Raw genomic sequence first — 144,179 nt, 5'->3', positions numbered from 1 at the left:
GGATAAGGACTAGCCACACTTTCTGCTTTTTTCTTATTTTGTGTTTGTGTCTTCTTGAAGCATTTGAATTCATTGGCTCTGTGTTGCAGCCCCAGAATGGTGCTAAATGCTATGGTGGCAAGGACACATGTTTATCTTTGTACACAGCATGAGGGTGTCTGGAAGCTATTGCGGCTGCAAGGTTTTCAGGGCAGTGTGGGAGAACCATGTGGAGTGAGGGGTGCAAAGCTTTAGATTTGGCTCACTCCTAAGAAGAGTCCAGGATAAACTAGCTTTTTTTTTTTTTTTTTTTTAAGTCTTGATGATCAGGGCAGCAGGACTAGGAATGACTTTGGGAGCTAAGTTATGTAATTATATTGATAATTCCCCTGTCTCCTGCAGTCAAAAGGAAAAGTAAGGGAGAATGTAGGCCAGAGTTTTAAAAGTGTGTTGACACCTAATTATTTTTCCCAAAAGCCTCCCATGCCAAGTCCATCCAAGTCCCTTATTACTGCCTGTTTTCAACTCCAGGCTGAATATACAAAGCCCAGGATTTCTAAAATTTTCAGGACCAAGCAGCTTGCATCCTGGATGTTTTGGCCATCTCGGCGAAAGAACTGAGAATATCCCAAATCCATCTGACCATTTGGACTGTAGACATTGGAGTCTTCTGAGAGTTATACGTCTCCTGCCTAGAACATTTCCATATGTACTTGCTCAAGCATGCCTTACTCACATATGATATTTTTCTTTTTTTCAGAGCGGTAACTGAATGTGTTACGGAGACCTCAAGGAGCGAATGTGCATCAGCTCTGTGGTCTATGGAACTGGTTTGCTGGGAATTTGGAAAGACGAGTAAAACATCATGTCCTTCTGATTCTCTATAGCTTAAACTTCAGACCACTGGATAAATATTTGCCTTATGCTGTGGGCAGCTTCTGGAATGTGACCATGAGTTGTGCAAAGATATGAATACTTGTTCAGGGTGAGAGGGCACCACCTTGCTCCAAAGGGCCTTGTAACCTAAAAATTAACTTCTTGGAACAGCCTTTCCATCATGTTCCTAAGACGCTAGATATTCCCCAGAGGATACCCTGGAGGAAATGGCCTTTCTTTAGTGCAGATAGAAATTTGACCACACTTTCTGGACTGCAGGACAGTCTGTTGCAATGTGCTTCTTAGAATAAGTAAGTTGGGATTTGGAATGAGAATCTCAAGGAAGGAGAGAATATTTTATACGTTGTCTGATGCAGTGACCTGGTTCAGGACTCATGCAGTATGTCCTGTTTGAAGAGTCCAGTGTTATTAAGCAAAGAGTTTGCTTTCCATTTGAAATGCAGAGTATTTAACATGTACCTCACTGGTTTGCTAAATCTGACAGACCAAGCAACCACTCTGTGTTTTGATAACTCCAGTGAGAAAAAACTTTTGGGGGTCTGTTCAAGTGGTGACTAATAATTACAAAGCAATCTAGATGCTTATTCCTGTAGTTTTGAGCCAAATGTGACTGTCATATTTCTTGCTGCTGACTCTATCTCTATTTCTTCTGCAAATGGATTCACTGAGTCTATGAAGTACTCAGCATGTCTGTTAAGAATCCTAAGTTTAGAGTCTGAAGATAACAGCACCACAGATTTATCTCATTGATACATGAAAAGTTAAATATTTAGTGCTGTGCAGCAAACTTGTTAGTGTCAGAAAAAGGGAAAAAAAAAAAAAAAAAAAAGAGGAGTAAGGACACTCACTAAATGCCTGGATTTCTAGTCCTTTTTCTGGGGCAGTGGCCTTATCTGAGGGCAGTGGAGGCCCAGGTAGTGCAGGGCTCTTCTAGCACAGACCAGTTTCAGGACCGTGATCAAAGACTATTACAGTTATACTGACATGTACTCTGTGAGTAACACTCAGTTATGGAGCATACAAAAAGAGTCTAAATATTAATTGATCTATATTTACCAGCTTTTTTTTGTCCTGTCACACCATTTATCATCATTAGGTGGTTAATGCTCTTACTTTCATAGGAACAGACATTCAAAATGAGTTCAATAAATTTATCAGTGATAAGAAAACACACAGGAATCAGACCACCTGACTAGACGCTGGGTATCTTGCCTTTTACAGAAGTGGTTGCCATACTTGTGATCTACTGTTCACAGGCCCAGAAGTGAAAGCAAAAATGGCATCAAAAGAGGAAGAGTTGGGAACTTCTGCCTTGTAGTGAAGGTTTTTGAATTTGCAACAATCCTCCTGTTGAAGGGATCAGTTTGAACACTGGAGGAAGCCTCTCGTATACGGAAGGAAAATCTTCCCATTTGGTTGTTCTGGCTGGGTTGTCATTTACTGTGGCAACTTATGCCTGCAGACCTCCACATCCAAGTAGTATCCAGGACATACACTGGAGTATGGCAGATGAGATGCTTCCAGCTGCTCAGAGGTTTTGGGAACAGGTCACAACTCAGGCTTTACTTTGCACTTTCTCTTCTTGATTATGGCTTGTGCCACTGCTCATGTAGGCAATAATATAGTTACGTGAATCAGAGCATAGGCTGTGAGAATAAACCAGGAAATATTTGTCTCTTTAGTGAACCTGGATGATAGGGGCAAACTGGGAATGGCTGAGGAAACAATAGCAGAGGACACACATGTTGTTAATATCCACATAGTAGGATGCCTTTTGGTTTAATTAAGGGAGCTGAGGCCCATATGAGGGGTTGCTCACCATGTGGTCTGATACCCTTCCACTAGATCCCGCAGGGAAGAAGGGAGATCCCTGTAAGCTGCCATCCAGGCTGCAGCCTAGTGAGCAACATCATCAAGGGAGCGGGAGGACCAGGAATATGCGTAAATATAGAACCTACATTTCGCATCAGCAAATCTCAAACAACCTACAGAAAAAAATCCTCATCACTCATCTTTTGCCGATGAGCAGGCCAATGAACAGACATAGAAAGGGACTTTCCCAAGAGCATCTAGCAGAGTGGAGCATGGTACCCGGAGTGTGATGGAGGGCACAAACCGCACAGCTACCTTGCTCTGCAGTTCTGCAGACAAATGAGTGATACGATGCCTCTCCCCACCAGTTCAGGACGGCGGCCAAAAGGCATAAAAGACTTTTACATTCCATTAAAGGAAAAAGACATTTTTAAAGCTGTAAAATGGCTGAGGTCATGGTGACCTGAAAGCTTGGAAGACATCAGTGCTTTCCCATAGTGTCGTCTTCAGCTTCAACCTTTCTCTGAGTTTTTCCATCCAGGATATAACTGGTTTTGCAGATTCTTTCTGTTAGATGCCTTCATGATATGGCCTCTCCTAATCCACACAGGTACAATATTCATAGCATCTTGTATTTCAGTTATTGCAACTTCCTTTTCTCTCATTCTGACAAATACAAAACAAAGATTTCTTTCTAATCCATTATTTTAACTACCTCCTCTAACATTATATCCTTCCATGGGCTTCTCTTTTTCTAGCTTATCATCAAACACAAGCTGTTTTTCTTACTACATTCCTCTTCTCAGATTATGCTTACCCTATCTTTTTCTTTTTGGCATGAAGATTTCAGGTTTCACCTACAATTGATCTATTTGCTATGTCCTAGACCTCTAAGCAAATTATTATAATAGACACTGGACTGGGTCTCAGAAGACCTTGTTCAGCTTCTGGTTATACACTTCCTGTGTGATTTTGCTCTGTACTTCAACTCCTGAACTGTATAAAGAAGAATAATCCTTTTTCCACACTTTTTTTTAAACCATTTTTTTCAGCTTTGCCTATTTAGTCCCTGTTTATAAAATATCTGTTATAACAAAGCCCTGATCTTAGCTGAAGTCTTCAGAAACTACCAGAACCTAAATGAAAATAACTGTTTTGGGAAAAGAAACTTTAGATTATCAGTGAAGAACTCTGAATGATGTGAGCTACTCGGGTGCAGAAAAGCGTTCAAAAGTACTTTCCTAAAATGTAATTTATGGTAGATAAACTATAGTAAATAAACTGTGAAGGCCATTCTTACTGTTATATAGGGCTAAAGAGGACCTCAGACTCTTGAGATCCTAAGCTCTAAAGGTCACTGGAAAAAAAAAAAAAAAAGATCCGCTGAGCAACAGAAAAAAGTCATTAGCAGTCCAGACATGTTACAGATGTGGAAGTGTTTTTCATACCCATTCCATCTACGCAACAGGAACGATTAGTAATTCTGAGCTCGGGGATATTTTGGGAGTATGTATATTTGTTCTTTTTTTTTACTTACATGTTTTTTTTCCACTAATAATCTGATCATCTTCATGTTCTGGGAAGAAAAAAAAATGGTACAAACAATTATTGCCCCACACAGTCAAGATTGTTTTCATTTACTCCATTACAGCACAGATGAGTCGGAAAACAATTCTTAGTCATGAATCTAGCGCTGCATGAAGGGAAATTCCTGGGGAGTGAATGAACGCAGCATATCTGAATGTCTTTCTTTTTTTCTCGGCATTCTACAGAAAGTGTTTTACAAAACTTTTTTAATGGTTTGTCATTGCTTTAGTCTGAAGTCAGCACTTCACATGCAGTGATTCTGCTCTGCCTGCTCTGCACTGTGTTAGCCTGTATGGACTCTATCTTTTAAGTGTAGTTTCTAGGTGTAGTTTTGCTTGGACCAGAAAAGGCCAGGTTCCCCCTGCTTAATTAACGCTGTTAGGAAGTAGTTCAAAACCTTCTGGTGTAGTTACTGCCTTGCAGCTAGGCAGGTTCCTGATTCAGATGGAGGTTGGGCTTCCGAATAACCCACATTTACCTCTGTTAATGTGACAGAGAAATTTGGTCAATATAAATAGTGTTATTGAGCCTCAACATGTCTTACTCCATAGGAAGAAAGGCTTGAAGTGGTTTGAATAGATCCCAGAAAATCATCCTGGGAATAACCGTGTGAAATAAATTGTTCATCACTAGCAAACTGCAAATAGTCCAATACCAAACCTTAGTTTTTCATTCCCATATCTGCAGCTCAGACAAGTGCAAAGATACCAAAACACCCTTACGAAGGTCTTCTGTTGAAATCTGAGGGCATGTTTATTGAAACAAATATAAAAAATGGGGCTTCCTAAATCTCCCTTAATCTCCATGTGAAATGATTAAAAGTCTGAAATCAGAGTTCAAATACCACTGGAATCTCTTAGATGTGGGCTCCTATGCTTTCATTTTCCATCCTTCTGACTTTTTAAGTACCAGCACAATATTAATGACTAAATAACTACACCTAACACATTACATCCCACTTCTGAACCCACAAAGTCCTCAAAAAAGAAAAATAGCAGTTGCCACTTATGGTCACTCCTTGCATTCAAAGAGTAGGGACATCACCTGAGTGACCACACTGACCAGGGGAGGAATAGGGGACCCATTTTAAAGATGGGAAATAAAGGCACAGACGATAAGGCTGGGATCACTCGGAGCAAAAGCAGCCTCTGACTGGAGTCTGAGTCACCCTGGGCTTTGCTTATAACCAAAGGGGAGAAACAGGCACTCCCAGGGTGCAAGTCACCCTCTTGGGAAGCAGATGTCTCAGGCATGTCAGATGAATCGCACCCTGAAAGTGCCCATTTTCTGCTGACCGTAAAGGGAGTCATGGGTGACTAGATCAGATACAGATGTTTACATAGCATACACCTAAAGCTGTGTGTGAAGATGTGAGGAATCACATCTTCTGTGGTTTGTCCCAAACTAGGCAATCTTTTAGCTATTTCAGCAAAGTCTGAAATGCATTTCAAAATGCTATTTCTTTAATGAAATGAAATGAAAAATAAAATAAAATAAAATAAAATAATAATTGATACTCTGGTCTGGTATCTGACTACTTTAACTGACTCAGACCTTACTGTTTGTCATTTTTAAATCTCTGTAGCAACAGGAAGTCAGTACATTGTGGACTACAGGATATGCAGCAACTTTCTGCTTAAACAAGGCTGCCAGCCAGAACGAAACCTCTGGGGGATCTACCCTGCAGGCCCATGCTTTGTGCACCAGGCATATAGGAGATGTGAGTGCTTTCACGTCCCAGAATATATTGCACAGAGCGTGAAAACTTGATACACCACTGCTGGAAAACCTGACCCAAAATATCCTGCAGTTTATCTTTTGCATTACTTTTCATTCTCACAGTTATGCCTGCCCTTCTGAGTTCAAAACAGCAGTGCAGAGCCTCAGTGGTGCTTAGAGGTTTCTCCTGGCAAAAGTCAGGAGGAATGGAAATCTCATAAATCTCCCACTGATGAGAGATTTGAGCCAAGTGATGTGGACTTCAGTGACCAAACTCGTACCGCACCCAGCCTTACCAGTGCTAAGAGTTGTGGGTTTTAGGAGAAAATCGGTGGTAACAAAGAGGTATAGTCAGCTAAGGATGATTCTTTGGCCAACGTTTGGTGGTCTCAGGACATTTCAATAGTGGCCAGGTGTCTACGAGAAAAATTGTCACCCCAGTTCACACTCATCTGGGGCAGTTGTTAGCACTTTCAAAAACAAGGGTAAGAACTGCTTGGAGCCTAGAGAGAATTTTTTCCTCATGGTGGGGTTGGCTCCAGCAATGAGTCACAAGAGATGAGGGAATTCGCAGCGTCTCTAGTTTGAAGCTACTGGAGAGCCTGAAATGGCGGAGTAGTGCCTTCAACTGAAATAAGAGGATGGTAAAGATCCAAAAAAGGGATTTTTTTTTTTTCCTTGACCTGGTAAGTGCTCTGCTCTCTGCTGGAACAGCCCTGGTTGTGTGCAGACCACCTGAGGGTGGGGAAGGATGCTGAAGTCCTGCCTTTCCTACGCTATGGTTTCTAAGGACTCTGTACTAGGCCCTAAGTTATGGGCACACAGGAGAGTCAATTAGTATAAATCTCTTTTATTACAGTCAGTTACTTTCCCTGGAGGTGTTTATGTCACATCTTCTGCGGTCAAATTCCATGGTGAACCTACATTCCTCTCCAACGGATCAGCATGACCATACGTTTGTTGCATGTGACCACTGAAGCACTGGGGGTTGCTTCAGTAATTATTTACAGTGGTTGGCTTGGAGATTCAGTTTTACCACGAAATTTTCAGCCAAATGAGTCAAAACTGGGTGCCTACAACCATATTTAGGCGTTCTGAGAAATGTGTTCTCATTCAGATGAGTGCTGAAAACCTTTCTGTGTCAATGGAAAGCAGAGGTACTCAACACCTTTGAAATACAGGCAACTTCAAGTGTCTAAATATAGACTTTAAAGCCTAATTTAAGAACTTAGTTTTAAAATGTTGATCTAGAAAATTTTGCCATGTAGGTTTTCTTCCCTTACTCTATCTACAGAATGTAAAAGGTCTAGCGCAATGAACTCTAAAACACTTGTGAATATTTCATCTCACAAGCAGTTGCATTTCAATAGGGGAGAGATGTTTGTTCGAACTAGGCAAATGTCAGATATATGGTGTCCCGTTTCCTTTGGGGGGAAACTTGTACTAAATAATAAGATGAAATCACTGTTTTAAGCATCTATTATGTGTAAAATCCTACAAATTCCTTCAAGATGCAAAGCATGAAGCCCTGTGTTTTTACTTTTATTACATAATAAAGCTAGAGTAAAGAAATATATACACATACACACACATCCCTTGTGACAGTTCCTTCAAAATCAGACAACATCAGTTTGGTAAGATCTCATTTAACCAAGAGATTTTATGAACTTTTGCTGAATTATATGAATTTATATTTTGAATATGGCTTAATATCCTGTCCTATATCTTTATTATGAAATATTCAGAAGACAAATAGCCTTATGTGGGATGACAACCCCAAAATCTCTCGGACTTTGCCCCTCTCCTAAATAGCAATAGATCATACAAGAGAATGTCTAACTCAAGATGTAGGTTTTGAACTCCAGTTTTGAACCATGCTTTTTTCTGTATTTGGGCAATAAATTGAAAGTAATGTAGTTAATTTACCAATTGCCTTTTGAAATGTCACCAAAAATGTTTCAGCTGACATTTATTTCTTCACAATTATTTTCTTATAGGGTCTCATAACCACCACCAAGTTAAAAAAAAATTACATCATGAATAAATTTAATTATCTCATTTTAGGATCAGCTATACTTTTTAACAACCATTTTTAAAAATAACTGTGATTTTCATTGCTGGTGTGAATTTTCAACAGATACCTATTGAGGTTCTGAGCATCTGTATTATCTTCAGTAAGATGACATGTTTTCCCAGGCTCAGATATTTTAAGACATATTAAGACGTGATTTACAATTTACATCACTTTTTCCAAACAAACCGTCCCATGGAAAGTCCCCAGCTGTGAAGGTTTCACAAAAAAAGTGATGAACCGGTATTTGGCAGCAAACCTAACAGACCATTTTTAAAATTAAGCTCAAAAGGAAGGGGGGGGAAAAATATCTGCAGTCTTTAAAAATTAATCAGCTTATATAGTCCTCTCCCTGTAAACTTACGATCTTGCTGCACAACCAATTATGTCCTTAAAAGAAGCCTTACTTGGTAACATAGTCATGTATACAAAAGCATCACACTACATATCACAGCCACGATGATACATTCTGGGCATGATCCAGAGCGGGTTGAAGTCAATGGAAAGACTGTGCGTGCCTGGAGTCACCAGTCTCCAACTCAGTCCAAGAAGTACAGCACATTGCAGGGCAGCTCCTCACTCCCAAGGGCTCCCGAGGAGACCTCACACCCCTTCTCTGCCCTTCTCACCAACATCAAGTCAAATCAAAGTTGCCGGTCATCATTTTCAAGGTATTCAATGGCCTTCCCCAGTATATCTGAAAGCCCCCGGCACCGCAGATCAAACCCTGTAGCTCTGTAGCTGTGTTTTGACTGCAGATAAATGCTCCATGATCTGCTGCAATTTCTCACATCATTGGGCCAGATGATGTGTCCTGCCTCCCTGTCTGCACACCAGCCCTCTCTTCCCCTTTGCAAAGACAGGCTCCTCAGGTATCATCCCAAAACACTGCTGAGATGCTTTTACCCCCAGACAGGAGGTGCAAGCATGTGTCAAGGCTCCAGTAGGGATCAAACCAAGCCCTGCAGATGCAATCGCCTTTGCACCAACAGCAATACAAATACCATGTATCTCCATGGAGTTGTTATGGCATCGGAATAACAAGAAGTAGAATCAGCCCCAAGTGACTGAAGTATGAAAAAAATTCATAAAAACCCTGAAAGGCAGGCAAAAATCTGAAGTTGATTAAGTTTGTGCAATGAATGTGTCTGGCCCAACTTTAAGTGGTCTTTGCCAATTTGAGGTGAAAGTGTATGTGAGTCAATAGTTCGCTTAGGTGGCTTGCTCTGCTCTGGCCTTCCAGTGGGAGTACAGACTGGTTAAGCGCAGGAAGAAGGAACAATTTTGAGAAAGCAAAGACTTGCACAGGATGATTTCTCTTGGCAGCAACAGCTTCTTTGGATGAAATGACCATTCGCTGTGGACAAAGCCAGATGTCCAGCCTCCTCACAGTTTAGGATAGCGGGATACCTTTACCTAGAGATAATCACATAGTTTAGGGTCATATCATGATGTCATTTGGTTGACTTTTTTTAATGCTCTCTAAATTCTGGTCTGTTAGGCTCTGCTCTGCGTACCTTATTAATGATTATTAGACAACTCCTAGATAGAAGCTCTGTTTCCTTACAGTCAAATTTGGAACAGTGGCTTAAGAAGCATCAGGCTCTCAGCAAAGCCTGATGAGGACCCATGACATGCTGGAAGTTACAAACATCTTTTAAGGCCTTAGGAGTGAAGAGTTTCAGTGTTTCTTGCCTTTATGCCTCACCTCTAATTCTGTGAGCTTCAAAAGCAATTAACTCGGTGTGATGCTGCAGTATTACGCTTCAGTCACCTTTTTGTGAATGACAATCCAGCCTTCCTCAGACACAGATGTGAGAAGTTCTCGGATAGGGTTAGAAATCAGGTGCGGATAAAAGCAATTAAAATGAAAGTTGCACCGAGGACTCAAAGGTCGCTAGATAACAGTGAAAGCAGGATATAACATCAAACTAAAGAAGAGGAAATGAAGAAATGGAACCAGTCTATGCAATGAGCCAATGGGGATCTTTCTGCTTGAGGAAATATCTTATCATACCTCTAATTATTCACCCATAATTTCAATGCTAGTGTCATTCTCCTCAGAGCACTGCAGTAGCGGTCGCAGCAGGTTTTCAGGAGGTTTTCCCCTCCAGATCTACATGCCAGGCCCACGCTAACTGAAACCTACTTTGTGAGACTGGCACCGAACTCCCACTGCTCACGAAGAAGGCTGAAGGTCTGCAAGTACATCTTGCCCTTGTCAAAAAAGAATCTCACAAATTAGGGGAAGGTAAATTGAAAACCTGCTATACATTCTCAGACTGCAAATGTCTTAGTCCTCACAGCTAATTGCAGACCAGCCGAGACAACTCTGAAAACCCCTGTGCTTTAGAAAGCCATGTTTGTCACATAATACATGCTGCTTTTGCCTTGGAAAATGCAGCCCGACACAGAGCTCATCAGCTCCTTCGGGCAGCTGAGTTCAGGAGTAATTTGAGTTACTAAGGACCTCTACGTTTTTATGCAATTAGATAGAACTGGATTAAGCAACTCTCCCACACAAAACCGCTAGCAAAACAGGTCAGCAGGCTTTCATCACATTACCAATAAGACATAAACCCAAGCACTGGTCATTAAAAGTCCAGTCCTGGCCCGATCTCCTTTCTGTCACTCCAGACCTCCTCTCAGACCGCAGGACGAGACTGCAGACTAGTGCTGCTCTCACACCATCGAACAGTGAAATAACTAACGGCACCCTGCTAATGGGTGAAGCAAAGCCTAGGTACCTCACCAGGGAGACGATGCTTGGCTCAGTGAATGCTCACTGTGTGCTTTAAGTTACGACGTGGTCCTACAGGAGGGCAGGTTGTCTCATGCCGTCTCTGTTACCCTGGCTGAATGTGCTCCGCCGTTGGTTCGAACTAGACATGGTGCCGTTGGCTTGCACTGTTCAGGCAGGAGGAGATGTGGCTTGCACCAGCTGAGGATTCGGCCAGTGATGTGAGGACCTGTGCAGATCCCCTGCTCTGGACAGACACCAACGTCTTCACGGCCCCAAGGTGGGCAAGGCAGGGGCTTTCCCAGGGACCGACTGGGAGGCTGTTTCTGACCGTGCAGCCTGGAAACCACCACGGGTGGTGAAACCACCGAGGTGACACCCAGAAGGCTGCAAAGGCAGCAACTGAACCACAGTGCAGCTCAACGGCACCTCAACGCACTGACTGTGGCTGTGAAGGGACAGTAAAAGAAATGGTGCCGACCCCTTTTGCTACACGAGACCCGGGCGTATCAGAAATAACATTGTTCTGATATGTGTTGGGGCAGAAGATACTGAAATTCAACCCCTGTAGGCCCCCTCTTGAGCCTGCTTCTCCTTCCTGTAAGCTTACTGGTAGATGAAGTGATGAAAAACAGTATTTTACATATAGCTTTGGAGCTTGAAGCTACTTTGATAAAGGACAAAAAAAATGTGTTGACAGGCAACTCCTACGTATTATTCCCACACACCAGCTAAGTTTTGTCTTTCAGATTAAAAAATTGCGACATTTGCAAACCGTCATACAACGTAGGCTTCCCAGTAAATAATTTTTAATGGCAATTCCCCTGCTAATCCCTGTCAAAGTAAGCAATCAGAGAGAGCAAAAAAGAGACTTGTGAGACTTCACAACAGTGAGATAAGACTAAAAGGCTGGAGGGAATAAGCCAGTCATTGCACGTATGTAATCAGGCACACAGATCCTCTCCCAGGCCTCTGTGCCATTTACTATAAGACGTATGCAGTGTTTCAGGTATAAAGCCAATTAAATGGTGCCGAGAAAAGAGACAGGTAGCAATGGTCAGGATTGCTCCTTTGTGTAAAGGTAATCTGTGGCTTTGTTCTACGTTATGCAAGAGGAAATAATTAGGTATGGCACTGAGTAAAAACCCAAAACGCTGCTGTTATTAGTCACAGTGATGCAGCGGTCTGCGCAGTTCCTGGAGAGGGATATGCTGGAATTGCTCTGGAAAGGAATACTCCCAGGGCACCGAGATTTCCATAAGTGTCAATGAACCTTTTGTTGTACTGAGGTCCTGGTGCAGCAGAGGAAGAAATCAATGATGTGCTTAACTATTAGCCAACTAGTCATTTTTATCCACAAATCCACCCTGGATCATACTTGAGAGAACATCATATAGATTTCATTTCTTGTAGACTTGATTGGGAGCACTGATTAGTGCAGCAATTCTTGATGTTTCTCCACATTTACGGCAGTGTAAAATTTAACTCCAGTAGACCTATACTGGTGCGAATCTGGAGAAACAAGGGAATGAACAATGACCACTCTGGGAACAAAGGAATAAATCACTAAGACTTGACATGGCTGGATTTGGGAGAGGAATAATATTACATGCTTACATATCTTTTTGACAAATTTCACTGGTGTGCAGGATTTGAGCTATGATACATCAGTGACTGTTTCCCTGTGCTAATTAAACAGAACCTTGAAGCAATTTTTTCCCCTTTTATGTCATTTAAAAATAGCCTGGTCTTTCCTGGATGCCCTAATACATCAATTAATGTAATCAACAGACCTATTTTAAGATCAACCCACTTACTCCAATCAGCCTGAATAGAAATTCACTTCACTCCCACCAAAAGGCCAATAGTTTTTATAATTATTTTGTTTCAGACTCTTAAACACCCTTCAATTTATGTTTGTGAGTCAATCCCCTTTAGTTGTAAACCACTGACTGGCCACTTCACTGGAAAAACAGCTTTCATTCTTTCTCAGCATAGCCATGAGCACTCTTCTCGCTATTATTTTCCAAACCCTCTCTCTTCACTTCGGATCTTAATATTGGCAAAAGATGCCAGGTGGACTGTTTTATACACTGAAGTCTCTAAACAGGTTCCCTCTGCTGTTGTAAGAAATAATGAGCATAAATTCTATGTAATCGTGTGGAGGTATAATTACAGAAATGACTAGTTTGGGATTATGTGGAGCCTGGTCACATCAGCGAGTCTTTCTAGTGATTTCACTGGGTTTGGATAAGGAAACTCATTAGCTCTGTCTAGCCCCATCAGGGTAGGATCCAAGGGTGGAGTGAGAGACAGATTTGGATTAGGCAAAAATGAAAGTATGGAGTTTATGAAATTTAGTCTAAGAGAGAATTAGGTTTGTGTCCATGCTGAAATTAATCCCATGAGATATAAATAGTGGAAATTTCACAAGATCAGACAGGCAGATTGCTTTAGGTTCCATCTGGGCTGGACCAGGAAACATAGCATGGGTTTAAATAAACAGCTTAAATCTATGGAGAGATTCAGTCATTGCAGCTCAGAGGTCATTGGCTCCTGATCCTCAGCTCATTGACATCCGCTTTTGCTATAGGCCAGATTCAGATATGCATTTAGGCAGACATTAATTTGGCAACAACATACAGACCCATCCTACCTACCCATCAAAATTGTTATAAAGCCCCAACAACTGGCTTTCGAATCACGCTTTGCTCTTCCTCAACATGTGCGTTTCCCGTTAATTCACCGAGCAACTTACAGATGGGCTGAAGTCTCAGGAGTAGTTTTAAAGCTTTGTTACGTTATTACTGCTGTTTATCTTTCTATTCCATGATGATGGTTGAAATAATCCCAGCCTTCGTGAACAAACTCAGTTTCACCTGTGTTTACTTAAAGACCACGAGGTACAAAACTCCCCACAAACACAGCCCTTGTCGAAGGAGTTGTGCATCATGCATTGTGCTGGAAATTATATTTCCCAAATTTGATGGCCATATGATGCCCAGTGAAACTGGTGGAAACATTAAAAATGCTGGCAGCTACTAAGGAAAACAGCTCCTTATTTTTTCTTCTGCCAAGATCTCAGCTGAAATTTTAAGAGCTCTCCCAGTTCACCTCTTTCATTACAAACTAGCTGACTCTCAAATTTTTTTTTTAATTTAAAAGAAACTGCAGATGTGATTTGCAAATCATATTATGGGGTTGGGTTTTTTTGTTTGTTTTTCTTAAATATCTGATAATCCATATAAAAGGCTGAAAAAAGATTGTTATTGGACAAGTTTCAACTTTGCGAAAAGAAGCAACAACCAAAAAAAACCCAATACATCACCAATGAAAATGTTACATCTGAGCAAACTACTGGCATCATTTTCCGCTCTGAGATGAATTTTCATCTGTCTCACAGTAAGCCTTGTAGCCAAAGTCTTTATTGGCCAAGTACAGTTTCTTCAGGAAGTTCAAGCCCTTAACCTCAGCCTGAATATTTTGGGACAGATGTTCAGGGCTGTGGATCACTAAGAAATAGGGATCTTTTTGCCTTTCTTGGAGTTAGTCTGGAACATTTCAGTCAAAGCTAATTTTGCTGCATACTGGATTTTTCATTTGAGTTTTTAAATAAGAGATGTTACTGATCAACTCTCATGTAGTAATGGATCCTCTGTGTTTAACAGTACTTTATTTCTCTAATAAGTTTTCTGGAGTAAACTTATGTCTTCAGCATTTCAAAAATCTCTGAGGAATTCAGAATAGGTTTAGGTTGTCTCCTGAACTTGGGTACCTACCTTTACCTAGGCTATATCCAGCACACCTAAGTCTTACTGGGAATTTTGGATCTTGTTTCTGCTAAAACCAGTGGGAGTTAGACCACCCCGTCTGCCAAACGGACGCTTGGGTGATATAAAAGGTGTGTGATACTTCCCATAGCATGGCCTAAAACTCAGCCAGCCAGCTTCAGGGATGGATTTCATGATGCCCAGATGGGAACCCAAGTTGTCTATGTGCTGAACAGACAGTGTCTGAAAGGGAACACACTACTCCCAACCATGCTGTGATACTTGAGCCAGAAGCATGAGTTTGCTAAGAGACAGGTATACGTGCAGCGCAATCACTAGCATGATCTCACTTATCTCCCTCTGCAAAGTTGGGACTCAGGGCTTCCTGCCCAAACACTGTCTTCCCACCCAAACACGGCAGCAGACACTCATGTCATAGCCTCTCCTCGCACTGGCGCACTGGGCATGCAGTACTTGCATCTCACAATTAATAAGGCCAAAAAAAGAGCTGGGGAAGGAGTCTGGCTCTAGTCCTGTGGTCAGGAGACTCAGCCAGAAGGGAAGGAAGGAGATCTTTGAGATCCTGGTCTGTCCACACAAGTTTTGTTATCTACTTGCTGAAACGGTGTTTCATCTGGATTTCCTTCAGCAGCCCATTGACACAACACAATTGCACTTTCCCATTCCCCCTCCCAGGTAGCAAAGCTCTTTATGCATTGCAGGGTGAACAAAAGGGAAATACGTCAGACACAGGAATGGTGCTTACCTGCTCTCTGAGGATCTTGGACTAGTTTGAACTCACACTTTCCCTAAACAAAAAATAAGCTAAGAGAAAATTAGAAGAAGGAAACAAGGCAGAGGAACACACATTTGATGCTGTGAATCCTTTAAGAACTCTTTGGTCTTCATCAGTTAGGTTGGGTGTCCATCAAGCACAATTTTGTGCTAATATACTCAGAGAAACATGTCTGAACTATGTATTTGTGTGTATACCTTGTCTAGGCAGGAAAAGAACTAGACCAACAGCACATGTGAATCTCCTCTACCTAATTACCATCACTCTTGCTGCATCTGTGCTTTTCTGTTTTGTTTTCTAGTATTTTTTACTGATCCTTCATACACTGCAAGCCGTAAAAATAGGTCTTTTGATGTCTCACTAATTTCTGAGAGGCTGCAATCTTGATGAGGCCTCCAGGAGCCTCTCTCACAGGAAAACTAATGTCCCTGGGACTGATCATCTCCCCAAAAAAGTAAGAGTGATTAAAAACTTCCCAGCAAACCAAAACACTTTGGAAAAGATTTGTGCATTTATTGGAAAGAACACTGTCTTACCGAATCTTGTACAAGTTGAGAGGGGTTGGCCATTCTGGTATAGCAGGTTATCAATCTATGAAGCTGCTCTTGATACTTCCTGGCTGTCGGCAAAAATGTACACGTTAGAAAGGCCAATATCACCTTTCTCATAACATCATAGACAAATGCCACAGATTTTGCTTACCAAGTTGCTAGTCGACATTTTTTGTAAGAAGTGAAGTAATACTGGATTTCTGACCTGTGAGAAGAAAGAGGCTGTAGGCTCTCTATTTCCCATTTTCTGACCAATGCAGAGCAATATGCAGGCACGTTTGGGAAGGACAGAAGAAATAAAGCATGTAAGTTCATTTAACTTCTCTGTTATGAGTGTTATGAAGTTACCAAAGTAAATAATGCATTGGTTGTTTCTTCCTTCCTAGTCTTCCAGAATTTAAGAAAATTCATTTTTGAGAGAGATCAACACTTTTAGGACATCCTTTTGTTAGTTATGAAGTTGTTAACAATGGCAATCACCCACTGAGGGAAAACAAGACATTGAGAAATAAGTTAAAAGGTATGGTGACTTTGTGATGCAATAAATGATACTGGATCAAAAGACAAACTGCCTTGTGATTCACCAGACCTTGCAAAAGAGATGGGGAGCCTAGGAGAAAGATGACTCTAGATCTAATTTCTCTAGGCAGAGAATCTACCCATGAAGGTTGGTGGTTACTGAAGCACCAGGCAAACTTTTCTTGTCAGACTTTTGCTGACATTGGACATACACAGGGACACACGCACACAAAATAGGACTGTGAGACATGCCTTACCCTTAATAAAAAAATGGGTCTCAAAAGAAGAAATAAAACATGAAAAAGATATTCTCTTGCTCCTACTTTGAACGTGCCTTGCATCAGAGGTTCTCAAGACATGCTGTGTAAAGCCATATTTAGTGATGCACAACCGATCATGGAACAATGCCACCTTCATAACATTTTCAGTTTAAAGTTTGATAGAAAGGTACAGCTTGGTCTGTATGAAATTTCAAGGACTTAGAAGGATCTGTGGTCCAAAATATTTGGGAGTCTTTCTGTAGGTGAGAGGAAATGGACAAGGACTACCCAACCTCTGAAGAAACCGTAGAGTAGCAAGAAGACTCCCAAAAATAAGCAAATACAGTGTGAAAATTAATACCCAAGCCAGCATAGTCTTTTAGGTATAACCTATTCTAGTAAACTAAAAACCACCCTGGAACAGACTTAGACTCTAGACCTCAGTGGTTAATACTGTTAAGCTATCTTAGTACGTATCTTGGCAAGACAAACTAGCCCTCTCCCAAAGTGTTGTTAAGCACAATTTGGGAAACAGCACAGGATGTTCAGATACCATCTTTTGGTAGCTAAGAGGCTTTAGTAATATGGACACTCCACGCCAGTTGGCATCAGTGCTGGAGAGCAGTCACAAGCAAGTTTAATTTGCTAGTGTAGACAGCCTTGGAGAACTTATCACTCAGGACATAAAGCTTAAGACATAGAAATGTCGTATGTCCCATCCTGGGGCTCTTGGACACTTCTTACGCAGCTTAACCCAAAAGAAAGGGTGGCACCAAACTATTTTCATTTCCTGAGCCTAACAGAAACAACACGTGCCTCCAGGCAAAGGACTCACATAAAGGCCAATCTGTTTTGCTATTCTGGTTGAGTATAGAGGTCACGATCCAAAGATGTTGAATTGTTGCTTGCTATTTTTTAGATTAAAGTGGATGAAATTCTGCTTCTAGAGAAAAAATAGCATTCATTTCTCCCACAGAATATTTTATGTGCCAAATAGGATGCAAGCAAAAATAATTTGCATTCTGGATCTCCTTTAAAGATATGGTTTGTCAGATATGGAACTAGGGGAGCAGAGAGAGAAATCTATGTATTTTTGGCTGTATAAAGATCATGTGCAATCCCAGCTCAGTTGTGAATGCTCCAGTCTTTTTGAGAAAAGTTCAACTGAAAGAACTTCATAAGGTTTTTGTTCTAATCATGTGCATTATATCAACCCTATGATTAATGTGGCGAATTGTGTCAACTTATATCCAAGAACAATGGGGAAATACAACATGTACTAACTACTGCAGTCTTAGCAAATGGGAGCTCTGGTGTCAAACAAAAATGCCAAGAGAGAAACTGCACAGAACCGACTGCAGTGTCAAAAAAAAAACAATTGTCAGGAAGTAGAAAGAGAGAAATACAATTTTGGGAGCTAATTCTACTGTAACAGGCCATGGTTATTGATCAAATCTCAGCTTGCATTGGGCTGTGCCCCATGTATGAAAAGTCCAAAGAATTTTTAATTCTTCTCTGAAAAATGTGGATAAATTCCCAGTACCTGAAGACACAATCTTTGCCCAGAGGACCTTACAGGATGAAAAGACAAGGCACAAAGAGTAGGTGGGGAATCAGGGGCAAAAGGTATCTGCCCAAGGTTTGTCTCCTCTCCCCCCATTTTTTGCACATTCAACAAAGCTGTTATGACCGCCTACAAAATATGGACAATCAAGTCTATACACAGACAGAAATTACGAAGATGTGTGCTCCCAGCCAACTTGAATAATGGCCAACCAAAAATGTCAAGAAACAGAAGGTTAATTAAAGTCCATCCTGACCTTAAACAGAGAGAAGGGTTTGTGCTGTGTGGGAAGACGGTTTTCCTGAGCTACAGGTTATGAGATGAAAGCTTGAGGATGAGGAACAGGAAAGCATCTTCAACAAGGGGTTTAAGAAGTATCTCCTCTCCTCTCCCTGTGTAGACACTTCTGTGGTGAAAAGGAGCCCTGCACATCATGAGGCCCATCAGCCTCCCAATTCTCTTGCTTTTTGCTGCATAACCTCAGAAATTCATCCTGGCTGTATAAAGCCAACAGCAAACACACCAAAGGAGCAGCATTGTCATGTGTCCTCTGGAGGAAACATCTCTTGACCCAGGGACCGCTTTTGAGAGCAGCACCGCACTAAGGCAACCCCAACGGCAGCACCCAGGAGGCTCTGGGGAAGTTTCAGTGCCGCGCTCAGCAGGCAAGACGCAGTCACGACACAAAGCGAGGAGGGAGGTATGGAGCAGGGCAGCAGGATGCTTTCTCCCTATGGGGCCAGGAGCTCCCCCTTCTCCCGGCAGTGCTAGCAGACTTTATCTGCGCTTTGGTCATCTCGGACACTCCTAGATTTCAACTCAAGAAGGGATTGTCGCACACATCCCAGCTCTACCGCTTCCACCTGTTGCTACCAGTCTAGCTCCAGGCTCCTGGGGACCCCAAAATCATGGATGAAAAGACTTTTGCATGGGCACAGATTGATACTACTTCACACATGTCATGAGTGCAGCTTGCTCCAGACAAAGCCAGGCAAACCAGTGGCAAAGCCAGAAAACAAACTCAGGATCTGAGTCCTAAGTGCCATTTTTTGGAGAGAACATTGTCTCCAGCTGCAGACTAACAGAAACAAAGTGTGTGGGGGGGGGAACTTCTGAATGGAAATGTGGCTGGAGATAATTGATAATAATGCAGACACAAAGCAGACGCGCTGTCCCAGGGTTTGTTGGCAAGATTTGTCCAGCAGCTAGATCCAGACTGTTGAAGGGATGGGAAGAGAGCCTGAATACTCTGTGCAGAGGAATTGCTATCACATGCTACACTTCCCATGTGATGTTTTTCCCCCACCTACTCACACAGTAGGTCTGCGACTTTAATCTGTTTATTTTTAGTGGGAAGCATGAGTAGGTAAATATGTCCTCTGAGTTGATATTTTAGGCAAGGAGGTTTAATTATGGATGTGTGCTAACTGTTGTTATGTTTTGGGGTATTATTGATTTTGGACTCTCTCCTGTACACCCCCACATGACAGGAGAGGAGAATAAGTTGTTTGGCTGCTATCACAAACACTCACTGCTACTACTACACAAACTGATCAGGGTGAAGGGTTTTTTTTCCCCGGTTTCTTTGCTAAAAAAGTCAGTGCTGCTGGAAGCTGCCAAATAGGTCTCGGGAAAGCAGCCTCCTGTTTATCTGCAGGACAAATAGAGAAGAGGTTACGGCCATGCAAGGTGTCCCCACACCACACCATCTAAATGCAGTGGCTGGACATACAGGTGTCACAGGGACTGAGCCTCTGCTCTTGTTCTGTCTTCGCTTCTTTTGCTGAAACAAGTGATGAGATCAGCCATATCAGCACCAAAACTAGCTACTCACTCTGCCCAGCCTGCCAAATTCATTGATGTCTTGTTGCATCCAACAAGCCAATAAAGTTGCTCAGGGCTCAAGTCAGTAAGAAATGAAATCTTTCTCCTTCTGCTTACAGGGAAAGTCTGTAACTGTTCCAGCAGGTGTGTAAGCCCACAGCCATGCCCTACTCACCCAAAATTCCCAAAATAGCTCAAAATTCCACAGTCATACACAAATAGATATTAGGGCAATCTTGTATGGGAACATGCCCTAAGGAAAATTTGATAAAATGGTAAATGCACACTGAACTTGGGTCTTTGTGAAAATCTCCCCCGACTGACTATTTTCATTCAGACCTCTCCGATCGAAACACATCCCTGAATGGGAATACCTATTTTTTTTTAAGAAACACTCAAGTTCTGTTCCAAATCTGAACTATGTAGTTTGGGTAACATCTCCCCTTAAATGGGAGAATAACAGTCATAAAAATAAGACAGAGTATATACAATGTTAATAATAATAATAATAATAAAATAAAGCAAACAGGCAACTAGATTATAAGATAAAGTAAAATGAGATGATGTTGATTAAAACCCAGAACAGAAAGATAGATCAGAGTTTAGACTTTGAATGACACATGCCAAGTTGGACTAGCTGAAGACCTGTCTTAATATCGTATAATTTAGTTGCTTGTTTGCTTTAGGTTTTCTCTAAAACGTATTTTCTAGCTTGTAAATCAAACAACTCTAATATCACTGTTACCCCAAGCAAACATCTCCTCTAATCACCTTTTCATGACAACACATCTTTGGAATATTGCAGATGTTCAGGGACATCTTATAAACAGGATGTAAGTTAATTTCTATTAAAAAATTAACTAGATTACTGCAGTTGCTAAATATTATTAGATGTTTCATAATACTATGCATTTTATGGCCAACACATAAAACAGCAGCTGTTTTTAGAGGAGTTTGTTTTTCCACTCACAATCAAATTTTGGCTTGTGAAAGGGTATTATTTTGCTATCCTCATTCTTTTTCTCGGAATCATTGCACCAAGCACAGACATAAAAAAATTGTCATCCTAACTTTTTTTTTATGTGTTTCTTTATTTTTATTTCTAATCCACCCACCTCCTCCCCCGCTGGATTGCTGATAGCTGTTCTCTGTTACTTTTGTGCTGCTGGAAATGGCTCATTGAGTCTGCATCTATACTGCTGCACCTGGGGGTGTTTCCTAGTTCCCATGTCTGGGCGGATGTCCCAGGCTACTTCCTGAATCCATACTGTGGTCAAACTGGGCTGTGCACTAGCTCTTCTCTGCAGGCTGATTTCCCTACAAAGGAAAGTCAGGAGCATGCCTAGATCACAGCCATAGCTCATTGCAAACAAGTGTGGGGCTGGATGGCTGGTGGACCAAGATTTGGGAGAATCACGGGACTCATTGCAGGATACAGAGAAACTTTAGATGTACAGGCCCAGAAGACAAACAAGCTCATCTTCTTGCGGATCCATGAGTAAATTATTGCCATGTAATGTTGGAGTGCGCTTCTTGACACACATAACTGTAGCCAAGGCAAAGAGCTCCACCAGACCTGCCAGAAGGGTGACAGCACACTCAGCCTCAGCTAACAAGGAGGAAAATCTAGACTAGCACATGATTTTTCTGTAGCACTGCAGCACCCAGAAGGTCTAGTGAAGGGTGAGGCCTTCACTGTGCAAAAAGAGAAGGGAAAAGATGGTCTGTGATACACCAGACTCACAATCAGAGTATAAAGCAAGAGGCAGACACATGAATGCAGACACAAGGAGCACAAGGAACCACTGAGAGCAATGAGCAACAGTCATTGCCCAATAGCAGTCATCAAGATTTCTGTACGCATCGTAGCAAAGGAGCTTGAAGGAGAACGATGTAGACCTATTTGTAGATGTCTGTAAGGAAGTTTTCCCAAGGATGAGGCACAGAATGGAAAAAGCACAGATATGTTTCTTTGGAAGTCTAATAAATAGGCAATGACAGCTGTATCCAGGCAAAAGGAGTTGGTGTCTCCACGTTGGGTGCAAGAAGGTAGAGGGAACTATGTCTGTGACAGAACGGACACTAAGTAGGCACTATTGAATCCACAACCCCCTCCAAGCCCTCCCACTTTTTCCTTCAGCTTTTTCTGCAAGAGCTCCTCTCTCTCGAGTCCTCTGCTGTGTGTTGGTGTTCCACAGGGTCTGGATTTTGGTCCTCTGTGTTCATTGCTATCCATCTTCTCTCCTGACTTTTTTCTTCTGTGCTTCTTCTGCCGTACAGCCATGACACTGAACCTCAGCCCTGCGCTCTGATATCTCCTTCCCCCTCCACCCTGTCACTGTTCCCAGGGCATCCCTGCCAGAACCTGCATCTCAGACACACTTTTTTTTCCAGAAAAGAACTCATTTTCCTTCCAGATTTCTCCTCTCCATTCTCCCAGACATTTAACTCTTCTTCCTACTTTCCTGCCTTTTTACATCACATCACTTATTTTTTTCCTTTGTTTTCCAAATCCACACCTTCCTCTTTGAGACCAAGACCCAATACAGTGTTTAACCATGCACTTGGAGGTATAATCATAGCACTGCCAACACCCCTCCTTTTCTACCTTTGCTGGCCCCTTGCCTTTAATAATTTGTGGTTTTCTTACAAGAATGAAGATCTGGACCCTCATTTCACAGTGCACTGGCTTATCTCTAACTTCTCATCTAATTTCTCTTATTGTATCTTCACAGTCTTGGTCTTGTGCCTTTGCCCCTTCCCTATGTTCATCTGTCAAATGTCCTCTTTTCTTCAAAGAGCTGCTTAAAATTCAACCTCTCCAAGCAGCACTCCTCTCTTCTAATCACTAGTAAGCCTAGATAATCCTTACCCTGAAATATTTTCCCATGTTCTGCCATGTGTTTAACTTGACTACTTTAGATTTCAAAGTCTCCTAGACAGGGAGTATGTCTTATCCGTTTATTATAAAATACTATTCATGTCTATGCTTCTCTACAAATGTTATCTAATAAATGGAATTCCCTGCATGTATTTATGATCAGCCATGAAAGGATGAGAAGGACCAACTAAGATGTAAAGTTAACCATTTAAAGCCTAAAACAAAGGACCCAGCAACACAGAGACTGATTTCAAAGTGAGATTCTGTTTGTACTACAAATTATTATTTGTAGCCACATTTGAGCAAACAGCTGTTTTTGCTTCATTGCTTACATCTAGCAGGAATTTCCTCTGAAGCATGTGCTCAGTTTTGTGAGTAGGCGTCACGTTGCTTTGCACTACTAGGAAATCCTGTGCCAACAGATAAACGCTGGACTATCACAGGACCATGCTCAGGACCATGTTCTCACCCTGCTAAGAAGAATCCAGGATGACATTCACTTCCGTTAGTCACCAGAGTGGTACCTCTTGACCTTCTGCATGGTGGGAAGATCCTTTGGGAACTGAGGGAAAGGCAATTTATAATATTAGGCCCATACTAAAGTATGCTCCCCCTCCAAAAACTGTATCACTGCAAACATACTCAGCATTTGCCCTGCTACTAGCAGTAAAAGCTTTGGCAGAACATACAGCAGCAGCTGCTGTATCTTGCCTACAAACTCAACAGCTAAATGGCTGTTTCCACGTAAATTTATGTTACAATGTGTGGCTGTTTCTAACAATCCTATATTCCACCCAAGGTGAAGTAGTTCAGCAGAATGATTCTGGCTGACCTCTGCTACCTTTTCAAGTGTGGCCTTAGCACTGGGGCCAGAAGGAAGGAAAATGAATGTTATTGGCAGCTCATAGAGCCCAGCTGCAGAAAAATGCTTCCCAGAGCATCTCGGCATCATCAGATGCTGAGCTTGCAAGCCACTGTGATTCCAGTGCAGAAGCAAAGGGTTGCTCTCGTGTGCTTTCAGAAAGCAGTACACCTAACCAATATGCCAGCTGACATGTATCATCCAACATATATATGGTGCTAGAAGTGCTTCAAACCTGGCTTCTGGCTAGTGGCATTGAAAAGTCCAGATCGTCCTACAGAGTATGCAAGCATACAATAATTTTTAAACAGAAACAAGTAATTCTCTTCTAATTCAAAAAATAAATGTCAGCTTTAATTAATTGGAATTGAGGGTCATAAGCTGGTATGAATTAGGGTAGCTCTACTGCTATCAGTGTTGGCTGATCAAGGCATATGCTGTTTAAACTTAGCCAAATGCCTTTAACCAAGCCTTACAAAACACTTTATCTCATATCATAACCACAATGATCTAATCAGCTTGGACATCACCACACAACAATACTTATATTGTTGTAGCTGTGACTTCTGGGGATGTATGAGAAGCACAGGCTTGCTGGGAGAAACAATATCTTTCATTAGACCAACAGATACAGTCAAAAAAAGGTAAATTTTCAGGCATGTAGAGCTTCCTTTGCATCTGAAACAAGCGGTGAAGACAGTGAGTTGGATGCAACAGTTAAGAACCTGCCCACCTATTTTACGCAGTTAATTTTGTCCAAGATAACAGTGATCAAGACTGTGTGTTTTTTTTCAGTGAAATTCAAAATCTTGGCCTGGAAGCAGGGAACACTGAGGTAAAAAAGATAACATATCTATATCCTATAATAGCTTAGTAAGACCTAAAACAAGCACTGCTGGTCACTGATGGCATAGGATTCCTCCAAGGAGCAGATATTGGGGGGAAGGCCCTGGAAGAGGGTGACAATCATGGTTCAGGCATCACCGAGGACTTTGTAACGAAACGAATGAAGTCTTCTGGAAGAGGGTGATGATTTGTCAATTAAAAGCTGCCACTTAGGCAGAGAAGTTGCAGGGCCCTGTGGGGAGCTACTGCAAGAAGATACCAGATGACAGCAAGATTGGCAGCTCAGGAGGGCAAACAGTCCTGAGGAAAGACACAGCAGTTGGCTAATTATATGAGGAGGGCTAGAGGCCAGAGGGAATACTCTAAAAAATGTTTTCTTTCTGTTTTTTTTTTTTCTTTTAGCCCTAAATCCACACAGTATCCAAGCAATTCTGAATCCCAAATGGCTTTTATCCTCACGCTACCCCATGAAGCAGGGAGAGAGCCAAATGCTCAAGGAGACAAAGTGAAGAACAGAGCAAGTGATTTATTTGCCTAGGGTCATAGAGAAAGTCTAACCCAGATGATGTGAGCCCAAGTTCAGTGTCTTCACCGCAAAGGCATGCTTCTTCTGAAGAAGGAAGTTGGTCAGCAACCTGCTGGTATTTATTTGAGAAGAGAGGCCTAAGGAGAAAATACCACTAACAGGAGAGCTGGTCTGAAAAGGAGGGACAAACTTCACACACACCAAAAAAAACCCAAAAAACAAACAAAAAAAAAACAAAACAAAAAAACCCGAGCTTTATTATAGACATTTTCCATTGGAAAATATATATGTATGTATACATGTAGATATACATACATATATATTATTCCTAAAACACGAATATCAAAATACTTCAGCCAGAGGCTGGAAAATTTTGGCAAAAATGGGGAGCTGAGATTTGCATATACATGTCTTCTGCATCTGAACTATGGGTGCCTCTTGCTCCCTGGTCAGGAGAAAGGTATCTTTCAGAGAGCATTTGGCCCTGCTGCTTTTGCAAATATTTCAGTTCTCTGGGAGGAAAAAAACCCCAACACTTTATTTGAAAAATTTTCACCAACTCCTGGGAGCAGGTGTCAGCAAGACTGTTACCCGTTGAGAGTTGGCAGCGCTACAGAAAGCAGACGGACACATTAGGAAAGAAGGTGGCAGCCAGACGGACTGAGAGCAATGCTGTAGGACACTCAGGAAAAGGCTCGGCCCTCGTTGGGCAATTAGAGGGACGCTAAAGTCAGGGGAGACCAGGCCGGTCACCCCTTGCTCCTTACTGCACCGAGCTGCCGGGAAGAGGGCACTCGCCAGGTCTGCGCGGGCACTCCTGGACCCCACGGGACCCTGGCCCAAGCCCATGGCGTGGTGGGACCGGTGCATGAGAGAGGCTAGAGAGATGGGTCCTGCTGAGATAATCGCCCGGTCATTGGGATCTAACAGCCTCCTCACTCAAACTAAAGGCTTCCTTGTTCAGAGGCTCTACATCAAAAAGTCCTCATACTGTCTAACCACCTAAATGAAACAGGGACTGGATGAGATACATCATCTATCTATGAGTCAGAATTCATCATCTTCCACTCTGGGTGGTCATCCTTACTTCTCCAGGATTATGAGCTTTTAGTTTTCTCTTCCACAGAAGTTATATATTACCCTCTGAAACGTAAACTGGATTGTAACCCTAGAATTTTATTAAACATCAGGGCACTAACCTTATCTTCATGACTCACAACAAGTTTTGTGTTTGGTTCCCTACAGGATGACCCACAGTTTTGTCCTGTCCAGGTGTCTTCATTAAGGCTTCCACCATCTGTCTTAGAGACCATTAGAAAATAACAGAAAAAACATTGGACTAGGTATCAGAAAACATTATCTTTGCTCAGTTCCATTTCCCAAAAACCCTTGTGATGTTCATCAGGAGAGCTGTTATCCTAAGCAAAGTTAGCTTGCATAAAGACTGTATACAGACAGAATTTAGTTATGATTTCAGAGAATAAATCATTGCTTGTCTTTCCTCCAACCCTCATTTGTTTCTCTTAATTACATATGTTTTCCGCACTGTCTTCAGTGGATAATGTAAGCACTTTATTCCATTACAGGAAACTACCATCTTTTTTCCTTCTCATAAGCACAAATAAGTGAGGTATTTACACAAATATTTGAAAAAGTGAACATAATCCCTTCACAGTGGACTTTTAAGAACATTCATGTTCTTAAAAATTCAACAAAATGTTGCCCTTCAAGAGTTACAGAAAACATATGAAGAACTAAACTGGACCTTCACCAGGAACTTTTTTTGTTCATTTCTAGACACTACTTCAAATGTGCAGACATGAACACTGGAATAAGAAACTAAATGAAGATTGGTAAAAAGCATCATTCTTCTCTTCTTTCAGCTGAGTCTGGGAAAGAAGTGAAGAATTCATATTAATACTTTCATGGTACATGGAGTGACCAGATTAAAGCGTTTGGGGTTTTTCTGGTAGTAATTCAATTTTTTGAGCTATTTCCTTTGTCAAGTGATCACAAAGGAGGCCAGCCTGCCACCAGACTCAAACTGCAACATAAAAAAGTGATTAAGTATTATTGTTCTTCACAGGAAACTGTGTTTACAATGGGATGCAGTTCACTCTGTTCTGCTTTGGGTTCCCAGTGAAACATCTGCATAGGATTGTTTATCCTTCTGCAAAACAAGAGTGAGTTTGGAATATGGTTGAAAGTGTCTGGCTTCATTCCTAGCCAGCTTCACACAGGTGACATCTGATAAAGACACCTGTCCCTTTGATTTGTCTTTATATCAATAATTACATTTTTAGGGGGGGGGGGGAAATCATACATTTAAATTAAAACTCCCCTAAGTTATCTGCCAGCTCAGTTCTTCAGCATCCAAATACAAGGCCACAAAAGCAAAAACAAACATACAACATCATGTGCTCCTGGTTCAGGAACAAAGCATCCAACGAAACTAGCTTTCCCAAACAGCAGTCTTTCTCCTCTTCAATTATATTCACATTCTCTTATTTTGACAGAACAATGTTGTTTTTTTTTTAACAAAACAATAAATTATCAGTAACTGAATCTAAAAAGCAAACAGAAGTTGAAATATTAGCACAGAAACCCATGCAAATCCAAAGCAAAAATGGCCTTTAGTTTCTCAGTTTAACCCACTCACACTGCCTATGGCCCCGTGTTCCTTACTGTCACGGGCATTAGAAATCTCAGCGACTCCCTGCTTCCTTATTCCCACGAGCCAGCAGTATCCTACGTAGTTCAGAAGAGAGCTGTGGCACCTAGACAGTAGTGAAAAGCTACAATCTTGTACCAAATACAAAACTATGATAGAGAGGAAGCAGGAGTGAGAGTCCTAGGGTTTCCATCTCACCTTACCCCGTCCCATTTCAGCCCTCCCCACTGCTCCACCACCAAAAGTGGGGGGGATGGGGGGTTAGAAAGGAGGCCTTAGTAAATAGTATGAGTTCATTGCCATCTGGTGACTGGTGGCCAGAGGAAAGTTATTACTAGGTTCAGAGTTGGTAGCATTTGTTTCATTTCAGAGAGAGAAAAAAAAAAAAGGCACTAGAATATTCTGTGGTCAACATCCAAAAGGCACTGATGCTTCAAATATTCCCAGTCTCCGAGCAATGTCGCCACCAATGGTGCAGACACTGGGCTTCCTAAAAACAAATCCTTCCACCAGAAATCACCTTCCAGTCATCTTCTGAAATATCTTAAATCTTCTGGGAGAGCCCGCAGGGAGACCCAGGCCCACCTTGCTTCCCCAAGTTCTCCTTCAGGGCTTTGCCTGCTGCAGCTGTTCACCTCCCAGAGCTGCTTTCCCCTGCAGCTCAGCTTGTGAGTACTCTTTGGATTGCTTTGTACCTTCTTTGATCCCTTCCAGACTTGTTCTCCTGACATTTTGCAACTTGTAATAGCCTTGCTCCATCACCGAAGCACTCCATGTTCTTCCGTTGAAGTTTTTTGTTATTCCTCCTCCTCTCCCCAGCAGCCTATTATTTCCTGGGAACTGTCTATTTGTCATTCATTTTTACTACCCAGTCTTTACTGTCTCCTGGCAAGTGTTGGGAAGTTCCTTAAAAAAAAAAATCCATCAGACATTGCCTTAGCCTTTCTAAGTCAATAACAGCAATAAAGTCACGCAGCTGCTGTCTCCCCGGGAACAGTCTTCTGGGCTGTCACAGCTCTAGAGCGTGAGGACTGGAAGACTCCCCGGAGCACGTGTCCTCTATGGTGACTCCTCTCTGGTCAGGAAAAGATGGAACTTGCACTAACATTAAGGGAAACTTTTCTAAAACAGACTGTTTATGGAAGAACAGAATCAACTTGAATACGCAACGACAGCAAGGTTGGAACGTCACTGTCACAAACCAGGAGGAGCAGGGCTGTAGCCAAGACACCACGCTCAGCATGGAGCGCGTTGTGTCAACACACAGCTAGACTGGGTCCCTGCCAAGTCAACCAGAAGGTATCTACGCTAGACCTCTTGGGTTGGATTATTTATATTTTGGTATTAAAATCTGACAAATAAACTTAACAATATTTTTGGCAAGACTCCAACACCAGCAATAGCGAGTGTTATGTTAACATAAGTTACTACTTACTACACTGCAATGCGCAACATATCTGTCCAAAGGAAGCAGAAGACAAATCTTTTCAGTGTGATTTGCAGGAATGGGATCAGCCCACTCCATTTAGCTTCTTGCAGCAGTTCAGTCGTAACAAGGGATACAGGCACTACAATGATGATGATTATGACAAAGATGAGCAGAACGGATGGAATACATGGCATGGAGGGCTCATGTCAAATCACAAGTGTTTTAACTGTGACAAAGGAAAAAGATTAAAAGAGAATAAAGAAATCCTTAGTCTCCAAGAGAAAGAACCACCATTTTCCACAGAAACTAAACGCAGGCTACCCAGGTGCATCCCTACAGTCCCACTGCCTGTTATCTTCCAAGGATAATCCATGATGTCCAAAACAAATGAAGGAGCTGTTATTAATTTAAGGGACAGTGTCACAAGAAGTCGTAGCAAAGAGGCTGTCCCAGGGAGGGAGATTATTTTTGAAGTGCAAGCTGGTTCATTTGCAGAGAACATTTTAGAATACTGTTAATCAACAAGCAAACAGACAAAAACTGACACAAAGGAAGAGCCCTTGTTAGACTCTTCTTATGGGACTCCACAAGCTCCTGAGGGTAAGCATCATTTCCTCCCCTAGCTATTGTATCATGAAATCTCATCACATCCAGGAGTCTTCACACATCCCATCAGTAGTAGTGATTGCATGGTTGATGTCACCACACCTCTTGAGGTCATGATTAGCAATCTGTGGTTTGCAAGGCCATGTCTCAGTTCATAATTGATCTGCTGAGCTCACCAGCCCTGGGCTATGAAAGAGGTCCTTAGAGGGCACCTCTTTATCCCTTCCTGCCTCTCACCAGCTGATGGACTTCATACACCTGTGGGGATGGCCCATGCAATCTCCAAAGGCAACACACACGGTGCCCTGTGAAGCGCAACATCCTCCTCTGTGCCATGGAAATCAGTGTGCCGTGCACACCACTGCCAACTGACCTGTCTCACAGCAGGTCTCTCTTCTGCATGATGGTCTCACAAGGTGTGGGAATCCAGATTTTCTAGACCTACAGTGGGAAGGCGCCCTCATGCTTTTTGCAGTGGTCCTAATGGACTAAGGGACTGCTTGGTGATTTCCAAGGGGAATCATCCAGATTTGACTTGAAACCCTCCATTCATTATGTTACAGCCATCCTGCTCATCTCTATGTTGTAGTCATTATTGTAGCAGGACCATGAAGTCTGGGAAGAATGGGACTGAGAAGATGGGAGAAGGTATCCACGAAGTCCTTTGGCAAGCATACAAAGGACATCCTTTCTGCCAGAACCAAAAAACATCTGCAAACTTTGCAGCCCAAGTATACTTCAGTCTCAGTCCATTAAACTGCTGCATTTGAGTGAATATGGGTGGAAAGAGAAAGGTAATAGTCTTCATACACATAGTTTTGCAAACATATGCTCCCTGTATGAAAAGTGAGTATTGTTATGATATGTCCTATCAAAACTCTCTTGTACTGTTCTGGCAGGGCAAAAAAGGCAAAACATACTTCTGAGGACACTCATATGCAGATAGGGCACATGCGGGTTCCTCCAGAGGAGACATACAGGGTTTTCTTCACTGGCTGATTAAGCCTATCTGTCAAGACACTGACTTGTAACAAAGCTGCTTCTTTAACACATTTATCAAAACACACAAGTGGTGGATAAAGGCACACAAATGCGTGGGTAGCTCTCATCAGCACGACCAGTCCCCCGCTCCACATCTGGCAGAGTGCTGGGGGCTGGCAACAGAGGAAGTTCTGCGCAACAGGCAGTCACTATATATTTGACTTGGCTTGCTGTGGCTTTCTTTAGCCCCTTAAATGCTTACAAAGCTGTGGAGACGCTGTCCAGAACAAGCCACATGTTTAACAGCTGTAAAACAGGGGTGTCATCTGTGATGAAAGCAAACCTCCTCCTCTTATGAAAGTTGTTGGACTGGAAAAGTGTTTTTCAGTAGCTACGTGAAACCTTTAAGCACAAAGCTGCTGAACTGAAGCCCCTAGGAGACCGCTACCTGCTTTAAAATCTATCTTCTAGGGGTAGAAGGTGAGGAGGAGTGAGGTAATGGGGTGCTTCATCCACCTCAGTCAGAAAATTGATAACTTCGCTTTACTTTGAGAGCCTCTGTAAGCTTTGCAAAGAAGCGTGCCACCACCGATCCACCAGTCCAGGGCCATCTGGGTACAAACCAAGGCCAACTGTGTCTCACCGTAACAGGAGCTGCAGCTGCAGGTAGGGGGTTTCAGCGGTTCCCCTCTGCTTGTCCTGCCATGCTTTCAAACATCACGTGCCACGTCCCGCTCACCAGGCAGCATCTGTAGATGCCACGTACATCCAAGGCAAGCAGTCGCCGAGACTGTTGTTTCTGCTCAACTCTCTTGAAACGTGGCTACAGCTCCAGGGCCAGCGTTGTCCTCTTGTCTTCTTGTACCTTGATTGAGAGAATCAAAACGGTTCAGGTTACATTTACCCTCAAGTCGAAAGTTTGCCATGCCCTCCGCCCCAATCCCAGATTATTTCAATTTTACATTCCTATTTTATATCCAAACACGGCCACAGCAACCTTCCATATAGAGTCTGTGTCAAACCTTACGGCAACAGCAGTAACTTGGAGCCTCACGGCATGGACACAGCATCGGATTGGATGAGGCAATTGCTCTCTGACACCATGCACTAACATTAGCCTGACTACAATTATTTCCACAGGAAAATCCTGTTCTGCATTTTCTGTACTCAGTCAACTCTGGTTTGCAGCATTTTCCAGGGCTCTTTGTCCTAAGATGCTCTAGCAAATTTTTATTGCTATTTTGGTCTCCTCCATCACATCTGTGGCCGGAGAACCTACCAGCTCCTAGGAGGCATTGTAAGGGGCAACGGAGAAGCAGCAGCAATCAAATGAGTTTGTGGGTCCTCAAGGCAAAGCCAGCTGGCTTCACCCTGACCCAAATCATTGCCTTGTAGCGAAGTCAGCCCTCCAGCTGTGCAAGGTAACAGGTCAAATTAGTACGTCTGGGCTTGTGTGCTGCACGTTTACGTGACAAAGTTTGAGCAAAAGCCATAAATCAGAGCTAAGCCTGGGCTATAGGCACCCATCGATCTCTGTTATATATTTTAATGCACAAAGAGGGGGATGCAAAGTACTCAGTAAAAGCCACTGCCTCCAGCTGTAGATTATTTTTGTGTTGTTCTAGGGGTTTGATACTTCTTGGGAGTGGTTTTGTTATATCCTCCAACCATCACGGCTAAAAGCAAGGTGGGGGCTGTAGAGAGCGATAGTATCTTTTATTACACAAATTGATGCACTTCAACAGACCTTTCTGAGTACCCAAATCCTTCTTCAGACTCTTTTGCAATATTAGGGAATACTAGAAAGCGGGAGATGACGCTAATGCTTTGTTAGTGCCCTGCACCGCTATAGTACAAATGCGGCTGTAGGGAGTTTGTATAAGTAAAAGCCTGGAAAGGAAAACAAATATCGCTATTTCTGGGAACACTGGAGCTACAAAACTTTGTTCTCACTAAACTTGTGCTACTTCCTACTTCTTGTGGTTTGTTCTCATGCTGTTTTTAACCTCTTCTCAAACCAATATAGTGTTTCTATTTTACTTCCAAAACAAATCAAGGAAAAAACAGAAAACACAGCACACATGAAAAACAATTGAACAGAACTCTTTTCATTCCCAAAAGGATTTTAGCCACAATTTGGGTTGATTTTCTTTTCCCCCTAACAAGTTCACATGTTCTTATTTTAACTTATTACAAAAGCAGCACCATAGAGCTTCTAAATAAAGAGTAGGATCCATTTTCCAGGTAAAAGTAACAAAACAGTCAGGTCTGGGGAAGCTTTCAGTTAAATTTCTAGCTAGACAATGTGCTTTAAAGTTTTTTTTTTTTCCCCCTCTATCTTGTTACTACACCAATTTATATTAAGAAAAATGCTAGGTGGGACGGGAAGGGGATGTGACCCCATGCACTTGGAGAATATAATGAAACTGAGCTACAAAGAGAGCAGATATTTTTAAATAGCTACCGAAGCGGCACTTCTTTTTCTTCTAACCCTTTATATTCGATTTTCATTCCAACCACAGTGAGCCTCTACTCTTGCAGGCACCGTGCGCGCTCCAAAGACCCTTCACTCTCAGTCCTGGCTAGGGCTGGGATGCCTTTAAAGCGTGACCTGTAGCAGTCCTTTAATTCTCGGGGTGCAGAGGGCTTGCAGGAGACGTCAGAACGGACATGGTAGTCTAGGACCAGCTCCTACCATTCTGGTAACCACTGAATAACTCCTACATTTTGATTAAAAACAGCACAACCAAGTGAACATGAACCGGAGCTCTCCATTCCCAGCTGCAACATCTAAGACTTTACGCGCCTTCTTTTCCACAGTAAGACACATCCAACCTTTACTAACACGGCAGGAGGAGATAACTTGGGGTTTTTTTTGTTTTTTTGTTTTTCTTCTTGTGACCACCCTTCTCAGCAGATACCAATGAGAGTAAGGCTGAAGATTGGTATAAGGAGAGGAGCTTCCAGCGGTTTAACTACAGAGGGAAGAACGCTTTCTTAAGTCACCTGTCGGGGTAAGGAGAAAGGCAATCACAACAGAAAAATCTCACTTTTGGCACTGGATCAGTGATGCCCTATACTGCTGCGGTGCCCCAAAAATGGCACTCAGTCCCTCGCAGTACCCCAAAGTAGCTGCTTATACTACAGGCTCTGCTTTTGCTGCTTATTTCAAAACAAACCTTTGCCATTTCCTGACCAGAAAAGCTGTGCTTTTAATTCTGTGCTACAGGCTTTGAAAGTCTAGATACTGCTGGTTTCCACTATAAATAGCCCAGGCACACTGTGACATCTCACTATGACATTTAGTTTAAACAAATTAAAAATCCTGACAGGAAACAAACAAACAAAAAAGATACAAAGAATGGAAAAAAAAAAAGAAAAAAGAAAACAAGAAAAGATAATGAGTTCTTGTGTCTCTGGGGGAAATTTCTGGATAAATTTGTAACTTTGACAGAACAAAGCCCTGTCTTCTGATCTTGGGTACACATGCACACCCTACAGAAACTACTTGGTCTTAACTGGAGAAGGTAGATCTTCTCCACACGACACAGAACAGAAAAATCTTCTTCCTATCTCTCTCAGTATCATTTCATACTATTTTCTGGTATCACTTTCACACTCCCCAAAGCCCACGGCTCACAACCCTGCAAGCTGCCTTGGTAATGGTTATATGTTAGAACTGCAGTTATTTCCCAGAGCCCTGAAATAAGCAGATTTTACATTACACGCAGTCAAAATCCTTCCATCAACAGGGCCTCAAGTCAGAAGCCCAAGGCCCCATGATAAATGTCGTGCCTTGAGCCAGGTTATTGAAAACTCAGAACGGAAGTGATTTCCCCGAGTATTTCATATCACCGGCTTTGCATTTTGGTGTCTGGGAATAGGAAAAGGCTACAGGACATAAAGGAGGCACATAAAAAGCAAGCACTGGGAGCCTACAGGACAGATCCAGCCTACAGAGGCCACGGGATGCAGATGGAGGACCACCGAGTGCAACTTCAATTTTATCCTTCCTCACCTCCCCCTAGAAGAGAAATATCAGCAAGCAGCGCTGATTTAGGACCACAACGATGATTAAGGGACTGGAGCATCTGTCATACAAGCAGAGGCTCTGTTTAGCCTGGAGAAGGCTCAGGGGGATATTATCAACGAGCATAAACATCTGATGGGAGGGAATAAAGAAGACTAAGCCAGATTCTTCTCAGCAGTATCCACTGATAGGAAAAGAAGCAACAAACAGAAATTAAATACAGAAAATTCCACTTAAACATTAGAATAAAACCAGGAGCGAGCAGGAGCGAGTACAGCAGGCTCCAGGTCTGGACTGGACTAAGCTTGTGGGGAAAGTAGCTACCTAGGAACAAAGAACGGCAAAGTCAGAGTTAGGGAAACGGAGACCGGAAACAGACACCAAGCAACAGCTATTGTGCACATCGGTTTGTTTCGCTCTTGGAAAAGGCTGTGGTATCAAACAGTAATTTGGCAGTTAAGGATCAATTGGTCTTGTGGAAGACTCTGGTCCAACCGAACATCCTGCTCAAAGGGTTTACGCTTAGGGAGACAGAGTCAGTGTCCATGGATCACAGCCACTTTGTCATCTCCAGAGAGAACCAGCCTGCGAGGCACTACGTATATATGTATTAAATAAACCAAAACCAAAAAAATCACAAAAGCATGGGCAAAGAGACTTTCAGAGCCCTTAGCTGGCCTCTGGTAGAGACTGCTGTGAAGAAACTCCTAGAGTACTTGAGTCCTGGAGCCCCTGGGACCGTTCTGGCAGCCTGCTGCAAAAGGCCCGATTTGGGACAACAAAAGACACAGCAATTCCTAAGCAACGTTTGCTGTAACAAGCAATACGCTAGATAGGCTCTCACACTAAGGATTTCTAAAGTTTTGGCAGAAAGTCCATCACAGGGAATTCGCGCTATCTTCTAATTTGAGCGTTCAATTTACATACCGTCTTTGGAGTCAAGTCAAGTCAAGGTGGTCATGTGTTGTGTAAAACACAAATCAAATGAAATTTTGAATAGAAAGCAAACCTGCTCTGGAGTAATATTTATTGGACAATTCTAACAGTCCTAGGCTCTAAAAATGATTCAAAGCCAAGCTAGCACTCTTCAGTCTCCAATGCTTACAAAACTCTTGGTATCTTCCCAGCCCCAAATGATTTAAAGACTCTTCTCTCTACAAGTGATCTTTTGAGAAATATTTATGATGCTTTGGCAACTTCTCACCTTAGAGAGAGAGAGAGAGAGGGGGAGAGAGAGAGAGAGAGAGAGAGAGAGAGAGAGAGAGCGCGCGAGCGTGTGTGTATGTATATATATACATATAAAATAAAAAACCCACCCTACAACAAAACCCATTCAAGACCACCTCCACTTGCCAGTCATATCTCTCTAGCCGCCCCTAGCTATCATCAAATACTAGCTCTCATTTTTTCCATAGTTTAAAGCCTTAAGGTACCAGCGCGAATGTCTAATTTCATTGCCAATATGTGACATGATGTGAGGTCACTGGATTTCACCCTGCAGTCCCTGTGCTTGTTGGAGAGAGAAGACTCCAAATGACACAAGACGCATTACATTCCCTGGTAATCCTAGCTAATTATCCTCAATCTTTCTATTGATTTTTCCAAGTTTCAATCTCTGTGCCTGCTTACTAAAGAGCCACTAATGAAAACTTCTTGCATAGGAACCCACAGGTATATCTTAAGGCACTTCTTTCCTAGCCAAATACAGCCAAACAGCACTAAACACACTATTTTGGCAATACAGGCAAATCTCTGAACAGTATATTTCTAGTTCATGATCCTCAGTCATGATCATAATTTTCTCTGGACAGAACACTGCCAAGCTGAAACTGTCTGCATTTGCAGTGTAGCTATGGGGGATGCATAACCACCTTTATCATCTACAAAATATTTCTTGTACTTAAGAAATTGTTTATACACTAGAGTGGTGGTGGGGGGAAGGACCCAAGTTTTCCTGACTTCTGATTTTTTTTTAAAAGGTTTTATTTTGGGGTGTTTTTTTTTTAATCGCATCTATTCAGTCCTGCATTCTGTCCAAAAGGCCCTGCACATGCAAGATGAAAATTCGTAACTTCAAGTAGCTTCCTCTGTTTTTCTATTTTGCCCTGAAACTTCAAAAGTTCATTTTACAAGTGGGAGAAAGAGACTGAGACTGAAAATACTTTCACCCTGATTTTTAAATGGTTAAATCTTTCCAGAAGTAGTACTCCGAGATTGTAAGCATCCTTAAAGGGTACATATGTTCTCCCTCGTTTCAGTACTTCCTCCGTTTCATTTTCTTAGCATTTCTTGAAAATTCACGTATGTACTACTGCAGCACCAGATCACATTTGTTGAAATGCTCAATTCAAAGCGACTCTTCAATGCCGTTTTACTTACTCTCCAGCTCATCCACAGCTTCCTACTAAGTTGTAAGCCTGTAACTCACTAATTCCTAGTATCACAGATCATTACCAACATAGCTCATCTTTATTCTATTCCAGGAAGGGGAAGACCGGGTAAATTTATCTCAGGAAGGGAGATGCAGCTTATTAGGAGAAAACAACATATCAACAGAGGTTAACTGATTTGCAAATGCTATCTTACACAGGGATGTTTTATTTAGGTGGTACAGTGTTGTTTAAAAGGACATAAGGAATGGATGCATGGTGGTAATAGGAAGAAGTAAGTACCCCAACGGGCAGATATGAAGAATTTGTATGTCTGCAGGACAGGATAAGGATCAGGCAGTGGTGCCAGGAGTTCAAGAGAAGGGCAGGGGAAGGCCCGATGCTCTGAGCATCTGTGTGTCGTGTTACTATTCTCAAAAATCAAGTAACTAGGAAAAAAACTACATCTTGACCCTAAAGTTGAGCTCATCTTGTATATTCCATATTACTAAAGCTATTTATATGGTGAAATGCTGGAACAGGCAAATAAAATAACCTGAAACAATTCAGGTGATTTGGGAAAGCGCTGAGAGAGGAGTTTCAAGTTAACCCGAATATAGCAACTGCAACAGTCCTTTTTCTAAATTTCATACATGACCCCTAGATTCCTCTGGCGTGTGCCTCAATTTGCTAATTTGCAAAACAATCGCACCTCATAACAGCACTAAAGCCTTCATGTTTTTAAAAGAGATTTGTGGTCTTCAGGGAACTGTCAAATATTTCACTGTCGATTTGGTCACGCTTTTGCTGTCAAGTCGTCATTAAAGATGCAAACAAAACTCTTACACAAAGCATCAGAACAAATTGGACCAGAACTTAACGATACATCTAATGTGAGTGCCAAATCCATCGTACGTGATTTGTTTTTACTATCCCTTTTTGGCTGGAGAAAGGCAGGCTCCTTGCACGTGCAAACCTAAATCTGGAACCATAATTTATAGCAAAGTTCTCAGGCAAAGGCGCTTAAGAAAAATCTCCCTCTACTTTGTCTTCTCATGGCCTTTCAGTCCTGGCTACGACAGGGACACTTAGATCATAGGTGCCAGTGAAAATCTGATACAAACCGGAGCAACGGCATGTCATCTGCTTAGGACTTCACACGACTTTCTGTACAGACTGTGCCCAGGCTGACAGCTGCAAAGCGTAATAGACTACTTGGTCAATCCCACTAGCAAGAAATCTGTATTAATAACTTTCTGTCATTCTGTAATCATGGAACTTGGATTATAACCTAGTCACTGTGGTTGGTCATGGTTATTTCACTAAAACAAGAACCACCTCTCTCAAATAGCTATCAAAAACCAGAACTGCTTAAAATGGCATACTGGTACGCTTCTTATGTTTTAACTAGAGAAAGACATAAGGTACGTTTCACTTCATATATTTTCTCTTCCATCCTGAACACTAAAGTCCAGCAGAAACCAAACCAATACCTATTCCAACATTGTTCCGACACAAAGGTAAAGCAAAAATAAATAGTTTCCTACCCAAATATTCCAGCATTTGCACAGTAAATTTGGCAGAACACTTCTCGACCATAATAAACTATATGATTTCAAAATTAATGCTGATGGAAAAGAAAACAGAAGAAAAAAAGTGTATGAAAAAGGTCATAGGGACATCATTTATAAAACAACCGAGGTTAGAGGAAAGAGCAACAGCACCATCTAGAGGATACTGCATGTTCTTACATAGGTGGATATTCAGGACAAGTAAGATTAATGGTTTTTTAGGTTTTGTATTTTTAGTTTGAGAGTTACTCTAGTTGGAATTTAATCTTAACTACAATATCAACAGTAAAATCACAGCTTAAAAAAAGACTGACGCAAAAACTGTATTAGACTTTGGATGAAATCTACTTACAGTAGTACTTCAGCACCAAAAAGTGGGCAGTTAGGCTGATAGATGTATATACAATTAAATGATATGTCAAAGTCTTAAAATGCTTAGTTATTTATAATGAATTCTATACAAAACAGTTAAAAACGTGTTTTTATATACATTTGAAAAAAAGAAAACTATTGTCTTCATTAGCAGAATGTATTAAAACTGGTTCTCTTATCCCACCTGAACCCAAACCTCTCTCTGTGGCTTGTACCTATCACAAAAACCCAATGTATTGCTTCAACAAGCCAAGTCATAAGGCTAATTTCTGAAACCTACCGCTGTATTTTGATTTAAGCTTTTAAACTTCCAAAATGGTCACTTTAAAAACAGCATGTAAGAGTAAAATACAGATTTTTAAAAGCCATAGCTCACTTCTAAATTCGGAAGTTCAACTTAAGAGGCTGAACCATTTTTTCCCCAATTTTGAAAAACTGATTTATGCCAAAATACATCCACCCACATCCCATTTGTATTAGAATTAACACACCTGCCTCTTTAACAGGAACTTTTTAAACAACTTGGCCTCATTTTAAATTTTATATTTAAATAAATAAAGATTAACTGGAGTAGATGAGCATTTCATGTACTTATGGCACAAAGAAATGCTTCATAACGCCATTACCCTACTTCTTCTAAAGCATGAAAACAAAAGTCCACTAGCAAATCCACATTGCTACTAGTTATTGATTTTGCTTATTTCCAAACATTCACCAACAAGGATTTTAAAAAAATAAACTATATTTTTAGGCTTATTAAAAATCTTAACTCTAAGTGAGCACAAGTGCAAGAAAGCTAACCAATTCCAAAATTCCTGGGGCTTTTCCAGCACTGTCAGAGATGCTTTTTCTCTCACATGCTATTTAAAAATACAAATATTCATTAAACATTCTCTTTTTTGATGGTGTTTTGCTCAACAGCTAACAAAAAGACACAGCAAAGTAAAGATCCCTTTTCACTGAAAGCTGTCTCAGTATCTGGGCAAGGGTTTCATAGCACAAGCTGTAGAATTCGCTGCAGATTTGCTTTTTAACAGGAGTACATTCCACTGTCACAGGTTTACTACACCTTGGTAACTACATCTTTTTGGAAACTTTTTTTTTTTTTTGAAAAAGATGCAGTTTTTGCAATACTGTCTTGTTAAAACACACTGATGCTTCAAGGGTCCAATGAACAACTCTAATAAGCAAAGTGCTCTAAGACATCACAATACAAGGGCATCTTGGATACTCAAATCCCAAGATATTTTAAAGTGCACTCCAGTGTCCCAATTCCTTAGGATTGTTCAGCAGAACTCTGAGAGGGGCTGGGCTCAGTGCCGTCCTCAGTGCTACTGTCCGCATCTTGTTCCATTGCTGTCTCCTCATCGTCGAGGCGCTGACTGGTAAAGTTGTTGAGCTCCAGGAGCCCGCTGGGTTCCACTACCACGTTGGAGCTGGAGTGACAAGGGATGGAATATTGAGGGATAGTCTGAAAAAGAGAAAAAAGAAAGTTTTAACGTGCACGGTTTTCACAGGTAAAGATGCGCACAAGCGCAGGTACTCATGGAAAAGGGATATTTGGTTTCCAAGAACAGTTTTCCCTAACTACCGCTTGTTTAATGTTACCGTAGCTAAAGCTTCAAAATACCCTTTCACAGGGTTAGGCTGTGAAAGATAAAATCAGAATAATCTTGTTGTTAAAGGACTGGTCTTTGACTCAGATCCTCACTGAAGGTCTGCGACAGACTTCCTGCATAACCAGCAGCTAAACCACTGATACCCACAACCCATCATTCCCAAAACGCAAAGCAGAGATAACACTTTCTTCAGCCTTATCTTTTTCTTATCTTTTTCAGACTAGGTACCCTGGCATATGGACTTGCTGTATTTTTTGTATACAGTACAATGCAAGCTCTGGCCCTGTTCAGAGCTGGAATAGCACAAAGGCTGAGAAAACAAAACAGACCTAATCTATTTATTTCTGCTTCTGCTTTCATAGGTTCTAGAAACTAAATCTGCATCTTTATACAATAGAAATTCTAGGCAGTATTTGGATTTTGAAACAGCTCATAGCATGCCACAATGATTAGCTATTCAGATTTTCAAAATATACAGGTTTAAAGTAAAACAGAAATCTACCTTTGTCTATTTAGGGAAATGAGGACTAAAAATGAGTACAAAAGGATGATTTCTACAAAAGCAAAGTTAGCTGCAATGAAGACTTTTACAAAGTAAACATGAAAAATCTGAAAGTTCTGTACACCAGTACTTTTTCTACCAAAAGTTTTTTCGCCATAACACAGTTATGATACACAATAAAACCATTCCAATCCACACTATAATTTGTGTGAACATATATACTGCCAACTTGTCTAGGAAGATTCAGATAACATCGCTATGAGTCCTCAGATGATTTAAATACTTCACCAGTTGAAATTCTGACCATATATTACATCATAAAACATCACATTCAAGACAACAAAAATCAATGAAAATATCATCATCAGTTAGGCAATGATTCAAAGCATTTAAGTTAAAGATCCATAGAGTCATTTTATCTCAACAGTGACAAGACTGTTTATATGTGAAGGTAAAACACTTTCTGAATCCAGACCTCATTTGCTGAGCTCTCCCAGTTAGCAAAACTCCTCTACTTCACTTTTATGCCCTAGGTAACTGTATACTTGAGATAACATTATCAGATATGATAAAAAATTCTAGATCATAGTTCCATAGTAAGTGGTGAAGGTCACATTTTAAGCATTACAAATAATAAGCTTGTGAAATTAGATGAGCTTGGTTTGTTTCCTTAACAGGAAAACAAAGGAAAACACTGAGAACACAGTGAATGACATACTGCTGGAGAAGCTCGAGCTCAATCGAACAAACGCTAGGCACTTCGAAGTAGCAATCCATTGCAAGTACAAGAGTAGATAAAGAACGAAAAACTGAAGAGAAAATGAAAAAAAAAATACTCCAACATTGTTCAGTTGCTATCATCACATTAGACAAAGCGAGTTTGCTCTGTTCAACCTTTGCCTTATTTGCTCTGGTCTTCTCTTACCTGGATAACAATTTCTGATGAGCTCTCTTCAGCTTTCTTTTGTGATATATTCTGAATGTGTATAAACTGGTTTGTTGTAGGCATTCCTTGTGCATCGAGTTTCCTCTCTGTTAAAGTAGGACCAACAGCAGGAGGACTTGAACTGGATTCGTTAGATTTCTGTTGCTGGGGGATGGAAGTTGCCGTCATCCCTACTGCAGTCACCCTCGGCACCTGGGTACAAGGTGACGACTCTGCTTCGCTAGCGAGTTTACTAGTGGACATGGCCTTGCTTTGGGGATCCACTATCATATGCTCTACGTTTGTATCAATCTGAGCTTCCATCATAGACATTCTCAAAATGTCTGCTACTGCTGTCTTCACGGATGCCTGCGTGGGAAATAGGCTTGCAACTGGCAATGCCAGTTTGGGCACAGAACTGCCACCTGCTACCTTTGAAACAGAAGGAGGCTGATGCCCCTCAAAAGTTATCTTTGTAACAGTGGATCCTTGCGTTATAATTGGAGGCTGCACCTGAAAATCAAATTTTTGTTGTGCATGTTACAGCTAGATTTTTATTGAAATCTAATCAATATTTCCAAGGACAGTATGGCACAAACAACATACTTGCTATTAGGAAGACAGTTGAAACTCAGTGTTTTAACAAAGGAATTAGCAATGATATGGTAACAGTTAATTGAAGCCTGGGGAAAGGCAGCTTTTTGGGCTGCTAGACAAGGATTGTAGCAGTATAATACCACAGCAGCCTCGTTTTCCTTTGGGATTTACATCCCCATGTAATGTTTGTTAACCCTCTTGTTTTCATACATATGCCTGAAAGGGCCAGAAAAATTTATACTTTTCTGTAGTTAAAATACATATTTTTTTCTTCCACGTTTCTTACTCTTTAAATTTTCCCCTCCCAAGGAAAATCAAATTACTCCTGCACATAAGTCATTTAACTCTGGGGCGATGTAAACTACAAAGGAAGACGTAAAATGGAGAGCCTTAGGAGACTGCAGTGTATTCATCTTTATTTCCATAGAAATAAAAAGTGCTACGGGAACGGAAATTAATAACGTGTCATATCTAAAAAAGAAAAGAAAATAATTAGGGACAAATTCCATGCACCAATGGTGGCAGAAATTCATAAAAACTGTCCAACAAAACACGTTTGTGAGCTCTATGGATTTTTTTCCCCTATAACATGTGCTTCTCTTTCCTAGTGTCAACCTTCTGATGGGGTAATTAATACCAGCGGAATGAGGAGTTCTCTCTTGCCAGGACAAAACACTGCTACAGCGACAGGGTTGGTGTTTTGATTTTTTTCCTTGAACAGCGACGTTTATTTTGCATGCTATCAATATTCCGTTACCTGGCTTGCTGGCTGTTTCTCTGAAGAGGCAGGTAGCTGCATTTGACTCTGGGGGGGTTGGGGTTGCACGTAGATTTTTTGTGCCGTTGGTGCCTGTTGCAGTTTGGGCAGCTGCTGCGTGGTTTTTACTGCAAGCACCTGTACTACAGTTTGCTGTGGCTGTGCCACTAAGGTAGGGAGTTGCCTTTCTTTGGCCATCATGTGGTGTGGGGGGTGCTGTGCATCTGGTTTGGTCTGTGCTTGCTCTTGCTGCAGGGGGGTTAGCTTTTGATGCCTTATAGAAAGCTGGGGCATTTGTGGGAGTTTGTGCTGGATTTGATCAGCCTGCAGGTGGATTGTCTGCTTCTGTTTAGTCTGGAAACACTGCAGAGTTTTCACTTGCAGTTGAGTCTGTTCCAGCTGTGGTTGACTCAGTTTTTGCTGTTTCTGTGCCTGCGACTGTGTCAGGGCAGATCTGTAAAACAGGCCAGTCTGAGGATCTAAGGTGTCCATCTCTTCCACTTCTCCTTCCTCAGTTCCAAGCTGTTCACTGTGTTTGGTAAATGCAGTGTGACTGCTTAAGGCCTTAAGAAGAAGTTACAGGTGAGTTAGTAAAGAGAAGTCTAAATTATAAGAATGCACAATCTAAAAAAAGGTTTTATTCTTCCAACTGGACTACTTAACTTATTTTACCATTATAGGCTCCTAACTCATACATTAAAAAACAACACCACCACCACACCCTTTCACAGTGAATTCACAATACCTAAGCAACCATAGCTAATTTTTCCTTGTTAAAATGTGGTATGTCCCTATGTGAAAATATTAACTGCATAACTAATTCTCAATGGTGATTATGTAGACCTTGCACTTGTCAGACTAAGGTCCAAAACCCCTCAAGTTCTGTAACAGTTTGATGCAAAGTAATAGGGATTATCAACTGGGTGAACTGATGGGTCTTTATTAAAGCTAGAGTCTCTCAACATGATAAATTCTTATTCTGCCTCTTGAGACCCTTGTTATCTTCAGCATTCCTTTTGCAGCTCCCCACATACCTAGAAACTATCCTATTTCAATCAGATCCTCTCTACTCTTTTTCCTCAAAAATCATACTGCAATTCTCCTTGCGCATGGCACAAGCACTGAGTTTTTGAGGGAGCTGAGGGAGCAGGAGATCTATGTTACTATGCTTTGTATGCCATAGTATAAATCTGTTAGTAAGTGGTATATATAATCAGCAATATGAAGGAACCCACTCAAAAACCAACTGAAATATGCTCTCTGCCGTAGGTTTATGACCTGCGCTGTCTTGGTCCAGTTGCAGTTCCTAGACATTACAGCAATGCAGAGTTGAGTTGTGTGCATTCACCTGGGGTAATCTATTACTCCCAAGTGACAAAAACGTCAGTTCTTGAATGAAGAAATCAATGAGACTTCAGTAAGATTTCACCACAAGATACAGGATTTGTTTTAGTGGTTTGGCCTCTTTGGAGTCCCCACCACACATGTCTAAATATAATCTGACTTTTTGATTCAGCAAGTAGAGAAGTTTGCCTTTTCACAACCTGAAGTCCTCAAACCAAAAGGACATTTTATGCTCTGTGATACATCATCTGGATTCTGCTTCATCCCTCTTCCCCTACACTAAGGCCATCATGACCTGAAGAGCTCAGCCCCTCTGTAATACAACATACAGAAAAGCAGTTTGGTTCTGCTGAAGAGATGACATACAAACAGGAAAAACTAATCCAGGTCGCAATATCTTTGCTATAGCAGCTGCGAATATCTCTTAATAGTTTCAAGTAATCCCATTAACAGCTTCTCCCACGTCCCACCACCCTCCCCACCAAAACATTAAAATGAAGCTACTAATTTGTTCTCACACTTAGCAGTTCCACTGGTAGCAACACGATACACTCATTCAAATCAAGCTGTCGTCCTATGTAAGTCACATAACCTACTGCTGTAGAGACTGTTTGGAAAAGAAAGGGTACAACCTGCTGCATGATATGGGTAATTGCGCCCGTGGAAGATGCGGGGATGGATTTCACCACAACGGAAGTCTGCGTTGCCGTCTGCGACTGAGCCACGTGCTGCAGCAGAGTCCTCTGGGGCTGGGATGACTGCTGGTGGGGCTGTGACCGATGACTGACTGAAAGTAAAGAGGTGAGTGGTGCTTCCCCAAAACTAACTGCAGTAAAATTCAGCTATTTGCTTGGCATTTAACCTTCAGCTGAAAGCGTATGAGTGAAATAAAGATCTGAATATGAAACAAGTCTTTTACTGTATGCTAGCTTCAACCTTAAAGTGTAGATCTATTCTGAGACACAACTTCAAATAGCATCTCAGCGGGTTGTTTTTGACTCCGATTTCTAAGCAATCATGCTTGGCCTGAATCTCCCCTGGCCTCCCTCTCCCAACACACTAACTTTGTAAGGAGAATTTATATTCAGTTTTCATCTGGGTTCTTCATACATCACCAGCACAACACTGTAGAGCACAAGTTATTCTGTAATCTTTACATTGCTAAAAGCACCTGCACAATTGACTGCAATTAAGAACAGCAAGCCTTGCCCACTGAATATCTACCGCTGATAAATTGCGAGAAATCATCTTCAGAGCATAGCTTAATATTCAAGAGGAGTAATTAGAAAATTGTTTGGGAATTAAGAAAGCAAGGAAGGTTGATCAGAAATCACAGACAGATATGGAGACCTTGTCATTGGTCTAAGTCACTTTTTAGAACAAATCTAATACAAGTTATGAAGCTATGGTTATAGCTCTGTAATTAAACAGTGGATTGGCAGAGAAATGATTTTCAGGTGAGGGGGAAAAAACCAAACCATTCCATATTGCAGTCACTAATAAGCCAAGGAGGAGTCACTGACAAGACAAGAATCCAAATTAGTTCACGCCAGTCCATACAGTATTTAAATATTTACTTTAATTAACTTCTAAAATGTCACAAAATACTGATTGACTGAGGAAGAAGTAGTAAAGAAAAGTTTATATTCAGTTATCATATAACTGAAGGTTTAAAGTTACTAGGGATCTTGCTGACAGTTAAAAGAAAGGCCAAATTTTGATTTAATATGAAAATTACTTTCCCACTCCAAGAAAGGAGTTGGATTATATTGATACTGGCCTGCATGCTGTGCCAGATCCATCATGAGTATCCCCAACAGTTCCTGCACAATTTAAAACTTCATTTAAAAATAAAGTTTCTAACCTATATGGTTGTGTAGATATTCTTCCGAATGTGAACCAATACAGTGTTGTCTTCCTGAGTCTGCAGACAGACAAAAAACGGTAATACTGAGATGTGTGAGCTGCTCCTTTCATCTCACTAGGAAGTTCATGCTGAATCCCAAGTCCCATTTAAAGCGTGCCTAACCCTTCGTTCGAGGCACACGCATGAGATTTCATCGCTTGTTTACTATCTTACTAACGAACTTGCTAGCAGAAAATACAACTACTTGCATTACTGATGAATCCTGAGAAGCACACACGAAAACAAAAGGAAACACTCAATTACCAGCATTCCCTGACAGCGTTCGCTTAATCTGGAGGAAGGAGAAGGAAAGGGAGAAAAATTTGGAAGCAAAATAACCAGTTTTGTGCTGTAACAGTCTGCCACTAGTCAATCCACAGAATACTGCATTTCTCTAGTAGGTTCTTGTAAATCACCTCAAGGTTTACGAAAAACATTGTTTTCATATAGTGTGGTGCTTCAAACAGTAGCTCAAAGAAACTCTCAACGTTGTTGCTTGTATGGTTTCTCATCTGCAGCAAAGGACTTAAGCCTACATAGACACTGACTAGACTTTGCCCCATTGCCAAGGGCCCAGGTTTAAGTCAATTTTTACAGTATGTCCCAGGGAAACCTATACATGGAACCTTGAATACAAGCACAGTCAATGCACCTGACTATGTCAGGGAACGTGACTGACTGCCATGTTAATTGGAGATCAGTTTAACACTATTTATTGTACTTTGGAATGTGTTTTAAAAGGGATCCAAGAGAGCATGACTCAAACATTCAAAATTGAAGCCAGATACAGTAAGCGTTATTTAAAAGAGTAACAACAGTCCCCCACCTCCCCCCAACACACACACACACACAATTCCACACAACTTAAATTTAGACTGTACAGGAATGGAAGTGAGGGGTGGAGGTGCAGAAGAGGAGAATGAAAAATGGAAATATCAGATTGGACATTTAATACTAGAAACCCTGAAGTTAGATATGAATTTATACATTTTAATACAACCAAGTTTTATTCCTCTTTTCCAGTGCGTATTTTCAACATTTTTGTTTCGTTTTCCAAATTAAGTAGAGAGACCAATAATGTGAACATAAGAAATTAAAACAAACAAAAAATATATCGTTTGATCCTTTCACATATGTATGGGAGGTGGCTCAGGGCAAGTGTCCTGGGGTAGTAGAGAACATGAGATGCATGGTATAATTAGAGGGGCGTCCAGGGGAAGGGATTCAAGGACTGGGACAACATAGGCACCCAGATGGAAGGTGTCAGACCAAAAAAAAGTTATGTTTGGGATTCAGCCCTTAAAAACTTCAGGTTGAAGAATTCATTTGCCTACAACATGCAAATTTAGCAGTTCAAAGACTTCTAACAAATGAAGAAGATGGGGATTACATTAGAATGCTAAATGGTCACCTGGCCAAAAAGCTGACTTAGTGCTGGTAAGCAATAATATTTTGTAAATACGGGTTAAACTAACTCAGTCTGACTCCTCTCAATATGCACAGAATTAGTACGTAGTTCCTGCAACTTCATTTTTCCTTTTTCCCTAAAGGCAACAAGTGGGACAGCCTGTCCTCTCCACCAGATCAGAAGACAGAAAATCTGTTTAAAACTAGTATTTCTTGAAGCAACAACCCTTTGTTTCAGTTAGAAACATTCTCCAATATGCCTCAGAAAAGCAGATGCGATCTCCGTCCCCTGCAGGGGGTCTAGAAAAAAAAACACACTCATTTCCACTACAAAAGAAACACAAATGAAACCCATCCTGAGAAAACCCCAGAAGGAAGTCCCTAGACTTCAACTGCAAACCCATCATCCTAAAACATCTTAGTCACTTACCAGTTGTGATATATTCAGCAACTAATTCTGACTCTACCACAGCAATTGAAGGACTTTCTGGAGAATGCCTCTTTTCTTGGGTCATCTGGATTGGGACAGCCATTTGGCTCAAGTCAATGGTAGGCTGTCTTGGCTTTGATTCTAACTTCTCCTTCACTGCTTTAAAAGGCAACAAGTACTGGATTTAGTAAAATAAGCCTCCAATATAAATGCAACATCTTAATTAAATAGATAATGAACATTATACAATGTTTTCAAACAGACTTTTGCAGGATAGTAAAGTACATAGAAAGATAGAAAGTACAGAAATCGAATTGATTCAAGGTAGGTACTTTTCAGTTACAAATTGTTGTTTAAGCAAGTAGCAGCTGACTGCTTTGAAGTGATCCTACAAAAAACAAAACACATGCATTTTCATACCTGTTGTCTGCTGAAGTTCCAACAAGGCTTTTATTGTGGAAGTAGCTGATTGAGATTCACTGGATACATCCTGGTAAATTATTGTAGGGCTTGTGTCCACAGCAATTTCATGTTCTGACCAATCCTGACTTCTTGAAGCAATCACATGGACTACAGGCTGAGAATCTGTGTGCAAAAGAGTAAGGGCACATCAAATCATCACAGAACCATTGGAGTAGAGACCTCCGACACAAAACGCCTGCACAAAGCAGGACTAGAGTTCAAAATTCAATCAGGTTACTCAGGGCCTCGTCCACTAGATTTCTGAATACTGCCATGGGTGCATGTTTTCATTTTGCAGTACTTTAGTTTTTATTACAAGTGACTCCTGAAGCAAAACACAGCTAATGCTCTCAACGACTTCCAATAAAAAGATTCTATTTCTTAGTTGCTCATAAAAGCTTCAGTTTGAACAACTGAAGTTAAGCAGGTCACTTTGTATGCTGAACCTGCCTTGGATTGAACTTTTTTCAGAAGGTTTTAGCAGTTCAGCTAACCAAAATATAGTTCATACTCTGAACACAAAGGCATCTAAAATTTGTTCTGTTAAGTTTGCTGAATCTTCAAAACTTTTTTCAATTAATTTAAAATGATGGTATATACCAACAGTTACAGAATTACATAGCAAAGGTGACTGAAAGAAGGCACTTAAACAAGTTGAAAGTGTTTTATAGACAGACATTTGCCTGTCTAATAGAGTGATAGACCCTAGGGCCACTCCTGACCAGAGACTGGATGCTATTTATGCACTGATCCTCCTCTACCACATGAGGAGAACTGCATCTGTTATCATGGCATGAAGCCATGGCAGCACCCCCATGAGGAGTGCAGGTCTGCTATATCTCCTGATACACATGCATGTTCCAATAAAAGGACCCAAATCCATGTCGGTCACATGACTGAGGCAATTTTCAGGCAATGGAAAGATGATTCAACACACTCAACAGAGTGGGAAAGCATGGGCTGCCAAAAAGACTGCAGCTCTGCCCATCACTGAAGGACTCCCCGCCAAAAAGGAACAGGCTACAGGCCACATGCTAGCCAAATCCCAGCAAGAAAACATTATCTCCACTTTTCACATAGGAAGGTAATGCATATAGTCTGTTAAAAAAACAAAAAAAAATCAGGGAAGTGGACAATGACACTGCTAACAGGCTGGGTAAGGTCACTAAAAAATGAGATGCAGTAAGTTATATGAAACTAGCTAGCACACTTGGGAGAGACAGTGCAATCATGTTTTGTGCAACACTAACACATACCTTGGGAGCTCTGGGAGGACTCTGTAGAAGACGAGCTGCTATCAGTGTAGCTTTGTGGTTCTTCTTTCACTTCTGGGAGAGAAGAGTTTCCTGTCTCTGCCACCCTTGATGCCTGCTGTAACGTTTCAGTTACCAACTGCCTAGTTTGCTCACTCACAACTGTTGCTTGAAATGTCACTGGCTTTGGCTTTATAAGAACCTAATTAGGAAGACAGAGTCTGTGTACAGTAAAAGCACTCAAGAGAGCAGAGCTGAGCAATCGAGCAACAGAACGGCCTGTCACTAAAATAGATCCATGTACAAGACCTACATTATATTGGTATTTTACTAAAAAAGTCTACCTGTAAATTCAGCAGCTCTGATTATTAAACTACAAAGCCCTAATAAATGGCAGTGCACAAGAACGTACTTCTCATTTCAGTAATGTGGAGTGCTAAACAGTCGTTGTTCAGGAATGGGTACAATTACAGAGCAGACAAAAGAAAGCTACCCAAGTGGCCTGGAACACTCACCGCGCTGATAGAACAGGTACCTGTCTTCCCATGCCAATCATAATCCAGTCTTGAACAATCAAGACATAAAAACAAAAAACAAACAACCCCCCCCCCCAAAAAAAAACACAGATAAAAGTTTAGTTCTGTTTATACAGCAAGTGCAACCAGAGAAAGTTGAAACAGAGTGTCCAGAAATAAGCCAGATTCTCTGCGTACAGCCCCACCAACCACACAAGGCTGCAGGCACAACCTGAGCACACATTAAACAGCACATAGATCAATTTCAATAAAATTCTCAATTTTCAAGGATGACGCACGTCCCCAGAGCGGAAGACTCTGCATTTTTATTTCTCATGATTTCATCTTTAGTTTTAAGACTTAAACAGGCATCTAGAACCGTGTCCAGACAGTTTAAGTTTCACCTATGTAACAGGCTCAGTATTTCCTTTTGGTTTTCTCTAGGCATCCAGAAACAGCTGACAATGCAAACACTGTGTTCCAGAAATTGGAATCAAGGCCACCGGATTAAGATTCTAAATCTCAATCCCCACAGACACATACTGTGGACATTAATCCCTGCAACAGATGCAGCAATACAGTGAAAAATGATTTACTTCCCATTAAAATTTATGGGTACATTTCAAGACAGAAATGGGACCTCACTGTACCTGTGTTTTCCCTTGCTGACCATAAACAATTTTAGTTGGGATGATTTTGGTGGCTGGCTGGACCGTGGACCCTATTCCTTTTGGCTGTGTAACAATCATTTTTGTGATGGGTCTTGTGGCAGTGATGATAGCAGGTTTTGCTCCTGCTGGCACTGCCTGAATAGTTTTCTCCCCCTGCAGAGAAGCCAAAATTTACAGGTTAACTGAGAGAAATACTTCAGAGACCCACTTCTCTATAAATAAATAAATAAATAAATAAATAAATAAATAAAATAAAAAACCCAGTTACGCGTGAGTGCATACCATGAAGTCAACTTGTTGCTGTTAGAACTGGATGTACTTAAGATGAAGAACACTCAAAGACCAAGAATAAAAAGACCTACTGCTTTGAATGGAAAAGCTACCAAAACTTCCTTTTCCATCACTTTGTATTTTTTTGTTCAAAACTTACAAGCAGTTCAAAAGGTAATTAAATGACAATGACAAGTTTTTGAAGTTGCTTCACAGAATTCACATAAGTTGGAACTTCCCTCAAACCCTTTGTAAATGTTTTTCAAAACCCCTTATTTCTATTAACACTAACTTTGGCAAGACATCTTACAAAATTTGAATCGAGTTTAAAAATTATAAAAAGAAATTATTTAAAAACAGATCTTTGTATTATTAACATCACCAAGACATTAAGTTTGGGCTTTTTTTTTTAAAAGTTAATTTATTGAAAAAATTGCAGATTCACAACTGTTTCACGGAAAGCATCTGATTTTGAAATACTTTTGAATATGACTAGAATATTGATAGCTTAAGAACAGTGATGGAATTCAGCAGGCTTGTTTTTTAGTGCTGCACATTAATAAAGCAGATGAGGAACGACATTAGCTGCCAGTACTTCCAGTATTCCTACTAATTCCTATCAAGTAGCTAGAAATTCTAAGAATCATACTTGTTTCAGAAATATCATTGCATTTTCGTGTTTCCTACTTTGCAGCATCATGAGATTCCTACTTCTGTGAAAACTGCTTTAGGTATTTGCTCTCATTTAAACCAGAAAAAGCTTGAAATCTTCTAAAATAATTTCCTAAAAGAGGAAAAAAACCCAACACACTTCCCTATTCAGCTCTGCTACGCAAGGAGATTTTAAAGATCACACCATTAAAGCATTATCACATAAATCTCACAGTTTTATCTAGGAATGTACAGCAGGTTCATCATTTTGATAAATTAGCACTTGAAGGTGACCCCGGCTGAAGCAGGAAACTTGAATTTGTTCTTACTGCACATCAGGTTATCCAAAAATAATTCAGCACTGTGCAATACTCAGGAACAGGACATTACAGTACTATGCCCTACATAAAATAAAAGGTAGTACCCTTACTCTGAAGACACCATTTATTTTTGCTCTTTACCTCCAAGAGATACACAGTTGGAGATGCAAGTTTATAGCACAGGACCGTGGTTCTCATTAGAACACTAACAGCGTTAAGACTTGAGCCATTTTATTCTACTTAATCCTTTCAGGATTACAAAGTTGTCAACCAGGCAAAAAGAGCAAATACAAAATTGAAACTTTTTATTTTCATTTAACTTCAGGAAGATTCCCTGCTCGTTTTGAGGATCTTGCACATCCTGCAGAACATACTTGCTTCTCAAACATCCCTGACATTAGGGCATGCTGTATCTGTTAAGTAGCTCATGCACAGTTTGCTTTTAATAGGGATCGAAGCAGAAAGAACGCAGCAGCCACCAAACATCCTGTCACTTGGCTTATAGATTTTAGTCTTGAAACTCTTACTTACCCCAGCATTTAACAGTGTTGTGACAACGTTTTTGCCTGGAAGCCCTTGAATTGTAGTTCCTTTTCCAGTAGTCTTCTGCACAACAATCACATTGGGTTTGGATGTCATTGGAATTGTAGTGATTTTGGTTGTAGTTCCTAAATATTAATGGGAAAAGTAGAAATGTGCAGTTTATAAAATGTAGATTTCCTTCCACTTTAGACATTGGTGAGCTGCATAGGAATCACTGTATTGAAATCTGACAGCACAGCAATGATTAAAGCTAAGTTTTAAAAACAGCAGCATTTGGAATGGGAATACATCTCCCCTAACCAGACATATAAGAATTACATGCTTTCTCCACATATCTTTCATATGCAATAAAAAGAAGCAGGCACATAACAGGGTATTTTCTCAGGCTAACATGCTTAACTTTTTGAAGGCTAGAGTTACAGAAGGGCAACACTAATATTCAACTCAAGGTCGTATTTGCATAGACAACAGTTGACCTTACAGTGCACAGATAACATCCATGTACCAAAAATACATCTCTGCTCAAGAAAAAATACCAGCTTTTTCTGGAATTGAACTGATGTAATACAAAAGGCTAGTACTGATTGGAAAAATAAAAAAAAAATTAAAAAATGCTATTATTTTATATAATCAGCTTATAAAAGTTGAGTTCAGAGTGTTTTTGCTTTTTTTTTTTCCCTCTCCTTTTTTAAGAACAGTTGTCTTGGCTATTTCTCTTCCTCTCCCAATATTTAATTAGTTCCATTCCCTGGAGCAGGTTTTCGTTTACCTGCAGTCACAGGTAATTCTGGACAGCCCTCTACAATCTACATAAATTGTATGCACACTGACATCTAAGTCACTAGTGTTATCAGGCCACTATTTCAATATCTACTCAGACAGCTTTCTACCACATCTTCTACTTTCTCCCTGAAGAAAGGATCACTCAGTCAGCAGAGCTACAAACCAAGGATTCCACTCAGCACCTTCAATCCGTCAGTGATACCTGTACGTACTTCACTACGTACTTAATAGCTATACTAATTCTGGAAAAGGGAAGACATTCTGAGGTGAGACCATCACGTTCTTATGAATGACTTAAGAAGCAATAAATGTCTAATAGGCTCCTCCCTGAGCAGAAACAAGCAAACAAACAAAAACATATAGACACCCTTTCCAAACTTGTGTTATCTCTGGACAAGCAGTATAATCCTTATGAAGACCAGCTAAGGGCTCCCCTACATAAACTGGTGCTCTGGAAAATAGTGATATTTGCACTCTAGAAATCTGAGTCAACTATTCTTCATGCATGCACCAGGCTGAAAAAGTTACTCATTCACAAAGAAGCAACTGCTTTAGCCCCCAAATAAGCTGAGTTTCTGTAGAAATTAAGATCTGAAAAATTCAGGTACCTGCACCAGCCTACACTCCAGTGTGGATTAACTAAACAGCCCTTCTACGAGCCCCTGTAGCACCTTCTGGTGAACTAAGCTGGCTGGTGCCACACTGGGTCTCTGCTAAGCAGAAATAGTGGGAGCCCTAAGTAATTTAAGGATCTTATGAGACAGGAAGAACAGCCCCAACAGATACTGCTGTATATCTGCACCTAGTTAGGTACTGTAGCAGACCTTATCTCCATTAGCACTGTTTAAGCCCAAAACTGACACTAAGAAAGTGAAACAGGTGTAAGCGTGTTGGGTCCTGGTCTTAAAAAGACCCTATGTTTAGAGACTGTACTCACAGAAAGCATCAAGGCTGGTCAGAAGACTAATGTAAAGATAATCAGCAGGAATCTGCTGGGAGGCTGGGAGGAAAGCCACAAGTTAGAGCATGGGATATGGGAAAGACAGACTGAAATCAAAAGAAAAATGGGATGAGGAGACTGCACAGCTGAACTCAACACATGCAGTTGGTTCTTTCAGTGAGCAGTGGAAGAGAAAAGGGCATCAAGATTCCAGACTACTTTAGATCAAACTACAACATAGCCGTATGATCTTCCTGCCCTCCAGCACAGGACAATATAGTAGTTCTACTCCTCCAGATTTCTCTTTTCCTTCCCAGCTTCCCTCCCATTAAGCACTTCTTTCTTAAACCTTAGAATTGCTGTAATCCATGAGAACACTCTCCTTCCAAACCTTCCACCCGTTATTTTCTTTTTCATCCTCAGCTGTTTTTCTTCTGAATTAATTTCTTCTCCCATAAAGGGCCTAATAATTATTTGAGCACGTACCCCACAGAAAAGATCTGAACAATCACAGTGAGTCTAAACTTGCTTTTGAAATAAGTCTTAATATCAAAATACTCATATGCCTACCAGACACAATGTTACTGCTGATAATCTTGCCTCCCAGCGTAGCCAGCGATTTTGGTACTACTGTAATGATGCTACCGCTTGTGGTTTTCACATAAGTAGCAGCCCCAGGAGTTCCAGCCATCCGAGCCCCTAGAGAGGGACTAACCGTTGGCCGCGTATATGTTGCTTGAGTTCCTGTTTTGAAGAAGAGACAAGAAAGTTGGCTGTTAGAATATGCTATACTACTAGCTCTTGTGGAAAAGGTTAATTTAGAAGGAAAGCATTAGATTTTATTCAAAGAGACACCACACTGCAATTTATTACCACCCTTTACAATCCTCCAGGTAGTTTTTAAACCTGCAGAGCAATATTCAAGTATATGCCAATTTTAATTTAATGTAAGATTTTGTGAGGCATTATATCAAAATGCTCCATGACTACTGCATTTTAATTTGTGTCCTTGTGCTAAGGGTTTTACTTTTCAATAGGTGTTAGACCTATAGATGGGTGATAGACCTGTATAGTTTGCCACTTACTTTATTAGAGGCATAAGAGTTAACCACCTGATGACACTACCAGACTTGAACTCTTCCTCTCTTGAAAGAGACCTGTAATCTCACTTTTCTCATGAGACAAACCATTCAGAACACCACAAAATTACTGGCCTAAATAACACTCTAAGAGAAAAATATAATCTACAATGAAAACACAATCTTACAGATTTAGCATTTAGAAGTAGAAAATAAGCCTCCTGACATGGTATAAATGCTCCTTTTTCCTAGCTACTACCCTCAGAATGGAAGCAGGACTGAATCCCCAAAAGAAACTTGCTCAAAATAATAACAGCAGTCAATAGCTACACTAACACTGTGATTTCATTCTGATTATACTGCTGCTGATAATGCACTACAGACCTTAATTGCTAAAGATCACAGAGCAGAACAGCTTGTTTTAACAGGGAAGCCACATGTTCAAATCCAAGAGAAAGCAATTCAGGTTTTACCAATTAAATGAACTGCAAAACTGTTAGAATTTCTTTTTTTAATGCACTTAAGAATATTTGTGAGAAGTGTTTCAAGAGCTAACGTTAAAAACAGTCAACATTAACCATTAGTTTACACTAATATTCCCAACCCATGCTAAAAATTCAGCAAGCAAATTTACCCTGGTTTTCAGGAAATTCAGCTTAATCTGCCTTGCAAATCTTCCTCACACAAGTTACAAATTGAACAGTCTGTACCATTTCTGATTTTATACAAAAAAGGAAGCACAAATACAATTAGATCCCCAGGAAACCACTAGGAGTTCAAAATTGAATTTACTGGCCTTTTTTTTTTAATTCACTGCAAGACTATGAGCAAGTCACCTGCCTTTTAAATTCCACATATGTAAAATAGGAATAATGCTGACCTACCTACTGGAGGTACCTAAAAACTTAAATTAATTTAAATCCTCTAATATAAGGTGCTACAGAAGTGCAAAGTATCAGTCCAAGTTGCAAAAAACTTCCTTTAAAATAAACCCATTGGGGAAGGAATGATCATACTTTTGTGCATTCAATTCAAAGAGACCACAAGAGGAATAAAAGACCACTCAGTGGCATAAATCCTAATCTAGAATGATTATTAGCAGGTTTTGAACGTGCTGTTGTGCTCACTGTTTACAAGCGAGACGAGTGCTTTTTTACCCTAATAAACCATGTTTTATCACCTGTATTTCTGGGTTTACCCTCCCTTCCCTTCTCAGAGCAATAACTTACCAGTGGGAGTAGTGACCAGTTTAGTTGTCATGATAGTCCCATTACTGCTAACCACCATAATAGGTGAATTGCTACTGCTGGGCAAGGTCGCTGTAACTGGTTTGGGAAGGATTTTACTGGGTTGCACCTGTTGAGTGATTATTTTAACACCTAGGAAAGGAGAAAGGTCACTGTTAAAATACAGGCACGAAAAGTTACTTTCTGAAATGTTTTCTCAGACCAAGCCCTAGTGGGCAAGTAGCCTCACGAGGCTTCTGTTCTGAGTCCAATGTATTCTTGATCCTGAAAAGAATTTTTTTTGTTGGGTTGGTTTTTTTGCTGTTTTTTGCAAGTAACAAGACAGTCATCACCTTTGCCTTTCATGTGCCTGTATCAATTCCTTGCTACTCCCACTGATGCATGGGATTCCATTTCATCATTGATTTATTGTAGTGATTTTTAACCTCTTTTGGTCCATGACTCAAAAACAGCATGCATTTCCCAGGAACCAACAGGTTACAACCAATACCAAATTGGTTCAAGTATAATAAAGCATCACAAAGTGAAATAGTTCTTGATTAAAATTTACAGACTAAATTTATATGTTTTAATTAGACTGGTTGAATTTCATTCCTTCAAATAAATAAAAAGTTTTTCCTGCACTCTGAGTATGAGTGTCCGTAAGGAAGCAACTGTGACACTGGTTAGGGAAGGCTGCTGTAAGGAAACCTCTCCACTTAACCTACAGGTTGTTTTGAAGCTACACAGGAATTGGACTGAAACAAGTTCTGGATAAGGCAGCAAGAACAAGGGAGAACACCTTAACAAGTCAAGGATTCTGCTCCCTTTCTCTCAGTTTGTGTAGTGGAGTGGGACTTCTCCAAGATTCACTTTTCTGCTGCAAATCAAAAGATTCATGTAGTCTGCTCAAAAGTACATCCAGGCCACCTGGAACTTAAATTCTGTTCCACACTGAGGTAAGTGTACTGTATTGTGTTGGTCAAGTTTCATGAAACCTCTGGCCTGAATTTACCCCACCTAAACTTAGACACTTATGTTTGAGCACAGAAATTTCTAGGTGAGCAATTCTGTCCACTCAAGAAACATTCTCCAGAGATGTTTTCTTCTATGCCGTCTATAAAAGTAGCACAGAGCAAGCAAGCTCCAAACTAAGTGCCTTAATGAACTGTCTGAAGTTAGAGAAGAAAAACCCAAGGCCTTTGCATCATCCAGACACAAATCTGGATAAAAAGCAAAGTCTTAGTGAAAATTAACTCACATCTTTCAGAAATAATAGGTATCAGATGGTGTTTCCAAAGAAAGTTTAACTAAAAAGCATGCGGAGCCTAAAGCCATAGTAGAAGGCAAAGAGTGAAGTTCTTATTGACCAAATGGTGTCCAGTGACTGGAGGCCTTTTGTGTTCATCAGCGGACATTTTTTTCCCAGGCAATGGTCCCACAATCCAAAAACAAGGGATGGGTAAGGATGTTTGTTTTTTCATTTTATGGTCTATTTTAAATATTTGACCTAAATAGTATAAACATAAAACAATTTTATTGACCACATGATTAATATAAAATATGGACATAAAAATACTTTGCACTTTTATAGCACTTTCTTCTTCAGAATTTGGTACACTTTGCAAGCATTACTTCTAACCACCTCTCAATGAGATAAAAACTGTCTATTTTACAGAGGAGGAAAGCCAAGGCAGAAAGATTAAACGACTTGCCCAAAGTCAACTGCATGAATTATGTCACAAAAAGAATGCAGTCCAACTTCAGTCTCAGTTCTAATTCTATTTGTTGCGACAAGTATCTCAAGAATAGGTTTCAATTTCTGGACCCAAGAAAAGAATTAAAACACAGATTAGCTTTTTTAAGGTGATACAGTTCAATAGCTCTTGGATCTTCAGAGAACTGCTGTCTTCCATGTTATCAGCCAAGTTACTTTTGAAGATATTTAATACACCTTTCAATCTTTAAAGATAAAACATTTCCTCCTAAAAGATGGTCTATAATACCTAAACCAAACAAGAAGAGTTACAAAAACAATTTCTTCAGTTATTGTTGCCTGAAAATGTTAAGTCATCCTTCACTATTTATTTTCTAGTTTAGTGCCAAATCCTGTACTCAAGCTATTATGTCTTTATGATGCCTCCCCATGCATATTTTGGTGCAGAGTTCAGCCCTGCTTTCTTGACTGGCAGTTAGACCTCACCAGTCAGCAGTATCACCCAAAATTAATTCCATCTACCTGATTCTTGTTTGATCTGAATGGTGGGTTTGATGCCAGGTGGCAACTGAGATTGTTGTGGCTGCTGCTGAGCTACAGAAGACTGCACCAGCTGCTGCTGTTGTTGCTGCTGTTGTTGTTGCTGCTGTTGCTGCTGCTGTTGTTGCTGCTGTTGTTGAGCCTGTTGTATTTGGTGCAGCTGCTGTTTTGGGGACTGCTGATGCTGTTTGGGAAACTGTGCTAAAATCTGAGTTGGATTCCCAACCAAACCTTTTGGGGAAGGTAGTCTGGTAGAGGCAACTTTAATAGCTGATGTAGATACACCTGTGAAAGAGTAAACGGTTTAAGATTGAACAGTGCAAAACAAAAGAAAATTAAAATTTCTTAAATGCAATATAGTATTAAGCCATCTTTACTACTGAAAGATGCAAACTCACATACACAACTAAAAAAAAGCTACCTCTTGCATCTCAAATGCCCTGTTCAGAGGTTTTTCAGTGTCATGGCAGAAAGTGTTAAGGCAGCTAATGCAAAGGCCACAATCCCAAGAGGCTATAGTCTACTCTCTGCACCTTTTGCAGTACAAATAACTTCACGAATCCTTTCAAAGCCTCATCTTTAAGCTTCAAGAAAGCAAAGTATTTATAATGAAAAACAAGACTGCAAAAGTTAAGGATATGAGAATAACAAATTAATATTAAGCTCATTAACATTAAAAGGGAATATGTGTTAGTGAATACAATGTTATTTTAAAAGAACAAATCACATAATGGTATGTATTTTGGAAAAATGAGGAATGTGTATTCTTTATAGATCTTAAAAGTAATAACGTGACTAAAACAAAGTCTGCAGTAAAAGGGAAAATGAAGTTCTCAAGTAAATACTTATTTCTGCCATTCCTTCACATAGCTGTCACAATATTTTCAGCTCAATTTGTCCTTATCTATCACTTTAAATTGCATGTGCATAAGACACTGACTTTACATCTGTCTTTTGGGTGCTTATGTAGGCAGTTTTTAACCAAGTCCTGGCTGGAGTAGAACACCACAAAAACAAAACAAAACAAACCACTTCCTGCTCTCTTATTTCTCCCTCTCCATGTATAGATAGCAGTGATAAATATAATAAGCATAAGAAGATAATAAATTATAAATCTGGCAATCTAAACAAGCAACTCTTTTCTCACTGCATCACCTAAGACGGTTTCTCCATTTTGTTGGTCAGCCTTTTTATCCATTAATTTGAATTTAACTTTCCTCACAGTGGGGGCAATTATCAGATTATACCATATGATGTTTCACCAGCATCTTCTGCAATAGCACTGATAGTTCTTTAACACTGCTACACATATCTCACCCAATATATTTTAGAGTAATAGCTGCCAAATTTCTGATCAAATCCAACTAAAAATGCACAGTTCAAATAATAAGAAGTATTGCTTTCGTGCTCTGTAGCTTAATGACCTACCTCCATGACCACAGTAATAGAAGTAATGTGGAATTCAAACTACCTCTTCAGCTTTGATTTGGCTGCCCAAATTTTTGTGAAATGGAAGAAGGATGGAAAATATGGACCAGGAAGAATCATTATGTGACACTTGTCACTGGCAGACACAGCACATTAAGTGCTGATCACTGAGGCCCTTTCATTCATTCACAGCCTCCCCTCAAAAGGGTTAACTACTGGCTGTGCAGTTGAACTTGTCTGTGCTAGCATATGTAGTTGGAATTAGAAACCAGAAATCTAGGAGTTTTAATCTAGGTCCACTCAGATCTAAACTTATAAGGACATGAAAACTGAGATGCTGATAAATAAATAAAAAAAGTGCAAGCACTTCTATATCTTTCAAAGTTGTCATGAAAATTAGTTACCACAAGAAGTATTCTACAGAACGGATATGTCAAACCTAAGAAGCTTATATTTGGTGTTAATCTCACATGCTTTTGTAAATCATGCATTAAGAGAAACAACCATCTTCAATGATACTGGAAACATTCATTTTTCATACATCAGATAGACAGAGTTCTTAAAAGCCAGTCAGTTCGAGGCTAGAATGCTTTAATACTTGCAAGCAAAATATTTTCAAAATAAAATTATGCTACGCTTCCTCACCAAATTCTCTTTAAAAATGCAATTTGTACATCAGAATTGTTGAAGGAAAGAGCTATTTTCAACATGAACTTTTGTGGAGTTCCTTGGATTAGTTTCATCAGCAGATTTTTTTTTTTTCCACGTTTCCTGCACTTTATTCAACATATGTAAACATAAAGAATATTATCTCCTCTATGCTATTCTCAAAACAAAGTCGAATTCACCAGTGAAAGAGTTTTTACAAATATAACATCACTGCCATACCTTGTGCTACCGTTGACATCACTACTGACGGTGTTGATGATACCACTGCAGTCACCGCAATAGTATTTGCGGTACAGGAGGGAGTGGAACAGCTACTGCTGCTGCTGCTACTGACCAGAGAGGACTGAGATGCAGTTATAACCACTGGCTGCTTTTGAGTAGTTGAGGCAATGACTGATGTTGGGACAAGTTTCGTAACTGCTGCATAGTTGTGGGACTTTGAAAGGATGTTGGGTACAAAAGTTGAGCTTGGAGAGGTGGTTACTATTATCACCTGAAAGAAGAAAAAGAACAAAAGATTCATTTGTTCTTTGCATTTATTTAAAAGCATAAAATTTTAGCAATATATCTGCGTCTGCACATTTAGTTTTAGGGGTATCTGTTCATCAAGACCATTTAAGAGTGTCATAAATGCATTTGCTAACAACAAAAAAAAAGTTAGCATTAGTTTGAAGGAGAAATGGTAATCAGATTAAGTAATAAACTTGCCCTTAAAATTAGAGAATATTTCTTCCGAGGAAAACAATTGCTATCTGAATAAAGTAGAAATATCTTATGTTTGCAGGCAAATAGACAGGTATGAACTGCTTGGGTTCATTTAACTGAGCCAAGAAGCCTGAAACCCATCTTAAATGGAACTGCTGGGATTTCAAGAAAGTTTTAAACACCATCCTCCCAAACCTTGCACATACATCAAGAAATGGCAATGAGAAAATAAAGAGATGTTTTCTCCTTAACAATTAGGAAGCAGTTGCTCAGTTCATAACGGGAAATATGTTTGATCCACATGGCTGTAAATAATCAATATTTCACCAGTGAAAAACCTATTTTGAGGTTCAGAAACAAGTTCTGTTTTCTTTAATTGGTGCTCCCAATAACAAGAAATTCTCTCATATCTGCCTGAAAACCATTTGCCTAAAGACAATAAACATTACCCCTACTGAGAGTTACAATTACAACCCCATGAATCTGAGCTGACATTGAAATACCTGGAATTCATTATAGTCTTGGAAGAGGTCTGCTCTTATGCAACTGACCTAGAAAACTAATCATTTGAGTTTTGAATATGGGGACCGCTTATGTAAGGAGGCTTATTTTATACTGTTTGCATATGTACCTCCTTGTACTTACAAACATGCACACAGTTAAAACAGAAACATAAAGCAGAGAAATAAAATGCATGTTCACTTTACCATCCAAGAACCCTATTAAAATGTTTCAATAACGTAACTACCCCAAAAGGAAGTTCATTTATTAAAAATCTCAACCTTTAAAACCCATTAATTATTTCATGTAACAAAAGTCAACAGAATAAAGGTTCAGAAGGAGGAAAGAGAACCTGTTAGTTCAAATGAAAACTCTTACAATACTACTCAAGGACTACTGAAAGCTTGCCTGATAAAGAACAGAAATAATATGATGATGACTTAAGTTATAGATCAAGCAATAAGAGATTTTTTAAGAATCTGTGCTTTGTTAAAAATAGGAGATAACCACATAGAAGGAATAAAAGCAGCAAATTTCACCACTATGTTGCCTCTTCCTCTCCTTTTCCTCCAAGGCTTAGTTTATGGCCTGCATTACCTAGGTGAGCCTTTAATATCTTGATCTGAGGAAAACCAAAACCTCACTACCTTCATTCCAGAAGCACAAAGTTTGTGTATGGGCTGCTCTACCACCTTGCGGCATTCTCCAAGGAACGTTTTCTCCGCGTCACTCTTGTTTTTGCCTCAATCCTAACCTTGATTTAACCAGCCAAAACACTCTTCTGAAGACTGCTATTAGGCTGTGACCAAGCAGACAAGCTGCACACTACACAGCTTGATTCTGGTTCAAATCTTAAAGGTGAAAATATCATTTGATGTGCCTCGGGAGTTTATTTAGGTTTTTTAAATAGTCGGTTAACACTAGAAATCGTTCCCAAGTTTTCCATTCTCTCTTTTCCTTCTACATCTTTCTCCTATTTTAATCTTCAAGAAACAGAATTAGAGAATTTAAGGGCCAACTCCCTCCCACCTAAGATTTCTCGCACCTAATTTAGGAATACAGGCACTCAAAGGACAAGTTGCACTCAGTGAAGACAGATCAGTCACACCAGGCTTCCTATATAATCCTTAGGGAAACAGGGCAAGTTATGTCTCAGCTAAGTTACTAGAGGTGTGGAGGATAAATCTGGGCATAATCACAACTCCTGAACATTGCTGTTCTTCATGCAAAAAGAGAGGTGGTACTATCATTCCAAGATTATCAAATGGTTATTATGAATAACACTTTATTTAATGATACAAGGAAAAAAAGCTTGTCAAGTATTACACTTCAACAACAATTGTTATCCTGGGACCAAGCAGGCTTGAGTCTCTTTAATCTATTTCTTCTTTCAAAATTAACACAAGAGAACATAAAAATTAGTGATCTTAAGTGAGAAGTATCCAGAAAGCAAAACTTTCTGATAAAAATTTACAAATACTAAAGCTCAAGTCATGACAGTTATATTTTTGAAATACCGTTTCTCATACACATCAAAATGTTCAAAGTAATCCTGTCATGGGTACTCAAACAGCACCTTTCCACAGCAGAAAGACTGATCAATGACAAACAGCAAGTTACTGTGGTTTTTAGTTGATTTTAATCACTAAGGTAAAAACGGATTCCTAAAACACTGAAATTAGTCTTGTCAGCTCTATTTTGAGAGCCATCAAAACCTAGTCCCTGAAGAAATAAAGGCACTAACTGCCAGAGGCTTCGCTAGCTGGATTCCTTCTCTGTCCTAGACAGAAGGCTATTACAGGGGAAATCAGAAATTGGAGCTGTGACATTATTAGTTGTTGCTACAAATCTTGCTCCAACCTACTGAAATGTCAAAACAATTCTGAAAGCTGGCATGCAGAAACCAAGAATATCATTCACATCCAAGAACCTCTTTTATATCCAACTGCACTTGTTGTTTAAAAATAGTACATTTCCAATTTCAGTCTAACAAGTCTGCTATTTAATTTAAAATTACTAAGAGGGATTTCTCCCAAAATAATGCAATTGCATATTTTAGCATATCTAAATCCAACGAAAGAGGGTAGCATGACAAGTTCAGATACAAGCACTATTATGGTTCCCTAAAGAAAGACATTATGATTTTCCTATCATTGCAGATTAGCAAGAGAGTCAAATAATATTACACAAAGCAAAACCTAAAATTTTCATGTCAGAATGATCAGAGGCCCAAGGGCAGAAAAGACCCTATCAACAGTCCATTTTTTCCCTTTTGCAGGTTTAGTACATTCCACCTTTAACTAGCATGCTATAGCACATATTTAGTACAACAATATGACATTTAATGCAAAGTTTTTTTCCTGTACAAAAGATGACCCTGTTGAGAACGACAGGCTGGGGAGGTTAAGCTGTAACCTAGCTGCATATTTTTTGCACTGAATGCAAGACATGTTACTTGATGGGCTTATGCTCACTCATGCATTTCTATGCATGCCTTCTAAGATGCAGTTCGATTAAGGACACTGTTAAAGAACAGTGAATAAAATGGAAACATCATTAAAGAGCTTTGAAGTGGGAAAAAGGCCAAAAAGCAAGCTCTTCATTGCACATTACTTCAGTTGAATCTTCCTTCCTCTTTAAGTTTCCAAAAATCAGGACATGGGAACTCTGCTAATCCAAAGAAAGGCATAAAACAATTAACAAGACTGATACAATAAATACTGTGTTAAGGCTCAAGAGTCAAACTCTCATGGTTGGGAAAAATGCTTGTTAGTGGCCAGCCTACAATCAGTCTGTCAGTATCAAGGCCAAATTCATTTTTTCCCCGCAAGTCTGCGATAATCAGTAACTGTCCCAAGAATGAACTTGGTCTGAGGTGTTAATCTTTTTTTTAAATCTTAAGGACAAAAAAGAAGACACATCCAAAATGCTTCCTAAAACATGGGAAAATAATCATGCCATAGATCTTGCACAGAAAATCTGAGTTCCAATAAGAAAAACCTATATGGAAAACCTTTTCCACACACTGCATTCCAAGGAAACTTGGGCACACTCAGCTGAAATAACGCAGTTGATTTTGGCCACCATAATACTGTTAATGCAGAATGAGAAATGGCACATTAGAACTGAAAGGAAAACAAAGCCCCACAGTCTTTGATCAGCTCCAGGAATAAACTTTATAGACCCAAAAAAGTAGTCTCTAGACAAAAGGAAACAGCATGGGAAAGCCCATGCGAACTCTCTTGGAATTCTATTACTGCAAAGAATAATTATAAATAAGGAAAATAGAAATAAGAAAGATTACCTTTGACCAATAGTTGTTACCATCTGAAGGCTGTTCAGAGGCCTATGTGATCCAGTTCTCAGTGGACTAGTGTCCATATCACAAAACCCAACACCACAAATGGTACTAACTGGCAACCTTGTTGGCAGTCTCACCAGAGAGGCCAAGAATTGAATGAGCATGGAGACTGAATCCCCTCTCATCCCTAGAAGTGGTCCCTTCAGGTCAGGGTTGAGGCACATTGGTGGGGCAGTCTGGGGGAAGCTTGCACTCCCGCTGCCTGTGCTGTACCTGTTCTGTGGATAAAAAGAGGGCTTCAGTCTCCACGGCTGTCAATCCAGGTCCTTTCACACACAGGTGAACTAAATTCATACAAGACTTTGGTTTTCTCTTTGTTTGTTTTAAAGAGGGATTATCTTATCCAAAGAGCAATCCTTAAAACACAGCTAGACACTTCATAGAAAGATAGAGTCAAACATCACATCTTATTCATTGATAAAAAACCAAATGAAGTAACATTTGGCAGCTTCCCCCACATACCTTCTGTGTTGTTGTGTTTGTTGTCTGTGTTGAGGGCTTAGTGAAGGTTATTTTCACAGGCGACATGTGTGGTGGTAAGGAGTTGGCAATGCTCTGCATTATATTACTCATCTTCGGGCTGCCACTTACAGGCACTGTGATAGTTTTAGTGACAGGAGTCACTGCCTTCGGGACTTCCTTCAGGAGGACAGGGGAGGAACTAGAAGAATTAGTTCGCCGTCTTTTGCGGGGCTTTTCATCATCATCTGAGCAGCTGACACCTGGAAAAGAAGTACTTTTCTAAATTATATTTTCCCCATCTGTGGCTCTCAATGCTTTCTAAAACACCTCAGACTTGCTGAGTCTTATACCCTTTTTCAAATAAGAGAAAAAGAAATAGAGGATAAGTTACATCTTATGGCCACAACTAACCTATAACGGATCAGAAATGCTTTCAGTCCTTGATACAGACCACACTTATAAAGTCATTAAAAAAAAAAAAAAAGAGAGAGAGAAAATCAAGCTCTTGAGTCATTTGGCTACTTTGCTCTGCTTAAGAGATTAGAAGAACATAAGAGCCAGTACAGAGGTTTCACTCTGTCTCCAGAAGTTTGATTAATGAAACCACAAACACAAGGGGATTAGGACATCATGCACATTTTTGTTTAAAACTCTAGAGTTCACTATTGTTTTGGTGGTGGTTTTGTTTACAGCAACTGGACTACTGAAGTTTATCCCGCTGTAGTCTTCTTCGATTTCAGCCTTTGTACATACTTTCATTCCACGTTAATGATTACCGTACGCTTCTTCCTTTCACCTCAACATAGCATCTTAAGATCTATTTATTTCAAAATATACTTTAACTATGAAGGTCAAACCTCACTTTATCAGCTTCTGCCTTGTTTGTTACATTTTGTGCAACAGACAAAATGTTGCCTACCTAACATGCAATCACAAAAAACAAGAGAAGTCTGGCCTCTGACGAGTTTGTTCTTCCCCTCAAACACCTACTGCACATGGATAAAACAAGTCTGCTGCAATAGATTCAGCTGAGCAACTGGTAACTCTACAGCATGATTCATTGGTCTTAAATCAGTATGAAACTTTAAAAAGTAGGCAAGAGGCTCATAGAATGGCATACATTAAAGAATGTCCTTCTGTAATTACCTCGGAAATTTCTTACAGCTATTACAGAGTATTTATGGCTACCAAATTATACAAAGTTAAACGTCTAAAAAAAACCAAAGACATGCAAAAAAGGTACTATTCACTTTCACATAAAAAGACTGAAGATCTTCCTCCTTATGCCTGTGCCCTAGGGACAAAAAGCTGGTTCTTTGCACAAAAAAAAATTCTGTACTGGTAAAATGCAGTCTTGCTGGCAACCAAGCAAAATTGGTTGGCAATAAATCTCTAAATAGGGTCAGGATCTAATTAGGGTCAGTCTCTAATTAGGATAACTAAATAATTTGGCATTGAAAAGCGAAGGCACAGGATTTTACATGGATGAGAAAGTGCTTAGTAGCTCAGCAAATGGTTTCTGAAAAATGGGACTCTCTTACTATATAACCAGTTCGTTTGCAGGTACATTTCAGAGCTATGCAAAAGGCTGACAGTTGTATCTGCATAAAGGCAGGAAAGGGAACTAAGAACAGAAGCGAAGGCTATATTTTAAGCTTGCTTTGAGTTCCAAAAAAATAGTTTTGGCAGCTCGCAGCAATACGGATTAAGTGTGGATCTAAGAGTGCAGAGATCAAAGTCCTCATCAACAATTCACTTTATGACCCTGAACAAGCCTATCGGTGATCCTCACCCATAAAGTAGAGAATTGGTTACATGTCTTAAAAGTCTATTATGAACAGGCTCTAAGTATTATTGTGAGTGCACTAAGTTACAATAGCGAGGTCACTAATCTAAATGAAAACGTGCAGAAATTTCAAGATCTCGGCACCCACCAGAATCAAAAGCGCACATGCAGCTAGGATGTTAGGCTACCGCAATTATTTTGGTGGGTTACCACAAAATGCTGAAGATACAGATAAAGCTGTTTCCAAGCAGTCCTCTTCCACAAAAAATAGAAGCAACAGATTGACTTAACAGAGCAATATTTCACGTAAAACACATTTCATTTCATTTCTCATTTTCAGTGTTAGGGTTCTGTGAGAACAATATTCTTATAATTTCATATTAAAAACTGCACTAGTACCAAGTTTTCCACAAGCATTTAGCCGAAAGGTACTACTCAAAGCTTGAATATAACTCACACTTGACAAGCAAGGAAGCAGAGGCATGGAGAGGTTAATGGCTCAATCAGACTGTGACTTAGATGAGGTCACACAACAGATCAGTGGCAAAGTCACGATTATAACTCAGACCTCCTGAGTTTGCTCTAACCCACATATAACTGGGCTTATTTAAACTAACATGACTCAAACAACACATTCTGAAAAATGCTTGATTCCTTAAAAAAATAGAACAAGATGAAGTGCATGAAGTGGGAGAAAAAAAATCTAAGGATGGATGGAATAAAAATAAGAACTTTTCATCCGTCGTGCATCTAGACCAATTTTATACTCATTACCATGTAAAAATGCAATAGACATTTTTAAAAGGTTAAGATTATTCTCCCTTGAATCTTTAAAATTAAGTAATTAGTGCATTAAATAAAAAAAAAAAATTTTTTTTAATTTAATGGGTTCCATGGGTTGATAGAACCATTAAAGATGGTGGTTTGCAGGTAACTATGTTCAATATGACACTCCTGGCTAGCTAGAAGTTTATACAAATGTACACAATATAGCACAAAGATTAATATAATTTTAAAAATGTAGCAATTAGCCAGAGCATGCTAAAAAATCGCAGATAGCGCTTATCAACCTCACTATTAATCTTTATTTGTATTTGCATTTTGATAGGCACCAAAATTCAAATATGGACAGAAAAAAGCATTTTTAATTACCAGTTAAATAAAACTACCTTTGATGTGCTGGACATTCTTATGAAAACATAAATTCTGCATTTAGAACTAGCTGATTTATTAGCCAAAGAAAGAACTAAAAAAAAGTGTGTGTTGCTGGGCATTATGCACTGCATTTCCAAGTTTAAATACCTAAAGACAGGCATCTGATGGGATTTTCATCGATGCCTAGGTATCCTTCACTACAATCCGCTTCCAAACATATCACAGAATGGCCAAACATGGTTAATGATACAATTTGCTTAAACACTTAGTTAAACCTTAGAAGACAGTATACAAATTCCTCTATTCTCTTAAGCTTGTATTACTTCAGTATATTATGAGAACAGACAAATCCTTAACTAATGCAAGGCTGGTTTAGATCGTCAGGGAACCAGCACAAATATCTGAATCTGTCTCTCACTGAAATAAGGGCGTATACTTGCCAAATCATTGAATTCTAGAAAAGTTTAGGTCACCTCAGAAAGTGGGAAGGAGGGACCTTTTCTAACTCAAGTGATAAGTGATTACCATGCATTATTTAAGCAGGAGAAGGAAGAGGGAAGTCCTCTGCAGAAGCAACAAAGCAGGACCATCTTGAAAACAATTTCTAAGCAAGCTGGGTTAGAAATCCACTGAGGTACAGCAATTCCTATATTATATTTTCATAATACTTTTCACTCTCGCTGTCTTTGCCATTAAGCCTCCCTATAGCATTTTACGCTCAGTGGATTTATCCTGAATACAATTTCTCTGAAAAGGGAAGTATATCCATTCCGCAGACTAAGCTAAGGCATAAAGGCATTAAATGACTTGCCCAAGGTCAGTCAGACTAACTCAGAATTCATGCTTCAGCCACAAGACCGGCCTTTTCTTTCCCTTTTGTTAATCAGTTACTAGTATCACTTACTTTTGACGTAAACAGTACTTCCACTTGGCAAGACGACTACATTGGAGGCTGGACTGGCAGGTCTGGGGGACTTCACTGTTGCTACACTGCCACTTGGAACAGGGGTAGATGTTGGGGTTGATGTGGTACTTGTGTAGGAATAGCAAACCACCACTGAAGAGGAGAAAAGACACCTTCCATATAACTGAAGTGCAGAATCCCATTATTCTATCACTATTTTAACATTTGTAAAGGAAGCCACAGACTTCTTGGGTCATTATCCCCATCTTTGCCTCTGCAATCCTGTTACTATTAGGTCAAATCCCAGTTTGACCTAAGCATGACCATGGAATTAACTACCTTCAAAGACAATGTAGAAGTCTATTTCCCCTTCTCCAGTCCCCAGAAATTTGTGTTGCCAATTCTAGTTTTTGACTTATATTAATCATACGTTTTACATTACAGTTTGTTAATTTAGTAATTTTAGGGGGTTTTTGTTTGTTTGTTTTTTTGTATTTCTGTAAAGGACCTACAATGCTTGTCTAGATTTGTAACTGATAGAAAATAGTGCCTCTCCTCAGTGGTAAGTCAGCTAAAGAAACCAAAAGATTTTTTACGTAATAAAACAATTAATATTTCTGTTAATCAGCCTTTTTCAATAGTTGTTTATAAATAATAGTATAATGAACCAATATTCCTCACAAAACCAGAAAAGATAACCTATTTCAAGAAGCATTACACATTCTCTAGCTGCATGAAACATAATTCAAGCCTATTCAGCCAAGTTAGATGGAATGTGTAATAACATTACTTAAAAGGCGTGGGGAAGGTGGAAAGCTATTTTTCAACTCATTAGCTTGATATATTTAATCTGAAGTAAAAAAACAAAAATGAAAACCAACAAAATTTTTCTTGAATATCACCAAAACTTAGAGGGACCCATACTTACATTGTTAAAATAAAATTATCTGAAACGTTTTTTCACCACTTACAGAACCACACAAAATGTGAGACCAACAATATAAGGTTTTGTAGTTTGCAGAGCTTAAGAAGTTAACCAGTAATTTTTTTCCCCCAGGTGCTAGTGTGCCCGCCTCTAACACAATGCTGTAGATGCTGCAAAAGCATCTTTAAAAATAAAGAATTTTCATATTTCTATGAATACTGTGCAAGAAGAATCAGACTTTTAAAAAATATCTAACATTGCAGATCTTAGATAACACTTTGTAATGTGACATTATCTTTATATTTCCATACTTTGTAGTAGATTGCCAGCATGCCTCACCTTCTTTGTTTCCGGTTTCTGCAGGAACTGGAAGAGATGCATTGTGCTGAACAGCTGCATTGGCAACGGCATTAGCTGTAACAGTAAAAGCTGTTTGCGGAACAAGCCGTGGCATCAGTGGCACCAGTCGACGACCTTCTATAGACCATTCTGAAGAGCTATTTGGTCCAGACATACTAGACAGAAATGCACATTCTGTAAGTATTCTGTTGACTTTCCAAAATACTCACTATTTCTTATACAGTGCCTTTTTTCCCAACAGTGAAAATCTACAAGGCTGTTTCTAAAGACATACTAGAGCAATAATCTCCAGTCTTCTTCATTTCATGAAAATCCTTCCTTTTTCCACCTGATGTAGAAATCCTCCTAAAGCAAATTTGAGTTGTTTTTTTTTCTTTTAACATTATGTTTCAGAGAACCCTTAAAGGACCAGAGGTCTGTGGATGACAGGTTCAAAACCTCCATATCAGATTACCTACTACTCATGTAGAGTTGGTACACTGTGGCTGTCTGCATGACAAAAGTAGCTAGATATCCAATAAATTTCATAAAACACTACCCAAACTAACCATGCGGGGGGGGGGGGGGGGGGTTTAATGTAAATCTTGCTTTATCTCAGCAGAAAAGTAACAGAACATAGATACACCCTGTACTTCTTCCTCAACAGAAACCAGCTGGCTGCTCTGATTTTTTCTTAACTTTAGTACTTGAAGATAAACTAGAATTCTTCAGTAAAATGCTATTCTTATCTAGGTAGAGAAGCGTTTCTTTTTATGAATGCTTTATACTACTGATTTGTCAAAAACAAAAACAGAATTGCATATTATTTTTCAACGCTGTTATGTTCTTAAGCAAACCAAGCCATTTAATGTATTAATATATTCTAAAAAACAACTTCTCACTCCAATTATTTCAAGCAAGTTGCAGCAAAAGCTCCTACGAATTTGTTCATAAAATGCAGAGGATCTGCTTCGCTGTTAAATCCAGATATGCTTCAGCATTCCTCATACATAGGCATATAGTATAAGCAGAGCTTTATCATCTTAAGTAAAAATATATTTCAATCAATAAGTCTGATTTTCTAATGAGCTAGCAAATTATTTAAGTCAAATACTATGTTATCAACTACCACTTAGAAAGAATTTACAACAGAAAAAAATAAAAAGATGCAGCACTCTATAGTTGCACCTTGTCTTGATTATATATCTCATCTGTTTGAAGTTCTGTAGCTCAGGACAAACAGTATGCTTGTTCTATAAAACAGAAAAACAGAACTAGTACTTAAAAAAGGAACAAAAATCAAGAAAAAAAATCCTGATTTTGGTAATTAAATCATTATTTTTCATCATACACTTTCGTTCTTTAATGAAGTGTAAAGAAGCCAGTGTTTTCTATTTGGTAAACAGCGTATTTGTAAAGCTTTAAACCCAAGCGTTAAAGCATTAAAATGTCAGATGTCACTTTCTGGCACAAAAAGAGTATGATGATTTTGGCGAGTCTCAGTTCAGACTATCGCTAATTTGAAGTGGCCTGTTAGTTATATGATTTTGTTTTTTCTCCGCACAGCATTTATGTTATAAGAGTCAAATTTAAAAATCACTGGTTATAACATACAAAAAGAAACAAAAATAAACACAACTGGATTGTAAAAGTGTGTGTAAAGATACTTCTTAATGGTAAGACTATTAAGCATCTATCAGATATATGCAAGCACTTGTCCTCTCAAGCCCCTCCACTCCACAAAATCATGTGGAGTTCAGGAGAGCAAATGCAAGGAGAAACCATCCCAATTGATGCCAGCGCAGCAGCTGCATCAAGCAGTTCAAGCCGAGAACAGTGGATACTGATGTCATCAGATAGCTTGCTGCAGCTTTTCACTCTGACCATTTTTTTCCTCTGTGTTCATATACTGTTTTCCGCTAATCTCTCCCATCTCTTCCCCTCCCTTTGTCTGTGTAGTTAACTCCCTCTTCATGTAACCACATCAAATGGATTTGAACAAAACTGAACTTAAAAAAAAAAATAGAACAAACATGAAATTTGTACACAAGGTTATTCATCCTGCTTATGTTTCCTCTCTTTTCTCTACCCTTTGTTTCTTCTCAACTATTTTACTGAAAGCTCTTCATGACAAAGACTGTGCCTAAATTGTGCTTGTTCAGTGAATGGAATACCTTTAGATCCAAAATGTGAACCTACTAAATAATTCTTTCCAGTACCCTGATATAAAACTGATATTCCTACGTCCATATACTGTTTGAACGACTATTCTTTAAACCACCATCAATCTTCAAAGTTCTATCATTCAGGTTAAGGAATAATGGATTTTCCAAAGGGTATCTTTGGAAATCACATAGAAAATGACCTATAACTTACTTGTGTGCAATAGTCGTTAGTCGTTCATCATTTACTGCTCTCCGAACTTCAGCACGATGTCGCTCCGTTGAAATACTATTGGGGGAAAAAAAAGATACCAATATATTTTAGTCAGAGGAAGACATGAACATTTATCTAAAACTTCTAGCTAAAATGAAACTTATGAATAATCTACTCATAAGACCAAATGGAACAGGCATTTACATTTAAGAGATTGTCACTTAATTTTTGCTATCACAGAAAGAACATATTATTGTTCGAAAACTATTATTCAAGAATAAAGAGAACATTACAGTTTGCAGGTTACCACTGCAAAACAGCTAAAATACAATCTCCTAATGAGAGCTATGACTTTAAAGTATGCGGTAGAAAAATCTGCATGGAACATGCAGCTTTCCTCATTATTATAGCTTGGACCCAAACACCTTGAAATCCCACCTTAATTAAACTATAAGCTAGCATGCACTCATGAGCTAGCTGTAATGTTTCCAACACACATCATCTCAAAAAACCCCAAACAGTAAATCTTCAACCACAGAAGCACCGTTGCTTTCTTTATTCAAAACCCAAGCTGAATAGGAATCAAATCTCCACAAGATGGAGAATTATTTCTCTAATTTAAGACTTGCATTATGGTGACAATTACAAAAAAAAGCATGCAATATCTTAGAAGGAAACAGTTCATCAGTTCATTGAATGCACTGCACTTAATTTTAAGAAATGTTATGATTACCTAAGCACTTTAGAGAGTTCTCCAAGAAGATCCTTCTTCTCCTTCGTAAGGTCTCCCTGTGCACGTAAGGCACTGATGACACCTGCATATGCCTCCAGTTCTAAAGAATTGGAGCAAATTGCATTTTTATTTAATGTTCACAGCAAAGGAAAAATGTTACTTTCAGTATTACTGACAGTATTCTATTAATTTGCAAAATCATGAAAAGGAACACGTCTTTCAATTATTTAGTGCTTTTCAAAAGAGATTGACGATTTAGAACTCTCTCAGTCGATTACCCTTCAGCGTACAGCTTGTCTATGAAATAGAACTGTGTCATCACAAAGGATTATCTAGAAAGGAGTTTATAAACCCAACAGAATTCTTCCAGCTCTCTCTAAACTGACAGGCCAGCCAGAAAGCTTGAAGAAACAGTCCTCACATTTGTGCAGGAGCTTAGAATCCTCTAGAAGCAGGAGAAGAAAATCTTTAACATATACCATTACTAAAAGTTCCATGGAAAGCTTGACTTGAGAAAGAAATACTGTATCAGAAGAGCAACTGATTTTTTTCCTAATGCTGCTCCTTAATTAGGATGTAGAATATCAGCTCTAGTTTGTTAAATATGATAATTGTTATCTTTTATGCCCATTTACTTGATATGGGCAACTGCTTCAATCAGAAAAATGCAACACAGTGACTTAAACCTGCCCAACATATCAAAAAACACGATCCAGCTATTCTTAAATGTACAGAGCCATCACAGAGATTAACACACAAAAATATAACTATGAGTTACGATAAAATTATAACTCCATGCAATCCACGTAAACGCTATTCCATTAGTGTTTTAAAAAAATAAAATAGCTAAAGGCTACTGAAATTTCTGAATTCTGTCCTACTAAGCAGGGTGATAAATACACCTAATACAAATAATTTTGAAGACTGCCAGTTTGCCAAAGAATGACTTGCTGTTCTACGCTTAGCAGTGTTTAAAAAAAAGTGTTATTAAAAGCCGTACTTCAACACTAGCAAAACAAATTCTTTTGATACTTATGTAGGTGTCTTTCATTCAGCAACCCATTTCTGCGACCAAACAAACCAACCCCACAACAGATCCCAGTTAACCAAAAATAAGAATAAAAAGGGGCCAGCCCAAGAATCTGTCTGAAATTAGCTGCAAAATAAAGAAGACTGATGCTATTCTGGAAGGCATTCAGAGTAAGATTCCAAAGAGCTAATTTACAAATCAAATCAAGGAATCATGCTGAAAAGACATCCTGCTCTCCTGTCCTGATTAAGCAGACAAAATACAAAGCAGAGTCACTTTGGTTAACTATAGAGTCTGCACAGGGATGCTGAGTGACCTACAGAAGCACTTACAGCTTTGGTTACAAAACATTTGCTAATTAATGCAATGGTTATTACTAATATCAACATTTATTTAGACAACCATGCTACAATATTTAAGATACTAATTATTTTTCCTCTCCTAACAACATAAAGTAATTCCAGATACAACCATGTAATCATTTAGCAGGCATAGACAGTTTTTTTTTTTTTCATTTTTAATAGAGAACCTCTACACTAAGGCTTTAAAATGATGGCTTTTTAGAAGTTGGCAAAGATTACAGAACAGTTATAACTAGGTCCGTCAGCCTTATGTCAATATAGGAAACACTACCTGGTGTGCTCTGTTCAATGTGAAACAGCCAAAAAAGCTTAAAAAAAATCAAGTTTGTCAAAGAAAGACCATTATTTCAAATGTAAGGCTGCTACCGTCATCCCATTAGTCAGTTATAAACCCCAAACACTGCAGAATAACGCTAGCTACTGCACATCTCAGGATACGTTTCAGCCTCACTTGCACCACCGCTTTCGTTTGCTGAGGAGTACCCTGGTATTGCAGAACTGCCAACCAACTAAGATGTTGGGTTGAGAGCTGGAAAAGCGGGACCCTTTATCCAGCTCTGCTGATCTGTTTTATGACTGTTCACTCCGCCCGTGCTCCTCTCCGCCCCAGTCTTCTGGTTTGTCTGTTTAAACCGAGAGCTTCTCTGCCCTAGAAGACACGGCTGCTACAGCTCTGATCCTCTGCTACACTGGCAGGGCCCCCTTGTGGGGATACAGCTCATGCCAGCAACGAAAGATTTTTTTTCCTGTCAGCCTAGGTTATGTCATTGAAGGAGGTGTAGCTGCAGTTCTGTTTGGCTCAGCTGCACCAGCAGGGCTCTGCCAGCACACCACCGTCAGCTGGGGTGGAAGTTTTTTTCCACGCTCCCAGTCAACAGAGCTACGTTAACGAAACCGAGTAGCACAGATCCGGTCCAAATTTTTTGGCATCGCACACACTCCTTCTCCTAGTTTTCATACTTCTCGAGTCTCACTTAAGACCTACAGCTGTCACTTCAATAGACGTGCAGCTTAGTTCCAACAGAGCATGCAAAATCAGACTGTCTGCTTCAAAATAATGCAAATTCCAGATTCCCAAGAAATGAAATAAAAAGGGTGAAGTGAGAAAAAATAAATTCTCATCTCAGAAAATAAAGCGGATTGCTTTACAACCTATGAGAACCTTGGCAGTGTCAAGTAGCGCAGCACGCAATCTTAACATTCAAGTAAAATCAGATTGAGAAAAGCTAAGTGACTTCATTGTCACCAAAAGTCAGTGACAGTCTCAACTTATTTTTTGACATCATCTGCTAGATTATGCTCCTCAGCAGAAATTCTGAAATCTGTTTTTTCATTCTAATGCTAACCATCGTTTAACTGGCAAAAAACCTTACCTAAAGAGCTTGATTTTTCTGTATTTAAGAATGGGAAAACCACTGCGTTAGACCAGATCAATGATCTGCCTAGCAAAGGATACTGTCTCCAGTAGTAGCCAAGAGTGGGTGCGTAAGAACAAATATTTTTATTAGTTTCCAAAACAAGGAGTGTGTCTTCTTGTACACATGTATTTATATAGCTAGAGCACCAAAAATTTTCCAATAGAGATACATTTTCTTTGGGGTGAAGGACTTAGATATTGAACTACATTTCAAACAACGCAACAAGCTCCTGTTATCGTGACAGTTAAGTGACATCATTGTTTTCACATTTCCCTGACAATATGTGTAACTGAAGACTGCAGACACACTATCACATAATTTTCTTCTTAAGTGTCATGTCTTTAGGACAGTACCTTTACTACTTGAAGTCAATCCCACAGAGTCGATTAAATGTGGGCTACATGATTTGGTACAGAAAAGGTGTCTAACACAGAATTAATAAACAAATGAAGAATCTCCTCTCAAATAGGTAGTATCTTGTTGCGTGTAGTCACAAAAAGAAGAGCACTGCAACACACTAACATCAAAGCAGAGGTGGACAAGGACATCCACCAGCGATTCCATCAAACCAAAACAATTCTGTTCTATTCACTTTGCTCAGGCAGAGCATCTGCCAAACATCATTTTAAGCCACAGCTGTCAAACCAATGACACATGCAAAATGCAGGAAATGACTTGTAAGTTGCCTGTGGACATATTAAAGTATTTCTTGGAAGCAGCAGGCAGGCAAATCTTAAAAGGGCAGATATACAGACCCACAAATTGTATCTTACTGTACCCAGTTTGCGAAGGATCCTCTTGCATTCATCCCTACTGAGATCCAGAAGCGTCGGCCACACAACAGGCATCTTTCCCCTGGGCTTGTGCTCCCACAGAGCTCACCCTCACTGAAAAGGAATATAAATGCAGTAAGTGCCAGTCCATCGTTTATTGATTTCTCAAGCTGATTAATGCAAACTCTCCCCAGCCTGCTCACAAGTACACCAACACATTCACTTCCATCCCTGCTCCAACCTCTGTAATGGCATGCTTTACCATGCAGGAATCAGCAGTTTCCCAAGGCCACGCACTCCCCATACTGTTTTCCTCAGATCCATCACCCAAGCCTTTCTGCTGAGAGTTTCCCATCTCCTTCTCAAGCCCTTTCTCATGCTGAAACGCTCTCCGAATTGATGTTCGAGTCTCCTCCCTCTCTTTATGCACAGAGCACCTATTATAAGAACTCTTCCAGCTAACCGCACGCCCCCCTTCCCCCCGGGGAATGCATTTAGCACCAGCCTATTATACGACAGAATGGCAAAGACACCGTGAAAAAAATCGCCTTCCAACGTACCAACCCCTTCCCCCCTCTTCCCCCCCTAGAAAAACCCAAACAGGGGAACACCCCCCTCGCCCGATGGCGAGATTTCGGGGGTGGCGGGGAAGCAGGGCGCATCTACCCCCGCCGCGGCGACGGCAACGATGGGCAAGAGGAGCCGGAGGGGAGCGGGGCGAGCTGCCGGGCAGGGAGCGGCACCGCCGGGGGGAGGGGGCCGGCTGGCACCGGGAACAAAAGCCCCGGCGCCGTGGCACCTTCCAGCGCGGCGCTGGGGGCAGCGGGAGCCCCCAGCAGGGCGCCCGGCCGCCGCCGCCGCCCCCCGAGGGCCCCTCTCCGGCCCTCGCCGCGGGGGTGGAGGTTGGGGGGGGGGGGTTTGGACCGGCGGGAGCGGGCGGCGCTGGGTCCCCTTCCCGGGGTGTGTGTGGAGGGGGGGGGGAAGGCGGCGGGAGCCGCCGGGCCGAGGGGCAGCGGCGGCGGCCCGCGGCTCGGCCCGCGCCCCGGGCCCGTGAGGGGGGCGGCGGGTCGCCGCCGTCCCGGCAAGGGGAGCTGCCCCTCTCCCCGCGGCGGAGCGCCCGGCGAGGCGGGGGGAGGGAGGGAGGGGGAGCGCAGGCGGGCGGCGCTGCTGGGGAGCGGGACCCACCTGCCTGGCCGTGCCCGGCACATCGAAAGGCTCCGCGGCGGCAGGGCCCCTCCTCCCCCCCGGTGCCGCTCGCGGGTTTGTTTAGTGGCGGCGGCGGCGGTGGTAGCGCTTCCCAGGGCCAAGATGGCGGCGGGAGGCACTGCGCGTGCGCGGCCTCCGCCGTGCACGCCGGGAGTTGTAGTTCCACACACTCTCGCGCGCGAGGACACGCCACCCTCCGCGGCGGCGAGGGACGAGGAGGCCGGTGAGGAGATGGACGAAGCGGTGCCAAGATGGCGAGGGGCCGCCGCGCGCATGCGCGACGGCGCGGGGCGCTCCTGGGAGCTGTAGTCCTCTTGGCGTTTGCCGACGCGGTGGGAAGCAGAGCCGGCCGTCCCGCCATGGCCCCGCGGCCGCTACGGGGAGCGAGAGGGGACAGAAAGCGTGCGGGCGTTCTCCTCCCGGGCGGGGCCGTGCAGGGTACAGCGCCGTGCACACTCGGGCACAGCGCGGGCTGCGCCTGGTGCACCGGGGACAAGCTGGGAGAGCAGCGGCCCCCAAACAGGAAAGAGACGTTTGCAACCCGGCGTGGCAGCGTAGCCATCCTGTGGTTTGTCAGAGGGCGCATTTTCCACGGAAACACTTCGCTTCCTTCCTCTCCCTCTATTAATAGCTTCGCGCTGTTGCAAAGGAAAACTCCAAATAAAAAGCGGAGGCAGAATTTGCCTCCGGAGATTTTGCAGGCCGGGTGTAGGGCTTGAAAGCCGGGCTGCTTCGGTGGCATCGCTCTCCTTTGCACCAAAAACGCGTGCGCCGGGCATTTTTGCCGAAGCGCAAAGGTGCGGAGACGACGGGAGAATAATCTGGCGAGCGGGAGGGGATCAGGCACTTCGGCACCGCCACGGCCCGAAACCGCTGCGAGCCAGCCGCGGCCTTCCCGCTTGTCGCGGTTTCTTGCGCTTCAGGCGTTAGCTGTTGACCGCTGTTTCCTGAAAGGAAATCCGGCGAGATTGACACGTGGCCCGGCCTTATTTGGCCATTTCTAGCTTTCTAACATAAAATTGCCGTTGGTTATGTGCTACGCTCAGGAGGACGGTAGCCACTGCTCCTCCGTGCGAGCAGTCAGGTAATTAAATCCACGCCCTAAAACCACGCTCGTGACTGCTTCGTTTTCTGCTCCCTGCGGTAATTTGTTGGTACCTAACGCAACCACGTAATCCCGAAAGCCGCGAGCGCTGACTGCAGAGTCCTGGGCCCGGCAGTTATTTTCCATATAACAGCGATTATAACTTTTGCTGTGGTTTGCAGAGAAAAGCAGCATATTACATCTTTTAAAACGTCCTTATATCTGATTGGAAAATAGAAAAGAAAAAAAAAATTCTCTGGGATGAAGCTGTAGCCTAAAAAAAATGCATGTTTGTTGCTGCAGTTTGCAGCAAGAAAGTAAACATATATATATATTATATATAAAAATCATATATATATATGTAACTTTCTGCAAGGTGATTGCTAGAAGGTGCTGCAATTTTGAGCCCCTTCAGGATGATCTTTTGACGCCAGCTCTTCCTCTCTCAGGGCTTCACTTTTGCCCCCGTGCACTTATTCTCCGTGCTTGATTTTACATGCTTTTCTGCGATTTTGCTAAGCGACCTGTCAAACGCAGGGGGTCTCAGTGAAGGGATGGCTGGACAGAGAGGAAGGAAGGGCCTCCGCTCCGCTCTGCTCTTGGTTTTCGGCATGCAGATGCCGAGAGCTGCGAGAGCCGAGAGACGCCGGTGGTTTCAGGGACACACCTGTAGGAAGCGCATCCGTGCTCTGATCCCTTTGCAGAAGTTGAGTCCCAGCTGGTCGAGCTGCGTGTCACCGGCGGCAGATCTTTTACCAAAAAGTCACCAAAAAAAAAAAAAAGAGTGGAACCTTTCTTTCTTTGCAATTTGAAAGCGTCAGTCTGCGGAAGCGTTTGCTGCAAATGCCATCAGAAGAAACTCCCTTTGTTCCTGGCTAGGCGTTTTGCTAGGGACGTGCGTAACGCAGTCCTCGGCGAGCGAGATGCTGGCTTGCTCCAGAGAGGGCTCATTGAGATGTTCCTCAGTGCTTCAAGAAAAGGTGCTCAGTGCGAACGGCCAGAAGGCAAACGCTGGTTACGGTATCTTCCATAGTTCTCAGGGGGAAAAAAAAAAAAAGTAAATCTCATTAGAAATGAAAAATCTCCGGGTTGAGCTGTAATCCAGCTTGTGCCTGCATTTTGCAGCCAGAAAATAAGAAAACCTTATTTTGCTTTACAAATGCTGGAGACAGCTGGAAGTTTTCAGAGGTGAAGACAAAGTGGATAGTGTGCTTTGAATTGTAACACCTATTTCCAGATCTGCAAGAGCTGTTATTTCCACCTAAATATAGAAAAGAAAAAAAAAAAATCTTCCCTGCAGATGTGATCAATGATGAACATTTTTCTCACTTGCCATTTTCTGTTGTTCCCTACAGTAGTATAAATCTCAAGTACTTGAAAACAATTATGCTGAAGAGTACAGTAGACTAGTACAATTTTCTCACTTCTTTTTTAAGTATTTAAGCAAGAACCAGCTGAAGGCAACTAGCGTTGTGTCTGCATAATAATACCTGACGAAAGCAAAGGTCCTAAGCTCTGCACAAAACTGAGGTGGATGCTGCAACATCAGTGCCATAGAAGAAGGTGCAGATTACAGCTGAATATTTTTTTGAAGTTTGTATATTTAAAACAGCGCACTCCCCTCTCGCACACCGTCTCAAGTGGAATCTCTGTTATCTGGTAATAGCTGAGCTCATGCTGTTACCTGTCCTCTGAGAGATCACTGGTGTGTGCTCTCAGCCCTACTCAGCAGCTATATTCACTAAATTCATTTAATGAAATCAGTTTGGCTTTTTTCTCTTTTTTCAGATCTTTATTTCTCTTTCGAATGTGGATGAAACTGGCCAATGGTATCAACAGTTATTACGGGCAAGGTAGACAGATGCTTACCAGCACTCACAGGTATACATATGTATGTACTCAAAAAAATCATATATGGCTCATTTCCTTAGGTAAACAGAATAAAAGAGATTTAAAAAATGAGCTGGTTATGCATGAACTGTCTGAAGCCGCAACTGCTGTGTTTCTGCAGATGGCGTAAGATGATTTCCAAGAATACTTCTTTTTATTAAGAATGAAGACCCAGACTTGGAAGTATGGAGGAGAGATCCAGAAAGTCCGTAAGCCAAATTCTGGTTGTAATTACAGCAGCACAGTTGCCATTTACTTCAGGTTAATTTATCTAACTGCAATCAATTCTCCATTTTCTGTAATGGGGGAGCTGAGATACAGTGGACAAAGGAAAGAAAAACCTAAATAATGAGTCCTGAGGAGCATATGTAGTCATCTGAACCAGTAAAAATCTGGCAAGGTCAGAGCTCTGCAGTGGCTAATTGACTTGGACGGAGCCATCTAGGTTGTTTCTGTACAGCAGAGAGATGATTTCTAGCAGATGCACCTGAGCTGCCTCTGAGCCGAGCAGGCTCTGCTAAGTCAGGTCTTCCTGAGTCAAGTCACACAAAAATCGTTCATCTGCTTCTAGGCCCAAACTTTTCCCAGGAGAGGAGCAGCACAGATCTTTTCATTAGACCTTCATTAAGAAGGTTATTTGGACCCAAAATGACTGCACGGAGCTAACTTGGATCTTTTACCCTAATCCAGAGAAACCACTGAAATAAGACTGAGACTTAACTGCATTTCTTTCTGTCTGATGAACAAAAATATCAGGAGTGTGCCAATATACTAAAAAAAGAAAATGAAATATGGTTTAGACTTCATTAATAAGGAAACATGGCCAAATGATTACTGCAGCTTAAATTTTCTAGGTAAATTCAAATAAACTGATTCACTGTGGGCAAACAAAGAAAATGCAGAATGTGAAACTGCCAACTTTTTTTTTTTTTCTATTCTTGCTTTCCAGATGTTAACCGCTTTCTTAGTTCTCATCACCTACATGCTCAATTTCTGTCCGATCTTCAGTTAAGGAGGACCAAGATTATACAGCACTTTCTGACTTTTAAGAAAATAAAACAAAAGAGAAATTTGTCGATAGCAGCACCACACTGAAGTTACTGCAGAAATTTCTGATGGAAATTATGATCCATACTGTCTGTGGAAGCCTCAATGCTAATGAAGACTATAGTCAATGAAAAGGATACAAACATCAGAATTTTGGAGCTAAACCCCAGAAGGTGCTTTGGGATGTGCTTTTGTGAGGAGGGTTTTTTTTTTTTGCCTTATTCCCTAAGAGGGTTCAACTATGTTGTTTGCCAGTTCTGCCCCATGATAACTACTACACCCATTCAACCAGATTTGACGGCTGATTCATAGTTGGAGAGAGTCAAATTAACGCCCTCATGCAATTATAAATCAGCTTATGTCCATGAGAAGGAACAGTGAGGTTGCCAGTGAGCACACAAGTAGCTCCAGATAAGCCACGGCAGGAGCCACCTCTTCCTCAGCCTGCAGCAGGAGACACGGGGGGAGCCGCACGTGGGGGACCTGCACATGGGGACCTAATAGATGGTGGAAGGACAGCAGGGGATGTAAGACTCAAATTCATACAAAATTTCATCCACCAAAACAAATCTGTTCGTGAACAGAGGCCCATTCAACAATGAAAAAGCCCACAAAGTGGAAGTAGCTCATAATAATGCATTTTATTTTGCGCTGGAGGAAACCTAGGATCTCACACAATTCAAACACCTACAAGCAGTAAATCATTACATTTTATTACTTGGTCATATTTGACTGGGTACCTTAGCTTTAAATGCGTTAACAGCTGCTTGTCATTATCTTTTCTATTACAGTCAGCAGAAAATTGGAACTCCTTAGGACCTGCTGTATTCTTGATCTGATGGTGACCTACTGATCAGTCCTGCGCAAGTTGTTTCACCTTTCTTGTGCCTCGCTTTCCCACTTTTATGAAGCATTTTAAAAACTAATGATAGACAGTGATACAGGACAGCTATATATTAACTATAACAGCATACTGGTGGTCTTGTTAAAAATTTGGTCAACTATATGCATTTAATCAAAGTTTGTTTCTCTTTAGAGTAAGAGAGAGAAATGTACTGACCATCAAGCACTCCTAATTTGTTTCATGTTCACTTGGACTGTAAATCCTCAGATCCCCCCTCAACTTATAGAATATGATTTTCATCAATTACACTTAAACTTCCTGAGAGCTTACAGAATATAACCATGTCTAACTGCACTTGCCTCTGTCATGTCAGATAATGGTAGGAAGACAATGAACGGTAGTTTTGAAGAATCAGCAGGGAGATGGCATGGTTCAAGGGAAAAATGGTGATTTTCACTCTGAGGATGTGATTTGTGTGCAGCCTAGGTCAGAAGTGGCAGAGCTGTACTTCTCAGCTCTTTGGGGGCTCCTACGAAATCAGCCTAGCAGCCTCATTGCAGTTCCTACTGGATTATTAACTGCATCTCAACTCACACCGCTACAAACTCCATTCTCTTTGTGGCACACTGCTGACTGATCCTGTACAACCCGAGCTAAGAGCCTGATTAATACAGACTCTGAAGTATCCTCTTTCTTCAGAGCAGTCTATTGAGGGTAGAAAGGAGGCACATCAGCTTGGTACTACATGAGAAACATGCACAGCTCCTGCAGCTGCTTTTTTGCCTGCCATAAGCAGTGAATGTCAACTTCCATGAGTCTTATGCTCGTAATTTCACAAGTAAAACTGGAAAAACAGGGGAAAAAAAATATATCAGTATGCTAGAAGTGAGAAAAGAAGAGAGGCAAGAAACCCACTACACTTTTATACTAAGGTGAATGCAACCTTGTAGATAATTTAAACTTTTCAGGAATTTAAATGTTTGGTGTTTTGCCTAACAGTAGATATTGCTGTGGCACCTTCTGTATTGCTATTAAAGCAGAAAAGATGGTCATTGCAGTTATTCATGCATGCTTTTTTTGACTAGGTTTTCTGTGTGCAGTTACATGCAAACAGACATTCCAGAACTCCAGCATGCAAGTCAGCATAGCCTCTAACACAAACTACATTGTTCCTTGGTCTTTTTTTTTTGTTGTTTCCAAGTTAAATGGCTTAACCAATGGAGTTTCCACTTCTCTTAAGAGATTTTTCAGTGGCTTGATACATTTCCCTGACATAAGAATCTTTATTTTAATTTCATTCCATTACTCTTAGATCACTCCCAAACCCTCTCTTCCTCCTCGAGCTCTTTCCCATCATATTTTTCTCCCAGCTAAGATAAGAACACAAGCCTCAGCAACATTTGGGCATTGGCAGGTTGCCAGAGTGGCCTTTTCTACACAGCCTTGTCAGATACTGGGATTGTCTCTGTAAGCCCACTGCTATTTGTATTTAAATCCATAACATATTTCAACTAAACTTCACCGAACATAGCTTTGGGTTGCCAGTTAACAGAAGAGCTTTTTTTCTCCTGTTTTAAGTAATACATATTACATTCAAAATGCATACTTATTTTATAACTCATAAGTCTAAGAACTTCAGCGCTGAAAGTACTTATATTCAGCAATGCTTAAATACATCCAAATGCCAGCTGAGCATCTATTTAAATGCTCTGCAACAGCCAGGCAAAAACTTGATTATATAACCTCAGATAATGAAAAAATGCACTGTGTCATTCTGCTGCCTGTGACAGAGTAAGTTAAAGCCATACCCTCTGCCATTTAGGGAGACAGCGGTATACCTCCATTCTCTTTGCAGTATTATGCTGAGAAGAAAGCAGAGGCACTTTAAAATAGAAAGCATGGGAATAAGGCAAATGATTCAAGTTATAGCTACACTGCTGTAACTCATGTCCTGATCTATGTCCACATATACATATTACAATCCATCAGTAGTGGTCTAGTCTACCTTTGGATTTGAGGGAAGATGCCCCAGTTTAGCATCTAGCAGAGTTCAGCCACTCTAGGAACCAGTTTGCATTATATTTTTGGTGAGCTTGTATGTGTTTCCTCAAGTTACACTTTTAACCCATCAACATACTACATATTGCTTCTAAGTTCAAGTCAACTCATCAGTGGATAACTTGCTCCCAACTTTGACCGAAATACTTTTATGAGGCTAGATGTGCTAGAAACCTGTATCTCAGAGCAGGCAAATATATCACCTGGATGTATTCCATCATTCTACAGAGACTGGACCACAGGGCAGCTCCACAAACAACAGCACAAATACAGTTGAAGATCATGATCCCTAATGGCCAATGAAACCAGGCATTTCCTTATCTGGACAATCATTGTCCTTATTTTTCCCTAAGAATACAATCATTAATAAAGGATTAATAAATAAGGATGACTTATATTCTCTCAAGTCTTGCACGGAGATATAAATGAAAAAAAAATATATTCCCCAATGGGGAAATATACTATTATATGCATATTAAATACACATCTGACAGTGACTGATTGGTTAGTATATGTTTTAAAATGACTTTGCCTCTAAACACTTGTACCAATATATTGCACAATCGAGGCAATTTTTTTGAAGAAACAAGGATGGTAAATTAAGTTTAGCACCAACAACTAAAAATGAACACTTCCAAATAGGGATGGGCAGGCAGGAATTTGCTAGGACGCCGCTTTGTGAATCCCTGCCGTAAAGCTAGACCGACTCCATTGGCACGTGCTGCCCACGCAGCAGCACAGCAGGCTGCAATCCTCCTCTTTGGCTGGCTGAACTCTTCAGACACTGCAGCAGCTCAGGTGGAAGTGAGGACTGAGCACAGAGCAGCTGCATATAATTTAGAAGGCTGTTTCCTATGCAGAGAGGGAAGTATTAACAGTCCAGAACATAGAAACCAGGTAATGCAGAACGGCACTACAGGACTATCTAAACACCAAGGCCACGCACTGTATTCTCCCTGGAAGAGTCAAGCAGGGGCATGCTTCAGAGTGCACAGTTTTCTCTTAAATCTCACCACCTTTGTCAAACTGATAGATATTTCCATGCACTCATAAATACATGGATAAGGAGTATGAGCTTCAGTAATGAGGGTCTGAGAAAGAATAATACCTCTTCACAACTTTAGACGCAGCTTTGTATAGATAGCTTAGTATAGGTCACTTGAAGAGCTATGCCTGTACACAAAACTGTGCGAGTGGGCAGACCCTGACTGACACAAACTGTGCCATAACATAAAAGCACAGTGCTGCAAAGCCAATGGCTTTCTTTATTCTCTCATACCAAAAACCTGATATAAAACCTATAAAAATCAGTATTCTTTGCATCAGGGTCATAATTTCCATGAAAAAAAGGATCCCAGTAAAACAGGAAGAATACCACAGGATTCGGGTCTGATGACCCTTAAATACCATCATTATATAAAGCGTATATTGCAAACTGATCTGCAAAAAGCAAACCATGACGAAGACACACGCTGCGTTATTCCAACTTACGGCTAGAGTAGGTCACGTGCTGGTCACCAGTACTGCATACTCCAGCATGCACACAGTCTCAGAGGTCCTTCCTCGTATAGTATACAAGAATTAGTTATTCCCCACTTTTGACTTCCACTTCTCCAGAACTGTGGGCAACCCCTAGAAGTAAGCATCTTTTTTTTTTTGATCCTGTGATTGAAAACTTCAGTGTCTCAAAAGGAGCAAGGATACAGACATGCCATCTCTACAGGATTAATCTGATATCCTTTTAGTTCTTACAGACAGGCCATCCCCAAAACCGTGTGGCTGTATGACTTGCAAAAGATAACGTAACAGCAGTTGTGAATCATTGAAGTATTTTAGACTTCAAATACTGTCTTGCAAATAAACTTTCAACTTTTAATAGCAGGAAACCTGCATAAATATATGATTATGCTTAAACAGTAAGTTCAGAAAAATAAACCTTGTGAAAGAGACAACCAGTTCATTTCCAGGGGTACATTAAAGGGATTATTTTGCAACCATTATTATGTGATCCTGGGATTAAGATACAGATGACCTTAAAGTCACAGTGCAGAAATAAAGCAATTAAAAAAAAAAAAAAAAAAAACACAGACACACAATTCCTTTAAGAATAATTTATCCAGTGGACACAGATCATCCATACAACACTTAATACAATACACAAACCCCACACAATATGAAAGGAGCATGGATGGATACATTTGGAAATATATTGTGAACAACACTTCAATAATTAGGGGGATTATTTAAAAACAAAATTACCAATATACAGATTATATATGCGCATTTCAAAGGCTACTCAGCTGGAAAAAAAAAGTTTGATTTCTGTACACTACAAGTTTCAGAAGCTAATTATTGGAAGTTCTTACTAAGTAGCAATATAAACTAATTTTCTTTAAAAAGAACGCATTTCTATATAACACTGTTGGTTTTTGGAAATAATTACGTGAATTTTCTTTCCATCATATAGCTATCACTTTAAAATTAGTCTCTCAATAAAATCACTGTTAAGCAAGCCCAAATGAGTTAACTTCATGCATAAATTATTCTATTCACTTCAGTAGGAAAACTCACATGCATACCTATACATTTAGAAAATAACTGCCTTAACATGCATGTACAGTGATTCAAATGATGCACTATCAAAGGGAGCTTTGGCCAGAATTTAGAAATATGTGCCATGGTTAATTTCTTCTTAATATTATCATTATAATCTTCTTTTGCATGTTCAGAATCCTAAGAAGGAGTATCAGCACGTTTCTCTTGTTTGGTGAATCAATTTGGAGGGAAAGCAAACATTTTAATCTTGGGCAAAATAATTTTCTCGTTAACTAAGGGTGAAAGAGTGTATTTTCATGCTGAAACAGGTTTTAAAAGTGCTTTTTTAATTTCATCTAGCAGCTCAAAACTTAGGGAGCTTCATATTAACATTATCTGGCCATGCTCATAAACTATTACTGTAATTGAAAGAGAACCTGCTCTTTCCTCTGTGCATTCCCTTGGGTCAGCATGAACATTTGTGCAATCTGCATAGAGAACTAGAGGACAAAGTCATCTGCATTAAAATTAGTTTACCAAAAAACAACATGACTGTATTATTTAAAAAAATGGTTAGTTCTGATCTGATTAGCTCCCTTACACAATTCACTGCATATCTATACAAATGTTGGTGATTGCCCAGGGAAGTGGGGGCAGTTAGCAGGTGCAGCTAAACCAATTTTTAGCATTGCCTTAGGCTGGCTACTCAATCTACATTGTAAGATCCAGACCACTTCTGAATTATGTTTATCTTTTCTTGGTAGATCAGAAGGCGTGACAGGGGGGAAAAAAAAAAAAAAAAAAAGGGGATCTTCAATCTTATACCTGCATAATTGAGGCTCTCTGACTGCTTGAATTTCATTGATAGTATTCCTTATTGTTCAGGAGGAATCATCCAACAGACAATACAGGGGCCATATACTACCTGATAACTGTTCTATGCACAGAAAACCAAGTAAAATCTCAGCTTTTGACTGCTATGTGCCATCACAATAGGAAAAAACAAATGGAGCATGGTGAAGGATATAAATTTAGCATTTAAAATACACTAAGTGAACACAGCAATTAAATATACAAGCCACATGGGAAATGCACTGCTCACTACATCACTAAAAATTAGCTCTTCTGCAGCAACAAGAAAATCAGTAACAAGACTTCACCAGACAGAAAGGTACCCAGTGGCTGGTAGAGAGATGCTCCACAAACAGGAACAAACACAGCTACATGCCTGAATTAGAATTCTGACAGAGAATTAACACCAAATAAATTGATGTAATTGAAATTATTCCAGTGAGACACACTCTGAGTTTCCTAGTTCAAAGGGCATTTGATGCCAAGGCAAAAGACAACCATTATCCTACTCAAACAAAAAAAGCTGTAAAGTTTAGAAGTCAACCAAAATGAATCAAACAAGTTTTATTTTACATAATGCACTTTTTGAAAAGACTTATACTTTGCCTATTTCATATATTTGGATTATGCTTCCAAATGCCCAGCAAATCTCCTTGTTGGAATTCTTTTTATGTGACATTAAAGAGTTAGGTAATAGATACTTACATCAAAGCTGAACTATTACACTACAGCATTACAGCACTATAGTACCCAAAACAATTCTTGTCTGCCATCAGAATTTATACATTTCATAGTTCCTACTTCTATTACCTCAAACCATCAGTAGATCACAGTTGTTGAATCAGTATTTTTCTTCTTCCAGCTATCCAGTTTTCTATTTCATCTGTTTCTTTTTTCTTTTTTTTTTTTTAATGACCTCTGCTTTGTTTTTACCTATGAGAGAACTGATGAAGTCTTCTTACTAGCTGTACTTCCTGTTTTGGTTACTTTATTGCTTAAAATACTCATAGTCAGCTCTTAGTTTGTCTCATTATCTGGGTTGTGGATTAACGGTGTCTTCCTAAAATGCAAAACAAAAAAATATAGAAAAGATTATGACCTCATTCTACAACTAAAATTTATTTTTAAAACTGAACGTACTCAATATAACACACATGTAGAATATTATTCATATAGCCTGTATTATTTGTATTTTTGCTCAGTAGTTCATTTATGAGTAGTTCATATATGAAACACAGATATTTTACTTGATTTCTAACTACACGACTCTTTAAGGCTTCAGAATTAGTTAAATGCAAACAATCATCCAGGCTGACACAGGCTGTAAAATACAATTCAAGGAACTAGAAACAACCATAACAACAGGAATCACCAGGATGACTGTCCACTGGTGACTGACACCCCCACATATAGTACAGCTGTAACAACTCAAGAAACACATTTTAACATTTGTTTTGGCAAGCTAAGCTTCAGGATATAGCACTTAACTTCCTTATTCCGTTTTCTCGGTACAGAATGAAATAGAAGTTTTGTTCCCCCCCCCCATTCTTCCACAGTGATGCTACAGATCAGAGTTGGCTCTTTTTCTTCCTTGAGCCCAGCAAGTTCTTAATGGAAATTGATGAGGTTCAGATTAGCCTGGGCCATTCATTAGAGGTTTATGTGCCGCCCCCCCCCCCCCCCCGGGGTATGGGGACACCCCGAGGGAAACACGCCGGCCCGGCCCCGGCCCCCGCCCCCGCGCATGCGCGCCGCCCGCAGCGCCCCTTCCCCCACGCGCAGGCGCAAAGGCGCCGGCGGGCCCCACTCGCGCGGCAGCGAGAGGCGGGAGGCGCCGCCCGCTCCGGGGCGCCCAGGCCGCGTGCGCGCCGCACATCCGGGTCCTCCGGCCGCCGCGCGGCGCATGGGCACTCTCCAACTGCCCGGCGCGCGAGGGCCGCCGGGAGGGATGCATTGTGGGAAGGAGGCGGCTCTTGTCCCGGCGGAGGGTGGCGGTGAATCCTCCCGGCCGCTCACAGCAGTGTAGAGCCGCTTCCCCCCCCTACCCCCCTCCTCCCTCCCTCCCCCCCCGTCCTCCTCCTCCACCCCACATACACACCCCCCCCTCCCTCCGGCCCGCGGATTTAAAGGGGCAGAGGCTCCAATCCGGGGGACCATGCCGAACTTCTGCGCGGCCCCCAACTGCACCCGCAAGAGCACCCAGTCCGACCTGGCCTTCTTCCGCTTCCCCCGGGACCCGGTCAGGTGAGACCCCAGCCGAGCACAGGCAGCGCCGCCCCTGGGACAGCACCCGCGCCGAGGAGGGGGGGCGGGCTGGGCGGGCGGCGGGACGCGGGCGGCGAGCGCCCGGCCTCGCCGCTCTCCTCAGGGCCCGCCAGCCTGGGGCGATGCGCTGCGCTCCGCCGGAGGAGGCAGCCCAGCGCGGAGCCGCCTCCCTCCCCCTTTCCCCCGCGCCTCCTCACCTAGGCGGCGGGGCGGTGCGACGCGGCGCGGGCTGGGCCGTGGAGGCGGGCGCGAGGGGGCCGCGGCCGCCCGGAGCTGCCGGCTCCCCTCCTCAAGGAGGCCGCGCGCGCTGTGGCGCCGCCGCCGGGGGGGCGGGGCTCCGCGGGACCCTCCGGCCAGCGGCGGGGAGGCGGGCGGACGCCTGCGCATGCGCCGCCCCGGCCGCTGCCCCCCGGGGGGGAGGGCGGGGGCGCGTGAGGAGCGCGCGCGTCTGCCGCGGGGGGGGGGGGGTGATTGACGGTTGGGGGCGGGGCGGGGGGGCAGCGCGGCTGTGGGGAGCGCGGGGTGGGGGCGGCGATGGGGGGCGCGTGGCCGTGAGCAGTATGGGACCGCGATGGGGGGGGGCGCATGTCTGTAGGACGTGTGGGTCCGTCTTGGGGGCCCTGAGAGGTGTGGGGCGGCGATGGGGGGGGGCGCGTGTCTGTAGGATGTGTGGGGCCGTGATGGGGGTGGGCGCGTGGCCCTGAGAGATATGGGGCCCTGATGGGGGGGGGGCATGTCTGTAGGACGTGTGGGACTGTGATGAGGGGGCGCGTGGCCCTGAGAGGTGTGGGGCCGTGATGGGTGAACGCGTGTTTGTAGGATGTGTGGGGCCGTAATGGGGGTGGCATGTGGCCCTGAGAGATGTGGGGCCGTGATGGGGGGGGGCGCATGTCTGTAGGACATGTGGGGCGGTGATGGGGGGCCTGCGGCCCTGAGAGGTGTGGGGCCGTGATGGGGCCTGTGTCCATGGGGCAGTGATGGGGGACGTGCTTGGTCGTGCAAGGTGTGGGGTGGTGATGGGAGAGCGTGTGTCTGTAGGACGTGTGGGGCCGTGATGGGGGGAGTGTGACCCTGAGAGGTGTGGGGCCGTGATGGGGGAATGCATGTTTGTAGGATGTGTGGGGCCGTAACGGGGGTGGCATGTGGCCCTGAGAAATGTGGGGCTGTGATGGGGGGGGGGGCGCGCATGTTTGTAGGATGTGTGGGGCTGTGATGGGGGGCACATGGTTCTGAGAGATGTGGGGCCGTGATGGGGGGGGGGCGCATGTCTGTAGGATGGGGGGGGCCGTGATGGGGGGCACATGGTCCTGAGAGATGTGGGGCTGTGATGGGGGACACATGGTCCTGAGAGGTTTGGGGCCGTGATGGGCCATGTGTCCATGGGGCAGTGATGGGGGGCATGCTTGGTCGTGCGAGGTGTGGGGTGGTGATGGGGGGGGCATGTGTCTGTAGGACGTGTGAGGCCGTGATGGGGGGAGTGTGGACCTGAGAGGTGTGGGGTGGTGATGGGGGACACGTGTCTGTAGGATGTGTAGGGCGGCAATGGACGGGGAGGGACGTGTGGCCCTGAGAGCTGTGGGGTGGCACTGGGCATGTGGTCGTGATGATAGTCCGTAGGAGCTGGTGTAGCCGGCAGGAATGTTTTATGGAATTGCGGAAAATACTAGCAGCAGTAAAAGCAGTGCACTTAGACATAGAAACCCCCGTGCTGCCCACATTAATTCACGGGTGCAGATGCTCCCCTGTAAGCCTGGATACTGCTCTCCAAAATAATTTGACTTCGCTCGCTTCTCTTGGGTTTGGAAGGTGTGTGCTGCCCAGAGCGGTGTCAGTTATCCCTTTCTTGACAGTAGATAATTAAGACTGAAATTTTCAGTGATCGGATACCTGCTCCCTGCTTGTTTCCTTGAGGCAGCTTCACCTGATTTTTAGAAAAATTGAAAGCCCAAGGGAACTGTGGGTACATAGTTTTTTCTGGGAAAATAGTCCCCAAGTGTTTTCAAAATAAGGCAGAAAAATCTCATATTGATACTAGCCTATTCTTAAAACTTTTTTCGGATATGTTTTCACACTTTCCTGAGTGAATACAGTGCTTTACGTTAAAACTGTGATTATCAAACCTCTTTCCAGTGGTCATACACTGCAAGGTTTTGTAGTTTAGCCCACATTAGATATAGTTATGAATTAAATGAAAACTGTAATCAAAGTAGTTGATTGCCTGCTCTTACCATCTGTGTGATTCACTCCTAGCGTTGCCTCTTTCAACCCTCTGTCCTTTGCAAGCTGCAGGTTCTTGCACAGCCAAAGGAGTGGCTGCAGATTGCGTAGGACTGAAGAGATTTGGTGCTGTCTGAACTTCAGTCTTAATTTCTTAGGAGTTCTTGTTGCAACACCTGAGTCATGTGAAGTTGAGCAAACATGGTTAATACACACATGACAGTTTATATGTGAAGAAGATAGACCCTTCAGTTTATATATCTTTTCCTACCGAAAGACATTTTGAATGAATGGTTTTCAATGTTAGCACTACAGAAATGCATCTAAAAATATGCAGTTAACCAAACAACTGCCACTATTTTTTAAGATTTGTATTGTTTTATTGTATTTCAGAATTATAATACTATCATTCTTTGTGAAAACTTAGTGTTAAAGACCTTGTGAAAAAACGATGCATGTCAGCTACAAAAAGTTGAACAATATAGACTGTTGGCAAAAGAAATGTCCATAAAAGTTGATCGGTCACATGGTTTAAGAAGTATATGCCAGTTTATATTCCACAATAGCACTGGTGTAAGTAGACATGCTTTCTGTTTTCATGTTTTGCATAATCCCAATGAAGTAATTCAGATTAATGCTCCTGTAAGAGAATCGGAGAAAATAGTGCTAAAATTTACCTTGAAGGACCACTTGGCCATTTACACTGTACAAAGGAAGGATAAGCTATACCTAAACCATTAATTTCAATGACAAAGACTTCCTGGCACCCCTTTTGCTCTGTCAGTGTTCTGCATATTTTCTTTTTCCTTAATATCTCGTACCTTTCCCATTTAAACCTATATAAAAGTGTCCTAAACTGATCATATGTTCTATTTTAGTAACTCTTAGTATTTAAAGATTGATAGATCACTGTAACCTTTATGACTTTGTAGACTATAGGATGTTAGTGATTTATTTTCCTATTTGAAGTACAGCAGTGCTCTGCAACTGGTAAATGACAGGCAATGTGTTGCTTGTACAACCTTCCAGTACTGCATGCTGTCACAGAACCCTGTTACCGTTGTAGGTCAGACTGGCACGGTGAGCAAAGTACTTCATGCCAAAAATGTGTCTATTTGCTCTTGGGATCTTGCAGTGAGAAGACAGGGCACAACAGAGCACATCTTTAAAAATAAACTTTGTTTTAAAAAAAATCATTGATAGGAAATACATAGTCCCAGGTAAATTGTCTCTGTTAGCTATGTCCTTTCGATTTTTTTCCACGTTAACTGAATAATTATCCTTACTTTTTCCCAACTCAGTGCTAAGCAGTTTCAGCTAGACATTCGAAAACTGATCTTTAGAGCATTAATGAGTCTGAGAGCTAACCAGTTATTTGAGACAAACTTCATTTACTTTCTCTATCTGAGAATATTAGAAGGGGTGAAATGATGAGGCTTTGAAGAAGAACTGATTGTGGTTAATGGATGGTGCATAGTTTTTTCACATCGAACATGAATGTAAATAAGTAGCCTCTGTTTCCCAAACAGGGATGTTCATTTTAATAATTTTACATGGTCTAGGCAGAGATCTGCACAGTAAGATCTATCCGTGCTTCTGACTCTTGTTCATGACAGTTTGAGTTAAGGTGAGGTTTGAGTATTTGGGACAAAATACTTTTTAAGCAGCAGAGATGCTATTCTACTGTAGTTGAACAGCACTGAGGTAAAATAAACGATTGGAATTATACCTGAACCTAAATAAAAATGCCTTTCAGGTTTCCATGAGATGTCAGCAAATCTCTGGAAATAATAATATTAAGTTTGTGACTGAAGAAAACCTCCTTAAAACCTAAAAAGTGATAACTAAAGCACTGGTGAAAAATGTTGTGTTGAAGTGGATTTTATGTTGTGCCAAATATTTTGCAACTAAAGCACTTACAAAACAGTATGCAGTGTGTGTGAGCTGAATACTTAAAATTAAGTATAAAAATTTGCAGCTTTTATGCTAAAATCTTCTAAATTGCTGCTTGGATAATACCAAGCGCAGCTATATTGAGTAGTTTGGGGAGCCTGACCCCCTTTTCCCTTTGTTCTTCCATTTCTGGTTCCTCAGAGCATGTGTTTTGGGGCCAAACTCGCAGCGAGACTGAGGTGCTGCATTCTGACGTAGTTTAGGAGTTTGCCTGTTTGCATCCAGTGATGTAAAGTTTGCCAGTAAAGTTTCCTAGATGTGCAGAGCTCCCGTTACAGAACTGCTGCTCCTGCCGGGTGAGGAGCTGGTGCCGGTGCCTGCCCGGGATCCCCCAACTAGGGCTCTGCGTGCCGAGGCCCTCAGGGGCTTCGCTCAGATCGTGTGCTCGGGTCCTGCCTAATGCAGGCTGACGGCATCGACTTCAGCACAAAAGACAGCAGCTGCAGATGCTTTTGCATAACCAGAGAAGTCAGAAAGGGAGACGGATATTTGGTGGTTAGCTTTACCTTTGCAAGGCTAATTTCCTGACCTAAACTCCTCTGTAGAGTTCCTCATGTCTTCTGCCATCACTTACTACAGACTGCTCTGGTCCCTAGCCGTGACTACTATCTATTTAACTTGTTCTCTGGATGGCAACAGCATCTGAAGTGAAGCAGTTCAGGCTGATTTTGTTTGTTCTTGACAACTGTGTGCCAGTTCTGGTGTGTGTGCGAAACACGCCATCACTGCCACAATTTGTTCCTGTATGGTGGCCAGGAGTTATCTTAATGTGAGGAGCTCTGACTTTGCTTTGTGGCAGTCCTCAGCTTCCTTGAGTCAGTGGAGGGTGGCAGGTAAGATCTGCTACGGTTAAGCTCTTGTTCTGGACACCCCTCTGGCCCGAAGCCCTCTCCATTGACTCTAAGGAGGCTGATCGACCTCTATGACAGCCCAATGTGATTACCTTTGTTCAGGTATCTAATAATCAGAGCACCCACTCAGGAAAGCGTGACAGCCAGATTCAATATAAGTTGCATGTTAAGGGTCTCCCGTGTAAAAAGACTGTTTATATCATTTGGTTTGGCAAGGCTGCAGGGAGAATACTCTTCTCTTGTTGAAGCGATTCCACTATATAGGTAAGAGTACATGATCTATGGTGCCACAAGACTGAGCAAGAAAAAAAAATTATTTAACTAATATTAAGGATACTATGTGTACATCTATGAGAACAGTCTATTAGAAATGATCCCCTTTTTATGGTACTTCCCGCCACAGTTATATTTTACATTAACTAAAAATTAGCTAAAATGCACAGCTGATCCAGCCGGCAGAGATCAGAATCCAAGGTTCCCCCTTTCACCTTTGAAGTTGCCCTCTCACCCTCAGTTAAAATACAGGTTACTGTGAATCCACTCAGACCTGTGGATTTCCTTATTTGGGTTGCCCACCAAAACATCTGGACAGTGTTCATCCCTAAATTGTTGAACTGTCGCTATTATTTTTGCCTACAAACACACAACTATTACTCGTAGGAGAAGGAGAAAGAAAAATAATAATCAAATTGCTTTCTCATAACTTCTAGCAGTTTCTTTGGTAAGGAAGCTTCTGCTTTTTACTTCAGGAATAAGAAAAGATTTAAAGCCTTTTGGTTTTTAAGTGGACCCAATAATTTTTGTCCTTTCCTTTTATTTCAGCCATGATCAGGTTATGGGGAGATCTCCCCACTCTACGCCCTACTGAAGTAACAGACTTTATATAACTTCTCTGAGTAGGTGCCTAGAACATTGTGGGCATTGCCAACATGTACCAATTAAAAAAAAAACCTCAATCTAAAATATGAGAAATTTGAGTTCATGTTGAAAAATACATAGAGAATTGATGTGTCAGATTAGTCAGTGAAGTAAAATAAATCACTGAGAATATAGTGAAAGTTCCTTCCCATTATGGCTGTAGAATTATTGCAATAGTATCATAACTCTTTATGGTCTAGTTTTCTCTGGTCTTCTTGAGTTTGTTTAGGTAGGGACTTAGCCTAGGGGTAGTGGGAGTTTGTTTAACCACTTTATATGGTTAGGATAATGAACAAGTCATTAATCTTGTTCGTGCGAAGGTTTTTAGTCATCTGTATTGTATGTTTTCAACTGTCTGTTTAGTTATGTGCTGTCATGACCTGGTAGCTTTGTGATGCCACAGGGTATATGTATGTATATTAAAATAATACTCCTTCAGAGAATTCTATTTGCAGGAAAGAAATGACTTTTTTTGACCTTTAAATACTGAGGTATTAATGGCTGCTGCAATCTTTTATATATGTGTGTATACACACACACACACACACACACACACACACACACACACATTTACTGCACAAATGAAATAGCAGATGAGTTTTACTTGAGTAGCTGTGCAGAATCAGTCTGTGCAAGTCCTGGCTCAAAAATTCATGGTAAGAACATGATTGCAGAGACCCCATTGGGGGAAATACAAGCTGATTAATACATTTACATAAATTATTGGAAATGTTCTAGTCACCAGAGGAAATGTTAGCTTACATATCTAAAAGGAACCCTATGAATAGGGGAAGTGTTTCTTTAGCTTTGTGTTATATCTCAGAAAACTAATTTGAAGCAGAAATAAATGTTGTAAAAAATATACATCTGATGAAAACTTACTTCAAATCTGTGAGCCGTCTGTAGAACAGCTGCTGTTTGGTTTTTTATTTCACCTTTCAAAAATCTGCTCTAAACTTCCTGATTATCAGAATAAATAAGAAAAATACTGTATTTTGAAGGGAGGCAGAGACAAGTTAACCATTTTCATAGCTGTCTTGAAAAATTTTATGAATTTATCTAGTCTACAAGCTCATCTCTTTGTCTTTTTTTTACCTTTTTTTTTAAGAATTTAATGTCAGCAGGTCAGCTTTCATGAGCAACTGCATTACGTGCCTGTGTATATGTGAGACAGAGGCAGGAACATAAGAACTATGGGAAAGATTTGGACATAAATTTTCTGGAGTGGTGTTAAATAGTGAGTAAAAAGAGAAAACCAAATTTTTAAAATGATTTTGTAGGACTTTATAATGGAATGTGTACACAACTTTCCCTAGCCTTGCATAAAGGACAGGTGCTCGCTGCCCACGAATTGTGAATAATCTTGTGAATTTTGTTTAAACTTAAAACTAGCTAATTCTTTTGTTTACATGCAGATGTCAAAGATGGGTAGAGAACTGTCGAAGGGCAGATTTAGAAGATAAAACTCCAGATCAACTCAACAAGCACTACAGACTGTGTGCTAAACATTTTGAGACTTCTATGATATGTAGAAGTGTAAGTAAAACCAAATACTTGTTTATTGCATTTTGCAAGATGTGATTAACAGTTTTAATCAGGAAGTTACATTTTAATCTTTAATGCCTTGAGTAACTGTTCTCTGGGAAAATTAATCTCTTAGTTTCACTGAGATCATTATCATGGTCCAGGCACCACGCAGACTCGCGGATGTTTGTGTTGGCAGAAGGGATGAGGTGGAAATGAGCAGTTGGGGAAGAGAAAAGCTGAGCTGCTTCTTCTGGTTTAATATGTTTATGGAGCTCTGGCCTTCATTGCAGTTCTTTCCTCACATGAACCAATGCTCATTTTGTTTACTCTCATTGGATATTACAACATTATATAAATATATTGAGTGTAAAAGTGTAAGTTTGTATACCTCTAATTATTTAAAATCATTAATGTGCTGTTACTGAAGTGTGTACATGGCATGATTTGAGTTCAGTTACACTCTGTTGTGGCCAAAAGCTTTAAACATTCTTTACATCTGTCAAGCTTTTGGTTCCTGCTGTATTTTATCCAGCTAAAATCATGTCACTGCTTCCTGTTAATGAAATACATAGTTTTCAGTTCTTCTCATTAACAAGATGGTGCTGATTTTAACAGCTTCTGTAACAGTAGGAGAACATTGATTTGGTCTTTGTATCAAGTTTTAATTTGTAGGCTAAGTTCCACTCTGATATATATGTACATTTGGTCCTTCAGTTACGTAGGATAATTTAAAATGCAGGTCAGAATTTGAGCTCTTGGTGACATTACACATGACAGGGTCTATGAGTATCCAACATCCCAGAAACAAGCAAACAAAAACAAAACAGTGAAAGCAATTCGGAATCTGAAATGGAGTTTTATGAAACTTAGTTTACTTAAAGTGCACTTCAGGCTAATGACATGCATAAATATGATCAGGTAGAATTAGGTGCTTAATGGAACCTATACAGCTTAGACAACATAAGTTTACAATATATTCAAATATGAAACTTTACTTAAAAAAATTTTATCTAACTGCTAAAGACATTTACACGAACATCTAGAAGAATTCTTTTCTTCCTGCTACTGATTTGATAGATAACTTTTCATTCAGTATGGTCTTCCACGGTAGCTGGGTGTGGAAATTCATAAATCTACATAAAGAAGTAGTTGAACATTTTCATTATGAAAATATTTACAAATTTTTTTCTAGAATTGTGAAATAAATGATGAAAAACAAAGCACAATAGTAACAAAAGGTTTCCTTTCTGACGTATGGGTATCCTTTATCCAGAAGGATTATTTAAAGAAATGATAATATTAAGGTAAATTAAAATTATTATATCAGGGATATGTGATATGAAGATAAAGGGGAAAAGTAGTTATGCTTTTTTGGGGGTATTTGTCTTCTTATTTTCAGTTTTCTCTTGATATGCCTGAAATGTGAATTGCGTAGTGTAGCATTTTGTTTGTTCTGAACTATCAGAAAGTAAAAATACTAAAGGAAAAAGACAAATGCAGTCTATCTTTACTGTCAAGTAAAATGCAAAAATGAAAACATAAACAGTTAGAAAAAGAGTACATGGCTTCTGAAATTCATTCTGGGTTTTTTGTATTCGTGCAGTGAGAACTTCCCAGAGAAATCTCTAATCTAGATGTCTATCTTCTTACAGAGTCCTTACAGAACAGTTTTAAGGGATAATGCTGTGCCAACTATATTTGATCTTACAAGTCATCTGAACAATCCCCACAGCAGACATAGAAAAAGAATAAAAGAACTGGTAAGTTTTTAATTTAAGAATTTGTCTTTATTGTTTAAACATGCAAAGAAAGTTCAGATGAAATTTTATATAAATGTGTCAAATAATAATATTTAGCATGTTTAGTTTTTAGTTTCTCTGCTACCTATCCTGGTATCTTTTTGTTGATTCTAAGTTAAATATCTAAATACTATGCTAATATAACTTTTATATACTAAGGAAAGCTTGATGAAATTATCTGGAAAATGAGTTGTTTTGGTCCAGAGCTGATACTGTCTTCCAAAGACAGTGTACAGCTTCCTTTTATGTGTTATTACAGCACTAACTGGATACAGCTTATAGATGGTACGTTGAAATTGGCTACATATGGATTGCATCTTCAGTGCACTTGTTTCACTTCTGAAGTCTGCAGCCATTCGGGGTGGGTTTTTTTAGCTGCTTGTTCTAAAAAGATGATCCATGCATAAAACCAAGATCAAGCAGTTCCTTGTGGAATTGTGATTTGTCAATGGCTCTTTTGTATCATTTGCAGAAAAGAGTGTCTATAGGTCTCTGTAGAGATTTAAGTGAAAATTAAGAAGAATTCAACTACTGAGGTCTGTTTATATGTTAAAAAATAGAGATGAATTCTAGGTATTCCTTCATAAGTTTGATAAGTCTGTTTATTAACCAAAACTTAGAAAGTAGAGTAAAAGACAGTTCTGTCTGACTAGGTGCATATCCATATCAAAACAGAATTCTTCCTTAAAACTGATTTACTAACAATTGTTAAATATAGATTGAATAACTCCTGGTATAAGTATAGGAACCTTAGCAGTAGGAGCAAACTATTCTGACATAGTAGATATGTATGTCATGACAGCAATAAACTATCTGAAGAAACTCCTTCTTTTGCACCTTCTAGCACTTTTTGATAAGTATTAACACTTTTAAAATGGCCTCATCTATAATATTAGTATCTGATCTTGATGTGTTTTAATATTTTAAGGTCACATGGTAGGCATTATCATAAATATAATTTTTTCTTTCTTTAAGAGTGAAGATGAAATAAGAACACTGAAGCAGCAAAAGAGTAAGTGAGCAAAATATTTGGGCTCATCAAAGAGTTATTTAAAAGCAGATAGGGTAATGCAGAACGCTAACTGTAAGCTTACCTGTATATTGTGAGGCTAGCTGAATTGCTGCTTGATTTAAACAGCCAGTCTAAACTCTCTCTGAAATACTCATTCACTTTTAAACTGGAAACATTATTGTCTGGACTCCAGTAACTTAAAAGGCTATGGGAATAGCAGGGGAAAGCAAATGTTATGTTTTACTCACGTGTACTCTTATACTTACAGTATTTTATGTTTTGTAGTTGATGAAGCTTTTGAACGGGAACAGGCAACTCAAGAATTGAATGAAAGCAATGCGCAGAATACTGTTTCAGAGGAAGGAAGAGAAGAACAAGAGGAGGAAGCTGTTCCCTTAACGCTTGAAGAAAGAGAAAACAAAGATTACCTTAAATCTTTGTTTGAAATTTTGATCCTAATGGGTAAACAAAATATTCCCTTGGATGGCCATAATGTTGATGAGCTTCCAGAAGGTATTTTCACTTCAGATAACTTTCAGGCTCTGCTGGAATATAGAATAAATGCTGGAGATGAAGTTCTGAGGAAACGATTTGAGATGACTGCAGTAAATCTTGAGTATTGTTCAAAAACTCAGCAGAAGCAAATGCTTGAGATCTGTGAAAGCTGCGTTAGAGAAGAAACACTGAGGGAAGTAAGAGACTCGCACTTCTTTTCTATTGTTACTGATGAAGTAGTAGATATAGCAGGAGAAGAACATTTGCCAGTTTTGGTAAGATTTGTTGATGAGTCTCATAATCTAAGAGAGGAATTCATAGGGTTTTTGCCTTATGAGGCTGATCCTGAAATTTTAGCTGTTAAATTCCACACAACTATTACTGAAAAATGGGGTCTAAACATGGAGTACTGTCGAGGTCAAGCCTACATCGTCTCCAGTGGGTTTGCTTCTAAAATGAAAGTTGTAGCTACAAGACTCTTGGAAAAGTATCCACAAGCTGTGTATACGCTGTGTTCCTCTTGTGCCTTAAATGTATGGCTGGCAAAATCCATCCCCGTTGTTGGTGTTTCCATTGCACTAGGAACAATCGAAGAAGTCTGCTGTCTTTTTAATCAGTCTCCACAATTACTAGTAGAACTGGACAATACAATTTCTGTTCTTTTTCAGAACAATGAGGAGAAAGGTAATGAGCTGAAGGAGATCTGCCGTTCCCAGTGGACAGGCAGACATGATGCTTTTGAGGTTTTAGTGGACCTGATGCAAGCATTGGTACTGTGTTTGGACGGTGTTAGCAGTGACTCGTCTGTCCGGTGGAGCAACTTTATTGCTGGTCGAGCATTTGTGCTTTCAAGTGCGTTAACAGATTTTGACTTCATTGTCACTATTGTAATTCTGAAAAACATTCTATCTTTTACAAGAGCATTCGGAAAAAATCTCCAAGGACAAACATCAGATGTGTTCTTTGCAGCTAGCAGCTTAACGGCAGTGTTGCATTCTCTGAATGAAGTGATGGAAAATATTGAAGTTTACCATGAATTTTGGTTTGAGGAAGCAACAAATTTGGCTACAAAACTGGATGTACAAATTAAACTTCCTGGAAAATTTCGCAGGGCACAACAGGGTAACTTGGACTCTGAGGTAACTTCAGAAAATTACTACAAGGAAATCCTTAGTGTCCCCGCAGTGGAGCACATTATTCAAGAATTAAAAGATATATTCTCAGAACAACATTTAAAAGCTCTCAAATGTTTATCATTAGTGCCCTCAGTCATGGGGCAGCTCAAATTCAATACATCTGAAGAGCATCATGCTGATATGTACAAAAATGACTTGCCTAATCCGGACACGCTTTCTGCTGAGCTTCATTGTTGGAGAATCAAGTGGAAGCACAGAGGAAAAGACATTGAGCTTCCAGCTACTATTTATGAAGCACTTCATTTGCCTGACATAAAATTTTTCCCTAATGTATATGCATTGCTCAAAGTCTTGTGCATCCTTCCAGTGATGAAGGTGGAGAACGAGAAATACGAAGTAGGACGAAAGCGCTTAAAGGCATACCTGAAAAACACCTTGACAGAACAAAGGTCAAGCAACCTAGCTCTGCTCAACATAAACTTTGATATAAAACATGACTTAGATTTAATGGTGGACACCTACATTAAACTCTATCCAGATAAAGTGGAATTTCAGGAAGACTTTCTTCCCTCAAATAACTCCGAAGTAACAGAAGATGCTTAATTTTTTAAGCTCTAACCAGTCTGTTGAAACAGCTTTTTCCTAGTTAAACTTCAAGGTTGAGAGAAAAAGCTGTGAAGTCACAAAAATCACTGCAATGGTATTTCCATTTTAGGTCTCAGATTGAAGAAGCAGTGGTCAGTGACCCAAGTTATGTTTTGTTTCATCTGCATTAAATATATTATGTGAACAAAAACAAGCCTGAAAATAAACCTGTGCTCTTGGCAAAGATGGTGCTTTCTCCATCTGATTGACTTAATTAGGTGCTCGTTTACATTGTTGCATCTTGGAAAAAGTACGTTGTGGTGATTGTAGATCTGATGGGGCTGTTACATATTCACTCATGAATAAGGATAAGAAAAAACTCACAATGTTAAAAGGAGAGTATAATCCGTTTCAGTCTAGTTGCTTAGAATTTTCCTCTTTTTGAAAACTTAAAAAAAAAATCTTTAACTGGCATATATTGGCATTTTGGAGAGTGGATTCAGCTGTTGCACGATCCTCGTGCTGTGGACTGTTCTCTATAAAAAGTAAAATTTAATGGTTTAGAGGTACGATAAGGTTTCATTGGAAGACTCAGCCTCTTTAATCACTTGATGACTGTTTACATTCCTTTGTGTGAGACACACAACTGTTTTTTTTTTTCCTTTAGGTTTTTAACAGGTATGGCAGGAATACTGAAATTCCTAGAAGACACTAAAAATTAAATTTATTCCATGTCATTTAAATCTGTTTGTTCTATCCTGTCTCTGATACAAAATTGTGCATCTTATTGTTTATTTGTAAACTCACCCAGGAAAGATTACAAAGAAGAGTTTGTTGTTTGTCTAGAAGTAAGATTGAAAATATTGCTGTTATTTTTGGCAAAAATAAAACATTTTGTACAGTTTATTGCAATTTAAAATAAAATGTGAATTTGTTTTTTACATAGTATTGAATTTATTAGCAAAGCAGTGCCTCTTTGAGAATGTGTGTTCTTTTGTAAGTACCTTTAGTTTTGGCTATTTTTTCTCCATTGTTTCTGCAGTTCTAGTGAGTGGCATTGTCTTAAGGCACAGGAAACTTTGTGTAATAGCACTTCTGATCTGTATGCTCTGCTGATGTTTTTTTTAAAGTATTTTGAGATAACTTTAAATACAGTGCTCTTAATTGTGGAAGTTTTGTTTAACTGAAGCACTGACAAGTGGAAATGCATTAAATTTGAGATGGTTAAAATGTTGCCAGTTTTTGCAGCTATCCTGATGCATGCCAATTTTGTAACTTATTTACAGTTGTCATTTTGTGTACTTTTGCTTACAGTTGTAGTGGGAAGGATCCCCAGCAACTGAAAACTGAATGATTATAGAGATTATGACACATACAATTCTTAAAGTGTTTTAATACCATCAAACAACAGGAATAAATTGGGGGAAAAAAAAAAACTTAGTTATAAAAAGCCTAGATGTTAAAATGACTATGTTCATTTTAAGAAATGTTTTCAGGAGCTTTTATTTACATTGAAGCAGTAAAAAATTATTGATAAACTTACTGTCTTTTCTTCCACTGCTACTTGTATGTACTTTCTGGCATGCTTTCTTAAATGATACTGTCACTGATCCACATTAATTCAATTGCTGCCTCACCCAGTAAAAACTATTTTAGCTAATAGCTTCCCCCCCCCCGAATATATGAAAATAGCCAAAATTATATTAGTCTTTTAAAAATTGCTATCAATATATTTTTATTTAGATTTCACACAGAAAATTTCCTTCACTTTTAAAAGAACATTTCAATTACAATATTAATAAAGGAAATAAAAATCCTTTCCCATCCTGGGACTGTCTGCGAGTTCCCCTGCCGAACAGCAGTATGTGATGGTCGTGACCGCTGAGGTTGTGAACCATGTCTCAATCCTCTATGCAGAGGTCAGATTTTTTTTTTTTTTTTTTTGAGGGAAAAAAGATTTTTAGATTCTTCTGAGAGATAAAGTCATGACTGGGTAACAAACTGGTTGAACTCTCTAACTTTTGTGGCAGCAGGCAAGGTTATTTCCGTAGGGGGTTTTAGTGTACTGTGAACCAGACTGATCTCATCTAATTTCTGTCACTGAGCTCTGATCGATCATAACTAAGAGCCTAGTTGCTGTAGATCCCTTTGCTATCTAGGGAAGAGAGACAGGTACCACCAAAGGACAGTTCAAGCTTGTCTACTTTTCTTCACTGGTTTACACAGAGACAACACAGAACTGCTAGTCTGCTAATACAGGTATTGCACTTAAGTGGATGAAATCAGATTGGATGAATCCAGGCTTAAGCGCATAGTCACAAGTCATAGTTCTGGAGCTCAGCTGAGACGTACAGTTGTGGCTGGCTTTTTTAATTAACTGGCTCCCAAGTGCCTTGTTCGCTTCTTTATCGTTGCATTACCTTTCACAGGGATGCTTAGATTGTCTGTAATCAGCCAGAAGAGGAAAGCTCCTTGTTTAGATTATTTGAATTGTCCTGTTGGTGCAGAATGCCTCTTTTTTTAGGTGTTGCTGTGGATCACTTAGCTACCTATAGCAGATGGCCTGAGTAGAGCCCTCCAGGGTGATGGCTTGGCAGGATGGAGAGGAGCAAAGGAATAGCACGCTGCAATGACACGTTCCCCTTTAACTTAAGAGGTTTTTGTGAAAGAAAAAAAAATACTGGAATTATAGTCGCTTTCATCAACAGATTCTTGAAACTGAAGGAACAGTCACCTTAAATATCCCACCAACATAGGGCAGCATGTATTTCCAAGGTGCATCTGTGGTATTTACCTTGCTTTGATCTGGCTCTTTGGAACATTCCATTTAACAAAGCAGTATGTCTGTGTAAATTATTTTAAGTATAGCTGCTGAGACATTCATATATATTAGTGAAAATGGATGCTCCTTAGATGCTCAGTTGATCATGTTTTGTCAAAGCAATGTTTGTCTTAAGAATATGCATTTCTTTTTCCCATGCGAGCATAAAATTTCCATTAGAATTTACTATTGGTTCCTTGAAAAGCAGAAATAGCACTACAGGAGATAAAAAGCTCCATGCTATCTTTGGCTTTAGAAATCCTGTCGCTTCTTACTTGGTTGCCAAAATTCTGCTGTAAAGAAGCAGAGGACCAGAACCACTTAATGATTCTGGGTGCAGCTATCCTGTTCCTCCCTTTATTCTGTTTCTGTGAAACACCTCAAATCTCAGGTTTGCCAGAAACATCCAAATTACACAAAAAAGGTGAAAATAAATCTCTTTACTGGATCTGTTTCAAGAAACAGATGCTGACTTAGAAAAACAATAGGTGTTACCCCAAAGAAGGCTTAACATTTGATAATTTCCAGACCCCTAATACTCCCTCCTTTCCCTAAGGAAAACATTTCTTACAAGCACGGCATTCTCCCTACCATTTTGCCTACCGTGTATATATAGTGGCATATCAGCAAAAAATGGAATTGGAAATAGTAGATAGATGCACAGCTATTTCAAAATAGATGTGTGTTCATTGTAAGCTTTCTTCACATTGCAAAATAACATTCTGTTAATCGAATTGAATTCAATAGGCATGTTCCATAATGAAATAATGGCTCTTTTTATTACTGCTATAGTTGTCCACTGTGTCTATTTATTTATTTCAATGTTGCAAGCTTTCTTCCTTCTTAAATCTGTGCCTATGTGTCTTCTATTTTAGCTGGCAGCATAGTTATCCCTGGAAGTGTCCTTGAAGACAAGGCAGGTACAAGTAAAATCTGAGGAGGAGCAGTGCAGCCGTGACAGAACAGATGCCCTGGTAGTGCCCTATTCCTCTGCTTTTTTGTATGATCAGCCGCTACAGGGGTGATAGTTTGACGTGAGTACCCCAAAGCTGACTGCGTGGTTGTGCTTTAATCTCTTTCTTTCAGGACGTTGGACTACTATTCCTCTGGATAAAGTCTGGGTTAATTCCACTCCCCCAACCCATCCCCACTTTATGTTTCATTAAAAAAAAATAATGTTTTCTGTTTTGTCTATATACGGCTTTTCAAAAGAAAGCCATCTCTTAAAAATATTTTTAGGAAAGAGTTGATTTCCTCTGTTTTCCCATCTCCCAAAGTGACTTAGCACTTCATGATAGCTATACCATTCAGATGCCCTCCCCCCCAGTTTATTAACATGGAGCAGAGACCAAGACTGGAAAAGAACCATTTAAAAGGTTAGAAATGACTGAAGACAGGAGGCTAGAAAAGAAACTTATGCAGCCATGCCTATAGTGGTCAAGGAAACTAGACAGTTCACTGTCATAGCCTGGTTCCTGTCTTGTTAAAATCTTTTCTGACAAATGGCTTAAGCTGTTTCATAATCGATTACCTTATAAATGCAAATTAATGAGTAAACTGATTGTGTGACTGCACATGCAATCTTACAGTGGATTTTGATGCTTTTGTGTTGCTGTGGCTACTGTTTCGCATAAGGTTCCCAATCACACTGCATGCATGTTAATTGACATCAAAACTGCTTAGGAACAAACTAGTTTCCTAGTTGTAGAGCTCTTGGGACAGGCTAAAGGATAGCTCTTCCCAGGCTGCCCTGTCCCCCCAAACTACCAGTGGTACCTACATACCGCCAGCAAACCTTCATGTGCTCATGACCACGTTCTCCACCAGCAGCAACACTATAACAAAATATTTGTGGGGGCAACGATGGATCCTTCTTACAGAGAAGCCATGCTGTGAGCCGATAGGCATACCCTGTGAAGTCCAGGCTGGGACACAGGCTTCCCCAGCAGCAATTAGAAGAGAGAGGCCTGTGACAGCTCCCCCTCTACTAAAAAGTATTGCACAACACAGATTTAAATTTCAAAAACTGACATCCTCCTGAAAGCCAGGGATATAAGGTATGTTGGAGGCAGTTGAGCACATCTGCCAATAGTTCCAGGAGTCATATGGTATCTTTCACTGAGAGATGACTACTGAATCTCTGATCTTCTGTGACCCTCTGCAGCCAGAACTGGGATTACACACACTACTGGAGCCTGAAAATTGAGTTGCTGTCTCTGTCTCTTCAGCCACCAAACATCTGAGAATCTAGAGAAGAGGCCCTATTGCATTGCTCTTGGAAGAAGTTCCAGAAGGACAACACTTGGCAAGACAACACCTCTGGCATGGCCCAAGGAGCTCAGTGGGGGTGTCTAGTAGATGCTAGCAACCAAGAGACCTCAGCATCTACCATCAACAGGACATGATCTTTGAGAGGGGAAGAACGTACCACCAATACCTTGCTTTTTTGTCCTCTCTGACTCTCAGAGCAGAGGAACTTCAAGCCTCATGACTGGTTCCTTTGTGAAGCAGCAGCAGTAGTAGCAGCAGGACGCTTTTGCATCATGATCTTTCACACTGATAGCCACTTGTAGTGCTACCAGTCATGGTCTGGACTGCACTTCAGCTCCAGATGAATTTCATCCGTGTCAGGCATGTGTAACCCACAGTGCACATGGCTCTTGAGACCTTTTCCTGTTTGCACCAGTTGCTGCAGTGGTGCTTCAGAATGGTACCATGCACGCAAAGATCACAGTTCCTTTATTTTCTCCATCCCCATCCTCTCAGAAACAAAAGCCTCTGATGTTTATTGTGCAAATGCAAAAAAGCAAAGTAGTAATTGCAATATTCCTGGGCATTCCTTTTGTGCAACTCTCTCCCTTCCTGCTCTGTGTTCAGTCTACACACTCTCTAAAGCAGAAGGCACCCTCAGTGCCCACGACCCTGAAGAAATGTCCACCCATGCTTAATGCAGTACTCCCAGGCCTCAAAAGGGCCACAGAAAAGCTGAGCAGTAATGCTGGTCATCCCAGCAGAAGCAATGAAGACTTCTGAGCTCTTTCCCAAAGTTTGTGAGATGGAGACTGACCATCTCTTGACACAGGTTTGGCTGAAACAAGAACAACATGCCAGTACTGCAGAAGGGGAACAACTGCACCCAGATCTTTCAAGGATTCCTGGATCCCTGTTCTTTACCTGTGTGATATGGGCCTTCAGAGCACAGAGTATGTAGGCAAATGTCTCTTGCAGCAGGTCATGCACAGCTCTGGATCAGTAAGGGTAGCCAATAATAGAGTATCTGTGATAGCCAACCTCACTGTCCCACACTTACATCCACCCTCTGTTTTAAAGTACCACAAAATATAAGTAGGAGCACCGCAAGGATGGCTGGGACTCCACCAGCAATCTCAGATGCTGAGTCCACCTCCAAGGGAGAACACTTGAAGCATGAGAATATTGTCATATTCTCAGTATTGTCATATCCTGTCTAGAGCAGGCTGCAAAGCAAGGAGTCTCCATTAGCATGGTGCTTCTCAGACAGCAGACACAGGAGAGCTCTCCTGCCTCTTTGCTCTCTCCACACTGTACACCACCTTTACTCTTGCAATCTAAGCTATAAGGGTGCTATTGGGGAGCAGGGGGAAGAGAGAAATTTCCTTATTTACACACAGAAAAAATTTCCTAGACCATCATTCATTTCGGAAGAATAACCTGGGAGAATGGGTGGTGCCAATACCAGGTTGGCTTTGTTTCACTGGTGAGTCTTCACCCCCCACCAGCCTCTCTGTGACGCATACCTTCTTTGCCTTGTGAAGGCACTTTTGGGAGGAAATGTTCCTTGCGACGCGTGCCTCAGTTCAAATGTTTGCACTGCATCCCTGAGCAGCTCCATCAGCTGCTCGAAGGATGTGTTGATCTGGATCAACATCTCTATGTGAATTAGCTGAAGGTGTGTTGCTTCTGCTGGACTTCTGCCATCATGGCTGTGTTTCTTCAGGGAGGGCTTGTCTCATCCCTGAACCACTTGTAACAGAGCTGCACGGGTCACTAAGGGTCTTACCAGAGCTATGGTGACAGTGCTCTTCCCCAAGTGATCGATGTGGGCCATGGGATACAAACAGATTGGTCTACATTGCGGGATGCAAAGTTTGGCTGTGGGACTGAGGAATCTGAATGTAGCCGTGTTTGGGGAACTCTGAAGAAGCAGGTTGCCTGGCAAAGGTCTGTAACATAACTGATCAGGAATTGAGAAGTAAGGAAGAGCTCATGGCCAAACTGGGCAGGCCTGAGGGGTGTTCCTTAGGAAGATCCATGAGTGGGAGGTCGGGAAAGTGAGTGGGCTCAACATCTCCTTTAGTGGTTGTTTGGTCAAACTCTGGATCTGGAGCCTCTCAGACACCTAATGTTAGGGAGAGCCTGGCCGCCCTGATACCTAGGTCGTGATTAGCATAACCATGGGTGGGAACACATCGTGAGAAGGGAAACAGGGAAATCACATCTGTAAGACCCTCTTGCTTGCATCCTACCAGGCAAATGTTCTTGCAAGCCTCCCTAGCTTTTCCTTCCTCTTTATGCGATCTTTAATTTTATTAATTAGGTCTGGGAAATGGGTGTGAAATGCTAAATGCTTGCGCTGTGGATGTTGTGGGCTCTATTTTGCCTCTCCAAGGATTTTTATGGCTTACTGCTGTCTCTCTCCTCTCCTCAACCAGCAGCTGTGTGCCAGGGAAAACAACCTGCATGGGCAGAATTCATGCTGATGTAGGATGCCTGGTGTGCAGTAGCATAGGCAGCTTCAGGAGAGCATGCCTAGAGGGGAGAGAACAAGAGAAAGGGACCACCGTTAGACAGGCAGAAAGAGAAACTGGGAAACCTGGTTCCACAGTTCCTGTCCTGAGGGCTTCGTTCCCAGCATAAAGGGAGGTGGACTGCTGGTGATGGAGGAAAGATGTTCACGAGAGATTGGGAAGGAGGGAACACAGATGTGGGTCATGAGGAAAATAGGAAAGGGGTGGGGAGATACTTGAGAGAGATAGTAGAGGGGACGTATTAGTTTGAGTGTGGTGTTCCTCACCTGTGTGGCATATAAGCCCAGACGGGGTCCTGGACTTCTCCTCCATCCCAGAAGCCAGGCCTCTGCAGTGGTGTCAGCCTGAGCAGGAACAAGGTGTAGGGCTTTGCGTTGCTAACAGAAGGGATCTCCTGCACAGTGTGGAGGGGGCAGCTGGCTGCAAGGAAGACAAAGTGCTGGGAAAGCTGGACCCGTGTCTGTCCCTGGGGGTCCACCATCTCGCAGGCAGCCAACTGAAGGCACACTTGACCTCTTTACTAAGCTGGAGGACTTAACATGTTGAAGGTGGAATCATCTGTTTTATTTAAATCAGAGGCCACAAGGACCACAGCCCAGTTATGCCACATGTGGTAGATATCCTGAAGAGACTATCCATGAAGAAATAGGATCCATATGGGCAGATCCTTATTGGTGAGCATGTCCCACTGAAGAACAGGCTTGGGTATCTGCCTGCACAGATCAGCTTAACAAGACTAAGGCCTTAACTCTTAATTTATAGTGTTGAACAGCTCTCAAGAGTGAGGGATCTATAGGAGGTATAGTATTAAATGGACAGCACTGTGACATACATTTCCCCGCCAAGGAGCAAGGCCTGCTGCCTTCACTCTGGCGTGAGGTTCTGTGCTCTAGGAATGAGCAGGAATATCACGGTCTGGCCTGCATTCCTCCCTCGAGGAAAGAGACAGATGATATCATCGTTGGAGTTGTTTGGATATCATAAAGGTACTTACTGAAATGAGAAAAGTATGGGTTTAATTCCTTTTTTAATAATAAAAATGTAACGGAAAGCTATCAGTGCCAGGAACCTCACTGAGAAAAGAGTGTTTGCACCCTGGAGATCTTTTCTTTGCCTAATGAATAAGCACTTTTAAGTTGATTTTTGGTTAATTTTTTATATATATGTAAAGTATACAAAACCATACTAAAGAAGCTAGTTATTTGTCTTGCAAATGTCAAGTTTCCTAAGTAACTCTTTGATTAAGAAGAAGCAGGTCCACAGTGAAGTGCACATGGCTCGTTCCTGTGAGACTTCGCGTACACCGTACACAGCTCCTCCCGATCCCTTTACCTGAAGATTCAAGCACACAACTGTTACCTTAGCGGAGTATGTGAGCCTAAAAACATGTTGATTATCAGACGGTTTCTGCTCCATTTTGACTGAAAGATTAAATGGAAGTATGCAACTGAGCACTGGCTTTAAGACTCTTCAAGTACGCGATACAAAACTACACCTTCCAAATCAATGTCATACATACGGCAGGGTATCCTGTTCAGTGTCAGCAGAGACGGTAGAAAGCTTGAAGAAATTACTGCTTGGCAAGTGAGCGGAGTTCCCTCCATTTGGCTGTTGTTGTTATAAACTTTAATCCCATAAGTGTATCATCATTGTAGAAGTGTTTATTGAGAAACCTGAGGCTTCGGTATAGTTTTTGGCATATGGAAAAGCACCCTTCTGCATTACTGTAAAAGCTGCATTTGGAAAGTACTTGTAATATGTATAATTTGACATCAGGTATTCCTGTACTTTCCAGACTATTTCACATCTCATTCTAACAACGTGGATAATGGACCAGATTCATAACTCTAATCCTGACTCTTTGCACCTTTCAAGCAGAACAAAAGAGCTGGAGCCTGGATGCAATGGGCCAGCTGAGCATACACTACTGTTCCTGGGGAGCTCTTCAAGGAAAAAATGCTGACAGAGCCAATTCCTGCACTATTTGCTTCTCCAAGGGATCCTTAAGGTACTGTACACCTTGCTGCTCTATGGTCCTTCATGTCTCATTGCTGTTCTTTTCTCCCAGCACTGTTATGCAACGAGCTGCAAAGAGGACAGAACTCTGTCTGGGGCTAGGTGCAATTTTTTGTTCCTGTGTGGCCTGCGGTTTTGTGTCTAAGCTGCTATCCTGTAAGGTCATGTTTTTCGAAGGTGACTGTTCTTCGATGCCTGTGTTTTAGTTTTCTCAAACGGAGATCTATTGAAAGGTTGTGATTTTTAGAAAGTGTTTAGCATGACCCCCCTTCGTGAAAAGGAGCTTTTAAAGCAGTGTCAAGCCAGGCATGCACAGTTAAAGGCACTAAAAATCATAGTGTTTTGAAAATCTTGGTCTAGAAACAAAGTTCAATGTCTTAAGTAGAGCACTGGGATTGTATTTGTTTAGCTACCTTGATATTACATTGCATTCCCCAGGTGGCTTTTAGTAGATACTGTGACAATAAAATCTTTCTAAACAATTTTAAAATTTGCCTTTTTTGATATGTCCCCTCATTCTAATTGTGGTTTGGAGAATAGTGGAACCCCACTGGATTCCATTTCTGCTGTTAAATATTACATGTGCTATTTTTTCCACTTTACTCCGTTTACCTTCCTCTTCCCAAATTCAGCCCAACAGTCCTTTAATCTCTTTGCATACAAAATTGCATTCTCTTGTCAATTCCAGTTCACATTTTAAGCCTTGCTTCTGATCTTTACTAGAGTGTTTTCTGTTCTGACCATGACATATTTGCAAGATGATGAGCAATACAAGTTCTTGGTACAGATATGGTTTCCTCTCTACAGGCTGTATTTACTATTTCATGGCCACTAGATGAGCTGCTAATAACAGCAGATACACAGACAAATCTCTTGGGTACGGTTAGTTACTAGAAAGGGAAATGAAAAAGCAACTGAGTCTTGGACAGATGCTATCTTAAAAGAAAAGTACATGAGACCTCAAAGGGAGGTGGTATGAATGAAAGTTGCAACAAAACTTCATTGCTCCAGACCCTGTTGTGTCTCTCTCCACAGCAACAACATTCACCTCTGTCGCAGAACGTGTTATGTTAGACTCTTACCTTGTCTAGCTTTCAACTTTGCTTTACAAAATGTTGTAAGCTTCCCAGAGGAAACAGACATTAAATTCTCCTCATTTTCAGCTTGCAGAGGGCAGTGCATTTGAACATGCTCTCATTCCCTCCTGGTCCCTGAAAAATCTGGTTAGATTTACTGTTTTAACAAACAAAATCACCCATTTTTTTCACTTAACCGCCTGTTTTTTCTGCTGTCCTAGAAAGCTGTATTTATGGATCACAGCTGTAGAAAAGCAGTGAGTTCCTCTTCAGTTTTCTTGAAATACCAACTATAAAGATTTGTGCTTTCCCCCTGTAACTTTGGTTATGCAGGGAGGCCTGCCAATTCTGCAAAAGGGAACTGCCCTTGCGGTCCTCTGGGGAAAGGTGCTCCTACAACAGCTAGAACTGATGAAAAAACTCTCAGGCTCTACACTGGGTTGTCCCCTAAGTGAATCCTCAGCTGTGACTACAGGAAACAGCCCTTAGTACAGTATTATGTATTAATCAGTAGTCTGCAATCCTAAATAGCATAAGCCCCAAAGGATGCTTTACTCACTGAATGTAGCAACCTGTACAGTCAGGATTCACTTGGAACAGCTAGTTATTTTTCTTACTCTTTCTTGGGTTGACCAGCTTGTTGTTTCTGCAGTAATTTCCTATTGTTTAAATTAAATACATGAATGGCTAAGAAGTTGCTATGTTTCTACTGTTTCTTTCCTCAAAGATCAACAGTATTACGAGATACGGCACACTATTGACCATTCTGGTCAAACAGGCAGTGAATTGCAGAGCTGTTTAGAAGAGGATATTCTAGCCATGAGGATTTGGGTGAGATATCAGATAATATGGATCCATACACTTTGCTGTTGAAGTCCACTTCTTACCTTCTCTTCACTGACTTTCAACTTTTAAATTAAATGTTGTTTTGCATCATCATGTTACATTCTTTCCTTCTCTGCCTAACTCCTAAATTTTGCGGTGCATGTCCTGCTCTATTATGGTGCAGGTCTCTCCTGTCTTTGCAGACAGACTTCAGCCTGTGCTCTGCCCATGCTCCAAGCAGACTAGAAACCAGGAGGCTTCAATTAAGAGCAGCTTAATTGATAGACTCACTAAAAAAAGCTTAAAAGATAGACTCACTTTCTTTTGTATGCAAAAGACCATGTATTCATGGATACATGGATACATAGATGTATTCATGGATACTTTTATGACCCCCATTCCTGGAATATTTTCTATGTCTTTGAACTATTTATTTTCATAGTATCCCTGGGAGATAAGGCCCAGCTATTAGATATCCAAAGTGATTATGGCCTGCACCTTGTCACAGGAAAAATTTGCAGTGGATCACGATACCAAGGTATCCCAAAGCCTTGACTGGTGCTATAAGACCATGTCTCTGGCCAAGGAGACTTACAGATATAAGATGATGAGAAGCAGTAGAAACAGGAGAGAAATGAAGCATAAAAGTGAAAGGGTAGCAGTGCAATGGTGGAGTTAGTTTGGGGTGCACACACTTCATGGTATTCATAAAAAGTAAGAATACAGCCCCTCCTAACATCAGTATTGTATTCGAGCTTTGTCAGCGCTGGACAAGGAAGGATTACTGGCAAAGGAAGAATCTCAGAAACTCTCTCCATGTGTTTTTGGTTATTTAGGCATCTTCTCCCATAACAGCACTGTCTCCTCTTCAGTGATAACAGTTTACGAGTGGTTCCACTTCATGTGCTCCTCTTCACACTGAAACTCGCGTCCTAAGACTGAGCAAGGCTGGATGGTACATTCATGTCTTTGTACATTCATGTACATTCATGTTTTTTCAGCTGGTCGTTCTCATTAAACAGCAAAGGACAATTTTGCCTGAAGGAAACTTCCTCAGCAATGAGCTTCTGCTCTGTCTGCTCACAAACTGGAGAGCAGCAATGGGATCTCCTGAAGCCGACAGCACCGACTGAGTAGAGAAAGGGACAGAGAGGTAATGGGAGAAGGGGCAAGTTGGAGAGGCAGAGGAAAACACTGCAAATTTTGCACTTTACAAGTGAAGCTCTGGACCAACATGGCAGAAGAAAGGGCAGGAACAGGTTAGAGACAGTAACATGGGTGTAAGGAAGCAGCTTAAATTGGTAACATCCATTTCAAGTATTAAACCTCCATGACTGACTCAGAAACCTACCTCATGTTTATCTAATTACAAAAATTAATATTGTCATTTCATCTTTTCCAACAAATCAGCATTTCCTGAAGTATTGTGATACTTTCCCTGAGCTAAGCATAGCTCCACTAGGATTTTCATTTACAGTCTGGTAATATCTTATTACATTTAAGGATTGTGCTAGCTGAGATAAAAATGTGTCTTGCATTCCTCGCTTGTCCCAGAGCTGCTGCACAGTAGATATTAGAATGTGCTAAAGGCACAGAGAGTAACAAGTATGCAGCTTTTAATTATTTTAAGTATATTATAATAGATCATAGTCATTACAGAGTAACTGCTTCTCCAGAGCAGGGAGAGAGTTTGGGAACACAGCTATAAAATAATTGGTATTCTTGATTCAACTGTAATCCTGAATAATCAAAAAATTATGTCTTCTAAATAAACAATAAAAATCTGGTCAAGTTGGGTTGAAGCACTATTTTATAAATTTTTAATTCTTTCGAGATTAAATTGAAGACATATTAAGACAAACGTGGGTAGTTGGAAATCATCAAAATAAAATAGTTCAGCTTAAAACTACTGAGTTTCATTTATATACAAACCATTCAGGGAAAAAGAGCAATTCACACAAGTTTGACGTTTCCAAGTTCTTCTCATAAGATTGTTCCTCTTATTAGACTGAGAAAGCACTGTTGTGCTTTCAGCAAATCTTTTGTCCATGGTGGGTTTTTTTTTTTTGGCCCAGTTTACTTATAAATAAATAACAAGTGCTGCTGTAGCAGAGTGAGGGGAAGGACATTTTTGGTGTTGTATAACAAAGCATTCAACTTAGACCTGACATTCTTATGTTTTCTTCCTGTATTAACAAAGCAAAGAACATGAAGCAAAACTATATACTAGGGAAAAAAATGGCAGCAACAATTTCTCACTAGGAATTCAATGGGTAAATTAGTTTGGCTTCCAACACAGGTGAGATCTGAGGTAAATATGAGGTGACTCTGTGTGTGAAAATTTCCTAGAATTCTTGAAATTATTGTCTTTCAGAACAGAATTTCCAGATGCTGCAGTTAAATCTTGAAAGCTATTCTGTAAAGTTATCCCACATTTATGATTTTGTAAAAGGGGATGCAACTCAGCAGAACTAAGTGAGAAACTGCAGCATTTTCTGTGCTCTCAGCACTTCACTGTGCTTGTGTCTAGTATGTAAAAATGATGTTCATTGTGTGATATTATTTCATTGCCATTTATTAACACATGATTCAGCTCAAGTATTTATGATTCAGCTCAAACATTTGGCTAACTGTTTCTGAGCATGTGAACTCAGATGCCAACATAGGGAATTATTAAAATGAAAGTCTCACTGTGTTAAAAAAAGGGTATTTTAATGATAAAGAACAGTTGTTGCTACAAATGTTTGAAAAGGACACCTCCTATTTTGCAGCAACCCCTGAAGTACTCCAGGTGCTGTACAACTGAGGTAATGGAAAAAGAGCCAAATGCCAATGCCAAAGAGAGCAGTGCTGTGTTAGACAGGCACCTTTGTAGCTCTTTCTTGGGTTTATTTGCTTTTACTTCTAGCAATAAACTGTCCCCCTGTTCCATTGTGGATTAAAAATTACAGTGAATCCTTTTGTTCTTTGCAGACCGTCACCCTCTCATTGTCATCGCACAGAATCAGGTAAGAAATGGGAGCAGAGATGGCATCTGCTGATGTGATGTAGATTGCTTCCCAGACTGCTGCTGGTAACATCCAGAGCTTGGCTCCCACTCCCTGTGCAAGCAGACATCGGGCAAGATCTACAAATCTGTTCCCCATGTCCTCCGTCCTTGTCCAGCCCGGGGGTGACAGAGGAGGAGAGGCTTGCCAAGAGGACACCAGCTCCCTTGCACTGCCACGGGGACCTCTCCCATCCTCCTTGACTACTCTCTGTCCCTCGCAGCAAGGTCCTTCAGGTCTCACCGATGGGTGCAACATGCCTCCAGCCACCTAATGTGACATTATGTGATGGCTGTCTGGCACATTCAGTCCTGTGCAAAGCGTGAGCAACTGCTGCTAAGCTGCCGCTGAAGGGTATGTCATCAGGCAGTGTGTTCCCTCAGCCAGGCAGGACACCACCACCTACCTGCCCGCATGGTCTCAGCCTGGAGAGCAGACACAGAGCTGTGCCACTGGCATAGCAGATGATGCGCCACAGCGGGAGGACGTGGAAGGACCGAAAGAGGGAATCTCATATACAGTTTGTACTATTCCTTCTAGCTTTTTCCCCATTGCCTTCTCCATAGCAGTTAGTTGGTTAAATGCAGAATTTTGTTGCAGCAGGGAACTTCAGCAGAGCCTTCCCCTGTTTTTTGTCCCCTAAACCTCCAGGATCCTAGTTTACATATGGCTTTCTCCATAATGCAATCCAACAGAGATACTTTGATTCTGCCCACTGGAAGGATGACCCACAGGCCTTTAAATCTGTTTGCTCAGGAGGGTGTCTCTTTTTTGCACAAAACCCTTCATCTCTCAGTCTTTTTTTTGTTTTAGAAGACCGATTGGTCAAGTGAATTTCCACAACAGGTTTTCTTTGGCTGCCATCCCTCCACCACATCCTGTAGTGACATTATTGTGGCATAACTGATCCTGTTTTTCCCTTCAGCAGGGCAGCTGTGACAGATTGGTGTGCCTACTTAATGCAAGCAGACAGCCTAGAAAATGAGTAAAATGCAAGAGCGGCAGAGGTACTGCTCCGAAAGCTAGAATGGTTTCCTTGTGCAGATTTCTCCAATTCACAGCTAAGAAGGGGCATGGCTCACTGAGAAAATGTGTGCCCTGTGAAATAAAAGGATTAGGAAACCACTTTATAGCTTGTGAGATTTATGGATTCAGAACAAATGTCTGTAGTTCACTTGGCCTGCAGCTCTTCAAGAGGCCAAAACAAACTGTGCTAAAGCTTTGGTTCAAAAGGAAGGCTCAGATCCCCCCTTACGTGGGGTCTCTCTGCAAATAACACGAACAGTGGAAAGAGGCTTCTGTGTCCTGCAGCGCCCGTAGGCTACCACCTCATGTTGCCTGAATGTAGTAAGATTGAAAGGTAAATTTGTTCCAAATGTCCCAACACAGTGGAAATGTTAACTTAGAAAGCCAGTCATAAAGCAGTGGTTAAAAAGAAAACAATATTAGGGGAAAGAGAACAGAGAAAATGTGTGATGTCACCTCGCCTCTCTTTCACAAGCACAAGCCATGGCGTCACCTTGCTCTGCTGAGGAGGAGAACTGAAGCTGTTCTGGGGCTAGCAGAGCCAAAAAAGCTTAATTTCCCCTTCGCTTGTGTCTTCAAGAGCAGTGTGCCTCTGTGGATTCTCCGATGTCTGATAAAGGGTGAGCCCGCATCTAGCTATTTCCTGTTGTGAAGGGAACTTTAGGGTCTCTCTCCTCTCTCTGACTGCTTGTAGCTCTGTAGGACCTGTCTTCTTTCGCTGTATTTGTATGAAATTGGCCAGTTGGTTCGAACGTGTCAGTGGAAGACCTGATAAGCTCACACACGTACCCCAGCACAATTACAAGGGTTTTTTGTTTGTTTTTTTTTGTTTTGCTTTTATTTTAGAAGCTGGGCTAAAAATGTCTTGGCAAAGAAAACCACATGTAAGAGCATATAGAACTGTTAACACCATTTCTGTCTGACAGCTTGGTTTTCTAGTAGTGAAACTGGGTGGTTAATTTTTCTATTTGAAAAGCCAGGTATATTAGGATTCTTTTTCCTTTTAAATGTGGATAATTTATAACATTTATAATAGGATTGGACAACAGACTAAAGACTAGATGAGAAAACTTGATTATTCCCAATAAGCAGCTCAAATTGAATTGGTGCAGTTTTTCTAAAGGATTCGATCTTGCAGCCCAGCTGCATAAGGACTCTCTTCAGTGTGATCAGAGTGAATCTGGCATAGGGGTGTTTGTCCCTGTCGGATTGCTTCAGGTTCTTTCTTGACACTGGGAGCCCAAAAGGACTCCCAGACTGCTGACAAACTCTATCAAGCCCAGCTGCCAAGGAAGGTTGCTGATTGTAGGCAGCCCATAGTATGTCATGGAGAAAACATTTCCTTCTCCTATGCTTTCCAAGTCACTGAGGTCTTCCTCTGCAAACAGAGACAACACTAAATTCCTGCTTGGCAGCCTTCAGCATGGCTCTGCAGAGTCATCTGCCTACCACAGAGAGCCACCTGCATTTAAATGTATTTACCTTCTTTTCATTAATCTAAATGTGCTCAGAAGCAGCAGGGATGTGCTAAGAAAGCCATCAAGGATAGCATCTGTCACGGGCAAACGTGTCCAGATTTTCTAATGAGACTGGTGGTTATGGATGCCTCAGACTTAAGCTGGTTAATTTGCAGCCCCTGCCAAAAGGCTCTCTGTCAGTATGTTGATGGCCAGTGCCTTTGAAATCAGGTGCCATTAAAATGTCTTCCCTGGTATACTTCCTGATTTCTGAGTATTCCAACCATTCCGAGAAACCATGGCATTGGGAGAACATCAGAAGGTCATGAAGGTTTTAATGACTGGGTTTACTGAATTAGAAATTAGAATAAAATTCTTGCTTACTAACCTTTCAGTGCCTGATTGGATGCTTTTGTGCTCCTATCTAAATCCTTAGACAAGTGGCTTGATTTTAAAGGTTCAGAGATTGTCTGCCAGCTCTCTCCAGATTGTTTGCCTGTCTTTAGGGATCGATTTTTAAAGCTGGTTGTAGATTAATGCAGTAGGAAAGGCACTGAATTTCTCTGAATTGGTATCTGAACATTAATTCTACAGTTTAGCTTGAGTTTGAGCATTAAGTAGTAAGATACTGCTTCTTTATTTGTATTTTTGGCAAGAGCCCTACCCAAATGTAGCATAGCAAAATAAGCCTTGGCTTTACTGTTCTAACGGTCTAAAACCATGAAGAAATACAGCAAGCAGCTGGAAGCAGCCTAGGTGTTATGACTGGCATAAGGAGATGTAAGCACAATCTCAGAGTGGGAAGCTCATGCTAGCAGGTATCCTGCTCTTGTGAAGGTGGGTTTGCAAAGATACAGGGCAGGACCACGCTCCAGACAGGACCTGCATGCTGTGACTCTCCCATGCAGGTAGCCTGGCTTCCTGACTGGCTTTTCAGATTATTTAAAGAGTGAAAAGCAATCATTTGGGATCTGGAAGTGATGCCAAGGAGCCTTGTAAAAATCTGTGAGGCTCCCACTCTCTGGCCAAGCATTTCCCTCCACATTGTGGGCTGACACTGCAAGAACGCGTACAGGAATGGATGAGAGAAGAGAAGGAAGAGGTTTCTGGGGACAGCAGCCAGGTCTGTCCTAAGGAAATGCTTAGAGCCTGGCCTGTTGTGGAACTGAGCTCTTTAGGCTTCCACAAAAATGAAGTATCAAGTGGCAAGAGTCACATTCACCAGTTCCTACGTTACCACAGCAATACAGAGAGAAAGAGTTCTTCCCGCTGATGTGAGCTAAATAGTTACTATATCTTCCCCATTCCCAAAACAGAAGACATTGGACAACCCCTTCATCTTTTTGCAGGGGGAAGCTGTGGATGTCCTTGGTTGTCCCAAAAAGTTTGCAAGTGAAGGCAGGAAGCATCAGGGAAATTTCTATCCTGTATAAAACTGTAGCTCAATATCTTGCTGCAGACACTGGCCAGAACCAGCACCGCAGAGGAAACTACAAAAATCTCTCTAGGATATGTTATGAGGTGAGATACCTCAAGAAAAAGATTTCTCCTGGCCCCTTTTCTCTCCCTAGTAGCTAGAGACTGGGCCACACACTAAGTTATAGGAAATTATAGCTGTTCTTAAGCTTAATAATATCTATTACAGCTCTGGATAATGTATTCTTTCCCTATACAGCTAATTTTTCCTTTGAAGGGTATTGGCCCCAAGGCAACACTCTTCTAATAAACTAACCAGGATCAGGGCTTGGGCCCACGCACTGTCCTGAAATAGTCCAGGCTGTGTAATTGTGCGTGTTCCCTGGTGTGGTTTTGGCCCTCTTCTCAGACTGTTTCCAGGCAGAGCTCAGGGAGGATGAGTTGTTCTCAGCAGGCGGCACAGCTGAGGCCATTACATTTTGGTGTGGAAGAGAGTTTGGTTGTACGGATGTGGGCTGTGCTATGCCGATTGCCTTCCGGACCAGAAGGCAGTCTCTGAATTATCTTATTTACTAATAGGGATGTAGCCAGGAGTATTATGTGGCTCTGAACTCCAGAGACGCTCGTTGTCCTGCTGTTCTTGGATTATTGCCTACCTACGGAGAAAGACTCCGGGAGTTAGCAGGCTTGGAGACAACGGCTCGACGGGGAAGGCAGCAAAATTCAGGCTGGGGAAAAAAGGATATTTTCGACAGTGTGCGTAATTAGCACTAGAGCATATCCCTAGAAAGCAGGGCGGATTCTTCATCGCAGGAAGGCTTCAGAGCTAAATCGGGTATTTTTCTGTAAGGTGACGCTCCAGCCGGGGGCAGATTTCCCAGCAAAGACGAGGGGTCTGTATTCCCCTGCAGCGGTAGCTCTGCCTCGCGGGGGGCGAGGGCTCTGGACTGCGTGAGGGCACGGTGCCGTTTGTTGCTCCGCGTGCAGGTATCACTACGGCCCGTGTTTCTCCAGAGGTCTGGGGTGGTGATAACAGCAGGCCTGAACATCCCCAGGTTGATTTCGGATGATGCCCCCTTGATGCCCCGCGAGATGAGTGTTCCTCTCTCACCGGCACCGCCGTTGCTTGGCAGACTTTTCTTGTGTCTCTTCTTCAGCTTTGCTCGGATGCGCAAAAGACTTTCTCTACTGGTTGGGACAAGTTAAAAGGAGAAGAGGGGACCAGGATATTCAACAGGATACCTACGGGCACAGCTGAAATGTTTCGGATGATTTAAAATGGGTTTTCGTCGTTTGCTTAGTGGATTTGTATGTGGGCACTACTGGTAAAAGCAGTGCTTTTCTTTACAGCTTAACATGTCAGAAATAAAAAAAAAATCACTACCAAAATTGAAAGGGTAACTTTAAAGCCCTCCAAGCTCATTTTGCCTCCATTTTCCATTGAAGCCTTTTAATGTTTTATAGCTGGTATGGAATCAAATCAAATATTTGGTCGTAACTGCTCTGGAGATCCCCAACTCTCTTTGGCCCAACCATCAGGTGAGTAGGTGTTTCAGTGCTTCACTTCATGATGCTTAATTGACTTAATAGCCTAAATTTGGTTTTCAGAATTGATTTACTTGTGTAAGACCCTGCAGCCTACTGGCTTTCAATAAGCTGAAGTGTTTAACTCTGCAAGTGGGTCAAGGTGGGACCTCACACACTGAAGGTACTGCAGCCTGGGTAATGAACAGTAATTTGTTAAGCCGACTGCCAGGCTGATTGCCTTAGATTTTGATTGCTTATGTTCACATCCCCACGCTCCAATATTCCTAAGTCCTTTAGCCGTTGCAGTACTGAACACTGCTAAATACCCATAAAATCTGGGCCGTGGTCTTCTTGTACCTGAGCAACTGTCTTACTGTCACAGCAGTGATCTCCCATCGTTGGCCAGATGTCTTCCATGAGATACACGTGAAACTTGCAAAGTCATTATAAGAATAAAAAAGTCTGCCCGGAGAGCTTTGGGTTCACATCTTTCATATTTCGTTTGCAGCATTGTATTTCACCCCATTGTCTGTGACTGTAGAATAAATCCAGAATAAGCAGTACTGGCTTTAATGAAGATATACCAGATTTTCACTGCAGGTAAATTGGCAGTATTGCCTGCTTCGCTAAGAAATTGGGTATTGCCATTGCTTTGTTACATTCTTAAAGGTTTTTCTTTTCTTTTTTTTTTTTTTTAAACAGCTGCCAAAGCTGAATAGTGGCTGGTTTGTGTCCAGTGAAGAACAAACTTGGGATAAATGGAACAGCTGCACAAAGATGTTCAACATAATAGGTAATGCAAGTCTTTAAACAAAACCAGTGCCATCAAAGCCAAAAACTGAAAAGCTCTTAACAAAAAGCATATTTGTAAAGCACAGATGGAAAAAAAATTGTTCTGAGCTGTATAACAAGATCGCATCAATCAACCCAGCAGCAATGACATGCAGCAACCTTCACACATGACCAAAAACCATAACCAGAACCAGACACAATACCAATAGTGCCAAACTACTCAAAAAGCAAGAGAGATTCAGGGTGAACAATGTCCTGGGAGACTGAGGACAGACAGGAGGCATAGTACTTACAGAGGTGTTTTAACTCCATAAAGCTGGGGTTTTGGAGAATTAGGAATGGATAAGTCCAATACATTTTTCAACAAATCAGTTAAAAATACAGCCTTGCGCTCTCAGTCAGGTTTTTTTGTGTATACTAAAAAAACCCCAGTGATGATAGAGCTGTCCGTAAGATGAAGCAAGCACCATGATATATTCCCTGGCATATTTTTACGTCATTTTTGCCACTAGATGTCTCTGCTGACTTCACAGTGCTCTTCATGAGCTGCTTTCTCTGGTAAACAAGAGACACCAAGGTGGAAGTCAAGCGGTGACAAAACCTGCTTGTGACTATAGTTTCTAGGGTTTTGCTTCTCTGTAACAATTTCTTCTGTTTAAGACAGAGATATGAGTTCTTGAGAGCTTTCTTAGACAGCTCCTCTTTTGCAGGGGTCAGAATGGGAATAAGAAAACCTTGCTGTCATCCATCCATCATTGCTCCTATTTCAGAGCCTTTGTTGCTCATTCCCACCGTTGATTCTCGTCCCCTTCCTGACTCCGTGATGGTCTCTCTGCTGATTTCCAGGGATCTCTCTCCTTAGACTTAATGTGCACCTCCAAGTGCTGTGAGCTAACAGCATCCGTCCCTTGAAAACATCCTGCAGCCACCACAAAGGCTTGTGGGGCATCTTACATAGCTCAGAGTGCCTGGTCAAGACACCGTTTCAATAGGAGCTAATGGTAGACATAGGAACAAGGGCAGGGGAAGTCATGGGGACAAACGTATATGGTCAGGTACAGACGTTGACTCCCAAGCTCCTATACTCCAAGATGTGAGGTGGTTCCAATTCTGAAACCAAGTCAGGCCGTGCCCTAGCTATACAGTCCCTCTGAGAGTCAGGACTGGTTAAAATGATGGCAGCGGTGGCTGCATGTCCTCTGGAAGAGAGCTGGTTGTTTTCTGCTGGTTCATGACAAGGTGGATGGGGTTAGTGTACCCTTTGGCCATGGCTCCAGGATGGTCCACAGAGACTGAGATATGGGACGAGGACTAGAGTCACAGAAGGAGTTAAGGCCCTAACTTTCTTCTTGGATTTACAGATTCCCCAATGCCCTGTTTGAGGTTATCCACAGCCACAGAGTTCTTGCTGTACACAGCTTCTTATGTCCTTCCTTCCCTGCCCAGCAACCTGGTCCTGGAGTATGATCCTTAAACTTGGTGTCTGTGTCTGTCACAACAACCATACACAAAAAAATTTCTAGCTGAAGCCTCCCACAAGGCATATTTTGGTTTGACATATCCTTGGTCATTCCCCCACAGTGAGAGCACTGCCTGGGAGTGGAATATCCCTTTTCTAACCCGTTCGCTATCTGACCTGGAGCAGGGACTGGAGCTCAGGGCTCCCCCAGGCCAGCAGAGCCCTCAATATTTAGGCTATTGAGACTTCGTAGTGAGTCTTTGATAGTTGCTTTGTCAGATCCTTAAATGCATATTGGGCTGTTGAAAGTGAGCAGAAAGCTGTGATAGAGCTGAGTGAATTCCTTTTTCCTTGAAAAAGTAGGTTGGGTCAAAATCAAATTACTAGAAAGTTGAGTTTCCATGTGGTGAGTAGTTTTGGCAGGTTGGAAACAATGAAAAAAGTCTCAGAAAAAAAAAAAACTGTTTGAATTTGGGAGCTAAACTTATACTCAGAGCTGGGTAACAGTGACAAAACGGAGATGCTGGAAGTTGCAACAACTTTGATGCTGTAGCACTTCAGATGTAAATGCTACCCAGCTTAAAGGTTAAGCAATATGTGCCAGAGGTAGAAGCTATGGCCCCAAGGGGTCATGCTACAGCAAAACTGTGCCTTAGGTTTCTGATAGCCCTAGCAATACTAAACCTGGCATTTGTTGTGTTGTTTCATGCTGTGATTTTAGCTGAGGCTGCAGTGGAAGTCAGTACTGTTTGCCTGAGATTTGAGAACTAAATCCTGGTCTCAAATAGATTTTGCTATTGATATCACTACAGGGACTAGTCCCTCCCCTAAGAGACCTTCTGCCCTCTAGGACAGGCACAAGCATGCTCTGGATAGGCTTTGGGGAGGAATTTGAAGCTTCAGGGTGATAACCCTCTGCCTCTGTCAGCAGTGAGGTGGGACGTGAAATGTTGTTTCATTAAAGGTCTGATCCTGCTGTGCAAATTCCTGCTGCGGTCATGGGGAATTTCAGGGTATGGAAGCCATATGGACTCTGTGTGATACAAGTGATTCTTTAAGTATGGGTACTTTGATCTCTTCACCATTACAGTGAATAGGTAAACTCAGCAAATGACTTCAAAAGTCTTCATTGCTTTTTCTTTTTGCAGGTCACTACTTTGTTTCCTTTAATTTCTGTAGACAAACAAAACTGGGAAGTTTTCAGTGCCAAATGACACCAACCCAATTTCACCATGTTCCCATGACAATTCAGGGCAGTGGCCAAGTGCAAGGAAATTCCAAGGATGCTCAAAGGCATATCTCAGGGGAGGAGCTTGGAAGAAAATATCAGGGAGTTTATGTTTTAACAGGCTGCTCTCAAGATAATGGTGAGAATTAGAGAGTTTTGTCCCCTTTCCATTATTTAGCTCAGTATCTCTGTAGCAATTATCAGAAAGGAAGCACTGCACGGGATAGGTGGGGCTTTAACAAACAACTGCATGACACAAATTCAGAGACTGGCAAATATGGTCAGTGTATCTTCTGAACTCACATGACAGCACATTCAGTCTGAGTTTAAAACCAGTAACTGTATGAAGAAAAGGTGAAATCCAGAGCTTGGGCTGGGCCCTGGGTCTGAGATCACATCTCCAAATAAAAGACCTGAGAACAGGAGGTTACATGACTCTCTCCTCTCTTTACTTACTTCCACTAATGGAAAAGGTGCACCTAAAATTGATGTGTATTTAAGTGCAAAGCCCTTTTCTCCTTTCCCTGTGTACCCTGTTTGCTTTCTTAGTTATGATTCAGGTCAGCATTAAGCCTTGGCATAGTATACAGTGCTGTTCTGAATTTCAAAGGATTGCATTCCCACTGTGTCATCAAGCTGCCATGTGGTGTAGGGTAACCGACTTAACATCTCTGTTCCTCAGTTTGACCATCTTAAGAAAGAGAACAACGATATTGGCTGAAAGGCTGAGACTTAATGCAATATTGAGCAATATGGGCTGAGACTTAAATGCTTGACAAGCCTTGAGGGACAGAAATGATACTGAGCTGCATGAACACCAGTCCCATATTGAAGAAGGAGGAAACGAGGAGTTATACGTGCTAGTTGCGCTCCAGTGTGGACATTATTTCCAGGAACCAAACAGTCAAATCTCACATTAAAAAAACTGCTTTAAACTTGAGATTGCATCCACTGAAACTGATGGCATTATACTGGATTTGCTGTAGAGAACTGATAATTACCCTACCAGTATCTTGTTAAAAGGAATTATATAGGGACTTTTTCACATTTGAAGGCTAGATGAGTCTAGCATAATTAACTAGTTTGATCTAATACATCATGCAGATCACTGACTTTCATTCAGTGTTTTTTTAGAACATGCTCCAAAACCTGGGATTGTTTTAGAGCATTGTTTTTAGGAAGATATTTGCTTCCTAAGCTTCTCATGAAGGTTTGTAGACTCTTGGCGTTGCATGTAAGTACTCTTAATGGGAGCAATGCATAGTCTACTTGAGACGCCTGACTTAAGTGCCTGGACTACTTCGACCGTACATGGAGCTGGACTGTTACAGCCATGGGTACAAAGAAACCAAACTGGCTCATCACTTTGTTAAACTGAATCATCAGAGCAGTGACAGCTAAGTTGGATTCTTGGAGCTGGCTGTAAGAATACATCGGATGTGACAAAATTGTGATACAAGGTTTGGACAACAACCTTGACATGAATCAGTGGTGTGCCCTTACGGAAATGTAAGCCAGTTGCATACTGGGCTACCTTAGCAAGAGTGTAGTCAGCAGGTTGAGGGAAGTGATTATCCCCCTCTGTCTGGCACTTGGGAGACTGCATCCTGATACTGGGTCCAGTTTGGGGTTCCCCAGTGTCAGATGGTAACAGATGGGAGTGAACCCAGAGGAGCCGCCAAGATGATTAGGGCTGGAGCAGGGGACGTACGAGGAGAGGCTGAGAGCTGGGCTTGTGCAGTGGGAGAGGAGAAGGCCAAGAGGGACGTTGTTGCTATCTATGGCTACCTAATGGGTTGTAGAGAAGGTGAAGCCAGATTTCTCTCAGAGGTACACAGTGGAAGGATAAGAAGTGAAGGACACGGGTTGTAGCCAGGGAAATTTCAACTATATGTAAGGAAAAAAGTTCTTCATATAGCCAAACACTGAAAAAGAAGCCTGGGTGGATGGGAATCTCCATCTCTGGAGATATTCAGAGCTTGCCTGGACAAGACCCTGAGCAACCTGATTTAGTTGCCCCCCTTTGAGCAGATACCCTCAGAGATCCTTTGCAACATCAATTATTCTGTGATTCTGTGAAGCTATGTCACTGAGGTGGCTGAGAGGAGGTGTTAAAGGTGAGAGATGCATGCGCGGAGATGGGTTCAGACCAATAGAAAGTGAGAGGGGCAGGTCTGATCAGAGCTGAGGAAGAGCTCAGGGCAGAGGGATGATCTGTGACATGAATGGGGGACATGTTGTTTGCTAGTTCCTGTCAGCTCATCCATGCAGTAGCTGCCATCTTTCCCACTGACTCCAGACACGTGTTAAATGGGCTTTGTGCAGGGTGGTCTGCTGCCTGGTTTGCGGGTTGTACTGGTAGCACAAAAAAGCCCGTAAACACAATGTAAAGGGAAAAAGATGTGGGACTGAGCTGGGTTTTTTTCTCCCTTCCTTCTCCTCATAGGTAATACAGTTGATAAGGTTTTCCTTTCAGTCTTGGTCTCCCTTTGCTTCCAGGCTACATGAAGTTGGTTCACCTCCTGAGCTGAACCTGAAGGCCCATGAATGAGCCTTACTCATTCACGGCTGAGGCTGCACCTCACTTGGCCAGTGTTCCCTGACAAGACTGTGGCACCATTGCTCGGCCAAGGAGATAAAACTCTCTGACTATATAAATATTAATGAACTAAACATGCCCAAATTACAGGCCTCAGTCAACTATACCGATAAACTATTAGCGTAGTCCCTGGAACAGTTTTGTCCTAGACCAAGCAGTGCTGTTCCAAATAGTCCTGTAGTTGCATGGGCCAGGTAGCATTCCTGATGATTAGAATGGATGTGACCAACCTGTTCTGGAAAGCAATAGAGTTAAATGATAAAGGTATGGATCCTTCCACCTCAGCTGGCCATCAGGCCAAGGAACTGACCTTGGCAATGTTCATTTTTCTGGCATAGAAATGACTGTGATACTTAAGCCCCTGACCTAGAAGATGTTCTGGTAAAATGAGCTGCATAGATCACAGTGATTCAGCTTTTTATGAGTTTGTTCAGTTCTGTCCCCTGCCGCATATGAAGTGCATTTGGGAGCTTAATCCTAAAGCTGGCAAGGGAAGAGGAGATGGGGTGGGAGCAGAGCAGATTTTATTGGATCGCTTTCACTCTGGGCTGAAGTCTCCAGCTTCCCAAGGACGCCTGGCATCTCACAGCTTTGCTGAAGCATGAAGTCAAGTAACTTGGCAACAGTCGAGCAATCAGTCACTCCTCTCTGCTTTTAAACTTACCCTAATTCTTTGTTCCAGTAGGAACCATTGAAATCAAAGTGGGAGACCGTATTCAGGGTAGACGCTGAATACGAGGATGCAGAAAAGAGTTTGAGTGAAGTTTACAAGCAGCCTCTTTTGAAATAAGTTTGCCTGGCTGTAAGTCAGTTGTTCTAACTCATCCCTCCTTCGCCTTGCAAACTGTTTATACAAAAGGACAGCTACAGCCATGCTTTGTTAGTAATGCCCTTATGGCTCTGTATCACATTTTGGGTCAACTCAGAGATCAGATTTCCAAACTGCACAGAAACTGCCTCTTTTAATAAATCGGCCTGATGTAAAGAGCTTCTTACCTGGTGATCTTTGGGGCAGCTTTACCAAACAAAGTAGGAAAATCCCGAAGCAGAATCCTCTATATGCAAGAGTGGCCTTCACCCTTGGCCAGCTGAAACGTCACATCAGAGCCCAGCACCCAGTTCCCACCAAGCAGTGGCACTCATTGGTTGAGAAAGCAGGCAAGTACCAGCAGGAACAGGGAAATGGTTAAAGGGCATGGGGAAAACAAAACAGAAAGATCATCAGATGGCAAGTCCTGTCTTCTCCCAAAAGCCTTCTTTTAAGAACAGATGCTGGAGAGGAAAGGTTAAAAATAATAACAGTATCTGGATTTAGGATACAGTAAACCTCCAAATTATTTGCTATTCTGCCCACACTTTACTTGTGTTTTACAGTGCCAGGAACTATCCATGCCAAGAGGAGCCAGTGATATGTGGACACACAGTCTGTGCAACACTGTCATATATTAACAGTGATTTTTATCATTATCTGGCTGCAGACAAGGACTAGTACTGGATCAATGAGAAAAATGGAAGTCACCCATGGAAATGTAATCTGAAGGGCAAAACGTGGATAGGAAGGAGACTACAGAAGTGCTGAACAGAACTCACTGTGCACCGCAAATTAGACGTGAGAGGGGAATAAGTCAGTGAGATTTTCAGACAGTCTCTCCTTGTACAATTAGGATGCAGTTACACCCAAAGACTCTGCAATCCTTTTGGTTACAGAAGTGCCAGAAAGAGGAAGGAGAGCGGAAAAAGGTGCAGATGCTCGCCACTGAGGACACTAGGAGGAAGACAGGATATGTGTAGGGTGGGATTTAGATCAACTTTATCCACCTAAGAGCTTCAAATAGAGCTAGTTGACTGGACCCCCACTGTGACACACGGAAAAAGTGAGGCATTTCCAGAGGGAAATTATATGACTGTGTTAGATAGCCATCTTTGGGATGGGCTTGCTTAGCTGTGATGATACCCAGCTCTGTCTTTTCCCTGTGGGAAGGCACTAGGTGACTAACTTTTACACGGCTAAAGTTGATGGAAAGAATCCCACTCTTAAGGAGGCAAAAACAGGAAAATCCAGGCATGAATGCCCAAGTGACAGCTTGTAAGAGACACAGCCAGCAATCAGTTGCAAGTGTGAGAAGGGTGAGAACAGGAGGCTAAAGGGAGGGCTGCCGGGGGTGCCAAATGAGAGAGATTATTTGGAGTGGATCAAAGGAAAGGGAAGCAGGACATGATAATGTGGGACAGCCCTTCTCCCGGACGGGATCTACTGAGCTGCGAGCTAGTGCCTGCAGGGAAACAGCAGGAGCCCCAGGGACTAGTATGCTTAAAACGTGACTGGATAAAGAAGTGATGCACATGCTCTAAGGAACAGTCCCAGAGCAGGCAGGGACATCTGTAGTAAAAGACATCTCTAGCTCGTATTTCTTGTCATCAACTGTCTTACAAGAAATAGAGACTATTGGTCTTATTTGGAGACTATTGGTACTATTGTGAAAGAAGTGCAGTAACCCATGGAGCAAAATCTCACCTGGCTTTATTAAAGGTGGTGACTTCATTACAGTGAATAAAGCTGAAACAGTTTTTCTAGGAAGAAGTTTGGAGGAGAGTGGGAAGACGCTTTTCCGTGGACACAAGCACACACTACACATCTGAGTGCCACTACTGAACTATTTGACTCTGGGGACCATGAGGTGGCGCAGTTACCCTGAATATCAAATCACAGCTGGCTGCACGCTGGCCAGGTATCTTCCCAAAATACGTGTCCGCTCCCCAGCTGCATAACTACTACCATGTGTTAAGGAACTGCTGCTTTATACACCATATAGCTACATCACCTAACCCCTTTTTTCCTTCCTGGGGAATAAGTGAGGTTCTGTGGGACAAGAAAGAGCAATCAAGCGTAGTGCACTCTGCTATTAGCTAGTGTGCCCCTTGCAAAGATCCCTTTCCTCTCCTTTTCTTAAATGGGGCTTTAAAAAAATAAACTAACAGCAAATGCATTTTATGCTTTCCCCCTGGAAAGCACTACAAGGCCGTTGCTTGTTTTACTAGCAGGGGCGGCAGGATTCAAAACAACAGACACAGACCACATGGCAGAGGGTGTCAGATCCCCTGTGCAGAGCCCTGCTGTGGCTGCCCGCGCTCCGCGTGCCCCATCTCCAGGAGCGGGAATAAAAGGTCAGAGAACTGTATCCTGCTTGCAGATAGTCTCCAGTCCTGTATGTCATAGGGTCCTTTTAGTGTTTGGAAAGGGTGGTGGCTCCAGTGTCCTGGCTGATTTCCAGGGAATAGGACAGTGCTGAATCTCCATCGGTAAACTGGGCACGGGAGTTTTTCCTGCTGCCTGTTCCAAGCGGTTGTGTTGTCTTGCCACATGCTCACAGATTGCCCCAAAGGTGGTTGCATTTCAGTGGAAAATTTGTGTGCAATCTTGAAGTGAGACACTTATCCCTGAGCAGAGAGGACAGCCTGAGGCCTGTGTTTCACGTGAGCTCCGTTCTGCAGATAAAAATGCTCTGGGATACAAAGAACATTCCTCCCTCGGATATTGCATTTGCTCATGCAATGGCCCCAGCTTGTCCTCACCTAGGTTTGCCTTCAAAAGCTGCAGTGAAGGTAAGGCAGATGCCTCTTCTGCAGCTCCTGGTAGTCGGCTGCTCCCTGAGGAGCGCGGCCATAACGTGCATGTGGCGTTGCACGCACAGAAACCTTATGGTGCTGCGTAAGCACCCATATGGGAAATATTCCCTGTCAGTAGGTTTTGGTATTCATTCCCTAGAGCTTCACTGATTCCTGGTGCGATACAGTAGGAACTCCGACTCTGCATGTGCATTTTGCTGTGTCTATAAATGCCCTCCCAGTGCGTCAGGCCCTGATTCTTATCACCTGAACACTTGAGAGATCAAAACTGCCGGAGAAAGACTTCTCCAGACTCCGCTGCACATGCCCCCCTGGGCATCTGCCCCTGTCCAGATGCTCCACTTTCCAGCGTGAGAGAGGCTTGGGCTGGAGTGAGTGCAGCACCCTGCAAAAGCACAGCGGGGAATGAATCCAGAGAGGAATCTCCTCCCTGGACCAAGAGTGCAGATCTCCTTGCATTTGGGGCAGACCGTCACTGGCAAGAAAGACTAACGGGTGCAGATACTGCTTTTCGCTCTAAGAAGAGAGGGGCAAGCGCCTCGTGTACAGCATGGAGCAGAGGGGCCGCTTCTCTGAGCGTGTTCATGCCTTCAGAAATGCTTTTGCAATTGCCTTCCCAGCTCAGCACAGCGTCCAGCGTGTCCTGCTTCTAACAGGACGGTGTTTTTGTTAGGAAAAGCACAGAAAACCCCCTTAGTAGCCTAGATTTGCCCTGCAGGCACTGCACTGATGCAGCGAAGCTGGGAGCCTGGGTCTCCTCTAGGCAACTCAGGAGCCCCACCAAACCCTCATGAGATCCGAATCACCCTTCGGGGATGCCCTTCTCTCTCCGTTGGGTGTCCAGGACTCCTGAATTACACCTTCAGGGATTGAAGTTGGGGCAACCACTGCAATGGGGACCCGGTCACAAGCATCTCTGTTGTTGCTGGAGCTTTCCCCCGCGCTCCTCGGCGCCTGACTCATGAGCATCGGCCGCTTTTGTTGTCCGCTCCTCGTTGAGAGCCGAGCCCTGCAAACCTACGCATTCTTCCTTGCTTAGACACCACAAGCTTTATTTGTTTTAATCAAAGGGGGCCCTGATAATTATTAACATATTTAATTATTTTTACACTGAGTCACTTGGCTTGGGCGTGGAGTGATCACAAGGGTTGTTCTACTACAAAGACCCAGGCCCGGAGCGTTTGCACCACCGAGCAATCACCGTTCACACATGGAGTTCCTATTGATGTCTGCCTTGGAGCCGGCCTTTCCTCCCGTTTCGAGTTGCTTTTCACTTTACTGGCAAGGCTGCTGACCTCAAAGGGAGGGAAATCAGGCACATTCAGGCAATTTGCAGGGCTGTTTACACGCAAAGGTAGGGAGTTGCTAAGTCAGGGCGTGGGGTAGAGCTGGCGGTGAATTATGTTCATCATCGGAGCCGGGCTACGGCCCCGGGTCTCCGACTCGTGGGTGGGGGTTAGTGCTTCTGCCCCCGCTAGACTTGCACGGCCCCGTCCGGGCCCCCCCCAGGCTCAGCGTGTTACGTGGCCTCGCACCAGCAATCAGAGCGCGCTGCAATTAGTGGTATTTGTCTGAGGAAACTCATAACTCTGCACTTCCACATGATTTATGAGGTTCCCGGGCCCGGGCTGGCCCGCGAGCCGCGATCGTTCCCAGCCTCGGCGGTTCACGGCGAGGCTACGTCGGGAGGTCCGAGGGGACCGGCCTCGCCGTCCCCCCGGCTCAGACCTTGACGCGGCGCCAAACTCGCGGGAGGCGGCCGGACGGGAAGGGCGGTCCGGGTGGCTTTCCTCGACGATTTTCCGCCGGCGCTTTGCAGGGAAGCGCTGCCCTTGGCGAATCCCCCCCCCTTCACCCCGATGCCGCGTCCGGGAGGGAGGGAGGTCTCCATGGGGCGCCGCAAAAATGTGCGCGCAGACCTGAAACAACCGCCGTCCGCACGGTGGTGTCCAGGGTGGGCATGGTGCCTGCGCCCTCTTCCTTAATTCCGTGTCCCGCCAATACAGCGGGGCGTCACCCAAGTCTGGAGACACAAGAAAACCGAGGTGGGGACTCGAGGCAGCACAAAGGAGGCCTTGGCAGGGCTGGAAATCGAGAAAAAAGTCTTCAGACACCCTAAGTAAATGTTGGCCTTGTTGAAATCCATGTTTAGGAATAAGTTTTTGGTTAAATACAAATATAAATATTTATACGGAGAGAGCGGGAAAGAGGTTGAAAGAAACAAGTTTTACAAACCCCGAACTGCACAATTTTAAACACATCAAATCTTTTAATAAAAACCAGAGCACTGATGCTACTCAAAAAGGACAGAAGATAGGGGCTGGTCTCTGCTTTCCCTGGAGGAAAACGATTGGAAAATAGTGATCAGACTGTTCCTGCTAAGCTTGGACTTTTGTTGAAAAAGCCTCTTTTTTGTGTGTGGGGGGGTTCAGCGCATTGTATCAGCATTTTCATGAGCTCTAATAATAATAGCACTCCTTTTGTCTCGGCTGTTTTCACTGAAAGCCCTGGGGAGCAGAGCTGGTGTCCCAGGACCTCAAGGCTTGTCCCCACAAAGGCTCATTTCCAGAGTCTGAGCTTTCGGGCGGGCACCGATCGCCCCAAGGTCCTTGTAATTCTGGTGTTGACTTGTTCCTCTAAAGATTTTGTGTGGGTCTCCAAGCAGCCCTCAAAACCACGGAGGTGGCCAAGCAGCGAGTTGGCCAGCCGGAAACTCCCCTGCAGCCTCCGTGGGGCCTGGCAAGCTCAGCCACGTCCCCACTGGCGAGACCCCACTGGCAGGCGGAGCGGGGCAGAAGAAGGGGATTTTAGATCTGTTTTTTGCTTCTGTCCCTCAAGCGCAGGCTGGACCCGGCAATGGCTGTTCGACACCTCTCACCGAGCACTGACCCAGCCTTGCACCCACATCGCAGCGTGTTTAATAGCCGCAGTCCCGCTCGCTTTGGATGGAGCATGACCAAGCCTGGAGGAAGAGCACATCTGCAAGCCTGTGTATTCCTGGGCTCAGCTCCGTCTTTATCCAGTGCAGGGAACAGCGGGGTTTGGGAACATAGCATGACTGCTGCAAAATAAGAGGCCCAGGCTCCTTATTACTGTATCTCTAAACTACCAGCTTAGAAATGCTGCAGGCTGAGATGAGTGATAAATGGGAGAGCGATGCTCAGCTATGCTTGCGGATGCTGCTGCCTGGGAAGAAGGACTGGCCCAAAGCGGCAGAGGACAACAGCTGGAAAGAGCCATCAGAGGCTGGAGGGAAGCGCAGGGGAAAATGTCTTGGCCCCAGAAGTGCAGGAGGTGGGAAGAAGCATCAGAACGGGCCATATCTCATGTTTCCTACCATCAGACAAACTCCTATTAAAATTCAAGCGTAAGCAAAGGAGCAGCAATGGAGCATCATCTCAGGACTTATCCCGCTGTCTTCATCTTAGCTGAGAGCTCCTGACTGCTGCCTTGCCTGCATGCGTGTGTGCGTGTGCGTGCGTGTGTGAGCGTTCCAGCTCTTGCACCGCCATCCCGCTGCCGAGGAGACGTGTCTCCTTGCATGGCAGCCACCGCCGCGTTGAGACCGCTGCTCTCCAAGCCAGTCCATTTCCAGCGGTATTTCGGGAGATGCCAAAGCTGGTGACAGAGAACAGGAGGATAAATAAGGCATTTTGACTGATGGAGCAATTTTCATTGCTCAGATGAGGAACTGCTGCAATTAAAAAAAAGTAGATGGCCAGACCCAGGGAAATTCAGGTTATTTTTGATCTGCTTGGGCTGTCTGAGCTAGTTCCGAGCTTGCACAAGCGACTGTCCTGGCAGAACGGAGGGGAGGGATGAAAGCCCAGGAGTGGCGGCGCTGTCATTACTGCCGCTGCCGAGAGCAGGTCTGTGTCATCGCGGCCTCCTCCACTTCCCGCGGTTCCCGGGCCCTGCGCAAGCCACCAGACAATACTCCTTTATTACAAGGCCAGAGTAGGGAGGGGAAAAAATAGGACCATTAAAGCACAGGCTATATTAAGCCATGGAAAACCACAAAAATAAGTGCCTGCAATTCCAGCAGTGCTAAACCGGTCCACTGACTTCCCCTCGGAAAACAATCTAGACCTGACGCGGGTGGGAAAAAGCCTGTAGTAGTAACCATCCCCCTAATGAACAAACAAAGCGAGACATTTATCTGAGCGCTCGATTGCAAAGCTCTGCGCTGCAATTTGCTCCGCTCTGCAGAATAACAAAGCCAAGACACTGCAGGTAACAGTCAGGCCAAGAAGTCTGTGAGTCTCGTTCCCTACAAGTGAGTTTTGGCACAGTAGCTACTTCACACCCAATTAATTACTTCAGCACCAGATTATACTTGCAGGCTCCAATAGAAGTGATAATAGGAACCAATTAAATTAATTTATATTTACTTTGTAAGCATATTTTCCTTTGGTAAATCTTTGCTTTACTGTGACAGATTGGACTCCAGCATTTTGTTTTCATTAAAAGATACAGTTCTGAATGCAGAGGAACAAATCCAAACCTGTAAAGCCAAGAAGTCTTTCCCTTTCAGGTTAAAAAACATGCAGGACATGTTAAAAAACATGCAGGACAAAAAAAGAAAAAAAAAGAATGCATGCACGTGCCCAGGCTAATAAAAACACACCATGAAAGGTGTGGGGAGGTACCAGCGTGAGTGTCTTGCTAGAAGAACACGATCATTGTGAAATCACTGCTTGTGAATGACGAGGAACTTGGGTGAGGCCGTGTATCTGGGATGAATCAGGGGCTCGTTCTTGCGCAACTTCCTCCAGGAGATTTTGCGTATACTGGTGCCAAAAGTGCCGGACGGGGGTAGATGCTGACCCTAAAATCTTGCAGTGGGAAGGGGCGTGCTGAGATCCCCCTGCTCCCAGGGCTGCGGGGTTGAGGGAAGCACAAGGAGCTTTGTGTGCACGAGGGGAATGGGAGCAGGCTTGGAGGTGGTGGATAATGAGACATCTGTGCCAGAGCTTATAACCGAGATAAACTTTCATGTCGCAGCAGTCAGGCTAATAAAACAGCTTGCATGGGAGAGAGCTCCACATTTTGCTGTCGCCTGCTATCAGGGAACTGGCTTGTTAACTAAAACTGGTTAAACTGGGATGGTCCCAGGCCATTATATTTTGGCATAAGCCTTAAAAGGCTGAATGCCTTTGTGTCGCAGATAGCATCCTGTCCAGCAGGAATATGAATGTCTGCTCCCTTTGCACCCAGTTGGGGCAGCTGTGCAGCACATTCTTCCAGGGGCAGTTTAAGGCAATTTGTGTCTGTAGCAGACTCCCTATAGGATGGCTCGGTAGTGCATGATTTATAAGCCACTGGATTTTCTCTTTGATATCTCAGGAAACAATCCTAATAAAGTATAGTACCAGTCAGTTAAAGAGAGTTCTGCTAGAGATAGAATAAGCCACAAAACCAGACCTGCACCCCATTGCGTGATGCTGTGAGTTTAGATCCCCATTAGCCTTCACTCCTGCCATCAGCCCTTCCTTCCTCCCCTTTTTCCATCCAACTCTGCCTGCAGCCTCCCAGGATTCACGGAATGAAGAATTTTTTTGTCACCTCAGTGAAACCATTCCTGAACATGTTTAGGCACCTTCTTTCTTTTCTTCTCCTGTCTTCTCTCTTGAGCTCCCACCACAGGGGAAGTGTGACTCTAACAAAACTGCCCTCCCAAGGCTCCAGACTTGAGTTGTGATGGGCCCTTGAGACGCACTTCACATCTCAAGCAACCCCTGACTCTATGCCATGAGCTTGGAGACTTCATGGTATCCTTGGAAAATAGCACCTGGAGATCTACGTGAACCCTCCACTGCTGCAAGAAAGGCTGATGTCTAGTTTTCTCACAAGTCTCAGGCAGCTCTGGTGGAGAGTTGTGCTGCCCTGAGAACAGACTGGGAATCAGTGTTGAAAAAAAATGCCCTCAAAGTCAGTTGTGTCTTTACTCTGAATTCCAATGAAGTCATTAAATCATATGATTTATCTCTTTGTGCTGATCGTGGTGGGCTGGGCGTTTTCAGGATGAGAGCAAATACACAGCTCTCCTGGTCCGTCACTGGTCCTTCGTCTACGTGGATAGATGCCTGGCTGAAGCCTCTATCTTACTCTCAACTGGCAAGAACAGGGACATGATGGGAAAAAACTTCTCCTTTCTTGATTTTCAGGACGAAAGTGAGGCGGCTCACCAAAGTTGTCAAAGAGGCTTTGGGGACACTTTAATGTCTTTGGAAAGCACTTGAGCTCTTTTTGGGCTCTGGAAATCTGCTACTTCCAATGTTGCTGCTTTCTCAGCCTAGCATAATGCGTGGATTTTACAGCCGTAGAGTTGCTACTCATTTTTCACCTCCGGATGGTGATTTATGGCTTCTGGAACAAAGGTTAAACCCTCTTCCTCTTCTTGTTAGTGCTATTTCGCACAGATCGGTGCCATTGCACTCAGAAGTGTTTTTTGGACAAAGTCCCAAAGAATCTGATTTTCTCTTCATTTTGGATCTCCCACGCTTGAAGTTTAGGAGATGTGTGGGTATCATCTCAGAAGACCCACAACCAGGAAGTCTCCAGAGCTATGCAGTGGACGAGGATCTGAAAAAAAAAACATCCACAGGACAACACAAGTACTCCCACTGCCTGTGGCATGTGTTAGCAAGGCAATAACATCAGGCTGCCACTAAGTGCTGGGCAGGTCCCTGTTTGCTTTGCACATATGAAGGTACATTGCCCACTCAACAGCGTGCTTGTACAGAGAGAAGTGCATTCAGCAGGTCAGCAACCTTGTTTGCCCCCCCTCCAACTCTACTGAGAAAAAAAAAACAACAGGGAAAAGTAAACGTTGTGCTGAGTAAAGGGCATAGTTCTTCATTTCAGTCTAGACTTCCCAAAGTCTGTTTTAGCTCATTTCCCTCTCCTGATTTATTCCTTTTCCCCTTTCAGGCTCCACTTGCTTTCTGTTGGTGATTGAGAAGGACAACTGTACGCGAACGGTCCCTGTGGCATTAGCTGAAGCATTCCCATGGGGTTGGGCTGTAGATGGGTTCATCACTGCAAGCCAGAGGCCGGTCCTGAGCTGAAAGTGTCAGTACTGGTTTGTGCAGCCATGGCCCATCCACCGTGACCAGTCACAGATGCTGCTGCTGCGGGTGGTCAGTGTCACAAACCCAGAGGAAGGCTCTGACGCGCGGTCCTTCATCTGCAGTGAGGCATTTAACTGCTTTACCACCACACCCCAGGAACCATTGTTTTACTTGGCTTATTCTTCCACCAAATGCAGGGGGGTTTTTTTGTTTTAAAGGAAAACTTAAAAAAGAAAGCTATGCAAGGAGAGATTTACAGGCTGAGTTACCACTGGGCCAGGCAGTGGGGGCCTTAGGAGCTGAAGTAAGTCTGCACAAATGTTCAAGTTCTGCTTTTCACCCTCCATGAACTCTACCAGTTTGACTGAGGATAGCCTCCATGCTCACCTGTCTACCGTGGTTAAATTTGGGTGCCCTTTGCAGCAAGAGATGAGACCTAGCCAGACTGTGCCGGAAGAACCCCAGAAGGGAAACTTTGAGCTATAATTTACACAGACAAGTGTCCATGCATGTGTGCAAATATGTGTTCACACGCAGGTGTTTCTCACAGGTGGCAATTAATGATGCAATGACCATGGACATCGTCTCTGTTGCAGCTTGGGGAAAAGTGAACTCTGTGCCTCATGTGTTCTTGCCCATCTGAAGACGAAAGGAAAAGGGTTGTCCTCCTGTTTCCCAGTGTGAGTCCCCTTTCCCTCACCCTATCCATGACTGAGGGTGTAAGAGAAGGGTTTGAACTCTCCTTGAGTGGTCGATGCCCCAAACCATCACCAAAACAGCAATGCAAGCACAGTGCTGGTCACTTCTTGGCTTGAAGTCTTAGCACCTGCTTGGGCTAGGTGGTGTCACCCATGAGGCATTTCTGGGACATGTTCAGCAAGCCATGAAGATAATATTTTCTCATTTCTGTGTCTTCTTCGGCCCTTCGCCTTCCTCAGTGGAGGCCTCTCTTGAGCCCTGAGTGTGTCACTGCTCCTCCATTTGTCTCCCTCTCAAAAACTAGTTTCTGTCCTAACAGTTTTAGGACATGAAATGATATTATCAAACAACGTCAATGTTTTAACACAGTCAACGGCCTCACAGTGGGAAATGAGACTTTTGGATTGTTTGAATTCTTGTATCTTCACCCCTCACCCGACTCCCTGCTTAGGTCCCTCATGTGCATTAACTGTTTTAATAAAAACCTATTTTGTAAATTGTTGAAGCTATTACCATGTCAGTTTATTTTGAAGGGCTTTTGAGAGCTGCCCCTAAAAGAAGGTAAAGAGACTCAAAAAAGATCAAGGCCTGGGAAAAAGTTTCATGCTAGATCCTCCACCTGATTCACTTACCAAGGGAAGGTCAAGAGGCTCAAGAGGGGTGGAAGTTTGTTCTCAGGAGAAAACACACAGAGGCTACAGAGCCTTGTAGTCTATCAGAGGTCCAAGGCTGGAACCTAAAAGCAGACATATTTCATTTCAAAATGAGGCCCAGTGCTTTAACAGTGGGAATGATTAAGTGTTGAGACAAAATACCAATGAAAGTAGTAGATTCTTCCTCTTTAGATATTTTCAAATTGTGAGCAGATGCCTGCTGGAACAGAGGCTTTAGCCAAACACAAGTTATTGGGTTCCTTATTGGAGTATGCAATTTTACAATCCATATTATATGGAGCTCAGAATAGATGATCTGATGGCCCATTGTGACTTTAAAATCTATGAAACAGGTAGTTCTGGATCGAAAGGAGCCAGGTCTTGAGTCTGACTGACTTTGTTGCCTAGGAAGACACAAAATCTAACTGAAGCTTTTCTCATTTAACAGCCATGTTGTTAAAAATATAGATTTTACTTCCAAGTTGAATTTGTCTGGCTTCAGTGTGGTTATAGTTCTGCCTCTCTCTGTTTGACTGGCTAGAAAGTCTTGCTCTCGGGATGATACCAAGCAAAGCCTCTTTGGCCTTTACCCTCTGTCAAGTGTGGTTGAGATTGGCCAACACAGTCGGATGCTGTTAAAGAGAGAACAGACAGACATGAGAATGTACACACATTCACAACCTGACAGACTGATGATTGTATTAGCTTTGTTTTTTCAAGCTAAAAATAGAGGATAATGAAGGGTAACACTTAATTGAATGAAAATTTATTTCTTAAGGTGGAAATTGATAGATTTAACAAAAGCAATAATGAAGCACTTGCCTCTGATGGCAGGGGATTGAGCTGGATCACCCCAAAGATCTTGTCGTGTCATTTGGAGTTATATACTAAATATTCCAGTCAGCCTGACTTTATTTATTCTTGGATTCATAAAATGTGAGAGTCATTCAGTACAGAAATCTGGTCCCTACTCAGTTTTCATGAGAGGTTGGCATCTCACCTTCTAAAAATAAAAGCTCAAGCGGTATTCACCATCCGCACGATCTGAGCCAGTTAGGATTCAATTAAGGGCCTTTCTGGGCTGTATTTTAGGAGTTAGTGTCTGTCAAGACTTTACCTTGGGGTTCTTGGGTTTAACCTTCCTGTCTCTGTGTCATGCT

At 41.8% G+C, this 144,179-nt stretch overlaps 2 protein-coding genes and 2 long non-coding RNA genes across 14 annotated transcripts; 2 read left to right on the top strand and 2 right to left on the bottom strand.

Annotated features, from left to right (window-relative positions):
* Nucleotides 1–39,072: 39,072 nt before the first annotated feature.
* Nucleotides 39,073–79,919, bottom strand: EMSY (EMSY transcriptional repressor, BRCA2 interacting). 8 transcript variants are annotated; one of them, XM_067311114.1, is made up of 21 exons: nucleotides 79,803–79,919; nucleotides 78,623–78,731; nucleotides 75,035–75,134; nucleotides 74,302–74,376; nucleotides 71,926–72,101; nucleotides 70,662–70,814; nucleotides 66,817–67,076; nucleotides 62,007–62,280; nucleotides 59,673–59,975; nucleotides 57,437–57,586; nucleotides 55,699–55,872; nucleotides 53,394–53,530; nucleotides 51,601–51,774; nucleotides 50,439–50,637; nucleotides 49,141–49,305; nucleotides 48,721–48,876; nucleotides 46,842–46,901; nucleotides 45,610–45,764; nucleotides 43,634–44,197; nucleotides 42,280–42,792; nucleotides 39,073–40,704 (listed from the first exon to the last, which is right to left on the bottom strand). In XM_067311114.1, the coding sequence occupies exons 2-21, from the start codon at nucleotides 78,690–78,692 to the stop codon at nucleotides 40,510–40,512; spliced, it is 4,053 nt and encodes a 1,350-aa protein (XP_067167215.1). In that variant the 5' UTR covers nucleotides 78,693–78,731; nucleotides 79,803–79,919; the 3' UTR covers nucleotides 39,073–40,509. The 8 variants fall into 8 exon arrangements, with proteins under 8 accessions (XP_067167215.1, XP_067166759.1, XP_067166834.1 ...); XM_067310658.1 differs by lacking the exon at nucleotides 42,280–42,792 and having other exon boundaries at nucleotides 48,721–48,879; XM_067310733.1 differs by lacking the exon at nucleotides 42,280–42,792.
* A 300-nt stretch (nucleotides 79,920–80,219) lies between these two features.
* Nucleotides 80,220–83,026, top strand: LOC136991101 (uncharacterized). Its single transcript, XR_010883130.1, has 3 exons — nucleotides 80,220–80,907; nucleotides 82,696–82,788; nucleotides 82,919–83,026. It is a non-coding gene; the product is annotated as an uncharacterized lncRNA (long non-coding RNA).
* Nucleotides 83,027–88,842: 5,816 nt separating this feature from the next.
* Nucleotides 88,843–92,689, bottom strand: LOC136994201 (uncharacterized). The gene is made up of 2 exons (XR_010886329.1): nucleotides 92,596–92,689; nucleotides 88,843–91,193 (listed from the first exon to the last, which is right to left on the bottom strand). It is a non-coding gene; the product is annotated as an uncharacterized lncRNA (long non-coding RNA).
* On the top strand, nucleotides 92,244–105,832 carry THAP12 (THAP domain containing 12). 4 transcript variants are annotated; one of them, XM_067310401.1, is made up of 7 exons: nucleotides 93,971–94,204; nucleotides 95,043–95,188; nucleotides 99,446–99,574; nucleotides 99,753–99,873; nucleotides 101,517–101,624; nucleotides 102,639–102,675; nucleotides 102,961–105,832. In XM_067310401.1, the coding sequence occupies exons 4-7, from the start codon at nucleotides 99,859–99,861 to the stop codon at nucleotides 104,907–104,909; spliced, it is 2,109 nt and encodes a 702-aa protein (XP_067166502.1). In that variant the 5' UTR covers nucleotides 93,971–94,204; nucleotides 95,043–95,188; nucleotides 99,446–99,574; nucleotides 99,753–99,858; the 3' UTR covers nucleotides 104,910–105,832. The 4 variants fall into 4 exon arrangements, with proteins under 4 accessions (XP_067166444.1, XP_067166615.1, XP_067166502.1 ...); XM_067310514.1 differs by lacking the exons at nucleotides 93,971–94,204; nucleotides 95,043–95,188 and adding an exon at nucleotides 92,300–92,377; XM_067310469.1 differs by lacking the exon at nucleotides 95,043–95,188.
* Nucleotides 105,833–144,179: the final 38,347 nt, after the last annotated feature.

The sequence above is a fragment of the Apteryx mantelli genome, chromosome 1, assembly GCF_036417845.1.
Source record: "Apteryx mantelli isolate bAptMan1 chromosome 1, bAptMan1.hap1, whole genome shotgun sequence".
NCBI classification, from domain to species: Eukaryota; Metazoa; Chordata; class Aves; order Apterygiformes; family Apterygidae; genus Apteryx; species Apteryx mantelli.
The sequence above is the reverse complement of the archived record's forward strand: the minus strand, read 5'-3'. Positions and strand labels throughout refer to the sequence as shown.

Bases quoted from the DNA above. Each gene is read 5' to 3' on its own strand.
- EMSY (XM_067311114.1), bottom strand. From the start codon at position 78,692: ATGCCTGTTGTGTGGCCGACGCTTCTGGATCTCAGTAGGGATGAATGC. The intron at 62,281-66,816 runs GTATGTGGGGGA...TTCTTCTTTCAG, and splicing joins CAAACACAACAACACAGAAG to GTGATAATAGTAACCACCTC. The intron at 50,638-51,600 runs GTACAGTGAGGT...CTTCCTAATTAG, and splicing joins GTCAGCAAGGGAAAACACAG to GTTCTTATAAAGCCAAAGCC.
- THAP12 (XM_067310343.1), top strand. From the start codon at position 92,289: ATGCCGAACTTCTGCGCGGCCCCCAACTGCACCCGCAAGAGCACCCAG. The intron at 92,378-99,752 runs GTGAGACCCCAG...GTTTACATGCAG, and splicing joins TTCCCCCGGGACCCGGTCAG to ATGTCAAAGATGGGTAGAGA. The intron at 102,676-102,960 runs GTAAGTGAGCAA...TATGTTTTGTAG, and splicing joins AACACTGAAGCAGCAAAAGA to TTGATGAAGCTTTTGAACGG.